The sequence below is a fragment of the Nelumbo nucifera genome, chromosome 3 (assembly GCF_055504915.1).
Source record: "Nelumbo nucifera cultivar China Antique chromosome 3, China Antique-T2T, whole genome shotgun sequence".
NCBI lineage: Eukaryota > Viridiplantae > Streptophyta > Magnoliopsida > Proteales > Nelumbonaceae > Nelumbo > Nelumbo nucifera.
Genome location: NC_142651.1, coordinates 92,676,216 through 92,820,394, shown reverse-complemented (window position 1 = coordinate 92,820,394; position 144,179 = coordinate 92,676,216). Strand labels below are relative to the sequence as shown.

Here is a 144,179-nt window from a genome sequence, read left to right as displayed (position 1 = left end):
CACCATGTAGGGATACAAATAAATCATATTAGATTCAAATCATGGTATATCCAAATCCGATATGATAGAAAATCCATATGATCCAAATTGAAATTCAAAATTATATTGTTGGACTCTCTGGCCCCTTTGTCAAAGTCAATTCAGATCATTTGCTATCATAGGGCCAGGGTGCAAATGGACCAGATCATGAGTGCCTTGTTCTACGAGGTCTTGCGCTCATATAAACTCTCCAACTTCAACCAAAGCTTGTAAGCATCAACTTCTTTTGCTATGTGATAAAAAATTCTCTGGTCAACCCATTACTTGATTTGTCTAACAATGACTAATCATTGTAGTACAAAATGTCTTCCATCCTTGTCTTTCAGACTGTGTACGTAATTCAAAACAATCAACTTGAACATGGTGCACAAGATTTCTTCCATCTCACTCAGGTCAAGAATGAAGTCACAAGACAAAACCAACCTTGCTCTAATACCAATTTGTTAGGATTATAGGTGACCCTAAGATTATACAAACCCAAACATATGAATAACACAAAGTAGAAAAACAGAACAGATAAGAAAACAGGAAGAAAAAGAATGAACATAGAGAATTTTTAACGTGGAAAACCCTTTTACAAATGTAAAGGAATCTCTCAACAATGGGATTAAAACTTCTTTGGTTTCAGCCAGAGGCTAAACACACCATGAAGATTAACTCTCCTTCTCTTTGTACAAGAGGATATCTTTGTCTTACGTGGCAACACATGACTATCTTTTCTTCGTATTGATTTGATCAATTGATTATATATGAAATATTAAAATTAAATTAAAAGTACAATAGAATTTGAAAAATAATAATGAAAGTAAAGAATTATGGGATTGGAATAAGATAAACAAATTTCAAATCAAATTGAAAATTAAATTTTATAATAATGTTAACAATATTGTACAATTATTGAATATTGAAAAAAATGGCTTCAACATTTTCTTCAGGTTTCACCTCCAACTCCATCTCCTTGATTTGCATTATCTAGTGGATCATCAATTTATGTGTCATGTCCTCTTCGACCTTGTAATTTGTTCTCTACATCTATCCAATCCTTCAAGAATGTGCACATTTCCAGGCTTTGATCATTTATACTACTTTTCTTGTTGTTCAATACCCTGGTACCTATACTAAAACATGAAGTTGCGGACACTAGAAGGCTAGTAAATGATGTGCCATGTTGGCAAGAACAAGATAATTTTTCTCATGTTCTTTTCACTAGGCTAAATTAACAAAATTTTCAAATTATTCACTTGTTGAAAAATCTACAAGATTAGATCGTAAATAAAAATGAAGTTCAGTAAAAGAACTTGATGAAGAGGCAACTAATTGTTGCCTGCTTCTATTTATTATTCACCAAATCTTATCTATTACACTACCACAACCACTCTCAAATGGTGTGCCCATATAAGTTCTTTTATTTTCTAATATTTTTATTCATATAAGTAAAACATTTCAAATAATAAATTATTATTTTCATCTTTTTTTGTACCAATATCACTTTGTATATTAACATGATAAGGTTCAAGTAAACCATTTACACCAATTTCTTTAATCCTAAGATCTAATATTGTAGCTAAGCAATCTAAAGGTGGAGTATTTTCTTAACATTTTTTAAATTTAATTTTTATTACATCAATAATATTTTTAAATCCTAAATCATTTCTATATTTTACAAAACCTTCACTAATTATAAACAATTAATTAAATAATATGCATGATATCAGGTAATAAACACTCAATAATAAATTAGTTGCATCATAAAAATATTGTAAAAAAAAAATCTTTTATAAAAATTGCGACTTCCTAATCATCATTAGTTATAAAATCGTGAGGCATTTTATCATTATTATAATGATTTGTAAGAATTTCCCTATATGAAACGAAACTATCTAACATAGAATAGGTGGAATTCCACCTATGTTGAACATCTAATATAAATTTTTTTTATATTTTTCCCATATTGTTGGTAACATAAATATTTAAATTCTTCTTTTCTTGCCCCATAAGTTTTAATAAACATAAGACAATTTCTAATCTAATTTTAGAAATATGTGGTGAAATAATATTTAGGCCACGTTTGGTTCATAGGAATAGGGGTTTGGAATTGGAATTGGAATGGGCTATTCTGATTCCAATTCTTTGGTTGGGCGGAATTGGAATCCCATTTCCATTCCTACTAAAATGGAGTTCCCCCATTTGAGGGAATGGCCATTCCCTGCCCCTCCCTTGGGAATGAAATCTCATTCCTACTAATTCCAATTCCTATATGAACCAAACAGACTATGGGAATAGATCATTCCGATTTCAATTCCAATTTTGACTACGAACCAAACGGACCCTTAAAATTTCCTATACACATAAACTTAAAATATGACATGCACTTCTAATATGAAGTAATTTTCCATCTTGGTTTTAATTGAGAGTCTAAAATACTTATAGCATAATCATTATTACTATCCTTATCAAAACTAACAGAAAAACTTTATTTCAATACCATGCATATGTATAGTATTTAAAATACTTATACCAACTGTTGGACCAATAAAATGTCCCATAACACAAATATAACTACAAATATCAAAAAGTTAAATTCTAGAATTAAGATTTAATAGATTACAAATTAAATCTTGATTATATGAATAAAAAAAATTTAAAACATCTACTCTAATAGTATTTTTAGAAACCTTTTTAAATTGAGGATTTACATATTATTGTAAAGGTTATTCAAGCTTAGGATCCTTAGCTAAATCCTCCCTGTTCTCAAGACATAATCCACATCCATTCATCGAATGTTTTGATGACAGAAGTAACCCCATTAATAGTTTGTGTTTTTGAATGCCACCTATATCACTTCAGCAATTCAACTCAAGAGAGTCAGAGGCTCAAAGCAAAATTTTGAGCAGAACCTTCTAGAGCTAGAGCTTGCAAATGAGAGTGGAGGGAGTATCTTAGCAGCGATTCCCAAAATAAAGATTAGAGAGATGGACGCTACCTCAAATTCAAGCTCCAAGAGATAGACACAAGAATGGCAAACACCCTTGGCCGCGTCATGCTTGCAGAGGTACCGACCATTGCAATTGACCTCGTCAAAATCGAGGTCAACTCCTCTGTTTTCAACGATGAGTTCGTCGTTCACCACCTTGGCCTCATCCCCGACGGATAGTGCAAGTATTTCTCTGTCAAGTTCCACCTCAAAGTCCACTGTCACTCCGACCCTTTCGCCATCCCTGTCGATGTCGCCCAGTTAGTATGTAGAGTCCGGTGGTTACAACACTTCTGAGCAAAGGGGTATACTTATCGTGAAATTGCATTGTGGGCAAGAGCTAAGGTGAGAGTCATAGTTGGAAAGGGGATAGGAAAAGAGATTGGATCGAGAGCAGCCTAACAAGTGTTTATCACATTGATCCCAATACTCATCAAGTTGTACTGGTTGACCTTACAGAGGCATACACTGACCATGATGAGGTGATAATGAAACCAGAAGCAATGGGGGAAGCGAGGACTTTTGAGATATATGGCAAAGAAAATAGTTTCATTTTCACTATTAAATCTAATGTTTTCAAAGTGGGTCACCGGTTCTAACAGTTTAGATCGTGCCACGTCATATATATATATATATATATATATATATATATATATATATTATTAACAAATAATGTGTAAATATATTTTAGATATGTTATATATATTTTTATATTTAATTATGTTTTTTTAATTCTTTTTTATAAAAAATATTAAAAATTACAATTTAAGGCTAAAAAAGCTTTTTTTATTGAAATAGCAGAACTTACAGTGCCTTGGAATGCATAGATCTCAAAAAGTTACCCAAAATAAAAAAAAAAATCACCCCAATCAAATATCAAAGTGCAAAGTTATGGCCTTCGAAAGTTTGCATACAATGAGTGTGCAACCCAGTGACCAGGTTGAATGGGTCAGCGGACAAACCGGTCGGGTCAAACAATTCTTGGCCAAGTCAATGGTTTTTGGCCATCTGATAGGTCTTGACTGAACTAGATCCAGAATCTTGGCTGGGTAACGGTTCGAACGGTTCGACCATCTAGGTCAACTACGGGTTCAAAACATTGGTTAAATCTATTGGTGCCATTAAAGCTTTACAACCGGTGATCAATGCAATCAAAGTGATTAAACAGAAATTGAATGTAGTCAGGTTGTCCGAGGAATCTGAAGACGCTAATGATCAGTCCAGTAAATTGGGTGCACACATGCGTGGATGATTGGTTTGATCACTTAAGGCAACATTAGATATAGAAGAAAAGTTGATGCCTTTGGTGATGATTGGCACCAAAGCGTTTCACAAGTGGGCCCTGATTCACAAGTGATTTGTTTCACCTATAGGTAAAAGACAATGTCCATTTGGAACCATAACACCCATAACAGTCCTTAACAATTGAAACTTTAAAATCATAGTTTTTGCCACTTCAAACCTATTTTTCATGATCAAGTGCAAATACATACTCCGACTTATATAGATTTTGGCATCTACACATAAAAGATGGTGCCCATTCGACCACTAGAACCCCCACAACAGTCATTAATAGTCAAAACTATGAAATTACATTCTTTTACTAGCCTAACCTTGTCTACAGGTTTTAGGTGCCCAAACAAACACCGCTATCCATTAAACACATTCATTCAAAGAAGAAGGTTCCCATCTAATTGTTGAAACCCTCATAACAGTCTTTAATGGTCAAAATTGCAAAATCACAATTTTTCCCAGCCCAACCCTATTCATCAATAATGATAAACTATTTCCAAAAGACCAATGTAAGGAGAATGATAACAAAAAGAAGAAAAACAAGTTGCCTAACTGTAGTCATTCCTTCAGTAGCTAACTCATGGACTAATTTCATAGACTCAATTTGCCTTATGCAAACATCAACTGCTCTCTCCACATTTTCAAGGCATTCCAGAACATCACTATGACTATTTCCCGATGTAACCTCATCCGACCAACCTCGAGGAATCGCCCACTCAAAAAATTTGCAACAGTCAATAGAATCGCTTTCAGTCGTTGGGCTATTCAGCACCTGCTCCTACAAGTGCAACACATGTCATTAGCAATATACATGCCTTATATCAATGCTAACAAATAATATCATCCCACTAAAAATATTACCTCAGATTTTAATCGACAAATATAAAACAACTTCTGTGGGTTATTCCGAGTTGTTGAAATTCGAAGAATGCATTTTTGTTTGCAATAGAAATACTTAATATCATATTGCAAACTACTCGGAGATTGATTCCCGACACTCCATTGGCTATTCATACCTACAAATGTTCAATAACTCATGATAACGACATCCATATCTTAATCAACATTAAACACTTTATTTTCATTAGCACTGAACTAAGCAACATTCAAATATTCATTTACAAAGGTCCTTACGACAATCAATTAAGGAAAAAATGTAACAAAGTAAAGTGCCTGTGGTCGAGCAGCGTCAACAAATGCACGGGTGGCTAAACCAAAATGAACCAGAAGCACAGGGGTCATGCCGGAGACACGAGGGAACCACCTCCACAACGGTTGAATGCAAGGGCCTGAGAAACCCTCCAGCAGCCGCTAAAACCAGCTTTGAGCATCCTGTAAATGGTCAACAAAAGGTGCTTTCGACGGACAGTGAACAGTAAACTGATGCTCCAACTTCCTTCGAATGGTAAATGATGTAACCGGTTTTGGTCATGTACCAATTTTTTTTTTTTTTTTTTGCTAAGTACCTCGTCATTTGACTTGCTCCCAGGAGAGGATGGTGAAGCTCCCTGGTGGCGAACTGCTTGGGGGAGAGCTATGCCGAGATCCCTGATTGCGAACTGCCTGGGGGAGAGTTATGCCAAGCTCCCTGATGGCGAACTGCCTGGGGGAGAGCTATGCCAAGCTCCCTGATGGCGAACTGCCTGGGGGAGAGCTATGCCGAGCTCCCTGGTGGCGAACTGCTTGGGGGAGAGCTATGTCGAGCTCCCTAGTGGTGAGCTACCTTGGTGAACTCGTCATTTGACCTGCTCCTAGGTGGCCTATGACTCAGAGGGTGGTGGAGCTCCCTGGTGTAGCGCAACCCGACTGCCCTCTGCATGAGGTGATCTTCTCTCCTTTGTACGCGGCGGGAGCTGAGGGACCTGCGAGAACTCCATCTTTTCCTCCTCTTTGTAGGTGGTGGGAGCTAAGGAACCTGCGAGAATTGAATCAGAGGACCCAGGGGTATTTACCCGGCGGGGACTCTCCGATGCTTAAGTTAGCACTATGATTGTAGAGAGATTGAAGATGATATTAGAGAAATGAGAGAGGTAAAGAGCAGGGATTACCTCCATTTTTTTCCCTCTTCTTGTCTTTGGGGGTCGGAGTCCTTATATAGCAGTGTCCTGTCAAATCAGGCATAACCGCCTCTATCAAGTCAGGCATAACCGCCTCTGTCTCTCTGTCGCAGCCGTTACTACCAGAGTTGAGGTGGTGGGTGCAGGCAGCTGTTGCAAAGTATGGCTCTGCCAAGCAAGGGACAGCTCTTAGGGCTGGCAGGCACGGCGTTGCCTGGCGAGAGAGGTGGGTGCAGGTCTCCAGATCTATTAGGTATGGTTGTCAGGCAGGAGATCTTCCTACGATATGTTGAACTGCTCTTCCGTAAGCTACCCTATACCGAGCTACCCTGCAAGTGGCGAGCTGTCTGTTAGTGGCAAGCTTTGTCGAGCTGCCTATGGCGAGCTATGCTGAGCTGCCTGTTAGTGGCAAGTAGACCTGTTCATGGGCCGGGCCGGGCCGGGCTCGGGCCGGGCTCGGGCCAGGCTTTGACTCTTTATTAACAGAAAACTGTTAGGCCCGAGCCCGAGCCCAGCCCGACCAACGGGCCTATAACTTGGGCCCGAGCCCGGCCCTGATAAAAAGCCCGAAGCCCGAGCCCGGAGCCCGACCTAATAAATGAAATTCAAAATTTTCCCTATTCAAATGGATATTTTCTATTTTAATTTAGATGTTTTTTTCCCCTATTTAAATGAACAATGACCTACAAGTGAATCAATGACCTTCTCAAATCAAAAAATTTATTCAAATAGACATCACATAGGGTTTTTACTTAGGTTTAACTATAGGTCGGGCCGGGCTATTTTGGCAAAGCCAGAGCTCGGCTAGAATTTTATGCAGGTTGAGCTTTTTGGCCCGAGGTTAAGCCCGCGGGCCACCCGGCCCATGAACAGGTCTAGTGGCAAGCTACTTGTAGCAAGCTCTGCCGAGCTGCCTGTGGTGAGCTATGCCGAGCTATCTGTTAGTGGCAAGCTCTGTCGAGCTGCCTGTGGCAAGCTATGTTGAGCTATCTGTAAGTGGCAAGCTGCCTGTGGCAAGCTCTTCTGAGCTGCCCAGTTGTCAAGATGCTGCACTTGCTTGTCATGAGGTGCCAGGTGTCACAATTTCACTAGAGAGCCAAATCCGCCCTCATCATTTGCCCCCCACTCTCGAGCTGAGAGTAACTCAGTGAAGGGAGTAGATTTCTTCTTTTGGCCCGTAAGTCGACGAGCTAGTAAGTGTTGATCCAATTCCTTAGGCTTTGGGATCTGCCTGTATGTGGCGAGTTGCCTGCAAGTGGCGAACTGCATGTAAGGTGAGGAGGTCTCCGCCAGTTCAGTATTGTAGCCCTTAGGCTTTGGGGGCAACTTATAGTTCCCTTTTGCTGATTTTGCCCATGCTGAGGAAGCGACTGGGTTTTTGGCAATAATATGGCCCATAGGCTTTGGGAGTGACTCGTAGTCCACTCTTCTTGACTTTGCCCATGCCGAAGAGGCGACTGAATCTTAAGCAGTAATGTGGCTCGTAGGCTTTGGGAGCAACTCATAGTCCACTCTTCTTGACTTTGCCCGTGCCAAAGAGGCGACTAGGTCTTAAGTAGTAATGTGGCCCATAGGCTTTGTCTGTGAGGTGTCGAGCTACCTGTGAGGTGTCGGGCTGACCGGGTGCCGAGCTGACCAGGTGTCAAGCTACCTGTGAGGTGTCAGGTTGACCGGGTGCCGAGCTACCTGTGAGATGTCAGGCTGACCGGGTGCCGAGCTACCTGTGAGGTATTTGGTTGACCGGGTGCCGAACTACCTACAAGGTGCTGAGCTACCTATGATTGCGTTGCATCAGCCTCGTAATGCCGGTCACCCACTCCTGCAAGAAGCTACTAGGAGCTCGACCTTCGGGGGCAACACTACTAACTTTCGGTCACCAGCTCACACGGGAGCCTTGGAAGGCTCGACCAGCAAGGGTGCCTATGTAGTCTGTTGGCCGCCAACTCCCGCGGAAGCCACGAAGAGCTCATCTTTGTAGAGGGGACCTTGCGGAGAGGACTGATGAGGTTTTATCTGAATTGAAAGTAAAGTTGGTAGAGCTGCTTAGTCTGCTAGCTCCCTTCATAGTCTTTGAGTTCATAAAAAATGTAAAATATAAAGCGAGAGCTTCAATTTCTAAAAAGTGAGGACTTAGCTTTCTGGGAGAAGAGAACTTAGCTTTTGTAGGATGAGAACTTAGCTTTTGTAGGATGAGAACTTAGCTTTATGTAGTGTTTTCCCACAGACGGTGCCAATTAATGTAACTGGTTCCCACATACCAATTTTTTTTATTTTTTGCTAAGTACCTCGTCATTTGACCTGCTCCCAGGAGAGGATGGTGGAGCTCCCTGGTGGCGAACTGCCTGGGGGAGAGCTATGTCGAGCTCCCTGAAGGCGAACTGCCTGGGGGAGAGCTATGCCGAGCTCCCTGATGACGAACTGCCTGGGGGAGAGATATGCCGAGTTGTCTGTTAGTGGCAAGCTCTGCCGAGCTGCCTGTGGTGAGCTATGCCGAGCTGTCTGTAAGTGACAAGCTTCAGAAAACCAAAAATGGCTTTGCTTTATTAGCACTCCCAAACAGACACCTAATTAAATGCCATTTATCCAATCAAACCATGGGCCCTCATTGGACCCTTGACCCGAATGGCAATGGTGAGGAATCCAGGTGCAGACCATACTCTCCATCCTCAACTCCAATCATCATGAAGGTAATAAAAATTACGGAAAAGTACGGATAGGCTTAATGCAGATTTCTAATTTTTATTACAGAATTATAAACATTCAAAATATCAACAACCCACATTTTATGCATCATTGCTCGCTCATGAATTAACATCAATTCCGAGCTGGCACCTACCCTTGGGCTTACAAATTCTGACCCTGGGCTGAACTGTCATTCTCTCTAAAAATTAACCTGTCTCCATCCCTATTTAGGTCGAAGAAAATTGTCTTTCCTGATTCCGTACTTAATCCAATTGAAAAAGGCAGATCCTCTTATAAGGTTTGTATTGTATTGCCTTTGTTAATCAATGCAAATTTTTAAAAAATATATATATAGAGAGAGATGTTTTCAACTAAAAAAAGTCATGTCTGACTAATCAAAAGACAATTTCTTAAATGCATTCAAAAGAGACAGTTTTCTAAAGCCAAAACAGTTCTAAAAAGTTGAAATTGATACTGTCACTGACACAGTAGGTTCTTACCAAGAAAACAAGGGGAAGACTAACTAAACTTGTATTCCGGATCCAACTAATCTCCATTGCAAAAAGTCAAGAAACATTTAAATTATCAGTCCAGATCAGACACCCACCGTACAGGGGATGTGGCCATGGTTTTCAAAACCGGAAGGACTAGAAAAACTGGGAACTGTTTTTCCTCAAAACCAAAATTTTGTCAAAAAATGTTGATTTGGTCGGTAAACTGCTGACCCAGGCATTCAAACCGTTCAGTAGTTTTAACCTTTTTTTTTATTTTTTTTGTCAGAACGGATCATACATTTGGTTCAAACAGTCAGATCATTCAACCTGGGAACCAAACTCCTGACTGGTTCGTTGTCCGGTTCAATCTTAAAAACATTGATCCTACCATGAATTGATATCAAATTCATGGGCAGAATGCGATTTGGGAGGGGGGCTACTAATAAACAATTAGGGGGCTGTCATTTAGAATTCTGCATTGGATTACAGAGTACTTAACTAATGGCGGGTCCTGGTCCTAGTAACTGGGAAGGCTGGAACTTCTATTGTACGTTTATTTATCCGGTTATGCATTCAGTCAGTGTTCACGTCTTCATGTGAGCTAATGAATTAATGAATAATCTTTTGGGTAAATGACAAAGAACCCTTATACTAAGGCCCCGTTTGCTTTTCGGTAAGTTATTTACCGGGGTAAATGTAGTTATCTGGATAAGTTTTCCTGGGAAATACTTATACGGGTAAGTGCATTTACCTATAATTAAAAAGGGTATTTTTGTCTTATTCAAGTGTTGGCGACTTTCCCCCTAGGTGGGAAAGTTATTTACCCACCTAGGAGATGATACCCAGGAAAATAAACTTTCCTTGGTCCCCACATAAATCTGAAAAAAAAGAACATGAGATTTTTGGTCAATGGAAACCAAAATCCCATGGACCAACTATCCCAAATTTTCATTTGTGACAAATACCCCTGAATTTTCATTTAGCAATAAATACCTCTAACTATTAAGTCAGATGACAAAATGCATAAAATTATAAAAATATTCACCTGAACTTATTTTATTTTCTTTTTCTCGTCCATTATCTCTTAATTCCTAGTTGACCCAAAAATACCTCCATTTTCTCCAAATGAACTAATTAGAATAACAAGAATTATTTTACTGACAGAAAAATAAATTTCTTTAAATTCTTGACCGTTAATCCATTTGTGTTTTGAGGGAAGGGGTGGGGGCGTAAAATGAACACTAAAAAGATGAGAAAAGGTTGGTATGATCACGTAAAATTGTAACATTATTTTAGCACTTGTGGCACAAGAAAAATAAACGCTAAAGAAATGGGGAAAATTGGTAGGTGGAACTTCAAATGAATATCTCTCTTCATCTTAAAATACAGAAATTGTCCATTCCTTTCTCCAATAAACCAAGAAAAATCAAATGAAACCTTAAATGTCTATCCATCAAAAAAAGCCTCTACAATTTTATCCAAATGTTGAATCGAATTGAGAGGAATTCAATTTGATTTTTAAAAAACTAATTGAATCATACATTGTTTAAATAAATAAGGGTAGTTTGGAGATATAAAAAATTTAATCTGAATGAAAATTTTTTTTGAAGTTAATTGATGGAAATCCATCGAAGGGAATATTTATCATAAAAAAAAAATTAGGGGGTTTTCCTCATAAATGAAAATTCAGGAGGTAATTGTCACTGACCCTATATTATAGGGAGGTTTGGTATTTTATTCCTTTTTGTAACTGAACTTTATTCAAAAGAAAAGGGGGACAAGACTTGTATGTAACTGGCATGGGTTTGATTATGATATGAAAAAAATATGATATCTGAAAATTTTCTGATCAGTCAACTGAAATTATAAACATAATAGCCAATCAGGTGTTATATATTTATCAAAATTCATGAACGGGTTTTGATTAGTCAAAACTCTTTTCATATTATATCTTTTCCCTATTTTTTGATATTCAAATGGCTGGGGTTCGACTGGTACCAGACCACCTCCTTTCGGGTCATTGAAAACCCGAAAACACAGGAATTAGAGCCCTTTAGGGTTTGGCTTTTGGTCTGATGTTCAATTGGGTTATCAGAATATTAATTGCCTACATCTTTCTCTGCATCAATGGAGCTAATTCAAAGCAAATCATGCCATATTTGAATTTGAATTTAATTTTTTTAAATTAAAAAATAAATTTAATTTCAATTAAATAATAAAAAAATCGATTTAATTTGAATGCAACCGATTACTTGTCACATTTTTATCGACATTGAAAACCCTAGAAGCAGAAGAAGCCGATCAGGCAGACGAAGCAACCTCTCCAGAACTAATATTTTTCATGCCTAATATCCTCTAGAAATCAGACTATTGAGGAAGAAACAACCGCTCTATTGCTGTGACTTTTGACCAACTACAAATGAAATAGCCAGAAATAACTCAAGAACATAGAACAAAGAATTAAGGTGGTGTTTGGTTTTATTGCATTTTTCTTTTCAAAAAAATGGCAATGCAATAGTATGCCATTTTCTCAGAAAATAGAACTGCATGGTGTTGTTTGGTTCCATTGACGTTGTCTGAGAAAATGACACCATGTTGGAGTCACGTTAACCACCATGCCTGAAAACGTTTTGAGAATGAAAAAAAATGTGAAAATGATGTTTTCTGAGATGGGCCGATTTTTGAGAAAACAGTGAAGCACTTTTTTGTTGTTGTTGTTTTTTTTGGAGAAATGAGTTAATCAAACCGCATATGTGGACGCATTTTTGCCATTTTTGGAAATATCTGATGTGGTTGTAACACCATTTTCTCAAAAAAACAGCAATGGAACCAAACACCACCCTAAGAAGGTGTTTGTTACTATGGTGTTGTATTGTGTCATGTTTTGGGTTGATCAATATTGTGTTAGAGAGATTTTTTGCATGGTTTTTAAAAATGAACCGGTTAGGGGTCCGTTATCGGTTTGAATGGTTCGACTGTTTGACTCAAATGGCTGACCTGTTCTGACAAAAAAATTAAAAAATTGGAAAACAGTCAAAACCGTTTGAATGGTTCAACGGTTTGCTGACCAAAATCAACGGTTTTGGAGAAAAAAACGGTTTTGAGGGAAAGCGGTGATCGATTCCTGATTTTTCCGGTCCGATCCGGTTTTGAAAACCATGATTTTTTGCTCTGAGTTTTTTTAGAACATTTTGATGTCAATGCAAATTGTTATTTCTACCTACAACATCAAATTAATGTTTCCAACACATGCAAGTGACATTCATTTCATTTATATATAATGTGGTATTACATATTTTTCTTACGGAAAAGTACAGACAGGCTCATTGCAGATTTCTGAATTCTACCACAGACCTATAAACATTCAAAATGTTAAATACCTCTCACTCTATACACCAATGACCACATGTGAATTAGCATCAATTCCGAGCTGACACCTACTCTAAAATTGTACTTTGGGCCTAAGAATTATGACCCTGAGCTAACACCTATTTCTTATAAATTTGTATTGGTCAATAAACTCAACAGCAACACAAAGCCACCGTATCAAACACCCCCCAAGTCTCTACAAATCACCTTAGCCTCCCTCTTTTTATATCCCTCCACTTGTTTTTTTTATGCAACTTTATAACTCACTTGTAAGACTAGGACACTTCTAACTTGTATTCTTGTAATGGATGATTGGTAATTTAAAATATATTATATCTGTAGGAAAAATCTATGATGGATACCCACCCAATTGATTACTACTTTTAATATGCTATTGGTTATAAAATTTTTTGGTATGATGTCTTTCCAGCATCATAGTCGAACTCATATTTAGATGTTTATTGAATTGAATCAACATGCATTCAAATTTGATTCAATAAATTAGCTGGTAGGAGACAACTATTCAAATGTGACTACTAAGATAATTAGATCTTGAATACAAAATTGGATAATTGGATTCTATTTACACCCCAATTCCCACCCTCCTCAAACGATTTTTAAATTAAAAATAAAAAGTTAAATAAATGGGTATACTTAAACTCACCCAAAACCAATTCAGTTTCCTTTTTTAGGAAATGGAATGCAATCATTCACTTAATTATAAAACATGGGCATCTTTTAACACCAGCTTGTGCATGGCATGGATCTCAACTATGGAAGTTATCTTTCTTTTTGCTGCAATTGATAAAAAAAAAAGTTTAGAAAGAAAAAAAGAGAGATTTTCATATAGTTTTTCATTGATCTAGAGAAAATATATAATAGAGTTTTTATAAAAATAATATAGTACGTCTCAGAAAAGACATATCCAGGTTCCTGATAAATATATAGACCCAATTGAGGATATATATAAAGGTGTAACAGCCAATGTAGAACACCTATGGGAAAGATGTTAGATTCTATAATTATGATGGATATTTACCAAGGTTCAACACTTAGGAGGTCCCATATATAGTGTTTGTTGATGATATTGTTTAAGTAATGAAACTAATGGAAGATTAAATGCAAAATTAACTTGTGGATAGATACCTTAAAAACAAGATGTTTTAAACAAAGTAGAACTAAAACAGAACATATAATATATAAATTTACTACTAATAGAAGTACAAATTAAGGTATACTTAGGATTGGAGATCAAGAGATAACTCAATATGACCTTTTATGATATCTTATTTGAAAATTCATAATAAGGGATAGATTGAGAAGGACGTTGCTAATATAATTGAAGCAAGATGGGCAAAATGGAGGAGTGCATTTAGAGTTTTATATGACAAGTGAATACCATTTAAATTAAAAGGAAAACTTTATAAAACAATTGTAAGACGTGATGTGTTTTTTGGAGTGGAGTGTTGGGTAGTCTACAAGCAACATATCCAAAAAAATGTGTACGTTAAGATGGATGAGTGTAAAACAAAATAGAATAGAATAAGATATAAAATCACTTTTAGGAATGTAAGAGTAACATAATAGATGATAAAATCTTTTCTATATATAAAAATGGGAATGCAATATGAAACTATTTTGGACTAAAATTACCCTTTACTTATTTGTTTGAGAAAGGGTATAAAAATCATTTTATTATAGCTTTAGTGCCGGCCTTTATGACTACTAAAATGCTCATAATTGTGTATTTAGTCCATCTCCAATGGTAAGGGTTGAAAATGTAACTTAAATTATTACTTCCCACCTCATTTAATCCCCTCTCATTAAATCTTATACTTAAATTATTAACTCCCATTTTCTCTTATTAAATCCTATATCTAAGTTATTTTTTACTAATTAGATATATGTCAATATTTTTAACAATATAAACCCATATATTTTTAAAACTAACTCAAAAACAAAATCATTCTTTGTCCAAACAGAGGCTAAGAAATTCAATCATCCCAATCAAATTGATCAACCTATGAAGTCATATTTAGGTAATAAAATTTTTAAAATGGAATGGATATAGAAAATTACAAAAATGTAAAAAAAATAGACACATTTATGATATTTTTATTAATTAAATTAAAACAATAGGTGTAATAAATAATAATTATTTTTATTTATAATGAAAATGAAATACATAATTTAGAATTGACCAAAAATAAAATTATTTTATTGTTTGGCAAAAGGGTTCGACTATGATATGGAAAATATATGATATCGGAAAAACAATTGACCAATAATTTGGAATCATAAACATGGTAGCGAATCATGTGTTATTTATCAAAATTCATGGGTGGGTTTTGATTCGTCAAAACTCTTTTCATATCATATCTTTCCCGCATCATAGATTTTTCCTTGGCAAAAATCAATAGTTCAACTTTTGGGTCAAATGTGTTAATATTTAATGTCATAAAATAAATAATAAAAATTCATAAAATAAAAAATAAAAAATAAAAGAATACATACATTTTGCAAAGAAAAACATTCAAGAACATGTATAACATCATATAATTATCATATTAAACAAAAAGTAAGTGTGACATCAAAATTATTTCTACACACAAAAACACAAAAAGAAAATATAAGAAAAATTGAACACATCTATAATTTTATATTTACACTACTATTAAAAATATGAATAAGATTGTGAAATTTTATTTTGATTAAAATACTCATTTTTGGATTTAGTCCTTATTTAATTGTGACATTTAAATTGTAAATTAAACTATTACTGTTCACATCATTCCCCTCTATTTAAATCTTACATTTCTTTATAAATGAACAAAAAAAGATACACTAAAAAGATAAAACATTACAAAAAGAAGAATCTAGAGAAGCATGTAGGCCTATCAAAGATACTTGAAACTTTACAATTTGATCCAATTACCACATATTTGGATGAAGTGCTTATGTAATTAGATTTTGATTTTGCAATTTGCAACCAATTAATAATAATAAACAAAATAAAAATATATATTTATAAAAATTTGTGAATACATTATTACTATCATTATCATCATCATCTAGAATTGCCATGTACAAAGCATGTGCACGCTTACTAGTGAGAGAAAAAGGAAGACCATCGACAACACTTATACAAAGAAATGATTTATTGCAAGTTAGAGGGTATAAGAAATGATTAAGTGGCCATAATTAAACAATGGATACGACATTTAAACCTAATGGAATGACCAAACTTGATTCTAGCTAACCAGCTTGACCACTTGGAATAAGGTTAGGATGATGACGATGATGAAAACTGTAACCCAATTTCATATTCCATGTGTCAATAAACTAGTAAATGCCTAGAATGTGAAGAGACGTCTAGGCACCACCGAAAATGATGAACTGAGTTATTGGCTTGGGATTATTCCTGAATTCATAGCCTAATCTCCATGGAATTAAAAGGCTAAAGCATAGTTGAGGTGTAATGGCCAAAAGTGTGAGGCATAAGCCTCAAGGCATTGCAAAGCATAAGCCTCAAAGCTTAAGAAAAAAATTAATTAAAGTTTATAAATTGATAAAAATAACATATAATATACCAAGAGAAATTAAGAGTTTGATTTGTCCTATTTATTTTTCATTTTTATTATTTTTATTTGACCCATAATTATTGAAGTGCTTCTTCTATATATTGACATAGGCAATCCATTCTAACATATGCCTATGCTAATCACATAAGCAAATCCATTCCACTTCAATAATGTGGTTAGCTTCATTTTGGCAAAGGCTTAATCCTTAAGGCAAAACCTATGGGCCTTGCCTTAATATGTACTCCTCACACCTTAAGGCTTAAATCTTTTAAAATAATGCATGGAATCAATCATAAAGAAGGCCACGTCACTCATGTTTAATAGAATCTTAATTAAAAGGTGTTTGGCTCCATTGTGTTACACAGGCAATCCATTTTATAAGTAAACAAAATTGCTTGTAATTAAAACATTTTTTATTGCTTCTTTAGGAAATGCATTTGGCATCGATGCTAACCACATACGCAAAAAAGAGCGTTCTACATGGAAATGCACATCTTAAAGAAGCATTTCATTGAGACCTTTATTACTTGAGCTTGGCTCGATTCGAGACAATTATAAATAAATTAGTATTATAAATACTATAAATAATATATATATATATATATATATTTTTTGAAAATCAATTATAAATTTATTTATTTATATTCTAAATAAGTTAATGCCAAAATATTAATGTTTATTTATATTATGAATACAAATATATTAAAAAGTAGCATTTTATTATGAGCTCGCTAGACACTTGAGGCAGGTATTATGAAGTTCAAATTCGACCTAACCAATGTCAGCTCTTTTAATGAAATAAAAAATAACAAAGTATACTTTTACAAAGATAAAACTTTACAAGACAAATGATCACCCCATTTGATTTATTTTTTCATTCTTTTCATTTATGGGGATAAAAACTTGAAGAAAATGAGGTGAAAATGAAAAACAAGCAATCTATTTTTCATTTATGGTGATACAAACTTACATGCACATCTACATTTTAGAGGTGGACCTTGGTGGAAGTGAAGAGGGTAGAAAGGGATTAGGGCATTTTTCTCGATTCGAGTGGGGTACCGAAGACCTTTTATGTAAAGCAAACCACTGGATCAAGCTTAATTTGATATGCCAAGGTGCCAACTCGAATGCCAAGTAGACCCATGTCATATTGGATTAGAGGGTGTTTGGTTTTGTGAGCGTTTTCTTGAAAAAACACTACCACATCAGCACCACTTAGGCATTGACATTTATTGAACATGAAACAATTGTTTGATTTCAATGTTTATCAAATAAGTGTACGAAAAAAAAAAAAAAATGTTTAGATTTATGTGCATGAATCATTTGGGAAACTTCAAATTCTGGTTTCTCTCAACAACCCCACGTTTATTGAAATGCATTTCTTACTTGGAGCTGATGTGGCATCTTACATGGAAGGTCTAAGAAATGATCCAGTGCATTGCAGATCTATCTTGCCCATGTTCGATATTTATCATTCTATCATTGTTAGGATACCGATTATGAGCCACTGGATGTGATTTGCACGTAGAATTGACCGTTGGATCTCAATATCAGTCATTAAATACATGTATGAGTACTCTAGGCCATTAGAAAAGAATGATAATGTTCCAACAAAGCTAAACAGTGTCACATTGGATCAATTAGGGTATTGCTTGAAACGCCCCAACCAAACAGCAAAATGAAAAAAACGTTTCTTGTAAGTTGAGGTGGCATATGGTTTTATGGAGTGCTACTTGAAACACCCAACCATGCAAACAACGAAAACAAGAAATGTTTAAAGTGATGTTTTCAATAGAAGTGTTTGTATGAGAAACACCTATCTATAAAAAGGCATAGGGGGATGATTCGACCATGTATGGGGAATATCTTCGTATTTGTATTTTTTATTCATGGAGAGATATTCCTAATGCACGATTGTAAATGGTTGTACGGACGATGTGAGCATGGTCTTGTGAGGACTGAATCCAAATTCCATTTGGGGAATCCTGAGGTAGAATTGGTTCCCAATTGTTTATCACATAACTAGCTTTCCAAGCGGGTGTTTGGCACTGATGCATTTCACAAGCGTTTCGTTTTACAAGTGGGCCTTGATTCACAAGTGTTTCATCTTAGAAGAGTAATCAGATTTTTCAAATTCCAATGTGCTAGGGCTGTTCACGGGTCGGGTTGGATCGGTTTATTGGCATTTTTCCAACCGACTCGACCTGGTCGGTTTACCTAGAAATGAAACCGAAACCAACCCAATACTAAGTAAAACCGACCTAGTCGGTTTGAGTCGGTTTGGGTCAGTTTTGTGAATGATTCTCTCGGTGTGAACGGTAAAGGATTCAAGTCTAACAAAGCAAAGGCTGGATGCCTGAAAATTAAAAATGATTTGATGGATTAAAACTAATATTTTATATATCAGAAAATTAAAAGTGTTGCACCAAGTTTCACAGTACCAGTACCAGCAACAGTTCCCCTCCTTACACCAGACCTCGCAGCAACTCCCGCCTCGGCACCCAGCCGCAAAGCAAACCAAGCCTTCCCCCCGGAGTGAACGTCCTCGCCAAGAAGAGATCTCCCGAGTCCAAAATCCCTCCAAGAGCCAAACCTCTTCCCATGGTTGGGGGCCACCCAGCCGGTCAAGCCCGCAGGCCCCCAGCACTCTCAATTCGGGCTACCACTCGCAGAAAACCAATTCGGGGCCCTAGTCGTCGACCACGGGCAAGGTCTCTCAATCCAAAGCTACCACTAGCAGTCCAAGCCCATCAAGCTCGGCGATACTGAAGCAAGCAGCACCAACGCTGAGCCAACACGGCAACAACGGAGGCGCAGATGAGCTCGCCGGACCGCTACGTGCGACCTGCCTGATCTCAAAGGTAAGGAGGAGGTAAGCTCAAGTGAAGCAAAAAATACCCTCCTTTCTGTTCTGTCCCCCCTGTCTCCCAAACTCCTTTCTGTTCCGATGCCCAAGGACTTCAAGCTCCCCCCTCTCGACAAGTATGATGGGTCGTTCGACCCAAATGATCACGTTGACGCCTTTCAGTCCCAGATGCACCTGGCGAGAGCCAGTGAATCCTGCATGTGTGTGGCCTTCTCCACTACCTTCAAAGGGGTGACCCGCATGTGGTACCGAAACCTTGCTCCCGGGTTGATAAGGAGCTGGGCGCAATTCGCACAAGCTTTTACCTCCCACTTCGTCACCAGCAAGCGGTGCCCGCGAACTGAGGAGAGCCTCCTCGGTATAATCCAGAAGGAAGGAGAGTCCATCCGGGGCTATATCAAGTGGTTTAACAATGCATGTATGCAAATACCGTGCCTAGACCCCGCGGTGCGACTCGCGGCAGCCAAGAGAGGCGTGACACACAAAGAGTTCAAGTGGCACATGGCTGTCAACCAGCCCGCAACCATAGCCGAGTTCCTTAAGCTTGTAGACAGGTTTATAGCAATAGAGGAAGAGATCAACCAGAAGGGCGAAAGTGCGCCCGATAAGAGGAAGAGGGAAGGCGAATCCTCAAGCCAGGGAGACAGCCGGAAGAGGAAGGACCTAGCCCGGGGAACAAGACCAGGCCAGCCGTTCCAAGCTCCTGCGGCACAACCGTTCCGAGCTCCCGCGGCAGACCGGACAAACTATACACCATTGAATGCAAAGCGGGCCGAAATCCTGATGGCAATCAAGGACGCCCCGTATGTAAAGTGGTCGCCCCGTCTGAGAGGGAACCCCAGTGAAAGAAATAAGAACTTATATTGTACTCTTCATAAAGATCACAGTCATAGTACCAAAAATTGTAAAAATCTCCACAACGAGATAGAGGAGCTCATCCGTCGTGGATATCTGAGAAATTTTGTACATAATAATAATAATAATAAGGCAAGTCGGTAGGGGGAGCAGGCTAAGGATGCTCCCAAATCCAGCAGCAGACCAGCAAAGCAGGCACAAAGGCAGCCCCCGGAGAAGAGACCGGCCCGAGGGACTATCCACGTGATAGTTGGAGGGTCAATCGTTGCGGGCTGCACCTCGGCTGCGGCCCAGACATTAGCTCACGAAGCCGCCAGAGAAGAATGGAACCTGCCGAAGTGGCCAAGGATAGAAGACCCAATCCTCTTCACAGAAGACGATGCGCACGGGGTCCACTACCCCCACGACGATGGACTCATAAAGAAGGTGAAGATCAACGATTTTGAAATCAGGCATGTCCTGGTTGACTCTGGCAGCTCGGCGGACATCCTCTTCAAGGCCGTGTTCGACAAGCTCCAGCTGCGAGAGGCCGACCTGAATCCCGCAAACACCCCCCTGCTGGGTTCCAGTGAAGAAGAAGTCAGACCCCTGTAAAGGATAACTTTACCTGTGGAGGTCGGCACATGGCCCAACATAGTGAGGCTCAACCATGAGTTCTTGGTAGTCGCAACTCTCTCCCCCTACAGTGTCATAATAGGTCGACCAATCACCCACACCCTGCGAGCGGTGGTCTCTACTTACTATCTGGCGATGAAGTTCCATATAGACTTCGGAGTGGGGGTAGCGCGAGGTGACCAGCTTGAGTCTTGCAAGTGCTATGTCACAGCCCTCAAAGAGAAAACCAAGGTGGCCAACGACCTCAAACTAGAGAGGCCCACGGAACAAGGTGAGGAATGAGCTACATCCACGGATGAAATGGTTGTCGTCCCGACTTCAGCAGAGGACCCAACTCAGACACTTCAGATCGGTGCCTCAGTCTGGGAACCCCTGTGATCCCAACTAGTAAGTTTCCTACTTCAGAACTTAGATGTTTTCGCATGGTCCGCGGCAGAAATGCCCGACATTGACCCTAGCATCATAACTCACAGACTTAATACTGACCCTGTAGTTAGGCCCGTTAGATAGAAGAAACACAACTTAGCCTCTGAGCGTTGGAAGGCGGACGACGAAGACGTCGGGAAGCTCCTTGCAACCAATTTCATAAGAGAAGTCCATTAACCGAGCTGGGTAGCCAACCCCATTTTGGTAAAAAAGGTTAATGGTAAATGGTGCATGTGCGTCGACTATATTGACCTGAACCAAGCTTGCCTGAAGAACTGCTTCCCACTCCCCAGGATCGACTGACTAGTGGATGCGACCTCAAGGCATGAGTTGCTGAGTTTCCTAAACGCCTACTCAGGCTACAACCAGATCAGGATGGACCCAACAAACGAAGAAAAGACCACCTTCATAACCGAGGTCGGCCTATACTGCTACAAGGTCATGCCCTTTGGGCTAAAGAATGCCGGCGCAACCTTTCAAAGACTTGTAAATAAATTGTTTAAGCCGTTGATCGGCCGAAAAATAGAGTGTTATGTAGATGACATGGTCGTCAAGACCCAATTTCCACATGATTTAATACAATACTTGCATTCAGTTTTTGAAATCCTGCGTAGATTTAACATGAAATTGAACCCAAATAAGTGTGTTTTCGGTGTCACCTCGGATAAATTCCTGGGATACATCGTTAACCGGCGCGACATCGAGGCTAACCTGGACAAAATAAAGGCCATCTTAGATATGAGGCCACCCCGAATGATGAAAGAGGTTCAGAGGCTTAACGGCCGAATAGCTGCTCTGAGCTGCTTCATGTCCAAATCGGCAGACCCTGCCCTTCTTTAAAGCAATTAAGAGCAAGGGTTTTGAATGGACCGAACAGTGCCAGCTCGTGTTCGATGAGCTCAAGAGGTACCTCGCTAGCATACCAGTCTTGACCCGGCCCGAAGAGGGTAATGTTTTAGAACTGGGTAGACCCTACCCTTCTTTAAAGCAATTAAGAGCAAGGGTTTTGAATGGACCGAACAGTGCCAGCTCGCGTTCAACGAGCTCAAGAGGTACCTCGCTAGCATACCAGTCTTGACCCGGCCCGAAGAGGGTGATGTTTTAGAACTGTACCTCTCGGTGAGCGACGAGGTGGTCAGCTCAGTACTAATAAAAGAGGTAGACCGGGTCCAACGACCTATCTACTATGTTAGTAAAGTGTTGTAGAGAGCAGAGACAAGATATACAAAGATAGAAAAACTAGCCTACGCGTTGGTTATCACGGCCCGGAAGCTTCGTCCGTACTTCCAAGCTCACACCGTCGTCGTCCTCAGCAATAAACCTCTGAGGCAAGTCCTACTCAAGCTCGAGGTCTCTGGTCGACTGACGAAGTGGGCCGTTGAGCTCAACGAGTACGACCTCCAATATAAGCCCCGAACTGCTATTAAGGCCCAAGCCTTGGTGGATTTCATGGCAGAGTGCACATTCAGCTCTGAAGTCCCCAAGCCGGTTGAGCACGAGACCCCCAATTCGGGCGAGCCCGGAGCTCCCAGGCCAATCGAGTCCAAGCACCGTGAGGTAGCAGCTAGTGCGGCATCTCTCCTAGTTAGGCCAAGCGCGAACTGGGATGAGGAGCCCTGGATCTTTCACGTGGACGGCTCCTCGAACCAACAAGGCAGCAGAGCCGGGATAGTTCTGCACGGTCCAAGTGGCATGAAATTGGAGTATGCACTGCGCTTTTAGTTCGTCGCGTCCAACAATGAAGTGGAATACGAAGCGTTGATAAACAGGCTAGCCCTGACCAAAGAAGTGAAAGCCAAACATATCATCATCTGCAGTGACTCCCAGCTCGAGGTCAACCAAGTTACAGGTGAATACAAAGCTCGCGAACCGACCATGATTGCCTACTTAGCCAAAGTAAGAAAGGCCCTGCTCAACTTCCAGTTACACTTCATCAGACAAATCCCGAGGTCAGAGAACGCTGAGGCCGATGCCCTATCCTGGTTGGCCAGCACCAGTGATAACACCATGAGGACCATGTATATAGAGGACCTACCTCGGCCTAGCATTCTCAGGGGAGATGAGGAGGTCGCACCTGTTGTTCGAGCAGAGCCAAGCTGGATTGACCCGCTTGTGAGCTTCCTGCTACATGGAACCCTCCCTGCGGATCGCAATGCGGCCAGAAGGGTAGAGCGGCAGGTGGCCAAATACGTCATGATAGACGAACGGTTGTACCAAAGATCCTACACACTCCCCTACCTGCACTGCTTGCGACCCTCCGAAACTGAACTCGTACTCCGCGACACTCATGAGGGCCTATGTGGCGGACACGTGGGAGGCAGAGCCCTCGCCCAGAAAGCACTACGACAGGGATACTACTGGCCAACAATGAAAGCAGACATTGTTGAACTCATCAAAAAGTGTGACAAATGCCAGAAGCATGCCAACATCCACCATCAGCCCGCTGTCGACCTCAAGTATCTCACCAGCCCATGGCCTTTCACACAATAGGGGATCAACATACTTGACAGTTTCCACCGGTGATAGGCCAGAGGAAGTTCCTGGTGGTAGCAGTAGACTACTTTACCAAGTGGGTAGAAGCTGAACCTCTCGTAACGATCACAGCTCGAAACGTCCAGAACTTCTTTTGGAAGAACATAGTGTGCCGCTTCGGGTTACCTCGGGTATTAATTTTCGACAATGGCAAGTAGTTTGAGGACATTAAATTCCAGAACTGGTGTCAAGACATGGGAATCCGACAAAACTTCACTTCAGTCGCACACCCTCAAGCAAACGGTCAGGCAGAGGTCACAAATAAAGCTATCCTCTGCGGATTAAAGGCACGCCTAAACCGAGCTAAAGGACTATGGGCAGATGAGTTGTCCAGCGTTCTATGGGCTTACCGAACCACAAAGAAGACCGCCACAAGCAAAACCCCCTTCAACCTTACATATGGCACCGAAGTAGTCATCCCAGCTGAAATTGAAGTCCCTTCACTGCGGCTGGAAGCGTATGATGATAAGACGAACGAGGACGAGCTACGCACCAACCTTGACCTACTTGATGAGGTAAGGGACCTCACATACATAAGGACCGTGGCCTACTAGCAGAAGGTAGCTCGGTACTATAACGCCAGAGTCAAGAAGCGGAACCTCCGCGTTGGTGACCTGGTACTCCGTAAAGTTATGGTACCTGAGCCCGGTGTTGGCAAGCTCGAGCCGAACTAGGAAGGACTTTACCGAGTCAAGTGAGTGCTCGGGGAAGGAACGTACGAGCTCAAGACCCTAGAAGGGAGACAAGTACCTCGGGCGTGGAATATTGTCAACCTAAGACAATATTACCCGTAAATCGCCGAACTGAGTAGACCATGAGTCGCTCCTAGAGCCTAAGGGCAAATTCGCCGAGCTAGCAATGACCTCGGCAACACGGGACCCAGTCACCCCCTCGGCAGGGGCAGACTATTAGGGGAGTGGACCACGAGTCGCTCCCTTTAGCCTAAGGGCTAAAACCCCGAGCTAACTAAAGACCTCGGCGCTATGCATGACTTGACCGTCTCGCCAGCATAAGCTTAGTGTGCCAAGGACAAGGGCATATCGGGTATGAACTCTCTGACGCTCAGCCCACCTCGGTATACGCTGCTAGAGGTAAATGCCAACCTAAGTAGCCAAGCAGATAGGTCAGTTACGCGCCTTACTGTGTCCACCTCGGTGTACGTCACAAAATATTGGAGTCACCCCTACTAAGTATAGGGAAACAGTTCGAGGTGACAGTAGTAGAGGAACGCCCACCTCGATAACTAAACCCGCTAGCTCGATAACTTGAATAAGACACAGTTCGGCAGAAGAGAATTACACAAGTACGTCGCAAAATATTGGAGTCACCCATACTAAGTATAGGGAAACAGTTCGAGGTGACAGCAGTAGAGGAACGCCCACCTCGAGAACTAAACCCGCTAGCTCGATAATGACACAGTTCGGCAGAAGAGAATTACACAAACACTTAGAAAAATATGCACTTTCATTACGTAATATGGTCTTTCATTACAAAAACCTCAGTACAAAGGATCAAGAAAAAGAGAAAATAAGACTAAGCTCGCAGGCCCAGAGTACAAGGAGCACACAACTACTTTGAAGGCTTGTCGACTTCACTCGGAGCCTCTTCGGGGGTATCAGCCAGGTCGGTAGCACCAGCCTCCTCATCGCCGCCCTCCTCTTCGGAGTCTGGGTCATCCATGGCCTGGCGGGCCATGTCGTCTGTGATCCTCCAGGTGGTGATGGCACTTGTGTCGAGGTCGGGGTATGTATGCCTTATCAACCATTTGCTGAGCTTAAACCCCCTACAGTAGACCTGCAACATCACGTCATCAAACCTAGATGATTTGACGTATTCAATGATGGCCTGGACCTTCGTCTCCTCGAGAGCTTGATCGAAGATCTCGGTCTTCTCCTAAATGTCAGCTTTGAGGTACTCCACCTCATGCTCCAAGGCCCCCTTGGCTTCCTTCAGGTTCCGCACCTCGAGCTGCGAAGCCTCCTGACCCGCCTTGAGGCTCTCCACCTCGAGCTTTAAGGCCTCCTGGCCTGCTCTAAGCCCGTTCACTTCAGCCTTCAGCCTGTCCCTCTCGCAGGCTAGCTCCTCCTTCTCTGACAACAAAAATTCAAGGAAACTCTTTTGAGTTGCAGCGTCACCTTCCAACTGATGAATCTTACACCGAGCTGCCCTCAGATCAGTATGGGTTGCGCGAGATGACTCCTCGGCTGCCAAAGCCCGCTTTAGATATCTACCAGACTGAAGGGTCAACGAGTGCACGACGGTGTTCACCTAGCAAAAGGAGGTTGATCAGTACCAAAGAGAAAAGAATGAAAGAATGGGAAAATGATGATTCTTAGAGTGTGAACTCACCACCATAACGTGGGTTGCAGCGTGAGCCCCGAGCTGACCAGGGGTGAGATCGGCCCAATCTATAACCACTGCGGGGTAGACAGCCTCTTTACTTTTTTGGAGGCTACACTAGGGGATCAGGATGCTCTCCTCCTCCTCCTGGCTCCCCGAGCTGGACACCGCCGTCTCAGCAGCATGATCAGCCGATTCTTCAGAAGCCTTAGCAATAGCTTCGGCGGGATTAGGAACTTCGGCAGCAGCCCCAGTTGGCTCAGCGACCGGATCTGCCGCCACCTCAGGCTCCTGAGATGGTAAGTCCTCCAAATCTATCACTAGAGGGGCATTAGGGAGCTCGGGATCCGAGATAGGGGCTTGTGGGAGCTTGGGCCCCGAAGAAGGAACCTATGGGAGGTTGGGCTCAGAGGTGGGGGTACTTGGGGGCTCTATGCGCGCCTTCTTGGCGGTTCGCTTCTTCCTCTTCTTCATCTGGCGAAGGAGCGTCTGACCGGTAATCCTCTCTTCCTCCATGGGACCTGCAATAGAGCTCTGCGTCAGTAAGCTTGAAAACACTTAGCTGATTAAGCGAGACGCTAAGGTAAAATAGACCTACTCGGGCTCAAACCGGCCTGAATGAGCTTCCCTTCGGAAATGTAATCTTTGTGATCAAACCCGACCTGAGCCCATGAGTGGAGTGCTTCCATCGTCTTCTCGTCGAGAGTAATGCCGGGGTCTTGAGTAGCCACCCTCCAACTAGTAAGGAAGGGCCACCCCATGCTGCTCCAGACTACAAAGTAGTCCCGCTTCCAGGCCGAGACCTTGCTTGGGAATTTATGTAACAATTTGAAGCCCGAGCAAGGGGACAGATAGTAGGTCCGCCTGTGCTCAGGGAGAACGCCCGAGGCGCTCTTCTTTATTGACAAAATAGAGCAAAGGATGTCTATATCTAAGGGAAGGTTGTATTCGAAACAAAGGGAGATAGTCCCAACCATATTTCAAATAGAGTTTGGGTGGAGCTAGTCTAGTGTGACATTAAAGCGTCTCAACACCTCGGGGATAAGGGGGTGAAGAGGGAGGCGAAGTCCACCAACGAGTTGCTCCCTAAAGATCACGATCTCATCTGGACCGTGATCCCAAGGGAAGTTTCCCGTAGGAAGACTGTATGAGTATTCCTGATGTAGGTTGAAGTGCTGGATGAGGTGCTGAAGTCTCTCCAGCGTCATAGTGGACGACCTGAACTGATCTGGCACCCGACCTCGGTGGGAGGTGGACGCCAGCCTACCCAAGGTCATCCGTGCCTCGTGGGATGGCTAGGCAACAGCGGGGTCACCCTGACCCGAGGTACCCACCTCGGGCTCGTCTAAGAGACTATCCCCGCTAGACATTGAAAGAAACAAACTGAAAAGGGAGAAAGGGAAGCTCAGGGACTCACCAAGGAAAAACGCAACCAAACTAGGACTGGACGAGCTAGAAGACCCAAGCTGAAGACTCCAGACGCGAGCTCAAGCTAGATGAAGGATACTTAGTGGCGAAAGAAAATGAACAGGGTCCCCCACTATTTATAGACACTAGGCCCAGGCACCAACGGTCAAGATCGAAGCGATCTGACGGTTCTCAAGAAAACCGGCTATGAGGCTCTCGAGGTGAAATCAGTTTAGCGCATTTTTTGGCATCCGCGAAATCCAGATCGCGTGACGTCCGCACGTGAGCTGTACACAACTCGAGTTTTTCCTCCGAGTGAGCTGAGCGCCAGGCCCGTCTGGCCAACGGGTTGCCCGACAAGGTGGCATGAGTGTCGAGCCAAATCCACCCGGCGCACCGTGAACTCCCCGCGCTGGGTCAGCATTCCCAGCACAAGGAGTGGGGGGCAATTGATGGAGGGTGATTTGGCCCGACCTCGTAGCACAGGAACACGTGTGCGTGACCTGGCAACACAACCGTGACTTGACGAGAGGGACCCACCGAGTCCAACTTAGCCGCTCGGCGAGTTAGGGAACTCACCGGGGACTAGCGCCCGACCAACCTTGACTCCCACCAAGTGTGGGACATCCTGAGCTCCTCCTAGGGCCCGAATTCCTCTCAGGGCCTGAGCTCCTCCTAGGACCCAAGCTCTCCCCAATGAGCTCTAAGCCTCTCCCAAGGAAGGGAGCACCCCGATCCGACTTGGGTGTCCCGAAGTAGGGACACCACGGGCCGATGCCATTGGCTCCTCTATTGAGGATGCACCTCAGGTAGAAAGTAGCTCAGCCATCACCAGTTCCTCGGCATCAGGAAGCTCGGCAGCATGCAGCTCGGCTAAAGATAGCCCGAAGGTCCAGAAAATATCCCTCTGACAGCATCTGCTGAACCTAGAGGCGGTGTCGTACCTGCCACCTCTGAAATATGTCTCATACCCGACAGGTACATGTCCTGCAGGGATGGCCCGTGCTTGCCACCTCAGCCCTAGAAATGGCAGTTGTCAAAGGAGGACAGTGACAGTTACACCCGATCCGGTAGTGGCGGTTGCGCCTGATTTGGTAGAGACCCGTTATAAAAAGACCATAGCCCCCAAGGAGCCAGGGTAATCTCTAACTCTGCGCTTTCTATACTCTTAGCTTCTTTCATACTCTCCATTTCTTACAGAACTCTAACTTAAGCATGGGAGTGTTCCCGCCGGGCGAAATCCCCGGTGAATTCTTCATCTCATCCTTCTTCTCAGGTACCCTTCACCGCTAGTTTTGAGCCAAGTTTCGGCCAGCTATGAGTGCCCAGATTGTGCAGCATCAGTTCGCGTTTGAGAGAGAGAGAGAGAGAGAGAGAGAACTCACCGCCGCTGCCGGTGCCCATATTCACCGCCTCGTCGGTGTCTGATATTTAAAGAGAAGTGAAAGAGGAATGAGAGAGAGAGAGAGAGAGAAGGAGAGGACTCACCGCCGGAGTTGTTGCGTTGGTGAATGTTCGCCGCCTCGCCGGTTGTGTGGCTGCCTGAGAGTGTGAGGACTGAGACTGAGGAGGATGTGAAGAGAAGAGAGGTTCGGCTAAGGGGAAAGAGGTGAAAGAGGTGAAAGAGAAGAGAGGTTCGGCTTAGGGTTTTTTAAGTTTAGTCTATACGTCGGGTTGGGCCGGGCTATTTTGGCAAATCTCAAGCCCAGCTCGAATTTATTGCGGGTCAGGCTTTTTGGCCCGAGGTTAAGCCCATCCGGGGGCCAGGCCAGCCCGTCGGGCCACCCGGCCCATGAACAGGTCTAGGGACGGCTAGTTTAAGCTTTTTGGGTTTTTTTATAGAAATAACCCCCAACAACTATAAATAGCTATATAGGGGTATTTATGTATTTTGCTTTCGGGGGAGAAAGAATGACACAAATGCCCCCAATAGCTATATAACATTTAGTTTGGGGGCATTTTGGGTAAAGTGATAAATAACTTTACAATGACTAAAATACCCCTTCCAACTAAAAAATTGTTAGTTTTTAAGGTATTTTGGGTAATTGAATTATTTTCAATTCATATAAATAGCCCTATCCTCCACCATTCTCATCACACCAATTCAACAATTCTCTTAATCTCTTCTCTAGTTCTCATACTCTCTCAAGTCGCAATCTCTTAATCTCTTATACATTCTCTGATTCTCCAATTCTCAACTTTATTAAAGTTTCAACAAGAAGAAGGCTTACTCAACAATTCATGTATCTCAACTCTCAAGTTAGCAATTTGGGAGGCTTGGACTTTTGGAGTTGAAAGCCTTCAGCCGTTGAAATCAAGTTGGGATTCTGATTTGGCAATTTGGGTAAGTGCAATTAAATTAATTTTTAGTTTTTAGAACTTAAAAAATGGTTGGCTCCTCCCAAAACCAATTCCCCAACATGTTCAATGTGAACGATATTTAGTCGCAACATGGTAGTATTAACATCGATATGGATGCTATTGATATTGATGGAACTTCCACCCTTAGTACTGATACTAGGGGAAAGAAAAAGAAGACCACTAAGTTGATTAGCCTGGTTTAGAAAATATTTAAAATAAAGGAGGTTCAGGGGAAGTGAAAAATAGTTGTTTGCAAAAATATAGGAAATACTTTAGTTATTGTAGCAAGGGTGGTACAGGTCATTTGGGGAGACATTTGCTCACCCAAGAAGAAGAAGAAGAAGAAGAAGGGAGAAAAACATTACAAACACAAAATTGGGCAAGGGATTTTGGTACTTTTAAATATTTTCAAGAAAAAAATGAGGCAAAAATTAGCAAAATACATTGTACATACTGAACAACCATTTTTGTTAGTTGAAAGTACTAAACTTGAAAAATGGTTATGTAATTATGTAAATCCACAATTTAAAAAAGTTTTTAGGAATACTATTAAATCAGATGCTTTAAAAAATTTTTATTCATATAAACAAAATTTAATTTATATGTTATTAAATCTTAATTCTAAAGTTGCAAGTACTTTTAGTATTTGGACTTCTAAATTTAGCATAAGTTATATTTGTGTTACTAGTAATTTTATTGATGAAAATTGACTTTTAAATAAAAGAATTTTAAGTTTTACTAGGCTTGAATGGCCACATAGTGGCCCAGCTATTGCTGCAAGTATTTTAAATACTTTGCATGCTTATGGAATTAAGAATAAATTATTTTCTATTAGTTTTGATAACGATAGTAATAATGATTCAGCAATAAATATTTTAAAATCGCAATTTAAAGTTGTATTTAAATGGTAAATTATTTCATATCAGATGTACATGCATGTCACATCTTAAATTTATGTATTCAAGATGCTTTAAATATTATTTCTACTCACATTTCTAGAATTAGAAATTGTATTATTATATTAAAAGTAATGAAGCAAGCAAACAAGAATTTAAATATTTATGTCAAAATTAAGGTTTAAAATATAAACATTTTATATTATATGTTAAACATAAATTGAATTCTACTTACGTTATGTTAGAAAGTTGTATTTCTCATAAACAAATTCTTAGTGATTTTTTATAATGCAAAATTGCCTATTGATATTATATTTGAGGAGGACCAGGAAATGGAAATTTGTGTAGATTTTTTAAAACATTTTTATGGTGCAAATAATGAATTATCGGTTATTTATTGTCCAACTAGTTGTAATTTAGTTTATCAACTAATGATGATTAGTGATTGTGTTGCAAAATATAAAAAGGATCCACAATTTAAAAGTATTGTTGGAATAATGAAAAATAAATTTAAAAAATATTGGGAGAACATTTCTCCTCTTTATTGTTTAGTTACAATATTAGATCCTAGGATTAAGAAAGATGGTTTAGATATTTTATATGAAACATATTGTGAAAATATGAATATTGAAATTGAAAATAAAAAAGAAAAAATTAATAGTTTATCATTTAAGATGTATAGTTTATATGAATCTTAAGTAACATGGAATAATAAAAATTCTACAACTTGTACAACTGCTTCTTTCACTTCTGAACTTGAGTCAAGTAGTGAAAAAGAAAAACTTTTTTATTTAATAAGAGGTATATATCCATTGCCTCGACAATAAGTTCATTTATTGAACTTAATTTTTATTTACAAGCAAATTTTTCTGCTTTAGGTGATTCTTCCTTCACCTCGAAGGGAATAAATAATTTTGATATTTTAGCCTAGTGGAGTGAACATGCAAAAAATTATCCAGTTCTTACCGCCATGTCACGTGATCTATTAACCCCTTCAATGTCTATCGTTGCATTAGAGTCTTATTATAGTGCAAGTACTAGGGTGTTGGACGACAAGAGAAACTGTATGAATGATGAAAGTTTAGAGATGTGCATTTGTTTTAAAGATTAGTTGGATGCTAAAGATAAATTATAAGATAAAGGAGGGCATGACATTACACCTTATGTTTCACCTGAAGCAGATGATCAAAGTCAAGAACAATAGGAGAAAATGATGAAGTTAATATTTTTGTATACTCAATAGTTATATACCATTTTTTCAAATTATGGTAAATTTTGTTTTAATTTTATTTAATTTATTTGATATTTTTTAATAATGTAATTTTATTTTCAATTTATAACTATATTGTATTTTTTTATATTTTATTATTTTATTCTATTTTCCAATTGTCATATTTCATTCATCCAACCATTATATGTTTTGTATCATTCAAATTTAAATGAAATAAAGTTCTTGTTTTTCTTCCAATTTGTTATTCACTTTGAGTCTTTGTCTTTTTGACTTCTTATTTGGTTAAGTATTTCTTTCATTTCTTTGTTAAATTTCTTATTTTTCAAATAATTCCCAAAGAAAAGTTAAATAATTTAATTTTACTTAACAAAGAAATAAAAATATAAAAATATAAAAAAAACAGAAAAATATAGTTTGACAACCCATGCCCAAGGCTTGGCCAAGCCCGACACAGCCTACAACCTGTCTAGCCCATGCCTCTGACATGACATGGGCCCCACGGGCTTGAGCCATGGACCGTATCGGGCCGACCCCCCAAATTATCCCTGAGAGGACAATAAGGCCCAGATCGGCCAACAGTCCGCACGGCATGGCCCCACTCTGCGTGGGCCGCAGGCGGGCCGGCCCGTTTTACAGGGTGGGAAGTGAATCAGATGCGTGGGTGGGGCGCCGATCTGATCTCTCAGAAATCAGCGTGCATTCATTTTTGTCTTATCAGTTGTCATCGTCAGTATCATTACCTTAGTGGGTAAAGAAAAAGGAAGGAGATCACATTGTGGATGGTTGGTGAATGACCCGCTATCCGCTGTACAAAAATCTCAAGTCTTCTCCAGTTCTCTCCCGGATTTCCTCTTTCTGCTTTCTCTTCGACTAACTAGCTACATTCACTCAGGAAGATCGTCCCTAGCTCGTCTGGTTTTTTGGCAAGTCCGTGGGAGAAGATTTAAAAATATGATGACATAACCATGGCAAGTTCATCCATGATATGGGTAACGGGGTTCAGTCTCTTCTTATTATCATCGTTCAGATTCGGAGTTGCTCAGCCCACCCTCGTCTCTGATGAAGGTAAGACCACACTTCCCCGCACCGTGTGGTTGATTCATAGAGAGAGATGTTCTTTGCCTCGGTGCTTTTATTCTGATTTTCAGTTTTACGATAATCTTCGAAGTTATATATATTGTGTGACAGTGGAGGCTTTGAGGGAAATAGCGAAGAGATTGGGGAAGAGGGACTGGAATTTCAGCGTGGATCCGTGTAGCGGCCAGTCGGGATGGACGACGCCCGGGGCGACGTATCGACGGCTGAACATCGTCGGCTGCGATTGTTCCTTGGTCAACAACAGTGCTTGCCACGTCACTAGAATGTACGTCTCTTTCTTTCTTTGTTCGATTTTACCGTTTTTACGGCATTCTCTTGTCTGCTACCAGTCAACTTTTCACCATGGTAACGACAGTTTCAGAAATTGACAAAGTTCGGCTGTTTAACCGATAATAACGCCCCACGTCAGCTAGCTATCAAGTGTACGTAGATAAAGGCTTCAGCTAATTCGAATTTTTCGGTGGGCTGTTGAATAAATGATAACGCCCCCATTCCACCGGTTGAATGGTTGTAGGCCCCATTTATTTTGACTGGTTTGGTGGACGTTATTATTGGATTCACAGCTGCTGAAATAGCTATGTCTCGTATTCATATGCTCGTTGCGAGTATTTGAAAGACAGCCTAAAGTGCTTTTTTTCATGGAAAATTCTCCGATTAATACCCTTTACTTGGGCTAGTAACATTTTGGTCTCTAAATTTTAAAATGCGATCATTTAGTATCCAAATTTTGAAAGTGTGACAATCCGGTACTTGTGGTTAATTTATTGTTAATTGGCCGTTGAGTGGCATTTAAAAAAGATATAAATAATTTTCTGAGTGTCATCTAATTTTTTTATCAATCATCTAAATATTGACAAAAAAATTAAGGGTCCCTAAATCCTTACCTCTTCTATTTAAAAAAGTTAGGGTCATTCATTCAAATGTAACCCCAATCTTCTTGAATTGAAGAGGCAAAAATTTGGGACTAAATTTTTTGTCAATGTCTAGATGGTTGATAAACAAAATAAAATTACACTTGAAGGCTATCTATGTCTTTTCTAAATGCCACTTAACGGCTAATTAAAGGTAGGTACTAAATTATCACATTTCGAAAATTCGGATACTGAATTATCGCATTTTAAAATTTAGAGACCAAAATGACACTAGGCCCAAAATACATGATACTAATTGGGAATTTTCCCTTTTTTTCATTTTCTAAGAAGATGTCGTATAAAATATGCATTCATGGGTGTTAGACAGCGTGATTTTGCCATGTTTTATGACGTTCTGAAACGCCTTTGTTTGGAGGTGTGGCTCGTTCTAGTACAGCTACACCAGTATCCCATGATGTAAAACGTGTCACACCCCTCCCCTATGTTATTTTTTGACTCCTACTTTTCACCCATATTATTTGTTCTACATTTTATTAACCTTTGTTTGTAAACATTTGTTATTTGATTTATTTTTTATTAAATGTACTAAAATTATAATTTATATATTAATAATTAATTATTATTTTATATATTAGATTTATTAAAATTATTTTTATTATATTTAATACTTTTAATAATTATTTTTATTACATTTACTTATATTATTTTATATTATATTTAATTATTTTATCAAGTGTTTTTAATCCATCGTTGACCTAACTAGTTCAACTATTTGAATCGTCACCTAATCATGATTCTAGGTCCGGTTCTATTAAAACCAATAAAAATTATTCAATTCAGTTGTCAGACCATTGACCCATCCAACCTGGTGACCATGTCACAAATTGCACAATAATGTGTATGCAAACTTCTAGAGGCTATAACTTTGTGTTTTGATTTTTGATTGGAGTGATTTTTTTCTTTTTGATTTTGGGTAACTTTTGAACATCTATTTCCATAAAAAAAACTATTTTTTGGCCTCGAATTACAATTTTTAATATTTTTATAAATAAAAATTTTAAAATTAAATTAAAAATATAAATTAAATATAAAATAATACATATATTACATATAGAATATGATTATATATTGTTTATATTGATAAAATATATATATATATATATATACATATATATATATATATATATGTATGTATGTATGTATCTGTGTGTGTGTGATTATATATATTTATATACAGAATGATAATGTGACATGATCTGACCCATTCAACCCAAATGGTCAAATCGGTGGTAATCGATGACTAGGAGGTAAAAAGAGTTCATACTCCAAGTTGGTTTTAAAACATTGATTTTATGGTACATTATTTGTATAAATTAATTTTAAAATTTCTTTTGATTAATTGTAAAATGTAACCCATATAACAAACATGTTGAAAAAATATATTTATGCATTATAAATAATATTAGTACCAATGTATGTTATATATGTGTCACACATTAACATATTCTACTAACATCATAAATTTATAATGCACACCATGTCACTTTGTTTAATGCAAATTTCTTAAAGTACACCTATGGTTTAGGAAATTAATTAATTATACCCTTACTATTTGAGTACCCTTAAGTTTTCTAACAATTGTCTAAAACCTTTCTTACCGTTAACTTTCCATCACACTCGGTTCACATCTGAAATCACATGATTGATATACTTTTTAAAATTCCTAAAATATAAGGGTGTCAACGGTGCTCAAAAATCCGATTTCGAAATCGAGATTCAATATAATCGAATCGAATTTAGATAATTCAAATATCTAATCGGTCGAATTCGGATATGACCTGATTCGATTCGATAAATATCCGAATTCGACCGATTGTTTAATTCCTATATATAATATATAAAATTTTAAATATTTTATATAATTTATATATAATAATGAAATTATATAAATAATTTATATATTTATATAAATAAAATATCTATTAATTACCTAAAATGACTAATTAGTCAAATTCAAATCAAATCAAATATTCAAATATTTAATCAAATTTAAATTCGAATATTAATATTCGAGAATTCGGATATCAAATTTTTTTAATCAAATTCAATATCCTATTCCAATTCGATTCGTTTACACCCCTATAAAATACCTTTCAACACCATACGAAGCCGCTTCACCTTCTCCTCCTGTCAAACTAAAATGTTCTGTTTCCCAATCAATTCTTCTCTCCGCTACCTTCACCCTCACAGTGTTTCATTGTCCTTTGCACAGTTCTATATTCCCTCAAATAAAATGTAAAAGGATAAATTCGACATTTCAGTTTTCTCATTAATACTTAACCACGGTATCAATTGTAAAAAAAAAACTTGGGTTACAAACAAGTTAATTTCCTAAACCATAAAGGTAATTTGAACAAATTTGCCTTTTTAAAGAAGCTGCCATGATGCCTTCGCAGAATGGTAGCCCCTGTTATTCATTTTTAACACGTTTCACATTGTCGTTAGAGAACAGAAGTTCAATAACATTTTCAAATTCTAGTGTTGATGCTTCAATTTCAGAAACAAGAAAATTAAAAGCATTAGAGCCAACGGTTTGCTTGCCTTTGCCTTATAGAACATAGATGGCAAACTAGTATGGGAGCCATTAGTTTTAATTCTTCAAACAGGGGATAACTGCATAGATTGGCTTTAATTGGGTTTCTTTGTTTTCAGATTTTTTGAGTAAATGCGCAGTTTCTTATGTCTAAACCTCCTTTGATTCGAATTGCAGACTCCTCAAGTCTCAGGGTCTACAAGGAGTGCTCCCGCCGGAGTTGTTTAAGCTTCCGTACCTGAAAGAAATGTAAGAATTTCTCATGTTCCCCACTCTTCATTTAAGCCTTTCTCCACCTTGAACCCTTTAGTTTTCAATTTCAGTATTAACTAACTTAACTGCAAACTCATCTCTGTCTCTCTTTTGCAGTGATCTCACCTTGAACTACCTTAGTGGTGCCATTCCCCCAGTATGGGGTTCTATGCGGTTGGAGATCATGTAAGTATTCCATTCGCTTATTATCACACTGATGGTGTACTACAGCGACCACCATTTTTCCTTTGTCTAAAATTAATCAAATGGTGTGTCACTGGACTTACTGCAGCTCGATTTATGGGAACCGTGTATCGGGATCAATCCCAAAAGAATTAGGGAGTATGACCACTCTCAGAGAACTGTAAGCTTTGATTTTTCCTTCTGTGCTTCAATCTGTTGAGTTATTCAAGTTAATTTATATAATGTAGTTTGAATTTTCAGGGTCCTGGAGGCCAATCACATGTCTGGAGTTCTTTCTCCAGAGCTTGGGAATCTAATCAACTTAGAGAGACTGTATGGCCTTTCCGTCAGTATAAATTCTTTATGTATCTTAGATTTAATAGGGTTTTCTGCAATTTCTATATCTTTAAAGGATTTTATTATATAAAAGGGTCATCTCTCTTCTCTATCTCGTTCCAGCGTGATTTCCTCGAACAATTTCACGGGGCAGTTGCCGGAAAGACTCTCTGCACTGACCAATTTGAAGGACTTGTGGGTTTTTATAAAATTTTGATAATTTTCGTTTTTCATGTCTAAATTTCTTTTCTTTTTTCCTTCTCAATAACTCTCGTCTGTTTTACGATTTGACACTGTAGTCGGGTAAATGATAACAAATTCAGTGAGAAGATCCCTGGTATTATAGGGAACTGGACAAAACTTACCAGATTGTAAGTGTTTCTGGTTTCAAAATCTGATTACCCTTTAGAAATTTACAATTCAAAGAAGGTTCTTTCGTTCTCATTTGCGCAACTTAAATTTGCTTAACAACAGAGAAATACAAGCAAGCGGTTTTGAAGGGCCCATTCCTTCAGAGATTTCTCTTTTAGAGAACTTAACTAATTTGTGAGTGTAAAGCTTCTATGGACCATGTTCTTTTAGAATGTTTGCAGTAAGTCATACTTTCTCTCTTAATCTTTAGTTGACCAACTTCTGGTAGTCACTCTGAGTGAAATCTTCATAAGCAGGAGGATCAGTGACATAAATGGACCTGAAGCATCTTTTCCTCTATTAAGTAAGATGAAAAGCTTGAAGACATTGTGAGTTGAGTTATTATACATTTCTTAGAATCTGTGGAAGTAAGACTATCTGTAATATTTCGTTGTTTAAATTGATATTTGTTTGATTTCTTACCATAGGATATTAAGGAGTTGCAATCTTACTGGAGAGTTACCTCCATATATTGGGGAAATGACAGACCTATTTACATTGTATGTCTCTCTCTCTCTCTCTCTCTCTCCCTCCCTCCCTCTCTTGCTATACATATGTAATGCACATATTTGTTTGTATATGTTGCATTTGCATACATTTGTAGGTTGCTGTCAGAAGAGAAAGAAGGTAAAACAGAAGAGAAAAAGGTGAAAATTGAAGCAATCATATGGACTGGTGGTTCCCACCTGAGATTATATATCAGGGAGTCAGTAAAAATTGCGGAAAAGACAAGTATACCCCTAGGTACATATCAAAACTAAGAAAACAAATAAATGTGCTCCTAACAACACTCCTCCTCAAGTTGGGTTGTATATATCTATCATACCCAACTTGTTAGTTGTTACAAATATCAGTATGTTGAATGCGAGTTACACCCTTAAATGAGAATATTGCCCAATTGCTCATTAGAGCTTACATAAGGAATGCAAATTTCACCAAATTTCACCCCCTCTAGATTCTCAAGAATAAAATTTTTATCCACTTCAATGTGTTTGGTTCTTTCGTGCATTACTGGATTGTGAGCAATGATGATTGCAGCCTTATTATCACAATAGTGACGTTAGTTTTAGAATGTCAAACCCTAACTCAAATATAATGTTTTTGAGCAACAAGATCTTTGCAACTCCATGTTCCATGGCTCTATACTTGGCTTCTGCACTAGACCTTTTCCACAACACTTTGTTTCTTGCACTTCTAGGTTACTAAGTTACCTCCAACAAATGTACACTAAGTTGAGATTATATACTAGGTTACTAAGTTGCTTTTTCAGGTTACTAAGTTATCACCTAGTTTGCATCTTTATATGCTTATACCTTAAAGTTCCCATCATTAGAAAAGAGAATACCCTTCCCAAAATGTTTCTTCAGACATCTAAGAACTCGCTTTACTACTGCAAGATGAATGACCCTAGGGGAATGCATATAGTGACTAAGTACTCCAACTACATAGGCAATATCATGATGAGTCATAGAAAGGTATGAGAGTTTACCAATAAGTCTATGAAACTATCGAACATTAAGAATTGACTCACAATCATCTTCACCAAGATTGTGGTTGTTATCAATGGGAATATCAATTGGTTTAACTCCTAGTTTTTTTGTGTCCTTCAAGAGATCTAGGATATATAATGATGAATATGCTGTTCCACTTTTCTTTTGACAAATGGTAAGTTTTGATTGATGAAAATCAAATGGATAGAAAAGTTTGTTTGCATCAAGCTTATTTCTTATTCTAGTTTCTCTGTTTTTTCTACAGAGACCTCAGTTTTAACAAGCTAACAGGACAAGTTAATAGCAGCTTTAACAGTTTTTCAGAAGTGGATTACGTGTATGTGATCTAATTTTATAGCTATATCTTGTTTTATAAGAACTTCATAAGAGGGTTAGTGCTTAGTTACAATCACTGGTGTGGATTCTGATTAGGTTTCTAACTGCAAACTTACTGGGTGGTCCTGTGCCTAAACAGATGCTGGATAATGGAAGATACATGTAAGTTAATTTTCTCAAGTACTTGGTAATTTTAATGTTGTCTATGGGTGACTAACATCTTTGGTTTTACCAAATAATTTTATTTATCATCATAACTTGCTATTGTCATTTTCATTTCTATTATTATTGCCACTGTTAATTTTATGTGATGGTTGCTCTAATTTCTTTTCTATGCAGTGATCTCTCCTACAACAAGAACTTCACAATAGATGGCTCAGATGCACCGGATTGTCAAGAAAGGAGCATGTAAGAAAATTTTGTAATGTTGCTTCCTTATGACTCTTAATCCATATTTTCTATATACTAAAACAAGGTGTCCGTGCTGCCAGCTTTCCCTATTTATCTTTATCTTTTTGAATTTTTGCAAATTTTCATTCATATTTTTTTGAATTATATCTCTCAATGTTTTTAGAAGTTCTATTTACTTTAACGTCTCCCCTTATCCTACAATCTCTATTCTACCAGCTTTCCCTATTTATCTTTTTTTTTTTTTAAATTTTTGCAAATTTTCCTTCATATTTTTAATTTTTTTGAATTATATTTCTCCACATTTTTAGAAGTTCTATCTACTTCCACGTCTTCCCTTATCCTACAATCTTTCACACTCCCTAATAAATAGGCCTATTCTTGATAATTTTCCTACAATTTTCACATTACCAATACAAAATATGGGTCCCACATATTAACCGATGATTAGAAGTCAGAACCCATGTAGTATACAGGTTCCATACATCTAGAACAATTTTTTGCATGACCGTATAGTGGTTCCTGTTGGAAGGGTTAGGATCCATCATATGGATGGCCAAACCTTGCTAAATGGATGGGCGAAATTAAAAAAATTTCCTAATCCTTCTGGGAATTGAATTCCCTATGTTTTGGAAAACTACATTTTTCCGGATCGGTCTTGCACTAAACCGGACCAAATTTGAAACCAAACAAAGAGGGAGATTTATACCTGATACGGATATCACAAATGCAGATTCCAAGGTGGAAGTTCACACCTAAATTAGTCCTAAAATCATCCTCCATTGAAGATGGTGCAGTGTATTGGTGAAGCTGATTCAACAATACAGTTTTTAACAAAACTACAACCCAATTGCTTGGATCGAATTGGGGAAGGTGAGCCTGAAATTCTTTTGAATTTTTCTTGCAAAAATCAGAAGAAAGCTAATTTCTACCAGTCCTTGAAAGCCTAGGTCGTGATAAGGTTTCTTGGAAGACAAAAGAGAAGAAAAGAGAACAAGAGAGAGTGGTATTCTAGTCTAGTTCGCTCTCTTCTTCTTTTATCTTCTTATGGAGCACTCTCCTAATCAAATTAGGAGATTATCCAAATCTAATTTGGATCTAGTCTCTATTAAGAGATAAGCCTTATCCTCTTAAGAGGATGGGTGCTCTATACCCATTTCCAAACCCAGATTTGACCTAGAGCAAGTTGTCATGTGACAACTTACTTAATCTTATTAATTATGGGCCTTAAGTCCATTTCCTTCAAAGGCTCATGACCCAAGATGTTGCATGGCCAACTTAGGCTTGATTTATATGGCATGGGACCCCACAATGACCTCACATAAGTCCACATGGGTTCAGCCCAACCTCTATGAAAAGGCTTAGCCGAATTTACTACTAAAAGCAATGAACCCCTGAGCACATCACTATGGGCTCAATATGGGCCCAACATTTACACCTAAATGATCATTGAATTCAGACATCCTATGAAGACCCAAGGATAATGGACTTAAGTAAGATAACACCCATCAAGTAATCAGCCCTGTAATGTTCTCTTACACTTAACCTCTCAGCTCATAATGATCAAACACTGCCCGACAGGGAAGGACTTTTCCCCTAGCTGCAAGATGTAGTGTCACACTCTCTACTCGGATAGATCCTGGGAATTAAAACCTTTTGCAAACATTTTTCATGAAACATAATATATCTATTTATATATATATATATATATCAAATATATTTTGCAAAACCAAATCCCAAACATAGTTGAAATCCACTACCGACAGTTTAGGTTTTCATCAAAAAGAGTGTAAGCCCTATCATTCACTTTGTCCGACAAAGGGGCCGATCGTATCACTATGATCACCCACTCAGATGAATTCTCAGATTGCCCCAACATACTCAGGTTTTGACCCTTGATGGATCTCACTGATTGGCATTTCAAAGACAGCCCAATCCAACACTAGTGTAGTACCATAATCAAGACTAGGGGTTATGTGTAACTTTCCAGTTTTGCCCATCAATTTCCAAGGTCTAAGACATAATTGGAAAATGGTCCGGGTTTAGTGTTTCATCCAAATACACACTACATGTGCTTCGGGTCTAACCCTAGCAGCTAAGACAAGCTGCCCCAACTTCTTTGGTAGCACATCAGTGCCAGCCTTGGCAGGATGATCTCCCCAAGTCTATCCAATGGTTGAGAACATTCTAAACTAACACAAGTCTCATAAGTGTCCAGTTTAAGGGGTAATTACACAAAAACATACTAATATCAACACGAAACAATAATGTACTTTTATTCATTTACAATAAATGTATCTGTACGTCAATCTGATTGAAGTTAAGGGCATACACCATCTAAAAGTTCCATACGTTAATCAATGACCAATATTGTACACAGGTGCCATTTCTATTATGGTTAATTACTTAAATATACTCTATGGTTTCTCTAAACTACTTAGATATGCCTTGTGGTTTTGAAAACTACTTAAATATACCTTCTCACCTTCTTAAGTAGTCCGTAGCCCCACTTGACACACATAAGCCCTTTTTAATGAAACATTTACAGCTGTTCATATGTTATTTTTATAATTCTGGTTTTGCCTCTTCCGTCCTCCTCTTCTTTCTTTCTCCCCTTCTTCTTTGGTCCTTGAACCATTGAAACCACCTCTGTTTCACTTGTCACCACTGATTCCCCCTGTCATCAACACTAGCTGCCTTCTTTTTCCACATTTCAATCTATTAGTCACATGCCATAGCAGAGGCTTGAACCAGTTGCAACACTGCCACCACCAAACCAGGCCTCCATTATCGTGAAGATCCATTTCCTTCTCTCACCAATCAATCAGTCAGCCTCCACTGTCCGCTCTCCACTCATTTTTCTCCATTAGGCCCTCAACAAGGTCAAGATCCTGCGGAAGGTCAACCATCGTAGCCTTTTCAACTCCTGTGTTGAGCTAAGACAACCCCTTATGGTCTACAAATACATCCCCAACATGATCTTCTATGAGCACCTACATGGTTTCCATCCTGTTGGCTGTCAATAGTAGAGGTGGTTCTGTGTGAGAATGCTCTAATCTAGAAGGTTTGTTTGTCCACAAGCCTCTGCTACACCTACATAAACAATATTGCAGAGGTGGCACTGTGTGAGAATTCTCTAGTTTGCTTGGTGGGTCCACCAACTCTTATATGATTAGGGTTCAGGGTGGAGCTAGTGGAGCCTTTTGAATGAATTTAGAAGACAAAAAAAAGTAGAGAAGGAGAAGTGAGGAAGAAAAAGAGGGGATTGGTGGTGCTCTGTTTGGTGGTTGAGAAGAGCTCAATTTCTGCTGTGTTTGTCAGCTGCAGTGGAGAAGGAGAAAGAGAGTGGAAGAGGGGAAGGGATGAAGGAGAAGTAAAGGAAAGAAAGAGACAGTTAGGAGGAGGAAGAAGGACAGAGAGTTTGGATGGAGACAATGAACAGAGAATTCTCAAATTAAACCTTATTTGTGTTCTACCATTCTCACCAACACCAACGTTGCAGCGGTGATTGGACTTTGAATGCACAGACAACTATTGCAGTTTGTTTTGGTTCAATATGTCATGTAGGGCGTTTGTCTTTTAATTATAATTACATCAATATTGATATATAATGCTTGACATAGTATATTTTAAGTAGTTTTGGAAGCCATAGGGTATATATAAGTAGTATAGTGAAAGTACATAGTATATTTAAGTAATCAACCCTATGTATTAATTAACTAAATTAATAGCCCCATTAATAACTTGATTAATTAATTAGATTAACTTTAATTAATAATCCAATCAACTTTATTAAATTTAAAAATTAATTTTTATTAAGTTAAATTTTATTTTATTTTTTGAGAAGAAGATAACTTATATTAAAAGGGGGGGGGGAGGGATGTACAAACAGGCCAAAAGCACAAAAGAAAAGCCTGTATCAGATTAAAGATGGAAAAGAGTTAACACTATACAGTATTTGCAACCAGTTTCTCTGTAGCTTCCCTCTGCTCACCCAAAAAGCTGGTGGACCAGCATCCAAGAGAAAATTTTTGAAAAGATCTTCTCACGAACACTATCCATGGAGGAGAAACTATCTTCAAATATTCTTTTGGACCTTTGTTCCCAGATTCCCCACATCACTGCATGAATTATTGCTTTCCAAAAGAGCTTTCCTCTTTTCCCCATCTTTGGATTGGTCCACTGGGTAACAAAATCAGTGACTGAGTTTGAGTTTGGAGGAGTCCAGTTGTAGTTACCATCTAAGAGTGCATCCAGAAAAAATTGCCAGAGGCTTCTGACAAAGCTGCAGTTGATTAATAAGTGGCCAATTGACTCTCCATTCTCAAAGCACATGAAGCAAACATGGGGGGAAATATATCTTCTTCCTAAGTATTTCTTTTGTAGTCTGTCACAGGTGTTCAACTTGCCACAGGCTGTCTCCCAAACAAACAAGGAAATTTTGGGGGGAACAAAGGAGAGCCAAATCCTTTTGTCTGGGAAGGTAGGGGGGAAGGGTTCTCTATTAGCTTTTGAAAGTAGGAGTTGGTGGTGAACTAGCCTGAGGGAGTAAGTGACCAAATTAACTTATCTTGAGATTAGGGGGTGAGGAAGACTTCTAAGATCAAGGAGAGGAGTTGGGAAATATCTGAGATTTCTAATTCTCTTAAGTCTCTACGTAAGTTAAAATTATAAGAAACCTGGTTGTTTGCCAAGAGGATGGTTGAAGAGACTAGAGCATTTTATCTCTTACTATGGAAAACAGGGAAGGGAAGGAAACTGATAGGGGATTGTTTCCCCACCAGAGGTCAGTCCAAAATTTTATTTTATTCCCATTACCCAATCTGTATCTAATGAACGTGACAAAAGTATTTTGGGTAATAAGAATACCTTTCCAAGTATTTTGGGTATTAAGTTAAATTTCATTTTGACACAATAATAATTAATGCAAAGTTATCTAACAATAACTTATAAAAATAAAATCATTTATTATATTAATAATTATTAAATATTAATAAAAATGAAATCCATTTAATTTTCATTTAAAATAATATAAAATATTTACCAATTAATAAAATCTTTTTAATTTTGAAATTAATTTTTAAAATCCATTTAAGATAATATTATTAACTTAAAAAAATCCAACTAAATATAAGACAAATTTATCTAATAATATGTGACCCAAACTTGTTAGTTTTGAATTACTAATAGGGTGGTTAGCTGGTGCGCACCAGTAGTAGGTCATGTTAAACTTAACTTTGATGGATGCAGCCTTGGTAATCCAGGAGCTTCAGGTATTGGAGTAATCTGGGGTCATATTGGAGTGATGGTTCTTAGTTTCTCTGGTCCTATTGGTTTTGGTAATTCCTTAAGAGATGAGTTGAAAGCTTTAATCCAAGGGCTTGAATTGATGTGCTTGAAAAAAATGAGAAATATTGAAGTAGAGGGTGACTGTCAAACCATTATTTTGTGGATGAGAAGACGAGACAGAATACCTTGGAAGTTCAGGCTGTTGGTGACACAGGCACATTCCTTGGCCGCCTCTTTGAACACCTCATTCAGTTGGGTGCCCAGATGTGCTAATGGTCTAGTGAACTTTCTAGCTAGGTTGGGGGTGTTCAAAAGCCAGTTGGAATGGGGTTGCATAGGGCAGGGGTGTACTTTGTTGTGGAGAGTATTGATGTATTCTAATATTATAGCCCCTGCTGTATTGTATTTTCTATTACTTTATTTTTTCTCTATCAACCCTATTAGGGCTTTCTTGTAATCCTTTTGTCCCATAAGGGATTTTTTTGTAAATTCTTTAAGCTCATATGGGTTTACTTGTAAATATTCATAATATAACAAAGGCTCTTTGGTGGTGGGGGTCGAATTCATTCTTTGACGCCCTTGAAACCTGGTGTTAGACTCTCTACTGTTCATCTTATTGACATGGTATCAGAGCAGGTTCTTTGTATCAGCTATCAGCATCTGATTTCTACTCAAGAGTGAAGGTTATTCTTGAGTTCCCACATATGGTTTGAAGTTTCTATGGATTGTTTTGATCAGTCATTATTATACTCTGTTTTGTTTTGGACTTATGCACTAACAACTTTAGGGTTTTCTTTGGTTCTCTTGTTTGAAGTATCAAACCTACATAAAGCTTTGGATTTGGTGTCGCCCAGAGGAGCTGTACTAATATCTCCTTGCCTGGTCTGGTTCAAATTAGTTTGGAAAGGATTTTGAGTTCTTCTTCTGGTATTTCTCTTGGAAATGGACGCCTACCATGTAGGGTTTTCTTCGATTTCTCTTGATTGGCTGCTTGGTTCATCTTGAAACTCTAGAGTTGGTGTTGCCTGGCCTACTTTAGATACTATTTGGTTTGGTTGAAGATTTCAATCTGTTTTAGTAGGGTTTTGATCCCTTCTTTGAATCGGTAGGATTGCAATCTCTCTTTCTTGGACTGTTAACTTTGAATACTTTGCTAGTTGGACTTGTTTCCTAGGAAATCCTTCTTCTTTCGTTGTGGGACTCTTCTTTTTAGTGTACCGGAAGACTTCAGATACCTTTTGCTTGAATATCAGTCATTATTTGTCCAATTGTGGGCTTGACTTCAATATTGGCATAGTTTTTATCTGTGAACTGTTTAATGAAATGGCTGAAAAAGTAGATGTCATTTTGACGAAGTTTAATGGAACTAATTATAGCATGTGGAAGTTCTATTTTGAGTTTTTTGGTTGAGGGAAAAGGTTTAGAGGGTTATTTGAATGGTAAGTCACTAAACTAGAAAAAACTGATGTGAAAGCATTTTAGCAATGGAAACGTGACAGTGGAAAGCTGGTTTCTTGGATTCTAAGTTCTATAGAGACCCATATTGTTATTCCTACGAGAAGAATGAGGATTGTGTATGATATGTATGTGTATTTGGAGAAGGCTTACTATCAATCAAACATGTCAAGGCAATATCAAAAATGTCAAATTGAATATGAGATTTTTGCTTATTGCCAAGGGGATAGAAAAATACAAGAGTACTATTTTGGATTTCAGGACTTACGGGCTGAATATGAGTTAGTCCATATTGACCCCTCAGATTCTATTGAATGTGTGAAATACCTTTAAAAACACTTTGAGAAGCAAAGGTAAATCAGTTTCTGATGAGACTTAGACCTAAGTATGAAATAATCAGGTCTAATATCTTGAGCAGAGGGACTCTTCAACCTAGACTTAGTGATTGGTGAATTCCTTAGGGAGGAGACTAGACTCTTGATTGTTGCGGGAATTGATGGAAAACGAGCTGATATTGGGGCTGATACTACTTTCATTGCCCATGGAAATAAGAAACCAACCAATAAGGATGCCTCCAAGGTTCAATGCTATGAGTGTAAAGGGTTCTGCCATATTGCTTCACATTGTAAAAAGAAAAACGTGTGCATTTATTGTAAGCAACATGGTCATATTATTCCAGAATGTCCTATTCAACCAGCTAGGTGTTCAGAAAAAGGACCAACATTGTGCTTACCAAGCAACTGAGAGCTAGACTTCTGATATCGTCCCTATAAAGTTTGATTCATTTGCTAAAGGTGAATCATCTGCTTCTATGGATAAAGGGGAAATTCGACAATTGGTATCTTTTGCTATGTCTTCTGATTTCTTTGCTATTGGCTTATTTGGCGAGTTTTTTGGTTATTATCCTTCCTCATTTCCTATTTGGATTATTGATTCTAGAGCTACTAATCATATGACCAGAGCCTGCCTGAACCCTCAAACAACAATATTGAAACCCATCACAAACATATTGTTACTGCCAATGGTGAAAAATTGGGCATCATTGGTAGTAATGATTTGTCCCTTAGTCTTTCTCCCTCTTCTTGCCTCTCCCTTACTAAGACCTTCCTTGTCCCAAATCTCACCGCAAACCTTATTTCAATTGGACAATTTGTTGATGAAGGTCATATTCTTACTTTTTCTTTTAATGGTTGCTTGATTCAAGACTGGTGCACTAGGAAGGTGAAAGGGAAGGGGCGTAGGCTAGGTTGACTATTTGCATTGGAGTTCAAGAAGCCTCTCACAGCCAAGTCATTTGCTTATTTCAACTCCTCATCTAATTCCTTTTATGGTCAAAGAAACAATGTCTCGGATTTATGGCCTAAGCGTTTGGGTCATCCACATTTTGAAAACTTAAAGTTTTTGTTTGACTTTGGTTTTATAAGAAACTAAATTCCTTCTTTGCAAACATTTGATTCTTCATGTGTTTCTTGTTGTTTGAGTAAGAGCCATACTTTGCCTTTTTCTCATTAAGTCTAAGCATGCTACTTCTCCATTTGAAATTATACATACTGATGTTTGGACCTCTTCTATTACTTCTCAGTTGGGATACAAGTATTTTTTATTATTTATTGATGATTGTATTAGGTACACTTGGATTTATTTTCTTAGGCACAAATTTGGAGTTTTCCCAACATTTTGGTTATTTTGCGCCATGGTAGGAGTTCTGTTTTAATCTTATGTATGTATCGTTTGCTCAGATTTAGGGGGGGAGTACACTAATGGAGACTTCCTATCTTATTTGAAGACTTATGAGATACAAGTTCAATAAAGTTGTCTAGATACTCCTCTTGGCAATAAATCCGATTGAAATATGAGGAAGTAGAGAAGAGAAGGGAAGAAGAGAGAAAAGAAGAAGAAAGAAAGGAAGAAGAAAAGGTTTGGAGCAATGGAACAGTGCTGGCGGTGCCAACTTCTATTATATTATATAGGGCGGCAAAAATAAGAAGGGAAAAGACTCTTGTGCCCTTACTGTAAGTGAAGTACAATAACAAAAAATAAATAAAAGGCTTTAATTAGCCAAACAGACCCTAGCACAAATAATTAAATTATTTCAACACTCTCCCTCAAGTTGGACATAGATGTCAATCATGCCTAACTTGTCACACAAATCATTGTGTCGTACATGATGAAGACCTTTGGTGAAGATATCTACAAGTTGTTCCTCTGAGCTGACATATGGAGTACACACTTCTCCATTTACAAGTTTCTCTCTAATAAAATGCTTGTCCACTTCAATGTGTTTCGTCCTATCATGGTGGACTGGATTAGCTACAATGTTGATAGAAACCTTATTGTCGCAATAGAGTGACATAGGGTTGCTAACTCTAAAACCCAATTCTCCTAACAGATTTCTTATCCACATGATTTTAGCAACTCCATGAGACATAGCTCTGTATTCTGCTTCAGCACTAGACCTAGCCACCACACTTTGCTTCTTACTTCTCCATGTGACTTGGTTTCCTCCTACAAAAGCACAATATCCATTGGTTGACTTTCGGTCATCAACTGCCCCTGCCCAATCAGTATCAATATATACCTCCACTTTTAAATGTCCATGTTTCTGGAACAACAAACCAGCTCCAAGAAACTTCTTGAGGTATTTGAGGATCCTCTCTGCAGCTTCATGGTGAGTTGTCTTAGGATTGTGCATGAACTGACTAAGGACACCCACTGCATAAGCAATATCAGGCCTGGTCATAAACAAATACAAGAGTCTCCCTACAAGTCTTTGAAACTTCTTCACATCTTTCAAGAACTCTCCCTGACTGTCTCCTAGATGATGGTTAGGTTCAATTGGTGAGTCAATTGGTTTTACCCTCAACTTGCCTGTATCTTCTAGTAGATCTAGTACATATTTCCGTTGGGAAATAAAGATGCCCTTGTGAGAGCGGGCAACTTCAATTCCAAGGAAATAACATAAGGGGCCTAGATCTTTCACCTCAAATTGAGTGGCTAAGAATTTTTTTAGTCTCCGTATTTTAGCCTCCCAATCTCCTGTGATCACTATGTCATCCACATACACAATTAGAGCTGCAATTTTTCTCTCACATTTTTTCATAAATAAAGTGCGATCTGACTGGCATTGTTTGAACCCCATCTATTGAACTGCTAAGTGGAACTTACTAAACCAAGCCCGAGGTGATTGTTTCAACCCAAATAAAGATTTTTTTAGCCTGCACACTTTTTGTTCACTGCCTTTGGCACAAAAACCTGGAGGTTGGGTTATGTACACTTCCTCTTCCAACTCACCATTCAAGAAAGCATTTTTGATGTCCAATTGGTGAAGTTCCCAGTCAAGATTTGCTGCCAATGAAAGAAGAATCCTAATAGAGTTCATCTTGGCTATTGGAGCAAAAGTCTCTGTATAGTCCACTCCATATACCTGTGTAAAACCTCTTGCTACCAGTCTAGCCTTGTACCTTTCAATAGTTCCATCAGCCTTGTGTTTCACTGTGAACACCCACTTACAACCCACTGGTTCCTTTCCTTCAGGAAGATCCACCAACTCCCAAGTGCCATTTTTGTGTAATGCATCAATTTCTTCCTACATTGCATCTGTCCATTCAAGTTTGGATAAAGCTTCTGCCACATTCTTAGGAATAGGGACACTGTCCACAGAGGAGAGGAATGCACAGAATGAACGTGAAACGCGATCATAGGATGCAAAATTAGAGATAGGATGATTAGTGGTATAAGATCTAACACCCTTTCTCTTAGCAATAGGAACATCAAGATCATTAATGATAGGGGAATCAACGTTGAGAGGAGCAGGCATATCAATAGAAGCAAGTGTACCTGGCTGATGGGAAGGATCAACCTTCGGTGAAGCCGATGATGTTGGTTGCATAGTGTTCGGTTCCACGGATCTTGAACTCTGCTGGCTTTTGTGGCGGCAAAGAAAGACACGGAATGGAGGAGGGTCAGGTAGAGGAGGTAGTTGAGTCTGAGCCTGTTTCTCCTCAACCCTACTCTCCCCTTGAGGAGAAACCAAGAAGAAAGGTTGATTCTCAAAGGACACATCTATTGAGACATAGTACTTACGAGAGACGGGATCATAGCAACGGTACCCCTTTTAAGATAGAGGGTAACCAAGGAAGACACAAGGAATAGCATGAGGATCAAGTTTACTCTGAGTAGGTGACAAGTTATGAACAAAGCAACGACACCCAAAAACACGCATTGGAATGGGGAACAACAGAGTTGTAGGAAACAAAAGCTGATGTGGGGCCTTATACTCTAGTAACCGAGAGGGCATACGGTTGATGATGTACGTAGCACACAGAATAGCATCCATCCAAAAGCGCTTCGGAACATTCATATGGATTAACAAGCCATGAGCTACTTTAAGAAGATGACGGTTTTTTCTTTCAGCAACACCGTTTGTTGAGGTGTCCTAGCACAAGAGCTTCGTTGAAGTGATCCACTCGAAGCAAAGAATTCTGTGAGATCACTATGGAAGTATTCCTTTGCATTGTCCGACTGGAAAATATGGATTTCAGTTTGGAACTGAGTGAACACCATGCGTTGAAAGTCTTTCACAATTTTAGGCACTTCCTCTCTAGATCTCATAGGGTAAACCCAGGTGTATCTAGAGTAATCATCGTTCAAGGTAATGAAGTACTTATATCCAGCCTCAGTAGGTAGAGTAACAGGGCCCCAAACATCAGAATAAACAATATGAAACGGAAATTCAGATCTTTTATTTCTCAAAGGAAAAAAGCTTCTACAATGTTTATTCAATTGACTTGTCTGACACTATAACTGACTCACTGACAAAGACTCAAACAACTTTGGAAACATAACTTTTAACGACTCAAAAGAAAGATGACCAAGACGACTATGCCATAAATAAGCTTAACTCTCACTGGACGAACTTAAAGACTCTTTAGCCACAAGACCAGCTTTATTCTCCAACACGTAGAGACCATTCACCATGCTTTCTCTACCAATCGTCTTCCCCGAGGCCAAATCCTAAAACACACATGAAGACGGATAGAAAGTAACTGAACAATTCAAGGAGTGAGTAATACTACTAATGGAAAGCAGATTTTTAGGTAATTTAGGAACATGTAGTACGCTAGAAAGGGTAAGGCTGAGTGGGAGAGATATGGTTATTTGGCCGGCTATGGTGGAGAAAGAGCCATTAGCTAGTCTCACCTTATCTCTCCCAGAGAGAAGATTGTATGCCTGAAATAAATTTGACTTACCGGCCATGTGGTTTGAGGCTCCGGAGTCAATTACCCAAGGGTAATCAGAGGTACGAGATGACACATGGAAGGCAGTGGCAGTGTTACCTGAAGCAGATGCAAAAGAGGTAGAAGGACTAGGACCAGTATCCATCTGGCGAAGAGTCCTACCATATAACTCCAAATGGTCACGAAAAGAGTTGATGATCTCTTCCTTAGGATCAGAACTGGGATGCCTTTCTTGAGTTACCATGGGACCAGTCTCTTGAGATGCCATATTAGCTGACTTATACCTTTTCTGATTCTACTGACTTGGTTTCTTGCCCTGATCAGTTGTTGACTTCTTACCCAAATCCTGTGACCATTTAGGTTTTCCATGGAGATCCCAGCAAGTATCTTTGGTGTCTTGCCTTCTGGCAGTGAGTGCACCAAAGCTTACTCTTATCATCTGTTCTCTTCTGAGAGTCACCCTTCTTAGAATCACCTCCAACATTAGTATCTGAACTTTCCCGGACTGCTAGAGCAACTGGCTCCCCCTCTGTAGAATTCATCACGTTTCTTCTACTTTCTTCTGACTGAACCAAGGCATAAACCTCCTGAACTGATGGCAAGTCTTTACTTCCCAAGATCTGCACCCTGATGGACTCATATGAAGGATTCAGCCCCAAGAGGAAGGCAAGTACCCATTGTTGAGATACAAGTGATTTGTATGCCTTTGCATCCTCATCACACTTCCAGTTAACATTCTGATAGTAATCAAGTTCTTCCCATATCGATGTCAGATCCAAATAGTACCCCGAGAGACTCCTTTCTCCCTGCTTACAAGTGGACGATTCAGCTTGCAGTTGGTATATCTTGGCGTAGTGTCTTTGCTCTGAATAGGTGGACTTTGCTTGTTCCCATATTTCACAAGCAGTTTCAACCCACATAAAAGTTTTTCTCACCTATGGCAGCATGGAAACCAGGAGCCAAGACATCACCATACTATTTTCTTGGTTCCATCTATCATATTCAGCACTTCTGCTCTTCGGTTACTTCACTTTCCCATTGATGTATCCTATTTTTCCCCTAGAAGTGATGTAGAGTTTTATTCCCCTAGAACATTGAAGGTAATTCAGACCATCAAAGGGAATAACAGCCATGGGGAAATTCATATCCACTCCCCCACTTACCCCATTTTGATTTCCAAAAATCCCTGAAGTAGCAGAATTCTCAGAAAACATGGTCAAGACAGATTTTTTTTATCAAAAAACTTCAACTTAGGATCCCTCCTTATATCAGAACAAAAAACTCCACACACAACAAGTGATTAGTCCACCCACACTGCAGTTTTTAGACTTAATCTGAGCACAAGACCAGCACCAATTTCTAGAAAAAACAAGATGACAGATCTGATTTTCAGACCTGTATGGAGTAGCAGTCCCAGCCTACTAGTTTTCTCAGCAGGTCTACAAGCAATAATCACAAGGAGAGATCCTTACACACAAGGCATCAAGCCAACAAGTAGAGAAAGTAGGTCATACGTGACCTACAAAGCCTTTCACAGGTACAGGATCACATGATCCAAAACAAACAGAGGAAAAACCTCACAAGGGTGTGCCAACATTCAGTGGTTCAGGTCCATTCGTTTTCCTCTTGGTACATGACCAAGGGAAGAGAAGAAATGAAAAGAAAAAAAATGGGGCGGTACTAGTTGCAGGTTTGATTCGAACAACCCAGATGTACTCCTCTGTTCCGCCCAGATTCAGCAACTTGGAGAATACACTTGATCACCCAGATTCTATGGCCACGCTCTGATACCATCTTGACAGTAAATTTGATTGAAGGTTACAACAAAGAGAAGAGAAGAGAAGAGAAGAGGAGAGAAGAGAAGAAGGAAGAAGTGTTGAGGCAATGGAACAGTGCTAGTGGCACCAGCTTCATTATAATATATAGGGCGAAAAAATAAGAAGGGAAATGACCCTTGTGCCCCTACTAAGTGATAGCACAATAATAGATTAAAATAAAAAATGCTTTAATCAGCCAAACAGACCCTAACAAACATAAAATCAATTATTTTAATACTTTCAACAGTATGCATATGATCTTATTAAGTTGGATGGTCTTACTGATGACAAGCAAGTTGCTACTCCCTTGGAATTGAATGTCAAGTATCCAAAATAGAGGGTCCATTACTTCCTGATGCTACACTCTATCGACAATTTATGGGTTCTCTCATTTGTTTTACTATCCTATTCAGTTGCGGGCCTATGCTGATGCTGATTAGGCAAGTTGTCCCGATACCAAACACTCTACTATAGGGTGGTGCGTCTTCATGGGTGATTCCCTTATTTCTTATAAATGCAAGAAAAAACAAACAGTCTCCAAGTCTTCTATAGAAGTAGAGTATAGAGCTATGTCATCTATCTGTAGTGAGATTGTTTGGTTGCAATCCCTCTTTGATGATCTTGGTGTTCATCTTTGTACTTTGATTTCTCTTTATGTTGACAACACCAATGCTATCAAGATTGCCTCGAATCCCATTTTTCATGAGAGGATTAAACATATTAAGGTGGATTGTTAGTTTATCTGAGACATGTTTCTTGATGGAGAGTGTGGAGAGTATTGATAAATTCTAATATTATAGCCCTTGTTGTATTGCATCTTTTATTACTTTGTTTTTTTTTTCTATCAACCCTATAAGGGCTTTCTTGTAATCCTTTTGGTCCATAAGGGCTTTCTTGTAAATGTATTAATGCTACTTTTACTCTAATGTTATTTCACTTAACAAAACCTGTGCATTGCAAATAAAATTTAAATCAATTTAAAATATAAATTTAATAAAAATTTATACAAATTATCCTTTTTTTTTGGTATTACATAGTACACAATATAGCGGAACTTGGGGTGGGAACAGAGCAAGGTGCATGCAAGGTCCACCAACTTAACCATAGAAAGGCTGTGTTTTATGGGCTTGATCCTATACCGCCATTTTTTGAGGGATGTTGAGTGACTAACTTAACCATTGGGTCATTGGATAATACAATTTATCAAAAAATACATAACCCAAAATAATTCTTAGGGTAGGTTGAGTTCATCTTAGCCCAATCCACAATGTCGTAAGACTCCTTATGCCTTGCTTTCTCTTAACAAAGCCCATTGCACCGCACGGGTCCTTGACTAGTATTCATCATCATCATCATCCATGTCTTATCCCAACTATATGGGGTTGGCTACATGAATCCTGTTTTGCCACTCTGTTCTATTTAAAGTCATATCCGTTGTTAAATTATAATCTAGAAAACTTTATGATAAGCTAGTAATTTTCTGATTGTATTCATGTTTATGGTGATGTCTTCTCACCTGAAAGAATGTACTCAATTTTCTTTTAATGAAATTTCATTTTATCACAAAAAAATCCATTGTTAAATTATTAGTGCTTAGATCATTTCTTACTACTTCTATCCATGTCCTTTTTGGTCTACTCCAAGCTCTTCTAGCACCTTCAATGTGTAACATATCACTTCTTCTAACTAGCACAGTTGGTGGTCTTCTATGCACATGCCCAAACCATCTTAGTCTACTCTCTCTCATTTTATCACTTATTGGAGCTACTCCTAGTTTCCTATGGATAAATTCATTCCTAATCCTATCCTTTCTAGTTTTTCCACTCATCCATCTTAGCATTCGCATTTCTGCTGCATTCATTTTCTGGATATGTTGTTTGGGTCCTCAACTAATATTGTGATAAAATATTTCCATAGTTAAGACTTTGTCTCTATTTTTCTCAATAATAAAAAAGACATCCATTAACAAAAAAGGATTTTACAGAAAAACTTAAGATATTGATGCAGGGGTAGAAACATGGAAATAATTTTTGGGGAAAAAACCAATATTCCAATTCCTATACCAATTTCAGAATTTTTGGGTTATAGAATATTGGTATTGTTTCATTTTTTTTTTTATTTTCTAGTTGTTGGTGCCTTAAGAACATGGTTTTGTTTTTTTAGATTTTTATTTCAAAATTACTATTTTTGGTAACTCTCAGATTTACTATTTATAGTAATTCTCATAATTACTATTTTTAGTAATTTCTGGTGTCTTTAAATTTAGTTAGTCTTAGTAGGACTAAAGTGTTACTAGATTTGTTTAGGAGTTGCAGTACTTGTTTAAGTGTCCTAACTAGTTACTTGTGGATTTGTCTTATTTTTTATAGCAATTAGGAGTTGTTTAGGATCAGTTTCTGAGTCCAAATTGAAGTCTGTAAGGGAACATCCGAGTTAATAGTTGAGTCTATAAATAGAGGCATTGTAATGGGAGTTGAGAAGGGTGATTTGATGAAAGAAAGTTTGGTTTAGTTAACTCTGGTTGCTGCCAGAAAATTTTCTCTTTTTCTCCCCTCTCTCATATCTGTTTCCTTTATAAGTGACCTGTCAAATTTCTGTTTACCCTAGCAGCAAGTATTCTACTTGCTTTTCTATTCATATTCTTCACCTCTAAACACCCACAGCATTCATTTAACCCCACAAAGCCCACCACCAGATCCTAAGTTAGTAGGGCCCTACCCATCCTACATCAGATATTTCATCAAAGAAAGAAGAAATAAAACTAAGAAGTACATCAGCATTGATCATCATGTATAAGGTTTGAAGTTGACAAAATATCATCTCCAAAAGGCAAATCATCCAAAACTTTGAATTCAAGATGTGTAATCAACCGCTCCATTATTATTAAATAAATATTGATTTCTTCTATTGTTTAGATACTTTGTTAAAAATCCTTATGTTTCACTTTATATTATGTCCTGCAGAAACTTATTCAGGAGCTCTACGTTTAGAAACAGCTCGTAAGTTCTTTCTTTAGAATTGCATTTTAAGTTTTGATTTAGATCAGAAAACAATGAAAAATGTGTTTGCTATTTTATTAGTTTGTTTGTTACATGTCAAATCATCATCTGACTATGTTTCTGTTGAAACTTACTTGATCTTGGTGTGGTATTGGACCTAGAAATGGAGCACAGCCATGCTTGCAAAGTTCTCAGTGTCGAGAGAAAAGTATGTTCTTTTGAAAATAAAAAAGTATATGTTGCTTTTTATGTTCTTTTTTTTTTTGCTTCAGATATTTGTTCTTGATGTTAACATTCTACTTTATGTTTCCAATAAATTATCTATTTTTGAGAATGCATTTCAAGCAAATGATTTTTAAGAATCAAACTTCAAACCATGCAAATGATTTTTAAGAATGAAACTTCAAACCATTTCAAGCCCCATGCAAATGATTTTTACGAATCAAACTTCAAACCATTTTAAAGATCCATTATCCATTTCAAGCAAAATAAAAATGAACATTTTCAAGTGAATGCATTAATAAGGTTACAACATGGAGATTTCAGCATTAAGGAGAAAGCAAAGAAAAAGAAAGAAGAAGAGAACTGGCCCAGTGTTTAGTTTTATTAATACTAGTCTAAGAGCAAGTGTTATGCACGTGTGCAAGTAAAGGGTAAAGATATAAGTTATCATTGTATAATTAAATTTAACTTTTATGACCTACATGGAACCCAAGGCAAGTATCAGAAGAAAAATAGCTTTTTGAAAAGAAAGGACTGTTTAAAAAGTTGCAGAAATCAGATTTCAAGAAGAGAGAAGAAGAAGAAGGTGGTGGCAACTAGGGTTCAGAGAGAGATTTTCGAACATAAGCTCCTATCTTACTCCCTTAATTCTATTTCATTAAGTTAAACTTTAGTAATTTATAGAGAGGCCCCTAGTTGGGCAGAAAATTAAAAAACATAACATAAGAAAGAATAAAGCCCAGATTAAGGCCCATTACAGCAAAGAACGTAAAAGATAAAAAAAAGATAAACAGCCTATGGTCCATTCGGCCCATCTTCTCTATACTCCCCCTCAAGTTGAGCATAGATGTCAATCATGCCAAGCTTGCCAGTATCATGCTGAAGTTTAGCCTTGGTAATGCCCTTGGTGAAGAAATCAGCTAACTGTCCTTCAGAAGTGATGAAAGGTAGACACCTCTCCAGAAGCTACTCTTTATCGAATGAAGTGTTTGTCAACTTCAATATGTTTAGTTCTGTCATGTTGTACTGGATTGTGAGTAATGTTGATGGCAGCCTGATTATCATAGTATAACATCATTGGCTTATCATGCTCAATAACCAGTTCCTCCATCAAGGATCTAAGCCACAGTAGTTCAGAAACTTCATGAGTCATGACTCTGTATTCAGCTTTGGTTGAAGATCGGGCAATAACTAATTGTTTCTTGCTCTCCAAGAGACAATATTACCTGCCACCAAGCTACAGTACCTAGAGGTAGATCTTCTGTCATCAATGTTTCTGGCTCAATCAGCATCTGTGTAAGCTTCAAGTTTCATATGGCCATGCTTAGCAAATAGAATTCCCTTTCTAGGGGAACCCTTCAAATAACACAAAATCCTCTCTACTGCTGCCATGTGAGTATCCCTAGGAGCATGCATGACTAATGCAACTAACAGCATATGCAATGTCTGGCTGAGTAATGCATAGATAGAGAAGTTTTCCAAGTAGTCTCTGGAAGACTCCCTTATCTTTCAACAATATTCCATCTGAAGTAGAGAGTTTATGACTCATATCAATAGGAGTAGCAACTGGTCTAGCACCCATCTTCCCTGTTTCAGAGAGCAAATCAAGTACATACTTTCTCTGAGAGATAAGGATCCCATCATTAGATCTAGCAACTTCTTTGCCAAGAAAGTATCTCAATTCCCCTAGATCTTTGATCTCAAACTTTGTATGAAGGAAAGATTTGAGATCATTAATCCCTAATACATAATTACCAGTCACATCAATATCATCAACATACACAATCGGGTAAACGGCCAAGGATCCTCTCCTCTTCACAAAGAGGGTATGATCAGACTGTGTCCGTACATAGCCGAAGCTAACAAGGGCAGCCCTAAACCTTTCAAACCATGCTCTAGGGGACTGTTTAAGTCCATAAAGAGATTTCTTTAGCCTGCAGACCTTCCCTTTCATATATGTTTCATACATCATTGGAGGAAGAGACATATAGACCTCCTCATGTAACTCTCCATTCAGAAATGCATTCTTTACATTCAGCTAATAAAGTGGCCAGTCTGAGTGTGCAGCCAGAGATAGCAGAACTCTCACAGAAGTCATCTTGGCAATAGGAGCAAAGGTCTCCAAATAATCAATCCCATATGTTTGTGTATAACCTTTAGCAACCAGCCTAGCCTTGTACCTTTCAATGGTGCCATCAGCATGATATTTAATAGTAAAAACCCACTTACAGCCTACTGGATCCTTCTCTTTAGGCAAATCAACCACTTCCTAAGTGTCATTCTTGTGCAGGGCATCAATTTTTGTTCTCATAGTATCCCTCCATTTTGGAATAGTAAGAGCTTATGACACAGACCTGGGAATTGGGTTAGAAGCAACAGAAGAAAGGTAGGCAAAATATGAAGGAGAGAGCAAACTATAAGAAAGGTGTTTAGAAATGCAATGTGCAATACACTTCCTTTTTCCTTTCCTAATAGCAATAGGGATATCAAAGTCTGGGAAGGATGACTCCAAAGGGGCTGTATCAATACCTGTTGTCTCTTTTGTGACTGGAAGTGTAGGAGGCTCATGTGTAGGGGAAACAATCTGCTTATTTCTGGTTCTCTGCCATTGATACAACCTGGGATTAAAAAGAGGACGAGGAGGTAAAGGAGGAGGGATAGGAACACTGGAATGAGAATGAAATGACTGATCCTCCCTTGACTCATTTGAAGGAGGAGGAGTCTCAACAGAAGACTTAACTGAGACAGGAAGGGGAAGAGCAAACAACTGTGGCAAATTATCCCCCTTTGGATAATGCCTCTCCTGAGAAGAATCATAAAAGGAAAAGAGCTCATCAAAGGTGAAATCCATTGAGACATACCGAGTGCCAGTCTTTGGATCAAAACAGTAGTAACCCTTTTGTGTATAACCAAGGAAGATACACTTGTGGGCTTTTGGTTCAAATTTATGTCTTTGGACACTTAGGATATGTATATAACAAGTGCAGCCAAAGACATGAAGAGGAATAGGAAAAAGATCCTTGCTCAGATGAAGAAGACTGAAGAGAGGCTTAAACCCCAAAACCCTAGATGGCATACGGTTGATTAGGTAGGTTGCAGTGAGAACAACATCACCCCAAAATTTTGTAGGGACATATGAGGCAAATAGAATACTTCTTGCAACTTCAACAATATGCCTATTTTTTCTTTTAGTAACTCCATTTTGTTCTGGGGTCCTAACATAGGAGTTTTGGTGAATACCCCCAAATCAGTGAGATAGCAGGTCAGGCTTTTCTCAAAATATTTTTTTGCATTGTTGGATCTGAAAATTTTAATTCTGGTATCAAATTGGGTTAGGACAAATTCATGGAATTGCCTCACAAGTTTGGGAACTTCATCATGGGACTTCATCAAAAATATCCAAGTGAACCGAGAAAGGTCATCAATGAACAAGATAAAATATTTGTAGCCACCCATAGAAGGTAAGTGGTAAGGCCCCCACACATTAGAGTGCACAATATGAAAAGGAGATATTTTATTGCTCAAAGGATAACTGTTTCTACAATGTTTTGATAATTCGCACGACTCACAAAGGAATAAATGACTTAGTGCAGAAAAAGAAAGATGACCCAAACGAAAATGACATAACATGGCTCGACTGATGGACTCTGTAGGTGTAGACCCCAAAGCAGCTTTTCCAGGTTATTCATGGCTCTGTCCAAGAGTGTCCAACAGATATATTCCATTCGCCTTATGGCCACTCTTAATTACTTTCTGAGACTCCAGATCCTGAAAAACACAGTATGAAGGAAAGAAGGTTACACAACAGTTCAATGACTTAGTTAGGCTACTTATAGATAACAAATTTGTATTTAGCTTGGGTACATGAAGAGCAGAAGGAAGTACCAAGGAATCTGTAGCCTTGATGGTTCCCTTGCCGGAGATAGGGGCAAGAGAGCCATCAGCTAGGGTGATTTTGTCACGGCCAAGAAGTAAATCATAAGAAACAAACAAAGTGGAAAGGCTGGTCATATGATCAGAAGCACCAAAATCAATAATCCAAGGGATCCTACGATTACCTGAAATAGTTGCATGATTGGCAGAAACCCGTATACCTAAATGAGCAAATGCAAAAGAGGTTGAATTTTTTGGAGGGTTGGAAGAAGAGGCCACACCCTCTAGGTGATTGATCATCCTCCCAAACTTCTCATATTCTGCCTTCATAGCTGCTAACTGTTCACTAGTAGTCATCTCTTCAGTTTGGTATCTATCATTATCTAGACCAGTAGCAATATTGGCACTCCCTGCCTTCATGTTATCAGACTTCTTTTGAAATCGAAGGGAGTTGCAGGGACTCCAAGTAGCTTACGGAAGAAAGAAATTATTTGTGAGTACTGTAACTCCCTTGGGTTTCACTCCCATATTAGCAAAGTGATCATTTAGACCAGCCCCTTGGACCTGGACAAGTCTCCTGCTTTCTTCACTACTTACTAGGCATAGGCTTGAGACAGTGAAACACTATCCTTCGATAAAATATTTTGCTTTGTGATGTCATACTCTGGATTCAGTCCTGTCAAAAACTCAAACACCCTGTTTCTCTCAACAAGTTTCCTATAGGTCTCAGCATCATTAGTGGTGTCCTAGGCTGCAGCTTCTATCAAATCAATTTCTTGCCATAAAGACTTCAGAATTGAGAAATACACAGCTAATGGTTTCTCCCCCTGTCTCAAATTCTTCACATCACTTCTCAGCTTGTAAACCCTGTCCACATTTAATTTCTGGGAATAGGTTTCAGCAACACTATCCCAAATTTCCTTTGCTGAATTCATTCACAAATAGTGCTGACCAATCTGCGGTTGCATTGAGTTCACAAGCCATCCAATAATAGTATAATTTTCTTGCATCCATTTTTCATATGATGGATCATCTTCCGAAGGAGCCTTCTTGCTCCCGGAGATAAAACCCCATTAGCCTCTACTACAGATATGAATTTTTATTGATTGTGACCAAGCTAGATAATTAGTTCCATCCAGCTTGACTGTGGTCACAGCCAGTAGAGAGTTTGTAGAGGCTCCCAGAACCTGTCCAAATTCAGCAACATGCTTGTTTTCAACTTCTGAAGGGTTCATCTTCTTAAATACTTCGAAAATAACTTCTAACAACTTCAAAAAACAACAAATGAAGACAGAACAAAAACTATGTTGTGAGCCAACTTCTATGCAGTTGTACCAGCTACCTGCATCACACTCGGAAGCCAGGAGAAACAGAGAAACCTCAACCGCTCCTTGTAGACTTCACAGAACACCAATCCACTTGATTCAATTTTCAAGATGAAGGATGAGAAGACCTTCAGTCACTGAGCGCCCAGGTCAAACTCCCTTATGGGGCCTGCAATCAAATTTCTCCGGAAAATTAGGGTTCTGGACGACACACTTGAATCTATTAGGAGGATGACAAAACCAGTCCCCTTCTCTCCAGAAACCACTAACAATTGGCCTGAAATAGGTTTTTTTAACTATTCATACGATTCAGTTCTCCATACACACTGTGTATGGGAAAAAAGGGGTGAAAAGAGGGAAAGTGGGGGTTCATTTCCGGGAGTAAGAAGGCTCCCCCAGAAGATGATCCATCCTATGAGAAGTGGATGCAAGAAAATTACACTGTCATTGGGTGGCTTGTGAACTGAATGCAGCCACAAATTAGTCAACACTACCTATGGATGAATTCAGCAAAAGAAATTTGGGACAGTGTTGCAGAAACCTATTCCCAAAAACTCAATGTGGCTCGGGCATATAAATTGAGAAGTGATGTAAAGAATTTAAGGCAAGGAGAGAAACCTCTTGCTGTATATTTCTCAATCCTGAAGTCCCTATGGCAAGAGATTGACCTAATAGAAGCTGTAACTTGGGACACCACCAATGATGCAGAGACCTACAGAAAATTGGTTGAAAGGAACAGGGTTTTTGAGTTCTTAACTGGATTAAACCCAGAATATGATCTCACAAAACAAAATATTCTTTCCAAGGAGTGTGTCTCTTTGTCACAAGCTTATGCATTGGTGAGTAGTGAAGAGAGCAGAAGGGCTGTCCATGTTCAAGGGGCTGATATTAATGATCACTTTGCCAATATGGGGATTAAACCCAAAGGGAATGCTGGAACTTCTAGTGGCACAGGAAAGAAAGAAGTTAAATGTGAGTACTGCAGAAGCCAGAGCACACCAAAGACAAGTGTTGGAAGTTACATCCTAATCTTGTTCCCATTCGGTTTTAGAAAAAATGATAGTAAAAGATCAGGAAGTGCAAATGTAGCTGCCGGGCCAGATAGTGAAGAGATGTCTGCTTCTGCACAGTTGGCAGCCATGAGAGCAGAATATGAAAAGTTTGGGAAGATGATCAGTCAGCTGAGTGATGTGACCTCTCCTTCCAACCCTTCAGGAAATTCTACTGCTTCAGCCTTTGCTCATTCAGGTATAAGGGCTTCTGCCAATCATGCTACCTCTTCAGGTAATCTCAAGATCCCTTGGATTATTGACTCAGGTGCTTCTGACCATATGACCAATCTGTCTACCTTGTTTGTTTCATATGACTTACTTCCTGGACGTGATAAAATCACTTTAGCTGATGGTTCACTTGCCCCAATCTCTGGTAAGGGAACCATCAAGGCTACGGATTCCTTGTACCTACCTTCTGCCCTTCATGTACCTAAACTAAATACAAATCTGTTGTTTAACCAAGTCACTAAACTATTGTGTAACCTTTTTTCCTTCCTATAGTGTTTTTTAGGATCTGGAGTCTCAGAAGGTGATTGGGAGTGGCCATGAGGCAAACGGAATATACCTGCTTGATACTTCGGGACAATGCACCGATCATCTTGGGAATGTTGCTCTTGGATCTGTCTCTTCAGAGGCTGTTAGTCGGATTATGTTGTGTCATTGTCGTTTTGGTCATTTGTCTTTTTCTGCCTTGAGTCATCTATTCCCTGAACTGTTTAAGGGAATTAGTCTGTCCAGTCTTCATTGTGAGTCTTGTGAATTGTCAAAGCATTGTAGAAGCAATTATCCTTTGAGCAATAAAAGATCTTCTGTTCCTTTTAATATTGTGCATTCTGATGTGTGGGGACCTTACCACTTACCCTCCATGGGTGGCTACAAATATTTTATCCTGTTTATTGATGACTTTTCACGGTTCACTTGGATCTTCCTGATGAAATCCCGTGATGAAGTTCCAAGACTTGTAAAACAATTCCATGAATTTGTTCTAACCCAATTTGATACCAGGATTAAAATCTTCAGATCGGACAATGCAAAAGAATACTTTGAGAAACACCTATCCTGCTATCTTTCTGACATGGAGGTTATTCATCAAAGCTCATGTGCTAGGATCCCAGAACAGAATGAGGTTGCTGAGAGGAAAAACAGGCATATTGTTGAAGTTGCAAGAAGTATCTTATTTGCCTCACATGTTCCTACCAGGTTTTGGGGTGATGCTGTACTTACTGCTACCTACCTTATAAACCGCATGCCATCCAGGGTTTTGGGGTTTAAGTCTCCCTTCACTCTTCTTCATCCGGACAAGGACCTTTTTCTTGTTCCTATTCGTGTCTTTGGCTGCACCTGTTATGTACATGTTCCAAGTGTCCAAAGGCATAAATTTGAACCCAAAGCTCAAAAGTGTATCTTCCTTGGTTATTCCCCCACACAGAAGGGTTATTGTTGTTTTGATCCAAAGTCTAGCAACCGGTATGTCTCAATGGATGTCACCTTTGATGAGTTTTCCCCCTTTTATGGTTCCTCTCCAAAAGGACATTGTCCACATAGGGAGGATTTGACACAGGTGTTTGCTCTTCCTCTTCCTGTCCCTGTTGAGTCCCTTGATGTGTCTGCCTCTCCTTCAAATGAATCAAGGGTGGATCAGTCGTTCCATTCTCCTTGTCCCAGTACTCTACCTCCTCGTCCTATCCTTAATCCCAAGGTGTATCAAAGGCAAAGATCCAGAAATGTGCAGGTTGTTTCTCCTACAACACATGGGCCTCATACACTTCCAGTCACAGAAGAGACAACAGGTACTGGTTCAGCACCTTTGGATTCATCATTCCCCGACCTTGATATTCCCATTGCTGTTAGAAAAGGAAAACGGAAGTGCACTGCACACTGCATTTCCAAGCACCTTTCTTACAGTTTGCTTTCACCTTCATACTTTGCCTATCTCTCTTCTGTTGCTTCTCATCCTATTCCTAGGTCTGTGTCAGAAGCTCTTGAGATTCCAGAATGGAGGGATGCTATGAGATCTGAAATCGATGCCCTACACAAGAATGACACATGGGAAGTGGTGGATTTGCCTAAAGGGAAGGATCCTGTTGGTTGCAAGTGGGTCTTTACTATCAAATACAGAGCTGATGGCACCATTGAAAGGTACAAGGCCAGGCTGGTTGCAAAAGGCTATACACAAACATATGGGATTGATTATTTAGAGACTTTTGCACCTGTTGCCAAGATGACATCTGTGAGGGTTCTTCTATCTTTAGCTGCTCACTTTGACTGGCCCCTTTATCAATTGGATGTGAAGAATGCATTTCTGAATGGTGAATTACATGAGGAGGTTTACATGTCTCTTCCTCCAGGGATGTATGGAACTGATATGAAAGGGAAGGTATGCAGGCTGAAGAAATCTCTTTATGGACTAAAACAGTCCCCTAGAGCATGGTTTGAGAACAACACTTGTTAACTTTGGTTATGTGCAGACACAATCCGATCATACTCTTTTTGTGAAGAGGAGTAGACCTCTGGCAGTATACCTCATTGTGTATGTAGATGATATTGTAGTGACTGGTAATGATGCTTCAGGAATTCATGATCTAAAATCTTTTCTCCATACAGAGTTTGAGATTAAAGATTTGGGGGAATTAAGATACTTTCTTGGCATAGAAGTTGCTCGATCCAAGGATGGGATTCTTATCTCCCAAAGGAAGTATGCTCTTGACTTGCTCTCTGAAACTGGAAAGATGGGTGCTAGACCAATTGCTACTCCTATTGATATGAGTCATAAACTCTTAGCCTTAGAAGGGACATTGTTAGAAGACAAAGGAATCTTTCAGATTTCTTGGGAAACTTTTGTACCTATGCATGACTCGGCCAGATATTGCATATGCAGTTAGTTGCATTAGCCAATTCATGCATGTTCCCTGAGACACTCATATGGCAGCTGCAGAGAGAATCCTATGTTATTTGAAGGGCTCCCCAGGAAAGGGTATTCTGTTTGCCAAGCATGGTCATATGAAACTTGAAGCCTACACCGATGCTAACTGGGCCGGGAACATTGATGACAGAAGATCTACCTTTGGGTATTGCAGCTTGGTAGTTGGTAATGTTGTTTCTTGGAGAAGCAAGAAACAATCGGTTGTTGCTCGGTCTTTTGCTGAAGCAGAATACAGGGCCATGGCACATGGGGTTTCTGAATTATTATGGCTAAAATCTTTGATGGAAGAACTTGGAGTTGAATATCAAAAGCCAATGATGTTGTACTGTGATAATCAGGCTGCCGTCAACATTGCTCACAACCCAGTGCAACATGATAGAACCAAGCATATTGAAGTTGATCGACACTTCATTAGGGAAAGGGTCTTTTCGGGTGAAGTGTGTCTTCCTTTCATCACATCTGAAGGACAGTTGGCAGATTTTCTCACCAATGGCATTCCCAAGGCAAAACTTCAGCATGATACCAGCAAGCTTGGCATGATTGACATCTATGCTCAGCTTGAGGGGGAGTGTAGAGAAGATGGGCCAAATGGCCCATAGGTTGTTTATTCTTCTTGTTATTTATGTTTTTTTTTTCTGTAATGGGCCTTATTTTGGGCCCATCCTATCAATATTAAGTTCTTTGTAAATTCTTGCCCAACTAAGGGCCTCCTTGTAATTATTCAAATATATCTAATAAAACAGTGTTAGGGGGCTGAGAGAGTGTGAGTTCGAAATCCTCTTCTCAGACCCTCATTGCAGAACCCTCAACTCTCTTCTCTTCAGTTTTCTTCAGATGGTATCATCCATAAACTTTGAACGATATTGTCCCCAAAGATGTAGAGGATTCCATCTCTTGAAGAACTGATTTTATTCATAAAACTTCACAAACTCTATGTGAAACCATTGTATACATCAATCCTAAACTTTGTATTATTTGTGCATCTCCAGCCAAAGTTAGAGTTTTTTTCTGGTGGTTTTTCATCAAAAGATCAGTACCTGTGAGGTTTTGCAGAAAAGAAGTCCAAATTGGTGTCTTTCACCTCATGCTTGTTTCTTTTGTTGGTCAAGTAGTAAAACTACTCTACACTTGCTAATCTCCTGCCACTTTGCTTATGGCATATGGGAACATTTTTTTTAACCTTTTCTTATGGCATATGGGAACATTTTTTTTAATCTTTTTGGATGCAGGTGGCCTGCTCCAACAGATTTGAAATGCCTTTTAGGTGTTAATTTCTTTTCCCTTGCACTAGAGCTGCCATTCTTTGGGTGATTTGGGAAGAAAGGAATGCCATAATTTTTGAGGATTGAAGCCATACTACTGAAGTAATGATTGAAAAATGTAGCAGTTAAGGTTGCTTCTTGGGTCAAAACTACAAATACCTTTACCCATTACATGGTGGATGACATAATTAGAGACTGAAAGCAGATTGCTAACTCATCTATACCAAGGTTTCTAGTAGCTTATGTTTGGACCCCTCCACCACCAAATGCTATTAAATTGAATTTTGATGGGTGCAACTTAGGTAATCCTCACTTGGCAGGGATAGGGGTGCTTTTCAGAAATGAGGAAGGAACAATCTTGTCAATACTTTCAGGTCCCATAGGGCATGCTAACTCTGTCAGGCAGAACCGATGGCACTGTTCCAAGGGCTGAAAATTGGGCAGACTTTAAATTACAACAATTTATTGGTTGAAAGTGACTTGAGTATGATAATCAGGTGCATGAAGAATAAAAGAGCTGGTCCTTGGTGCTACAGGCACACTATAAGAGCAGTAAACAGAATAGCATGAGAGTTGAGAGCCACATTTAATTGCATTAGCAGAAAAGAAAATGGACTGGTAGCAGGAGCAACTTTTCTGGGCTGCTACAAGTGGGGGGGGGGGCTGGATAATGATGTACACAGAATGAGAATGTTGTTAGAGCCTAACAGTTGAGAAACTAGGTAATTGCTACTAGACAGGGAGATAAATCTGTTGCTATTTATTTTTCAGCCCTCAAAACCTTATGGCAGGAGATAGATCATTTGGAGACTGTGTTTTGGGAAAGTGGCAAGGATGCAACAACTAATCAGAAGCCGGTAGAGAAGAATAGGTTTTTTGAGTTTCTAGCTGGACTTAACCCTAAGTATGACATTGCACGACAGCATATTCTTTCTAGAGATAGTGTAACTCTCTCTCAAGCATATGCTTTGTGTCAAGGAGAGGAGAGTAAGAGGAATGTGATGATGAGGAACCTAGACCTTGAGCAGTCAGCTATGGTTAGCATAGTGAAACCTAAGCAGAGTAGAGACAAGGGTGGAAATGAACTTAGGAAGGAAGATAAGAAGGATTTAATCTGTGACTACTGTAAGAAGCGTAAACATACCAAAGATACCTGCTGGAAGCTTTACCCTCACCTTGTGCTGAGCCATCTCAAAAAAAAGAAGGGAAATGTGAATATGGTAGTGATTGGTAACTTATTAGGACCACTTACTACCGCTTCCCTAGAGTCTGTTGCAGTAGCTGCAATGAGGGCCGAATTGGAGAGATATGGGTAGTTACTAAATCAAAGAGATACAGTCAGCCCTAACCCATTATCAAGTGGACAACAAGGTACAGGTGGATCAAGAGGTAGCCATTCTACTTCTTTTGTACATACAGGTAGTTCACATGCCACTACAAACTATGTTTCCACTACAGGTAAGGAGGGACCCCCTAGGATTATAGATTCAAGAGCCTCAAAGCATATGACCAACATTTCCATCATTTTCTCCTCATACCACCTTTGCTTTGGCAGAGATAAAGTTTCCACAGCTGATGGATCACATGTTCCCATTGCTGGGAAAGGGTCTGTTAAGATAATCGATACCATTTCCCTACCCTTTGTCCTCCATGTTCCTAGACCGAGTACTAACCTTTTATCCATTAGTAGTTTGACAAAGAATTTGAATTGTTCAGTGATTTTCTCTCCTGGTCATTGTGTTTTGCAAGATCTAGAATCAAAGAGGACGATTGGGAGTGGTCGTAAGGTAAATGGAATCTACCTTCTTGATGCGATTCCTAGTCACCAGAGTTATCATGTCAGCAGGGGTATTGAGTCAGAGTCAGTGGGTCAGATTATTCTTTGGCATAATCGGTTAGGGCATTTGTCTTTTGCTTCTTTGCGTTTCTTGTTTCCAAAGTTGTTTGAGTCTATTAGTTTATCTAGTTTAGAGTGTGAAGGTTGTCAACTTGGAAATCATTATAGACATTCCTTTAAAGCTAATAATAAAAGATGTTCTTCTGCTTTTGATATTGTTCATATTGATGTGTGGGGGCCATATCACATTCCCTCTATGGGTGGCTATCAGTATTTCCTTCTATTGGTGGATGATTATTCTCAATATTCATGGCTATATTTGATGAGATCCCATGATGAGGTGCCATCTTTGGTTTGATAGTTTCATTAGATGGTGCTAACGTAGTTTGGGGTACAAGTGAAAGTGTTTAGATTAGACAATGCCAAGGAATATTTTGAAAAAAACCTAGCATCATACCTACCAAAGCATGGAGTAATCCATCAAAGCAGCTGTTCGTACTCCAGAGGAAAATGGTGTAACAGAAAGGAAGAACAGACACATTGTGGAAGTTGCAAGAAGCATGATGATGACCTCTACTATTCCAGTTTGTTTTTAAGGTGATGCAGTTCTTACAGCGGTTTTCTTGATTAATCGGGTGCCTTCTCGTATTCTTGGATATAACACCTCGTTCAACCTTCTTTTTCTTGAGGGGGAGATGTTCCATATTCCTCTAAGGGTGTTTGGTTGTGTATGCTTTGTCCATGTTCTTGGTCCTCACTGTTCAAAACTAGACCCTAAGGCAAAGAAGTGTCTTTCTTGGGTATGCAAGAAACCAGAAGGGGTATTAATTGTCAACTAGTATTGTAAATCTAGGGTTTGTATGAGAAAGGAAGAAAGAAAGAGAGAAAGGAGAAGAAGAGTGTCTTTCTTGGGTATGCAAGAAACCAGAAGGGGTATTAATTGTCAACTAGTATTGTAAATCTAGGGTTTGTATGAGAAAGGAAGAAAGAAAGAGAGAAAGGAGAAGAAGAGAGGAATGTGTCGGATGGTGTGTTCTTGTTACTGTTCATACCCTCAAAAATCATTTTATATTTTGAAATAAGAAATTACAAAGAGGTCCCTACTTGGGCACCCAAATACAAAAAGAGTATAAGGAGAAGAGGTAAAGACTAAAAACACCCTTGCCTAAACTTTCTCAACACTCCCCCTCAAGTTGAGCATATATGTCAATCATGCCCAGCTTGGCAAGGTTCTTAGAAAACTTTGGATGGTGCCGATCTTACAAAAGGAAGGCAAATCTCTCCACTAGCAATTTTTTCTCTAATAAAGTGTCTGTCCACCTCAATATGCTTTGTACGATCATGTTGAACAGGATTGTGGGTAGTGTTTATGGCTGCTTGATTGTCACAATATGGTCTCATTGAGATATTTGCTTGGATGCCCATCTCAGCCAATAAGGTCTTCAGCCAGAGTAGTTCAGACACTCCATGAGCCATTGCCCTGTATTCTGCCTCAACACTAGAACGAGCAACCACAGATTGTTTCTTACTTCTCCATGAAACTACATTGCTTTCGACTAATGTACAATAATCAGATGTTGATCTTCTATCATCAATGGACCCTGCCCAATCTGCATCTGTGTAAGCCTTAATCTTTAGATGGTTGTGGTTGGAATACAACATCCCTTTACTAAGGCATCCTTTCAAATAGGCTAAAATTCTATTAACTGCCTACATATGAGAGGTCCTAGGTTCATGCATATATTGGCTAACCATTCCAACAGCCTAGGATGTGTCAGGTTTAGTCAAATAGAGATATAGAAGGCGGCCCACCAATCTCTGATATACCCCTCTGTCTTGAAGAACTTCTTCAGTAGCACTCAACTTGTGGTTGGGATCAATTAGAGTTTCTACAGGTTTACACCCTAATTTCCCAACTTCATGAAGGAAGTCGAATACATATTTCCTTTGTGACAGAAAAATTTCCTAGTTAGATCTTGCAACTTCAATTCCAAGAAAGTATCAGAGATCACCAAGGTCTTTAATCTCAAATTCGGAAGCAAGGAAGGACTTTAACTAGGAGATACTTGTGATATCGTCACCTATCACAACAATGTCATCAACATATACTATCAACATTGTTACTCTTCCATCAATTCTTCTAATGAATAAAGTGTGGTCTGCCTGAGATTGAGAAAACCCAATTTTTAAGATGGAATTTCTGAACTTGTCAAACAAAGCTCTAGGAGATTGCTCGAGCCCATACAAGGACTTTTTTAAGTGACAAACTTTTCCTTCACTGTTAGGAAAGCTCACCCCAGGTGGTAAGTCCATATACACTTCCTCTTGTAACTCCCCATTGAGGAAGGCATTCTTCACGTCCATTTGATATAAAGACCAAGAGTAATGGGCAGCAAGAGAAATGACCACATGAATAGAGTTCATTTTAGCAATTGGAGCAAAGGTTTCCAGATAATCAATGCCATAAGTTTGTGTGTATCCTTTGGCTACAAGTCGAGCTTTGTACCTCTCAATTGAGCCATCTACCTTGTGCTTAACAGTGTAAACCCACTTACACCCAACAGGAGTCTTATCCTTAGGACAAGGAATAACCTCCCAAGTCTGGTTCTTTATCAGGGCCTCCGTCTCTTGGTTCATAGCTTCCATTGAGGGGATTGCATTGCCTCTGTAGCATTGCGAGGGATGGAAACAAAAGAGATGGTAGAAATATAGGCACAATAGGAAGGTGAGAGAGCATCATAAGACACATAGTAATAGGATACTTGTTGCATGCCCTCTTCCCTTTTCGAATGGCAATAGGAAGATCAAGGTCAGGATCAGTAATAGAATTATCAGGAGGTTCAAGATTACCTGAGTCTGGGAGATTAGATTGTGATGGGCATTCTACTTGAGGAGCCACCCTCTTATTGCACCTGATGAAAAATTGCTGCCAGGACCGAGGCTGATACACAAGAGGAGGAGGAGGAGAAGGAATACCATCATTACAGGGAAGAAAGGGAGGAGAAGGAGGAACAAAAGAGACAGGGACAGGAAGGCAAAAGGGATTCCGATCTTCACTTGCATTCTCCCACTAAAGAGAAGGATGGGATGACTGGAAAAAGGAGGAGGACTCCAAAAAGGTAACATCCTTAGAGACGTATCTCTTGCCAGAGAGAGCATCAAAGCATCTATAGCCTTTCTGGACAGGAGAGTAACCAAGGAAGACACATTTAACTGACTTAGGATCAAACTTACGCTGGGAAGGATTCATATCATGAACAAAACAAACATAACCAAAGATTTTAAGGGGGAGATTGAAAAGAGGTTCATCAAGAAAGAGAAACTAATGAGGAGATTGAAGATTAAGGGTCCTTGAAGGAAGTCTGTTGATGAGATACACAGATGTCTCAATAGCATCACCCCAGAAATGGGTGGGAACATGAGTCTGAAACAGTAAACCTCAAGCAACTTCAACCACATGCCTATTCTTCCTGTTAAAGTGAGCTGAATAGGGGTAGTTTAGTCATCTCATGTTTGTTAAGTACCTTGCTTATGTGGCAGTTTTATTAGAGATACTCTGCCCACACTTAAGTAAGGGCAGTTTAGTCTTTGTAAAGGTTATTAGAACCTAATAAACATTAGGGGGTCAAATGAACAGTGTACGAATCAGTTTTGACTAAACCCTCCTATTCTCTCTTTCTCTTTTCTTCTTCTTCATCTTCTTCTTCCTTCTCTCCTGGTTCGGGTTACTGTAGCTGCATTCGAAACATGGTATTAGAGCGAGGTTCCTGACCTGCTTCAGTTTGTAAAGCATCTCAGCTGTGTTCGTGACACCTTCTTCGCTTCTGGTTAGTTAATGGAGAGAACTGGTTCGCCCTAGGTCTGAGACATCACAACTCGTTTCTCTCTGCTGCGCACAGTCTTCTTCATCAAGGAAAGTGATTTCTGCAGTGAATGGTTGGTTGATACTCTCAAAGGAAGGTTGGTTATCTAGTCTTTTTGTGTTGCTGGTATTTCTGGGTAGAAACCCTCCAAGAATCAGTTAGTATTGATTAGAACCTAGAGAACTAGGTTCATTGTTGCCCTAGAACGGGCTGTGTACAGTAGCCGAATGGTGTAGGGGCTGCTGTAAGTGGTTGAGTGGGTTAGGGCTGCTACAAGTGGCCGAGTGGTGTAAGGTGTAATGCAGTGACCTAGCCGAGTTCTTTGTGGTTGTGTAATGCCCTCTTGAATGTATTAAACAAGTCTGAACTGGGTGTAGCAGATTTGACTGTATTATGGAGCTTGTGGTGCACAACTTCTATTGAGTGGTTGTAAGAGGGCCTACATGTGATTAGTGAGTGCTAAATTGATGCGTATGTGGTTCGTGGGTTTGTGAAGACAGCAGAAGTGTGAATAAGAACAAGGCGTGGGCTCTCACTATTGTGTTTAGGGGCTGCAATAGGTGCTGAAATATCAAACTGTGAATAACATTAGTCAGCTTGTAGCTGAGAAGTCAAGTTAGAGGCAACTGTGAAAGAGTACAATGGCAGCAATAGGAGATGGGTACAATGATCAGAAACCTAGTGTGGTGGTTTCCCTCGACTACCTAGGGGTACAGATGGCCTCAATTAAACTGAATGGGGAAAACTACGTTCCATGGGCTAAATCTATGGAAGTTTTTCTCAAGGCAAAGAGGAAAGTGAAGCATGTAAAAGATGAGAAGCCACCGGCTGACTCTCCAGGGTTTGATGATTGGGAACAAGAAGATGCTCAAATCATGACTTGGCTGTGGAATAGTATGGAGCCCAAAATTAGTGCCAACTTCATGTTCCTTGATACGATTAAGGATATATGGGAGCATGCTAAGAAGCTATACTGGACAAGATAACACAACAAGAGTATATCAGCTTTATCAGGAGTACTTTGATTTACAACAAGGAACCAAAACACTAGAAGAGTACTATGCTTACATGAAGAATATAAGGAATGAACTCAATGTCTATCATCCCCTCACTCCAGATATTAAAGTTCAGCAACAGCAAAGGGAACAACTAGATGTTACAAGATTTTTAGTGGGGTTGAAGTCGGAGTATGAACCAGTTAGAGCCCAAATATTAGGGGGCTCTTCTCTTCCTACACTTGAGGAAGTATTCTCAAGGCTTCGTAGAATTTCTTTGGGACAGACAGAGAACTCCACACAGTTTGATAGATCAGCACTTGTGACAGCCAGAGGAGGTGAACATAGTACAAGAGGGGGAGGTCATGCTCCCCGAGGAGGCCGTGGCAGTTCCATGATTGGTCGAGGTGGTCGTGACTCAGGGGGAGGCCGTGGCAGTGGGAAGAATAACTCTACAAGGAAGTGTACTCATTGTGGTAGGGAAGGACACAGTGAATTTCTGTTATGACCTACATGGCCCTCCCTCTAAATGGGCTAATCATGTTGTAGGTGAGGTTGATATCAGTGACAGTAAACAGGCAGACCGAACTCCTCCCACATCTTCATCTACTTCTAGGAGGGAGATGGTGAGTGTACTGCGTGATGAGTATGAACGGTTCTTTCAAACTACTTTACAGCATATCACTGTCACATTTGCCCAATCAGGTATTGCTTGCATGTCATCTAAAACCCCTCCCTGGATTATTGACTCTGGAGCCTCAGATCATATGACCGGGATTCCAGGTGTGTTCTCTTCTCTTTCTGAAACCTCCACATCAAAAACTGTTACACTTGCCAATGGGTCCTCATCTCCCATCTGTGGTGTTGGTAATGTTGACATGGCTTCTATGCCCTTATCATCTGTTTTATATGTACCTAAGTTTCCATTCAATCTTATGTCTGCTAGTAAAATAACCAAAGCTCTTAACTGTTCTGTTACCTTCTTTCCTTCCACTTGTGTTTTTCAGGATCTCAAGACGGGGAAGAAGATTGGTGGGGGGCATGAAGCTGGTGGATTGTATTATCTTGACGGTGGTGGATCTTCAATTGCTCTTCAGACTTCACTTACTCCTCTACAATGGCATTGCCGACTGGGACATCCATCTCTCAAGGCTCTCAAGATTTTGGTCCCGTCATTGAGTCATTTGTCTGTTTTGCAATGTGAGTCATGTCAGTTTGGGAAACATCGTCGTGTGTCCTTCAGTCCAAGAGTTGAGAGTCGTATGTTGAGTCCTTTTTCTTTGGTTCATTCAGATGTTTGGAGTCCAATCAAAATAGAGTCTTATAATGGGTACAAGTATTTTGTCTCCTTTATTGATGATTGTTCAAGAATGACATGGATTTACTTAATGAAAGAAAGAAGTGAATTGTTTTCCATTTTTCAAAAATTCCATGCTGAAATACGCACACAATTTGGTGTTCCAATCAAAATTCTCCATTCAGATAATGGTCGTGAATACTTTCTTACTTCATTTCAACAGTATTTAGAACAGCATGGCATTATTCATCAGATCTCATGTGCATTCACCCCTCAACAAAATGGGGTAGCTGAACAGAAGAACCGTCAGCTTCTTGAAACTGCTCGGTCTATTCTTCATCACATGAATGTTCCTAAACGGTTTTGGAGTGATGCTGTACTCAGTGCATGTTTTCTCATTAATCGGATGCCCTCTTTCATCCTTCATGGTCGGTTCCCCTTCTCTATCTTGTTTCCCACTTTATCTCCATTCCCATTAACTCCTCGTGTCTTTGGTTGTGTGTGCTTTGTCCACAATCTGAGTCCTGGAATAGACAAGCTAGATGCACGCTCAATTAAATGTGTCTTCCTTGGCTACTCACGGACTCAAAAAGGGTACAAGTGTTATAATCCCATTACCCGGAAGTGCTATGTCTGCCCTGATGTCACATTTTTTGAGTCTGTCCCCTTCTTCTCAAGTCTTGAAGCACCTTCGTCTCCACCCGTACTTCCTCTTCCTCTTCCTGTTAGTGATCCAGTTCCAGATGTTGTTGTTGAAGTGGACTCATCACCTCATCCAGTGTAGATCACCACCAAACGACCACCAATCCGGCAAGTGTATACACGTCGAACGACACCAGCCCCTCCTTCAGCTTCTACCTCATCTGCGGATCCTCTCATGGCTCCTATTGTTGAACCTTCAGACCTTGACCTACCCATTGCCTTACGGAAAGGTAAACGCAGTTCTACCCTCCATCCCATTTCCAATTTTGTTTCATTATCTCGTCTTTCTACCTCACATCGCCAATTTGTTTCACTTTTGTCCTCTATTTCCATACCTAACAATGTTCAAGAAGCTCTTAGTTTACCTGGGTGGCGGCGGGAAATGGAGGAGGAACTTTCTGCTCTTCAACATACTCAAACGTGGGAACTTACTACTCTCCCACCTGGTAAGCATGTTGTGGGCTGTAAATGGGTGTATACTGTGAAATACTTGCCAGATGGTAGTGTGGAGCGTCTGAAGGCCAGACTTGTTGCTAAAGGTTACTCACAGTTGTATGGAGTGGACTACATGGAGACATTCTCTCCGGTGGCTAAGATTGGTTCTGTTCGTGTACTAATTTCCCTGGCAATTATGTATGATTGGCCTCTGTTTCAGCTTGATATAAAGAATGCCTTCCTCCATGGTGATCTTGTGGAGGAGGTATATATGGAGCAACCACCTGGGTTTGTTGCTCAGGGGGAGGATGGTAAGGTATGCAGATTGAAGAAGGCAATTTATGGGTTGAAACAATCGCCGCGTGCCTGGTTCGGGAAGTTCAGTGAAGTGGTGAAGAGTTTTGGAATGAAGCAATGCCAGGTTGATCACTCAGTATTTAGCTATGACTCAGAAGCTGGGAAGATCCTATTAGTGGTCTATGTGGATGATATTGTCATTACTGGCAGTGATAAATTGGGGATTGGCAAACTAAAGGTATTTCTGCAAAATCATTTCCAAACAAAAGATCTTGGAACATTAAAGTATTTATTGGGAATAGAAGTTGCCAGGTCAAAACAAGGTGTAAATCTGTGTCAAAGAAAATATGTTCTTGATCTATTGGAAGAAACAGGACTGTTAGGTGCAAAACCGGCTGAGACCCCTATGGAACCAAATGTTAAGTTGAGCAGTGATATAGGAGAAGTATTTGAAGATCCTTGAAGGTATAGACGACTAGTGGGGAAGCTGAACTATCTGACTAACATGAGACCTGACATATCCTTTGCAGTCAGTGTGGTGAGCCAATTCATGCAGAACCCTCGTATACCTCACTGGGATGCAGTTCTTAGAATTGTAAGGTATCTGAAAAGAGCTCCAGGCCGTGGACTATTGTATAAACCAGGAGGAAAGCTTGAAGTAGTGGGGTATATAGATGCAGACTGGGCAGGATCAGTGAATGATAGAAGATCTACTACAGGCTATTGCACATTCCTTGTCGGAAATCTTGTGACGTGGAAGAGTAAAAAGCAGACAGTTGTGGCCAGAAGTAGTGCTGACGCTGAGTATAGGGCCATGGCACATACTACCTGTGAGTTAGTGTGGCTGAGGAATCTTCTACAAGAAATTTGGTTTCACATGGATAAACCTATGAGACTGTATTGTGACAACCAAGCTGCTCTCCATATCTCATCCAATCCTGTATTTCATGAGAGAACAAAGCACATAGAGGTTGATTGCCACTTTGTGAGGGAGAAGGTCCTTGTTGGAGAGATAAACACAACATGTGGGCTCGAATGATCAATGGGCAGATTTGTTTACAAAAGCTCTAAGCTCAGGGAAAGTGAACTATCTATGTAACAAGCTGGGATTATATGACATATGTAGGTGTTCAAGACTGCTATCAGTCTTGATCACTTAGAAACTTCAGGTTTGATGAGAAGAGAAAGTGAAGAAAAAGTAGAAGAAAGAGTGATGAGAGAGCAATAGAACACAAGTTTTGAGAAGAGGAACAAAATCTCAATATTCTGCAGCTGCCACTTTCATTTAATATTTATATGTTATGCTAGTTACATGAAAGGACATATCTACCCTTGGTGTTTACATCATAACTGCTAACACATAAAATAAATAAAAATAAATAACAACAGAATAACAAATAACAGAATAACAAATTGACCACAGCTGTGACTACATACACTCTACCTTACGGACAGAGGGACCACAGCTGTGGGGCCCACATCACTGTTCTCTACACTCCCCCTCAAGTTGGGAGTATATGTTCATCATTTCCAACTTGGATAGATCTGCTTCTAGATTCTTTCTTGATACGACTTTAGTGAGGATGTTTGCTAGTTGCATACTGGATGTGATGTACGGGAGGCATACTTCTTGAGATGAGACCCTCTCTCGTACAAAGTGACGGTCGACTTCAATGTGTTTGGTTCTGTCATGCTGTATTGGATTATGTGCTATATTAATGGCGGCTTGATTATCACAATACAACATTAGGGGCTTCTCATACTCAATACCCAACTCCTCAAGTAGAGATCTTAGCCATAGGATTTCAGCCACTCCGTTGGCCATGGACCTGTATTCTGCTTCAACACTTGACCGGGAGACAACACTTTGTTTCTTACTTCTCCAGGAGACAAGGTTTCCTCCCACAAGGGCACAATATGCTGAGGTAGACCTTCTGTCATCAACACTCCCAGCCCAATCAGCATCCTTATAGACCTCCACCTTCATGTGATTGTTGTTCTTGAATAGTATACCCCTACCTGGGCATCTCTTCAAGTAGGCTAAGATTCTTTCTGCCGCAAGAAGATGTGTGGCTCTAGGAGAATGCATGTACTGGCTGACAACACTTACAGCATAAGTAATATCTGGCCGGGTGAGGCAGAGATATAGGAGCTTTCCTACCAACTGTTGGAACATAACTTTGTCTTCAAGAAGCTCCCCACTCTCGGCACTAATCCTGTGGTTCTGTTCAATTGGTGTATCTGCAGGCTTGACACCTAACTTTCCAGTTTCTACCAACAGGTCTAGGACATATTTTCTTTGAGAAATAAAGATCCCCTAATTGGATCTAGCAACCTCAATACCCAAAAAATACCGGAGTGCACCAAGGTCCTTCACCTCAAATTCTTGATGAAGAAGCTGTTTAAGAGACTCAATCTCATGCCTATCATTTCCTGTGACCACAATATCATCAACATATACTGCCAGTAGTGTCAAGGAGGACTCCACCCTCTTGATAAATAGGGTATGATTTGACTGGGCCTGTACATAACCAAACTTCACAAGAGCTAGTCTGAATCTATCGAACCAAGCCCTAGGTGACTGTTTCAAACCATACAAAGCCTTGTTGAGCCGACAGACCTTCTTACCTATTTTTGCATCATAGAATCCAGGAGGCAAATGCATGTAAACTTCTTCCTGCAGATCTCCATTCAGAAAGGCATTTTTCACGTCCATTTGGTATAAGGGCCAAGTATGACTTGCTGCAAGAGACAATAGGACTCGAATAGTGGTCATCTTGGCTACCGGTGCAGGTCTCCAAGTAATCTATGCCATAAGTCTGTGTAAATCCTCTTGCAACTTACCGAGCTTTATACCTCTCAATAGATCCATCTGCATTATGCTTCACCGTAATGACCCATCTGCATCCAACTGGTTTCTTTCCTTTGGGCAGATCAACTACCTCCCAGGTGTTGTTTTTCAACAGGGCATCCATCTCAACTTGCATTGCATCCTTCCATTCCGGGACTGATAGGGCTTCTTGCACTGTTCTTGGAATAAGGACATTGGAAATGGAGCTAAGGTAGGACCTGTAGGTAGGAGATAGGCGATCGATCATAGGATAAAAAATGGGAATATACAGTGGGCTGTAGATGTGGTACAGTGTCGTTTCCCTTTACGGACTACAATTGGAAGATCAAGATCATCTGTAGGAGGTGAAATGGCAACGATAGGGGAAGTTTCTGTGGGCCCTGGGACTGTAGTACCTGGACCTGGAGCCGCAGATGAGATTGGAGTTGGCCTGGACTGTTGATGATCAGGATCAACCTGCCTGCACCGCCTGTGATAGACCCTCAACTCCTGATCCCTCTGACCACCCTCACCATTGCAACTCTCCCTCAACTCTTGATCCCTCTGATTACCCTCACCATTGCAGCTCTCATCACCCAATGGAATAGGTAAAGGAACTGCCCCACTCTCACTGCTCTCCCCCTGAAGACAAGGACTCAAACCCTGAACTGCCCCTCTCACTGTTCTCCCCCTGAAGACAAGGACTCAAACCCCTCTCACTGCTCTCCCCCTGAGGTAAAACCCGAGGATAATAGGGTGTCCCCTCAAAGAAAGTGACATCCATGGAGACAAACCTCCTCCCTAAGACAGGATCATAGCAGCAATAACCCTTTTGAGTTTGTGCATAACCAAGGAAGATGCATTTGGAGGCTTTGGGTTCGAACTTGGAGTGATGGGGTCCGAGAAGCTGAACAAAGCAAGTACAACCGAATGTCTTAAGGGGAATAGAAAACAAGTCCTCACGTGGGTGTAGGAGGGAAAAAGGAGATCGCATATCAAGGACCCTGGAAGGAACCCGGTTAATAAAGTAGACTGCCGTGAGGATAGCATCACCCCAGAAGCGAATAGGAACATTGGAAGTAAACATGAGACTTCTAGCCACTTCCAAAATGTGCCTATTCTTCCTTTCGGCAACTCCATTCTACTGAGGTGTATGAGGGCAAGAGCTCTGGTGGATAACCCCATGATGAAGAAGATAAGATGTCAATGATTTAGCAAAGTATTCCTTTGCGTTATCAGATCTGAGAACTTTGATCTTGGCATCAAACTGGGTTAGGATCATTTGGTGAAAATTTTGGGTTAGAGAAGGTACCTCATCTTGTGAACGCATGAGATAAACCCAAGAGAACCGGGTATGGTCATCAACAAATAACAAGAAATATCTGTACCCATCCATGGAAGGGATATGATAAGGCCCCCAAACGTCAGTATGCACAATATCAAAAGAATTATCACTCCTTTTATTACTCAATAAATAAGGCTTTCTACAATGCTTAGCAAACTCACAACTTTCACACTGTAACTGAGACAATTCAATAGACTCAAATAAAGTAGGAAACAGACTCTGTAAGGACCGAAAAGACAAATGACCTAATCGGTTATGCCAAAGCATAACTGGACTCACACTCTGAGAAACAAAAGACATCTTCTCAACTGACTCTCCTTGACGGAACCGCTCCACGAGCAGATAGATCCCATTCATCTCATGGCCAGTCCCAATCACCTTCTTCGTCTCCAAGTCCTGAAAAACACATTGGTCAGGGAAGAAGGTTACTGAACAGTTCATATGCTTGGTAATACTAATGACTGAAAGAAGGTTAGTATCAAGCTTAGGAACATGCAAAACAGATGACAGGGAGATAGTATCTGATAGCTTGATGTCACCCTTCTTAGAAATAGGAACCAGGGAGCCATCAGCAATAGATACCTTATCCCTACCAGAAGACAGATGGTAAGTATTAAACAATGAAGGCAAGCTAGTCATGTGATCAGATGCACCTGAGTCGATTACCCAACAAGGTTCAGTAGTACTTGGAGCTGAGGCATGATAGGCTGAAGCTCGAGTACCTGAATGTGCGAAGGCAGATGTAGCAGGGACTGAAGGAGACTCCGATGGCTGAGCTGAATTTCCAACTTCCTTTTCTAGCTGTATTAGGGCAGCCCGGATTGCAGCTAAGGTCTCTAAAGATGTTCCTTTTGTGCCAAATGAAGATGCTGAATCAGTGTTCACGGCTACATGAGCAGTGCCCTTCTTGTTTCTCAACTTCGTAGGAACCAAGTGAGGATGCTGTTTCCAACATGTCTCCTTTGTATGTTTGGGCTTCTTACAATGTTCACATACCACATCCTTCTTGTCTTCCTTCCTCCTATCCTTCCCTGAATCACCCCCTGATTTGGGTGTGACTACTACAAAGGCTGGTGTGGGGGGCTGAGGATGCATCATAACCTTCCTTCTGGTCTCTTCGCTGTGTACAAATGAGTATGCCTGAGAGAGAGTCACACTGTCTCTAGTCAAAATCTGTTGCCGGACAATATCATACTCTGAATTTAGGCCTGCCAGAAACTCAAATACCCGGTTTGTCTCAACCTGCTTTCTATATATCTATGCATCTCTGGGACTCTCCCACTCAAGAGTCTCTAAGTGATCAATCTCACGCCACAGGGACTGCAAGGTAGAGAAATATACTGACACCGGTCTCTCTCCTTGTTTCAGATTTTTCACTTCACATTTCAATTCATATGCTCTGGCAACATTAAGGGGTTGGGAATAAGTTTCTTTCATAACATCCCATATCTCCTTAGCTGTCTTTGCCCACAAATAATTCTGGCTAATATGAGGCTGCATAGAATTACACAGCCATGTCATAACCAAGTAGTTTTCTTGAATCCACTTGGTATATGTCGGGTCTCCCTTGGGAGGTTCTTTCATATCTCCCAAGAGGTACCCTAATTTACCTCTTCCACCAATAGCCATCATGGTTGATTGGGCCCATTCCAAATAGTTTGATCCATCAAACTTTACGGTCGTAATCTGACCACCCATCTCAGAAACACTACCATAACTGATGTTCCCAAGGCTGCCTTCTGCCTGATTTTTAAACTCCATTTCTGTCAAGTCTCAAAAACAGCACTTGAACTACCAACCACAATCAAAAACAGTAAGGGCCTGATCTGTATTCATAGTGTATGTGCACTAAACTAGGATAATTCTGATCTGAAACCAACTAGCCAACACAGCAGTAGCTGTCCGTAGAGCTCTAACCCCTTAGAATTCTGAAAACAGCTTAAAAAAATCTGATATGCTTGGGAAAGTTAAGGTTTTAATCAGTCCTTAAAGTGAACAATTCAGATGCACAATCCAAAACAGTACTGTATAGATAGGCTTGCAGTAATGTTAATAAGAAACCCCAGAATCTGATCAAACCTACCAATAAACTTACGGGCAGTTCTAGGTAGATCACAAGGTTCAGTCACACACTAGGGCTTGCCGCAAGATCACTTGCAAACTTAGAGTAGAGAGAAACACAGTTGAGACAGTTCGGCCTAGGGTTTGTTGTAAAACCCTAGTGAATCGAAGAGAGAAAACCCTAGAATGGTTCGGCCTTCCCCTCCAGATGTGTCCAATCTATCTTCTTTGATAGAACTTCTCTTAGAAAGTAAACAACTTACAAGGAAAAATTGTTCGCTGCCTTCTAGGGTTACCCGAACCCTAGTCTTCTCTGATCCTCCCTGACTACCAACACTCTGCAACCCTAGCAAGACTCCAATAGCTGCTAGCACTTCTGGCGATCTCCAAGAATCAGTCTGCGAACTTCTCCTTTTCAGCTTCTAGTCCTAGGAGATTCTCATGTGGTCGGCTAGTATTAGGCTCACATGAGAAACCCTAACTTGGCTCTGATACCATGTAGGTGTTCAAGACTACTATCAGTCTTGATCACTTAGAAACTTCAGGTTCGATGAGAAGAGAAAGTGAAGAAGAAGTAGAAGAAAGAGTGATGAGAGAGCAGTAGAACACAAGTTTTGAGAAGAGGAACAAAATCTCAATATTCTGCAGCCGCCACTTTCATTTAATATTTATATGTTATGCTAGTTACATGAAAGGACATATCTGCCCTTGGTGTTTACATCATAACTGCTAACACATAAAATAAATAAAAATGAATAACAACAGAATAACAAATTGACCACAGCTGTGACTACATACACTCTACCCTACGGACAGAGGGACCACAACTGTGGGGCCCACATCACTGTTCTCTACAACATATATTCTCCAGCTTTAGGGGGAGTGTTAAAGTGAGCCGAATAGGGGTAGTTTAGTCATCTCATGTTTGTTAAGTACCTTGCTTATGTGGCAGTTTTATTAGAGATACTCTGCCCACACTTAAGCAAGGGCAGATTGGTCTTTGTAAAGGTTATTAGAACCTAATAAACATTAGGGGGTTGAATGAACAGTGTACGAATCAGTTTTGACTAAACCCTCCTGTTCTCTCTTTCTCTTTCTCTTTTCTTCTTCTTCATCTTCTTCTTCCTTCTCTCCTGGTTCGGGTTATTGTAGCTGCATTCGAAACACTTCCTTTCAGCTACCCCATTTTGTTGTGGAGTATGACTACATGAACTCTGGTGAATAGAGCCCCGATCTTCAAGAAGTCTATGCAAATGATGTTCAAAGTATTCCTTGGCATTGTCAGATCTAATTATCTTAACTCTTTTCTCAAACTGTGTTTCTACCATATTCATGAAGTTTTGAACCACCATAGGAACTTCATCTCGACTTTTCATCAAGTAGAGCCATGTATACCGACTGTAGTCATCAATGAAGAGGATGAAGTATTTATACCCACTCATGCAAGGGATAGTTATGGGCCCCAAACATCAGTATGAATCAAATGAAAAGCAACATTACTTCTTTTACTACTTGCAAAATATGTGGTTCTACACTGTTTTGATAGATGACAAACTTCACATTCAAAGTTCAACTTTGACACTGAGTCAAATAAGTTTGGAAACAAAAGTTTTACAGAATTGAAAGACATACGACTCCGTCAACTTCATGCCCACTTCCAATCATCTTTCTCGTGCTCAGGTCCTGAAAAATACAATGGGTAGGAAAAAAGGTCATTGAGCAATTATGGGATTTTGTAAGAGAACTAACAGACTACAAACTTTTATGTAATCGGGGCACATGAAGAACCGATTCAAGAGAAAGATTATGAGTAAGTTTGACTTCACCTTGACCCAAAATAGGGGTTTCAGATCCATCAACAACATTAATTTTGCCCTTCCTTGGGGTTAACTTATATGAGGTAAAATGTGAAGGCATACCAGTCATATGGGCACTGGCCCCAGAGTCTACAATCCAAAGACTAAAAGATGTGGAACAAGCAAGTGCAGTACCTGTCTTGGCATATGAACTAGATGGATTACTAAGTCCAGAACCAGATGAGGAGGATGTACCACCCTTTTCCAGCTGCAGCAGTAAATTCCTGAGTTTGTCCATTACATCAGAGGAGTCATGAACATTAGAAGGTTGAACATCATTACCAACTATAGCCAAGTGAGTATTTCCCTTCCTCCCAGTTTTGTACTTTTCTGGTTTTAAGTGAGGATTGAGCTTCCAACACTTTTCCTTAGTATGTCTTGGCTTCTTGCAATAATCACAAACCACATCCTCAGCCTTCTCAATAACATGGTGCTTACTAGTATTTTGCTTGGATGGAGATGACATAAAGGAAAAGTGATCAATCATAGGAGGTTGCATCATGGCTGTCCTTCTACTCTCTTCCCCTTGTACAAGGGAGTATGCGAAAGCAAGAGTGACAATGCCGGCACTAAGAATATGTTGCCTAGTAAAATCAAACTCTGGATTCAAGCCAGCCAAGAAATCAAAGACTCTATTCTCCTCTATATACTTTCGATATTGCTCACCATCTTCAGGGTCCTTCCATACAAGAGTCTTCAAGTGATCCATTTCTTCCCAGATAGACTGTAGAGAAGAGAAATACATAGCCACAGATCTCTCCCCCTGACACATATTGCAAGCTTCCCTCCGAAGTTGGTATACTCTAGTAGTATTGTTAACTTGGGAATAAGTGGCAACAACTCTATCCCAAATATCTTTGGCCATTGGAAGAAACATGTAGTTTCGGGCAATATGAGGTTGCATTGAGCAAATCAACCATGACATTACAAGGGAGTTATCCTGTTCCCACTTTGCATATTTTGGATCTTTCAGATTTGGCTTCACCTCCTTTCCTGTGATGAATCCCAATTTACCTCTCCCATTGATGGTAACTTTAGTAGATTGGGACCACTCTAAAAAGTTAGTTCCATCAAGTTTAATGGTGGTTATCATACCACTGGAAATGTCTGCACTTCCTAGGAACACACTGGAAACCATCTGTACATCCTTAGATGATTCCATAATCTATCAAAACACTTTCGCGCCAGCCAAAAGGGGCCCCAAATACTTAACCACAGCTAAGGACCCAAGAAACTAGGCCACCACACGGTTAAGAAGCAAAAAAGGGCCAAAAAACTAAGTTGGCACCAAAATAGAGGGAGAAGAAAATCTCCCAAAAATTGTCTAGGGCTTAGAAAAATACAGGACCACTTCCCGTTACTCCCAAGGTAAAAAACGACCTGAATGGTCTAGGTTTTGCAACAAAAAAAACTGATTAAACAAAGTGTATAAGGCTCGACATCAGATCCGGATTTTTTGCGATTTTCTGCTTGAAAAATCTATTAAAAATCATAGAAACTTCAAACGAAGACAAGAGCCATACCGAAAATCTTCTAAAATCAGGGCGAATCAAACCATATATGATTCATGTATTGCTGCCGACACCTGTACGGACTTCTGACGTCATCCGGTGGCAGTCTGACGTCTGCAATTCATCTCGTGCAAGAGAGTTAGCAAGAAAGGTATTCCCAAGTGCCTTAACCTTCCTCTAGTACCATGTTGTCAACTAGTATTGTAAATCTAGGGTTTGTATGAGAAAGGAAGAAAGAAAGAGAGAAAGGAGAAGAAGAGAGGAATGTGTCGAATGATGTGTTCTTGTTACTGTTCACACCCTCAAAAAGCATTTTATATTTTGAAACAAGAAATTACAAAGAGGTCCCTACTTGGGCACCCAAATACAAAGAGTATAAAAAGAAGAGGTAAAGACTAAAAACACCCTTGCCTAAACTTTCTCAACAGTATTGTTGTTATGACCCAGTCTCTGGTAGTCGGTATGTTACTATGGATGTCACCTTTTTTGAGTCCACACCTTTCTTCTTGGGGGGTTCTTCTCAGGGGGAGTGCGTTGGGGAAGGAAGTGAGCAGTCTATACCACTTTTGGTTCTAGCCCCTTTGTCCACTCCAGTGTTCAACCCACCTGTTTCACCCACTTTACCACCTCCTTTGCGTCCTGTTCCTCAGTGTTTTACATGACAGTGTTTACGACTGCACAGGGAGGTTGATTCCACAGCAGAAGAACCCACATCACTTCCTATTGACTCCTCAGAGACTCCAGGTTCAACTGACATTGATCCACGTTTGATTGGGGGGGAGTGTTGAGTTATTGGGCCGGCTTTATTTATTTTTATTTACATAATTTAGTTAGGAAGTTGTTGGGCCTTAGGCCCATTAGTTTATGTTAAGTTAAGTGGGCTTTTAGCTTCTTACAAGTAGCTGACCTACTAAGGGCATACTTGTACACCTTTTTTTATGAGTATATAATTAAAAAGAAAGGGGCAGCCAGATCTGATTTTTCTTGGCTTCCTCTCATTCTCTTCTATTTCTTCTTTTCTTTTCTAGCAAAAACTTTTCCCTTCTTCTTTCTTCTTTTTCACAGAGTTTATATCAAAACAGCTATCAAAACTTTTCTACTAAGAAGAAGATGGAGAAGAAGAGAAAGGAGAAGAGAGTTCGATGATCTTCTCTCCTGTCTCACTAATCTTTTATTTAATCTAACTTAACTGAGATTAATTACATCTCCGCCCTTAAGTGGGCGGTCAGCTCATCAATCACTTAAAAGAAACAAAACAGAAGCTAATAGGCCCGTAATGAAAAGGCCCATTAACAAATAAAACATAAAGAAGACATTATTAAATAACTAACAAGTACCGGGCCCTATTCGGCCCAGTTTCTCTACAATCTTGCTGACTGCTTCTTCTACTTGGTGTTTCTCCTCTCTCTTTCCCTCTCTCTCTCTCTCTCTCACTCTCTCTCTCTCTCTCTCTCTCTCTAGTCGTAATGGCAATTGTCCTAAACCATTACAAGTTAAAGAGATGCTTTTCCACATTAATGGTTGAGATGCAAGAGAAGCATCTAAACTTTCTTCACTTTTTCACCTTTTATCCCTGTTCTGTAGTTTGTTCTTACAGATAAAAATAGAACTCAAACTCTGGGAAGCCTAATACAAAGGAAATACTGATTTAAGATATCTACTTTTGGTTTATAAACATCTGATGGAATTGTTGGCCCCTGACCACTACAACATCAAATTATCTCAAAACTTTTATATTCCCCATGTTATTCAGTTGTCACTATTGGGATTTTTATGCATGTGTTTCTTATATTCCCCATGTTATTCAGTTGTCACTTTTGGAAGCCTAGGTAACTATACCTACTAATTCTCTTCATCTTCAAGACTTCAATACAATTTTCATGTAATCAATCAAAAATAGGAATGTATGTATGTATATATGTATTCTGAGTTCAACGGCTGGAAATTTACAATGCAAGAAAGGGGGAAGTAAGAAGCCAACACTCTTTTTCTTGAAAGACTTTCTTGAATGCACATCCATAGTTGGATGAAAAAGAAAATGTGGAAGGTTGTCACTATTATTTTGGACAAGCTATTGCCTAAACATACGAGAAATCTTCTGTAATATGGTTTTACTTAACCATCAGCTTTTAATTGGATTATACTAGACAATTTTGACTATGCTATCTTTCCTTGGTTCTGTCCAGTTAGTTCTAATCTATTTCTCCTTGGTGCTAGAATTATATGAGCTCCATATAAATTGTGGTGGAAAAGAGAGAGAATTTAATGGCAGCAAATATGAAGCTGATGAAGATGTTGGTGGACCTGCAAAATACTTTGCTGTTAACAATTGGGCATTTAGCAGCACTGGTAGCTTCACAGACAATAAAAATCCTAAAGATAACTTTATAGTGACCAATGCCTCTGAACTCTTATTGAATGATGCTTTATTATACACAACAGCACGCATTTCTCCCATCTCTCTCACTTATATAGTATACTGTCTTCTGACTGGGAGTTACACTGTGAGCCTTCATTTTGCGGAGATCATGTTTACAAGTGACAGAAACCATACTGGCTTTGCAAGGCGTGTATTTGATGTTTATATTCAGGTGCTCAAGCATGTCATATAGTTATAAACTTTCAAAAGTCTATAGAAGTCAGGTTTAACTAAGATGAAGCATAATGCAGGAAGAATTAGTGCTGAAAGATTTCAATATAGTAGACGAAGCAGGTGGAGCTTGGAAGGCAGTTGTGAAAAAATTTCCCTTGGTAGATGTAAGAAGTCACATGTTAGAAATCCGCTTCTATTGGGCTGGGAAAGGGACAACAAGAATACCTTCTCCAGGAACCTATGGTCCTCTCATATCTGCCATCTCTGTGGTACCTAGTAAGTTTGCTTTGAAAAGCTTCCTATTGTTATGTTTTGAATTTTCTGGTCTTGTTTCTAATACGAGTCTCTCAAGTTAAATATAGTGATTTTATGTTACTATCTGCATTATTTGATTTAAATTGGATCACTCCAACTTTCATGCTTGTTTTCCCTAGTTTAAACTCGATATTAAAAGGTAGGGGCCATTGCTTGATGTAATAGTAAAATCTTGGGCTGATAAGCGTAAGAATGTGGGCTCAAGTCTGAGAGAGGCCACTTTATGCAAAAAAAGAGCCAAAAGTTGGGTCTATATCCAGTCCACTCCTCCCAAGACCCCAGATAGCTTGAATCAACGTTGGGTAATGGTGTTTTAGTCAATATAAAAAAGTCATGAAAAATGGCATTCAAATACAGGAGTTCTGATATTCTTCTGTTCAATAAATGTGGAAAAGAATTTGAAAAAATCCAATAAACATGGGCCTTTCAAGAGGATTGACTTGTTAGAGAATATGGATCTGATATTGATCGTCTTTTTGGATGTTTCCTATCATTTGTATTTCTATTTTCTTTCTTTCTTTCTTTCAGTTTAATGGAATACTTTCTTTTCGGAATTGGTTTTTCAGTATGCTGTTGCACCAATTATTATGTATATATTCTTTGAACAATCATCTAATATTTGATTAGCATGATGATATTGTTTGCTTGTACAGATTTCCATCCTCCTCTAGAAGGTGAAAAGAAGATATCTACAGGTACTGTGGCTGGAATTGTGGTTTCCATAGCAGGGCTTATCTTCTTTGTTCTGGGTTTCCTTTGGTGGAGAGGCTATCTGGGTCACAAAAACACAATGGATCAAGGTGGGAGCAACTGGCAATATCTTACCAGTTTTGTTCTGTTTTTTAATATAGTTAGGAGGGTGGAGATGATGGTAAGAGGATTGGGGGGGGGGCAGCAACGAAAACTCATATGCTTCACTGGTATCATCAGAAATGAGTGAGAATTTACCATATAAGAAATTACTCTTCTACAGAGAGTTACCAATTTGTCCTTGGTGTTTTCTTGAAAGTTTTTCTATCTATTTCATATACTTCTTCATACTTTTCTTGAAATTCTATGCATTTGGTTTTTCCTTTGAAGATTATGTTTTAGATTTCATGCTATTCCATCAAAAGACGAAGGAATACCTACATGCATTTCTTATTTTTGGATATTCTGTTTCTTTTTATCTTTTGATTTTTTATTCAGACATGATTTCACAATCTCATGATTTGGACTTTTCTGGTTTACATGCAACATACTAGGCAGAAATCAATTTTTAGCTTATTAAGAGACATATAACATCCATTTTTAGCTCCTTGGACAGATCTGACTGGTCTAGACCTACATACTAGTTCCTTTACCTTGACACAAATTAAGGTTGCCACAAACAATTTTGATGCTGCAAACAAGATAGGAGAAGGTGGCTTTGGACCTGTTTATAAGGTATTCTAAAAAGAAAAATTTAGAATAACCTAATTCTCTGTCATCAAATGTATTCATTTCTTTCATTTGAATTTTGCATACAATAAACCCAACCTTCCTGCAAGTGTAGGGTCTTCTATCTGATGGCACCATGATAGCAGTAAAGCAGCTTTCTTCAAAATCAAAACAAGGAACTCGTGAATTTGTGAATGAGATTGGCATTATTTCTGCTCTCCAACACCCTCACCTTGTAAACCTTTATGGATGCTGTGTGGAAGGAAATCAATTATTGCTAGTATACGAGTACATGGAAAATAACAGTCTTGCCCGCGCTTTATTTGGTAACTTGAGTGCCATTTTCTTAAATTGCATGTTTACTTTTGTATTGGAATTGGTAGATTCTGTTTCTAGAAGATTACTTTTCTAATTTGTTTTGATCTGATGATATGAAGGGCCAGAAGAATGCCAATTAAAATTGGATTGGAGAACACGGCACAAAATATGTGTTGGAATAGCTAAAGGTTTAGCTTATCTCCATGAAGAATCAAGGTTGAAGATTGTTCATAGGGACATCAAAGCTACTAATGTACTGCTTGGTAAAGATCTTCATCCTAAAATATCTGACTTTGGCTTGGCTAAGCTTGATCCAGAAGAGAAGACTCACTTAAGCACTCGAGTAGCTGGAACCTAGTGAGTTACTATACTCCACATTCTGCATTAAATGTCATAATTTATTCATAATTTATTGTTTAACATACTTCTTTGTATTCTTAGTGAATAGGGAAAATATTATATTAATTCTGTGAACTTAACGATTTTTTTTCATTGGAAGAGATTCGCCAATTTTTCTGAATTATATTTGATCTTTTGAGAACTATACCCATAGCAAGAGGGTGGGCCTTGGCGCAACACTTGGGCTGCTCCATTGCGGCCTGGGTGACTAGGGTTCAAATCTTGGAAACAACCTCTCTGTATGTGCAGGGGCAAGGCTACATACATCTGTCTCTCCCCAGACCCCACATTGGCTGGAGCCTCCGTGCACTGGGCTGCCCTTTTTTAGAACAATACCGATAGAAATCTTTACTGGTTTAAGTTGCATGGAAATTTATTATGCAGAAAATTGAAGTAGACTTTTATGAGAACTATTCTCTGGTAGAAGGCACATTATTGAATCTTTTTTGTGTATGGGTATGATCTTAGTAGGGCATATATAATATATGTTAATCTCATAAAAATAAAACTAGACTTTTATGAGAACCATTCTTGGTAGAAGCTACTGTAGAGAGACTGGGCTGAATGGGCCCTAATATTTGTTTTATGTTTAAGTAGTGTTCTATCTGTTTTATGAGTTAATGGGCCTGTTAATCTCTTTTTAATTTCTTTTAAGTTCTTGCTCTTCTGGCCGCCCACTTAAAGGGCAGACTTGCAATTAGCATAATTTATTAAGATTAATAAAAGATTAGTGAAGGGAGAGAGAAACCCATCGAACTCTCTTCTCTTTTCTCTTCTTCTTTTCCATCTTATTCTATTCTGCTGTAACCTTCTTTTTTCTCTCACTTTTCTTATTTTTTTATCAGTTTTATATCAGATTTGAAGGACAGATTCACATCTCGGTATCAAAGTAGTTCTTCCTCTTTTCTTGTTCTCCTTTTTTCCCATACACCCTTCAATTAGAAGAGTGTATGGAGAGATAAGCTGCTGATCAATCAGAGGACTATTTGCCTAGTTGGTAGAGGATTTGGAGAGTTAAAATCTGGCCTAAAATTGCTAGGAATTGGAGTTGTAATTCTTCTGCCCAAAACCCTAGCTGACTAGAGAGATTTCAAGTTATAGGTTAAGGAGAAGAGTTGGGTGTAGCGCTCAGGGCTTGGGAGGTGTAGTTTGATCCCCAGAAGTGTGTGGTTGAGATTTGAAGAGGGTTGGGAAGCTTTGGTAGGAGCGGCTATTTCTTCTCTCTTCCTCCCCGACAGCCGGTTGTTGTGAAACCTTAGTTTTTGAACCTCTAGGAACTGTACTGACCTCAACTAGGTCTATAAAGACAAAAAAGTAGGTTTTTGATTTTCATTTGATCAATGGAGCAATCTAGAAGTGAATGAAGCAGATGCCGGTATCCGGGGTTGGTTCGGTAGATTCCTTTTTGACTGGTGTAACTACAATTAAACTAGATGGAACCAATTATCTAGCCTAGGCACAGTCCATACGGATTTATGTTTGCAGTAGAGGTAAACTAGGGTATCTCACAGGTAGTAAGGTGAAACCTGCAGAGATAGACCCTGCATATGAGAAATGGATGCAGGAGAACTACATAGTGATTAGGTGGTTGGTCAACTCTATGCAGCCCCATATAAGTCAGCATTACCTCTGGATGATGTCAACCAAGGAGATTTGGGATAGTATCACAGAAACATATTCACAGAAGTTAAATGTTGCAAGAGCCTATAAGCTGAAGAGTGATGTGAACAATCTGAGACAGGGGGAGAAGAGTGTAGCAGTTTATTACTCCATGTTGAAGTCACTATGGTAGGAAATTGATGTTATGGAGACAGTTGTATGAGATAGTAGTAAAGATGTAGAGACATTTAGAAAACTGGTGGAACGAAATAGGGTGTTTGAGTTTCTCACAAGACTCAACCCTGAGTTCGATATTACTAGGCAGAACATCCTGGCCAAAGATGAGGTCACTCTTGCCCAAGCATATGCTATGGTAAGTAGTGAAGGGAGTAGGCAGCAAGTACAGTTACAAGGACCACCTACAGAACACTTTGCACATGTTGGAATAAAGCCGAAGGGGCCGATTCAAAAGAAGGAAGTAATATGTGAATACTGCAAGAAGTCGAAGCATACTAAGGACACTTGTTGGAAACTTCATCTAGATCATCTCTTGAACAAGTTTCGAAACAACAACAATCATGGTTCAAAGTATCGATACGCCCTTGTGTATCGGCAGGGGCGTATCGGTATTAAAAACTCACCGCTCAATGCTTTTTTTTAGTTTTTCTTTTCAAAACTTGATTTCTGGAGATGATTTTTAAGTGTTTTTTATTGAAATAAATGGGGGTCCCGAAACACCTATAGGTAGGTGTATCAAGACCAAAAGATACAATACGATACACTCGATATGGGGCGTATCATATCGATACTTTGAACCTTGACAACAATAACAACAACTTTAGGAAGAATGGTCTAACTAGGAATGCTAATGTTGCCACTGTGCTTGAGGGTGGAAACAAGGAAAGTGAAGAAAGACCAGCTGGCAGCAGTAAGGGCAGAGTTTGAAAAGTATAGGAGGTTACTTAATCACTTGAGACCACTGTTTCAGAATCCAACCCTTAAGGCAACACGTCATCATCTGCATTTGCTCACTTAGGTACTCGTGCTTCTGCAAATCATGCTACGATTTTAGGTAATCATAAAATCCCTTGGATTATTGACTCTAGTGCATCAGGCCATATGACCAGTTTATTTAACCTCTTTTGTACATATCATCTCCTCTCTGGTAGAGAGAAGATATCCCTTGCTGATGGGTCTCTTGCTCCCATATCTGGCAAAGGAGATATCAAAGCCTCTAGCACACTTATTTTATCCTCTGTTCTTCATGTCCCCAAGCTTAATACCAACCTTTTATCTGTTAGTAGCTTAACTAAATCTATGAATTGTTGCATAACCTTTTTTCCTATCCATTGTGTTTTTCAAGACCTAAAATCCCAGAGGATGATTGGGAGTGGCCATGAGGTGAATGGAATATACTTGATAGGAGTCTTGGACCACCTAATGGAGTTTCTTTGAAGTCTGTTTTGCCAGATTCTATTGATAGAGTCATGTTATGAGCCATAGATGAGGTACAATGATGTTTCCCTTTATGGATTGCAATGGGAAGATCAAGGTCATCAAATGGAGGTGAAGGCTCAACAATGGAAGGTATCTCATCTGTAATGGAAGATGGAGGAATTGTGGTACCTGGATCTGGATTTGCATAAGGAACTGGAGCTGGCCTAGACTGCTGATGACTGAAATCAACCTACCTCCACTGTCTGTGATAAATTCTCAAATCCCGACACCTCTGACAACTTTCCTCACTACACTTTCCTTAAGTGATTGGGACAAGTAATGGAATTTCTAATGAATTAACCCCCACCTCACTACTCTCCCCCTGAGAAGAAACCCTAGGATAATAACATACATCCTCAAAGAAAGTGACATCCATAGAGACAAACCTCCTTCCAGAAGTAGGTTTATAGCAACAATATCCCTTTTGAGTTTGTGCATAACCAAAGAAAATGCATTTTTGAGGCTCTAGGATCAACTTTGGAACGATGAGGTCCAAGGGTCTGAACAAAGCAAGTACATCCAATGGTCTTGAGGGGAATAGTGAACAACTCTTTATCAGGATATAAGAGGGTGAATGGAACTTTCATGTCTAGAACCCGTGAAGGAACTTGGTTGATGAGATATACAGCTGTATCAATGGCATCTCCCCAGAATCTTATAGGCACATTGGAGTTAAACATAGTGCTTCTAACCACCTCCAATATATGTCTATTCTTCCTCTTAGCAACCCCATTTTGCTGAGGTGTATGATGACAGATACTCTGATCGATAATCACATGGTCAAGGAAATATGAGCTAAGGGTTTGGCAAAATACTCTTTCGCATTATTGGATCTGAAAATTTTGATTTTGACCCCAAACTGGGTTAAAATCATCTGATGAAAGATCTGGTTAAAGTAGGAACCTCATCTCGAGAATGCACAAGGTAAACCCATGAAAAGCGAGTACAGTCATCAACAAACAACAAAAAATATCTGTACCCCCCCATAGCAGTGATATGATTAGGTTTCCAAACATCAGTATGCACAATTTCAAAAGGAATACTACTTCTTTTATTACTCAAGGAATAGGTTGTTCTACAGTGCTTTGCAATCTCACAACTTTCACATTTCAAATTGGACATTTGAACTGACTCAAACAAACTAGGAAATAAACTTTTCAAATACCTAAAAGATAAATGACCTAACCAGTTATGCCAAAGCATAACCTAACCAATAGACTGAGAAACAAAAGATCTCCCAACTTCACTCTCTTCCCCATGTGAGTTCCCTTCAAGCAGGTAGATTCTATTTGTTTCACGGCCAATCCCAATCACCTTCCTTGTCTCCAAATCCTGAAAAACACATCGATCAGAAAGAAATGTCACTAAACAATTTTGGGTTTTAGTGACAATATTAACAGAAAGCAAATTAGTACTAAGTTTAGGAACATGCAAAACTGAAGACAAAGAAATGGCATTAGACAATTTGATGTCTCCCTTGCCAGAAATGGGAACAAGAGAGCCATTAGCAATAGACACTTTGTCTCTACTAGAAGATAAGTGATAGGTAGTAAACAATGTAGGCAAGCTAGTCATGTGATCAGATGCACCTGAGTCTATTACCCAACAAGGTTCAGTGTTACCTAGGCCTGAGGCATGATAAGTTGAGTCTCGTGTACCTGAATGAGCAAAAACTGAAGTGGGAGTAATAGAAGTTGTGACTGATGGCTGAGACAATGGTGTTGAATTGCCAACTTCACTCTCCAACTAAGTCAGAGCAGCCCGGACAGCAACTAAGGTGTCTAGGGATGTAGCTCTTGTGTTTGATGAGGATGCTCCATCAGTAGTAGCAGTTACATTAGAATTTCCCCTTTTGTTTCTGAGCTTTGCTGGAACTAGATGAGGATGTAACTTCCAACAGGTGCCTTTAGTATGCTTTGGTTTCTTGCAATATTCACATACTAGCTCCCTCTTATCTTCCTTCTTCATATCCCTCTCCTTATCACCCCCAAACTTTGGTTTGACTGCTGCCAAGGCTGATTCAAAAGGTTGATGTTGCAATATAACTTTTCTCCTACTTTCTCCACTGTGCACTAAGGAGTAGGCTTGTGATAAGGTCACACTTTTTCTCGTGAGAAGTTGTCTCACAATATCATATTCAGAATTCAGACCAGCCAGGAATTCAAACACCCTATTAGTTTCAACTTGCTTTCTATAAATTTGTGCATCCTTTTGACTTTCCCACTCAATTGTCTCTAGGTGGTCAATTTCATGCCACAGGGATTTCAAGGTTGAGAAGTAAACTGAGACTGGTTTCTCTCCTTGCTTAAGGTTGTTCACTTCACATTTCAGCTCATAAGTCCTAGCATAAAAGGTTGGGAATAGGTTTTTTTTCATGTCCCAAATTTCCTTAGTTGTTTTTGCCCACAAATAATTTTTGTTGATGTGAGGCTGCATGGAGTTGCACAACCATGTCATAACCAAATAGTTCTCCTGAACCCATTTGGCATAGGTCATGTCCTCCTTAGTTGGTTCCTTCACATCCCCCAACAAATAGTTCAGTTTTCCTCTACCCCCAAGGGCCATCATGGCTGATCGGGCCCATTCCAAGTAATTTGATCCGCCAAACTTGACAGTTGTAATCTGAAATGTGTTCTCAGACATGTTATCAGAACCACCAGCCCCCAAAACACCTTCCCCTTGATTCTTAAACTCCATTCTTGTCAAGTTATTGGTCAAATAACACTCTTTTTAGCACTGAGATAAGTGAAACCGCATCCAGAATTTGTTAACAGCCAACCTAGGAGGGCGAATTAGGTTCGGCAACTACCCAGAAATATTAGAACAGCTCTGCTAGATTTCCAGAAAACTAAATCACTTAGTCTGGAATGGTGAAACAGGTCCAACTACTGCCCCAGAATTAACAAATCTTGAGTTTTAGGGTTTTCTCTTGATCTACAATTAGTCCTGGGATTAAAACCCTAAAACCAAGGAGAAAAGAGAAGATTTCCCAGCCGCACACATCTCAGAATAATAAAAAAAGGCTTCTTTTCAGATCGATCTCAAAAAAATAAACTTCAGAAAAAAGTCTGGCTGCCACCTTCAAACTGATGTCTGAACCCTAATCTTGAGGATTCTACCCTTCTAATTCTTCCTGATCACTGGATCTCTCCAAGGCTCTACAGTCCCTTGAGTAGCAGCCGCACACTGCCAGCAACCTCCAAGGATCAGCCGATGATCTTCTTTCTGCTGGAACTTCCAACCCTAGGAAGTTCTCATGTAGTCGGCCTGATTAGACTAACATGAGAAGCCCTAGGTTGGCTCTAATACCAAGTTGTAAAGTAGGACTGCAGTCAGTTAGAGAATAAGAAGAGAGAAGAAAAGAAGAAGACGAAGAGAAGTCAACAGAATTGTGGGTTATGTCTATGATTGTCGCCCCACAGCAATTTATATTAACAATTAAGAATAGGGGAAAAGCCTGAATTACCCCTACTGTTTACATAAACAATGAAAAGAGAATAACTACCAATAACTACCAACTGAAAAATAATTACTGACTAAAACTAAACATAAATAAACGAACATAAACAAGGTGGGGACCACATTAATGTTCTTTACATACACCACTGAATCTTTTGTGTGGGTATGATCTTAGTGGGGGATATATAATGTATGTTAATCTTGAATTTCAGTGGATATATGGCACCAGAGTATGCAATGAGGGGTCGTTTGACAGATAAAGCAGATGTTTATAGTTTTGGAGTTGTTGCCTTGGAAATTGTCAGTGGGAGAAGCAACACTAGTTTTTTGGGAAAGGAAGAATGCGATTATCTTCTTGATTGGGTAACTTGTACTTTAACTTTTTTTTCTATTGTTTAGTGTAAGCAGATTTCTACGAATTAATGCCTATTCATCTTTTTCCATTTTAGGCCCTCATTCTAAAAGAGAAAGGAAATTTGATGCATCTAGTAGATCCAAGGTTGGGACCTGAATTCAACAAAGATGAGGTTATAACAGTGATTAATGTGGCTTTTCTATGCACCAATGCATCTGCATCAGTTAGGCCTACCATGTCTACTGTGGTGAGAATGCTTGAAGGCCAAACCACTGTTCAAGAATTTGTTTTAGATACAAGTATGTCCAGTCATGATTCGAGTGTTGGGACTGTGATGGATCATTATCAACAGAATGAAAATAGCAACAGTGAGAGTGATATGCATAGCCACTTGATAGGTGAGCCACAGACTAGTAAGTCTTCCACATCGCCCTATCATCTCTTCCCAGTCAGACTGGGATGTGAATATCTGAATGAAAGAGTGCAGTAGTTTATGACTTCTGGATTGTTCTTCTTTGTACATTGTATGTATATGTTTTGCATTTGTATTCACGATCTTCATTTTTCCCTACAAAGATCAGACACTTGGGGTTCTGTGAAAGATGAGTATACAGAAGTTCTGGGAAGCTTTTATGAAAATCTCCTTAGTGTGAGTTATAGAAAATTTAAACAAACTTATGATCGAAAAATAAATTATGGGATTATCGTAAGTTTGAATATTTTCATCGTCTTGTGAACTACTTGAATAATATTTTCCATACTGAGAGCAGCACCAGTGACCAGGTTCAACATAGTTTCAAAACATGGGCGATTTTGGAAAGCAAATTTATATGGTAATTTAATGCTCAACATCACATTTCATGAATGGCTTTCATCTTTCATCTCATTAGCAATTTATGAGTGACTCCCTCAATTCATTAGTCTTTGTGGGAGGATAGGGCATGACTATGAATGTTGTAAAATAAGGTTGGATATTCTTGACAGGATGGAACAATGCAAAACGGAAGTGACGAGGAAGAAATTTAAGAGCCTTCGGAAAACCATTCACAAGAATTGAAATATAAACCTCTAGTTTTGAACCCACAAGAGATTGACAATGAGAGCACAAAAGGTATGCAAGAGATTGAGAGACTTAGAGAGCAATTAAACAGTAATTCTGATAAATTACCTATTAGGCCTCATTTGCTTTCCGGGAAGTTATTTATATACTCGGGTAAGTGTATTTACCCATGTTTTTTTTTTTATTTTCCAGGTAAATTAGTTAATGACTGTTTTAGTCATAAAAATCCATTATTAAAAGGGGCAGAAAAGTTATTTACACACCTGGGAGATAGGTATCACATATCTCCATATGTTGTATCTATTTATTCATGGGGAGAATCTCAATACAAAGCTGAAAAAGGCTGTGAGAATGGTAAAGAGCAATTTTGTGAGCACCAAATCTGATTTTTCTTCTCAGAATCCAAAGAACCAATGAACCCTTCCTTAAGGATAACTTTAACGTCCCATCCTTTTTGGAAGGTGGAGTCAGATTTATTTATTTATTTATTTATTTTTGGTAAAGACGAAGATCATTCAAATAAAACAGAAGCATAAGGAAGTAGTTTTGGACAAAAATCTTGGTGTGGGAATAATTATTCAAAAAGATCGTCCCTCCAAGGATTTGGATCCAAGCCACTCTAATTTGGAAGGTGTAACTAGTGCCTTGCCACATTCAATTTCTTCAAAATCCAGTGTGGGCCTAAAAAAAATGGGCACGTGAATCCTTCGAGAGAATACAAAGTTTGAATACACAGGAGAATCCATTGAATTTGGATGGGCTGCTTAGGCCCACAAAAATCATGAAAACACTGGCAAGGCAAAGCCCAACAAAATTTACCTCTCTTCTCAATCCATGAGCTTCTTGGTCTAGAAATGTCAAGGGGAGGGAGCCCCCCTATAGTTCGACCTCTTCAAAGGCTCCTAAACAAGTACAAGCTCGTTTTCTTTATTTCTAAAACAAAAGTAAAAAAATTAAATTTAAGAAAACTCTTCAGTTTTGTAAAGACTATATCATTTACACATTGTTGAAGCCATCAGTTTAGTTGGGGGTCTGTGGTTAAACTGGTATAAAAATCTTCATGTGGATGTTTTAGATTCCAATATTAATTTCATTGTTACTAGAATTTATGATTGACCAAAGTTTTGTATTTGATATTTCTTATGTTACTAGCAAGTGTGCATGTGCTTTGTACGTGGCAATTAATTCTAGATGATGATAATGATAATAATAATGTGTCAAAAATTTCTGTAAGCTTTATGCATTTTTTATATTTTGTTTTTAATTATTAATCGAAAGCAGATTGCCAAATCCAAATTTGATTACATAAACACCTCATCCAAATATATGATAATCGGATTGAGTTGTGAAGTTTCAAGTATCATTGAAACTTTTGTAATGTTTTATTTTTTTGGTGTATCTTTTCTTATTCATTTATCAAAAAAATGCAACATTTAAATAGAGAGAATTGAATGAGGTGAAAAGTAGTAGTTTAATTTACAATTTAAACCTCACAACTAAATAGGGACTAAATTCAAAGTGAATATTTTAGTCAAATGAAAGTTCTACTATATTTCATATTTTTATTAGTAGTGTAAATATAGAATTATAGATATGTTCACTATATATATATAATTTTGATATGCCACACTTAATTTTTGCTTAATATGATAAATATATGACATTATACATGTGCTTGAATTTTATTTATTTATTTATTACATTTAAGGTTAATACATTTGACCCAAAAGTTAAACTATTGATCTTTGTGAAATAGTAAAATAATTTCATTTTTTGTTAGTTTTAAATTATGTATATCATTTTTATCATGAATAAAAATAATTCTTATTTATTAAACTTATTTTTTAACTTAATTAATAAAAATATCATAAAGGCTTCGGTTATCCATCTACCAATCATTGCTAGCGACCATGCTCCATTGATGACTTTAACTACAGTTTCATTTCAATAGAAGGTACTTTCTATAAAACTTTCTATGCACAGTTTGCGGCGATTCAAATTTCTTACCGTATTCAAATTTCTATAAAACTACACGCTCAGTTCAGTTTGGTCAAATTTCTTACCTTACTCAAACTTTGGACGCTAAGTTGACGCGTATTCAAACATTGGGGTCTGATATTAACACCGCAGATTCTGAGTTGGAGTTGAAAACTAGATAAGAATAAGGGCCTGTTTGGTTTACAGTTAGAATTGGAATCGGAATGGTCTATTTCTATAGTTTGTTTGGATCAGACAGGAACGGTAACGAAAATTGGAATCGGCATGAATGGAATTTCATTTCCAAGGGAGGGGCAGGGAATGACTATTCCCTCAAATGGGGGAATGACTATTCCCTCAAATGGGGGAATGTCATTCCAGTAAGAATGGGAATAGAATTCCATTCTACTCAACCAAACAATTGGAATCGGAATAGCCCATTTCTGATTCATAGAGATGGCAATTTCACCTGTCCCTATGGGGCCCCACCCCGATTGGGGTGGGTTTTTTTACCACTGATCGGGGTAATATATATTACATAATATATATGTATATATATATTAGTATTATATATTATATTACATAATATATAATATAAATTAATTCTAGGTAGATTTCAAAAAAAATAAAAAATTAAATTAATAACTATACAAGTAAGAATGGACGGGGTGGGGCGGGGCAAAGTCGGAGATCTCAATCCCCTACAGCAATGGGATGGGGTTAGGATTTTTAGCCCTGATGGAGTTTGACGTGGGTATGAGGTGGAGAATTTGAATTTGGGGTTGGATACGGGACAGGCAAAACCTGGCCCCACCCACCCCATCCTGTCCCCATTCCTACTGATTCCGATTCCAGATCCCTATTCCTGCAAACCAACCGGGGCCTAAGTTCGGCTTGATTATGAAGAGTGTTATTGGAAACAACAAGCTAAAGTAAAATGGCATATTGAAGGTGACCGGTGCATAAAGGACTTCAACACAAATGGTCCCCTTCACAATAGGTCATACTTTCTGCTCTATATAGTTACTTGTAGTCTTTGTTTACTTCTTCTCTCCCAGACCTCCTTAGGCTCAGTTTGGAAAGAGTACAAATGCAAAATAATACAAAATATAAGGTTTTACACTCTATATACTTGCATTTGTAATCCTTTCAAACTCGGCCTTAGTGACTTCCCCGGTTTGCCTGCCATTGTTCAACATGCTTCTAATAATTTGCCATGTCAAATACTAAAAAGTCAAGAAATTAAAAAATAGCTTTTAGCATTGGTTCGTCGAAAGCATTCAGGCCTCGATGGATTGCATACTTTCTTCAGGCCAGTTGGTCTACTATTGGTAATGAATTAATTGAATGCATCCAGGGCTGCTTTAGGGATCCTAAAAGAATTAGAGAGATCAACCAAACTACTATTCGTCCAATTCTCAAACTGCAACAGGTTGAAGAAGCAAAGGACTTCCGTCCTATTGGTTTGAGTAATGTTTTGTACAAGGTTATAGTCAAAATCACTACTTAATTCTAGGCTCAAGCACTTACTCCATGACATTATATCACCCTACCAGTCAACTTTCACTCCTTGCAAGCAAATTTCAGATAATACAATCATTTATCATGAGATTATTCACACGTTGAAAAGGTAGATGTGCAAGATTAGCTACTTCATGCTTAAGTGTGACCTTAGGTAAATCTTATTACAGGATGGAGTGGTTCTTCATGATGAGTGTCCTTCGAAGCCTCGGCTTTGTGATACGGGGCGTTACCGACTTACCGCCTCACAATAGCCACTCCAGCCACTCCGAATATTCCTCTCCAACCACCTGATCCTCCGTACAGGTTGTTAATATTGTGCTGAGTGTCACATCATTAATGTAATAGTCTCCGACCGCCCATGATTATAAATGATTGAATAATGGAAGCGGATGATTGAACTTGCCTTATCATTAGTATTCTCTTGGGTCTCGCTTTTGGTCATCTCCTTCGAGCGGTGATTCTCACCATAGCTCGGGAAAACTCGAAGCTCTCTCCTCGGCAATGGGAAGAGGTTCTTAACATTGTGGTATCAGAGCAAGCGAATCCCTGGGCAGCTCAGATACTGGCAATGGAGGGTCGCATAGGAAGCTTGGAAAAATCCCGTGAAGAAATGAATATGAAGTTCGCTGAAATGCTGGAGCGTCTAAACTACATCGCTTCTCGAATGGACCAACAGAAGGAGTCCCAGAACCGGTCATCCGCTGGTGGTGGCTTCGGGAAGGGGACGGAGAGCTCGGGGGCAAAAGGAAGCGGCTTCATCTCCCCGCAGAAGTTATGGAAGGTGGAACTGCCGAAGTTCGGAGGCACCGGGCTGGATGGGTGGCTTCTCCTCATCCAATAGTACTTCTGCCTACAAGAGGTACCTGAGGAAAGCTGGGTTGCAGTGACGAGCCTTGGGTTTGAAGGATGAACAGTGGAGTGGTATAGTTGGTACAAGGATCATCAAGCTGAGCCCACTTGGCATCAATTTATAGCTGCCTTGGATGCTCGATTCAACGGGCCCTTGGGAAGCAACCATGTGGGGCGGTTGGCGAAACTCTCTCAAATCTCTACCGTCCATGAGTATATGGAGGAGTTCCAGTCGAGTGAAAGGGCTGAACGAAGAATCTCTAGTCGGGTGTTTCATTGCGGGTCTTAAAACAGAGGTACAAGCAGGGGTGGAAAAGTTCAAACCAGTGACTTTAGCTAGAGCCTTCCGCCTGGTGTTGTTGGAGGAAGAAGAGTGGGCAGCTCGAAGATGAACCGTTAGACCGGAGCACTTGCGACCACGTCCTGCAATGGCAAGCGACCCTCAAGCGAGCAGGTTGTCTCCAAGGAGGTTTCCAGAAATTCGTCGTCTCACACCAATGGAAATGAAAGAGAGGCGGGAGAAAGGATTATGCTATAACTACGAGGAACGCTATCTCCCTGGCCACTAGTGCAAGGTACAGAAGTTGTTGTGGATCAACTGGGAAGCGGAGGAGGAGGAAGGTGATGACCCTGGTCTGACCCTAGAGGAAGAAGAACTAGAGCCTACACCAACCATCTCCGGGGCTGAAACCCCACAGACTATGCGTTTAAATGGGATGGTAGGGGCACCTCCGGTGACCATTCTCGTGGACTCAGGATCTTCACACAACTTCATGGACCCAAGGGTGGTGATGAAGGAGAGGGTGGTGCTGACTTCCGACGCCAGGTTCCGAGTGACGGTAGCAAACGGGGATCAGGTATCCGGACAGAGCCACTGCGATGGAGTTTGCATCCGGACACAAGGGGCCAAGATCACTACAGATTTCTTCTTGTTATCATTGCCTGGATTGGATGCCGTTCTCGGAGTCCAATGGCTTCAAACCTTAGGCCCAGTCACATGGTACTTCAACAGCCTCTCCCTAGAATACCAAGACTAAGCCGGCATTCACCTTCTGCATGGCCACCGACCCCCTAAGCTGAGAGCAGTAGTTGGGGATCGAATGGAGAGACAGGTACGCAATTCTGGGAGTTGTTTCCTATTACAGATATTAGACAACCACAGCATGACGGAGCCCACCATTGATCCCGGGGTCCAATCGGTACTAAAAGAATTCGAGGAGGTCTTTGAAGAGCTAGTGGGTCTACCTCCTCCACGGGCCTTGGACCATGCCATTCCGCTACATCAGAGGGTGGCACCAGTGTGTGTGTGTCCTTATCGGTATCCCCATTATCACAAAGGGGAGATAGAGAAACTGGTCTAGGAGATGCTCAACCATGGGATCATCCGGCCCAGTGCAAGCCCGTTCTCCTCACCGATTCTACTAGTGAAGAAGAAAGATGGAGGCTGGAGATTCTACATAGACTACAGGCAGCAGAATGCAATAACAGTGAAGGACAAATCCAATGCCTAACATCGACAAACTTTTGGACGAGCTGCACGGATCCCAGATTTTCTCCAAATTGGACCTTTGAGCCGGTTACCATCAGATCCAAGTACAAGCCTCAGATGTTCCTAGGACAACATTTTGAACACATGATGGTCATTATGAATTTTTGGTGATGCTCTTTGGGTTGTCCAATGCATTGGCCACCTTCCAAGCACTCATGCACGAGGTCTTTCGGGGGTTTCTGAGGAAATTCGTCCTGGTTTTCCTAGATGACATCTTGGTCTACAGCTGATCAACAGAAGAACATATCAAGCATCTCATGTTCTGTCAACCCTCAAGGCCCACAAATTGCACGCCAAGAGAAACAAGTGTTGCTTCGGGGTGGACAGGGTAAGCTACCTCGGACATGTGATTTCAGCCAGTGGGGTGGAAGTGGATCCCAGTAAAATCGACTGTATGGTGAAATGGCCTAGGCCCAACTCCCCTACAAAACTCAGAGGATTCCTGGGACTTACAGGGTACTACCGGAAGTTCGTCTAGGATTATGGAAAACTGGCTCGACCATTGATCGGACTGCTCAAGAAGGGTGCTTGAGGCTGGAACCCGGAAGCCGAGGACGCTTTCCAAAGGTTGAAAGAGGCCTTGACATCCACTTCGGTACTGGCGTTACCAGATTTCAATTCTCCCTTCGAGCTGGAGTGTGATGCATCAGGTGCTGGCATTGGCGCCATTCTATCACAACAAGGGAGACCGATAGCCTTCTTTAGCTAGGCACTAAACCCTGCCAATGCAGCCAGATCTACATACGACAAGGAATTCTTAGCAGTTGTAACAGCTATCCAACTATGGCAACAGTATCTCCTAGGGCAGCAATTTGTAGTTAAGAGCGACCATTAGAACTTGGGATACCTGCTCAAGTAGAGGATCACCACTCCTTACCAGCAATGACTTCTCAGCAAGATCATGGGGTATGACTTCACATTGCAATATAAGAAGGGTCGGGAGAATGCCGCAACAGATGCACTATCCCGCTACATTGAAGGGAAGGTCCAGGCCATCTCGAGCCCGTCGCCGCAGTGGGTGGAAGAGCTACGCCAGGAATAGGAGTGGGACGAATTGGTGGAAGGGCTGATAGAGAAGATTAAACAGGGACAGGCCCCCAGCACAAAGTACATTTGGAAGAACGGACTAGTATGGCAAAGGGGACATGTGGTTCTTGGGCCGACCTTTGCCTACCGTCGAAAGCTGTTTACCGAAGCTCACTCCAGTCCCTTGGGAGGGCATGCTGGTTACCACAAGACAATGCAACAACTGGGAAGGATCTGCTTCTAGAAAGGGTACTGAAGGCAGGTGCGTTAGTGGATCCGCGAGTGTGACACTTGCTAGCGGAACAAGAATGAAAACATTCCCAGTCCAGGACTACTGCAGCCCCTACCAATACCGGTGTACGTTTGGAGAGACCTATCAATGGATTTCATTGACGGACTGCGGCCTTCTAATAAGAAGTCAACTATCATGGTGGTGGTCAACCAATTGACCAAGTATAGCCATTTTGTGGCCCTATCACACCCCTACACGGCTTAGGTGGTCCCTCATGCGTTCATGGAGCACATCTTCAAGCTTCATGGGATGCCCAACAGTATCATGAGTGATCGGGATCCAGACGGGTAAATTGAGGTGGTAAACTGGACCTTGGAGGCATATCTATGCTGCTTCACTGGACAGAGCCTGCAAACTTGGACCAAATGGCTAGCCTTGGCAAAGTGGTGGTATAACACCTCTTACCACTCTACCATCTGCACCACCCCATTTCAGGCAGTCTACGGATGCCCTCCTCCCAACCTCCTCACCTACATTCCCGGTACCACCAAGGTTCAAGCAGTAGAAGAAGAGTTGAAGGATCGGGAGACGACGCTGATGAAGTTAAAAGAAAACTTAGCTCAGGAACAGGAAAGGATGAAGAAGCAGGCAAATCGATGGAGGACCGAGCGAGAGTTCAAAGTAGGAGATGAAGTCTTCTTGAGGCTACATCCGTCTCAACAGGCTTCTGTCGTTGCCCGCCACTCGCAAAAGCTATCAGCCAAATATTACAGTCCTTACACCATCACTGAACATATTGGGCCGGTAGCCTATAGGCTCACCCTTCCAACAGAAAGTCGGATACACCCGGTGGTTCATGTGTCATGGCTGAAATGCTCGGTTGGGGACCCAACTCGTATTCGACCTGAACTACCACCACTTACCCCTGGAGGAGACCTTCTTCCTTACCCGAAGGCAGTGCTCGATAGGCGTATGATAAAACAGGGGAACCGGGCAGTCACTGAAGTCCTCGTATAGTGGGAAGGGATAAGCCCAGCCGATGCCACGTGGGAAATTCTCAGCCAGATGCTACGTCGCTACCCAACAACATGTCTCGAGGACAAGGCATTTCCTGAGGAGGAGGGGATGATACAGGGCATTACCGCCTCACCGTAGCCATGTCAGCCACTCCGAATATTCCGCTCCAACCACCTGATCCTCCGTACAAGTTGTTAGTATTGCGCTGAGTGTCTCATCATTAATGTAACAGTCTCCAACCACCCATAATTATAAATGATTGAATAATGGAAGTGGATGATTGAACTTGCCTTATCATTAGTGTTCTCTTGGGTCTCGCTTCTGGCCATCCCCTTCAAGCGGTGATTCTCACCATAGCTCGGGGAAACTTGAGTCTCTCTCCCTGGCAATGGGAAGAGGTTCTTAACACTTTGTAGAACACATTTGTAATTTGATCTATCATTGCATCTCTACCATTAGTTTGGCAGTTTTGGTTAATGGGTAGTTGGATGATTGTTTTTCTCCTAGGGGGTTGAGGCAGATATACCCTCTCTCACCCTTATTTATTTTGGGTATGGAAGTTCTCTCACAGTTGTTGGAGTAGATGTTAGACTCTTGAGAACTTCATGGAATTCGGTTTGGTGGAGCAGTCTTTGGCTAAATCATCTCTTATTTGTAGATGACCTTCTTATTTTTGGCAAGTGCACCCTAAGAAAAGTGGAGGGTGGTAAAGACATCCTAAACCAATTTGGTCCATAAATCATCAATTTTATTTATCTCTAATACTCAGGGCATATTCGTTTGTCCTGATGTCTGACATTTGAAAGAGCAACAATTATATAAAGAGGTATATTGGTATTGGTGAACTTTTCTTTCATCTAAACTCTGAATGCCTAGAATGTTGTTTTGAATTTTGAATTTTGAATTCTAAATTCTAAAAATTGTCAAATGTCCATGATAGAGGGTGATTTGGCCCGACCTCATAGCACGAGTACACGTGGACATGACCTTGCTCAAGCAGTGACTCAGCGTGACAGTGCAACAGACGCCGCCGCAACTCAGTGGGATGGACTACTCGCCAGGAACCGCCTGGCCTGCACCTCCTCCCCGGGGCTAAGGCACCTCGGGCTGCCTCCATGCTCGGGGTCCCCTGACCTTTCCTAGTGCCCGAGCTCCTCCGAATGGACCTCGGGCCACTCTCAGACAGGAACACACCGATCCATTTCTAAATACCCTGAGGTGAAAACACTTCGGGCCAGACAGCTCGGCATAGCTGGCCACAGGCAGCTCGCCGCTTACAGGATAGCTCGGCGCAAGGTAACTCACAAAGGGGTAGTTCGGCATATTGCAGGGAGATCTCCTGCCCGACCACCGTACCCGACAAATCTGGGATAGCCACCATGTTCCTTGTTAGAGAGCGTCGTGCCTGCCACCTTTAGAGGGAGTCTTACACATGACAAGCACGAACCCTGCAATGACGACCCCGCGCGTGCCACCTCAGCTCTGCCTGTAATGGTTGTGGCAAGCTGACAGTGGCGGTTGTCCCTGCCCTGTCAGAGGCCAGTGGGCCTGATGCAACGGAACTCTATTATAAGGAGTCTATTCTCAGAAAACAGGGTATCTTCTTGATCACTTGCGCTATCTCACTCTTAGCTTCTATCCTCTCCTTGCTTCTTACACAAGAATACTAACTTAATCGTCGGAGCGTTCCCGCCGGGCAAACCCCCCAAGAATTCTTCTTCTTCCTCATCTCAGGTATCTTTCGGGAGCCACGTGAGTGCTAGCTAGGAGTGACCAGATCGTGCACCATCATTTGGCATCATCTGTGGGAAACGCTTCTAAAAGCCTTCCTCTAAACCGTTGCGGTTTTTTCTTCTCTAAAGACTCAGCACTTATGGCTTCCTCAAGCAATATCAGACGCAACATGGAGATGGATAATGCTAGGGAACAACCCCTGGTTCCCATGGTCCGCATTGGGCAATTCACCATTCCTCTCTTGGTGGACAGGGTTCCCAGCCTGAACGTGCCACGAGCAACGATGCCTGTGGGTGTTCCCATTCCTTCCTCTATTGAAACGACTTTTGCTGAACCGACTGTCGTCCCCCTGGCGACCAGTCAGAACCAACTTGACGATCTGATACAGTGCATGCGAACCATGCAAGCACAGGTGCAGCAGCTCCAGCAACACCAACTTTACCAGCAGCAAGTGTTGCACCACGTCTCCCAGTTCCACTACCAGCAGCAGTTCCCCCAGCTGCCCCAATCTCAGCTTCAGCAGCTGCAGCTCCCTCCTCAGCACCCGGCCTCACAGCGAGCTAGGTCTCGCCGCAAGGATGAACATCCTTCTTGCCAAGGAGAAGCCTCCCAAAACCCTCCTAAGAGCCATGCCTCCTCCCGCGGCAGACAAGAAAGACCGGCCACCCCGGTCTCACCGCGGGCAGTCAGGTCGGGAGGACCCCAGCTTGCCAGGTCTGCAACGCCCCAGCAGTCGTAGTTTGAAGCCCCGCTTCTGGAAAACCGGTTTGAGGCCTTGGCTACGGACTCTAAGTAGAACCCCTCTATCCGCAGCCATCACCAGCAACCCGAGCCGCTTCCCGCGCAAACGATCCCCGACAGAACGGAGGCAAACAGCACCAACGCGGAACCGGCAAAGAGATAGAGACACCACCGCCGAGCTCGTCGAACTACCTCCTGCAGCCTACCCGAGCTCAAAGTCAGGGAAGAGGTAAACTCGGGTGAACTTAAAGTTCCCCTCTTTTCTGTTCCCTCCCCCCTATCTCCCGAGCTCCTGGCTGTTCCGATGCCTAAAGACTTCAAACTCCCCCCTCTCGACAAGTATGACGGGTCAATCGACCCAAATGATCATGTGGATGCCTTCCAATCACACACGGCGCCAAATGATGGTGCGCGATCCGGTCACTCCTAACAGGCACTCGCGTGGCTCCCGAAAGGTACTTGAGATGAGGAAGAAGAAGAATTCTCGGGGGGTTTGCCCGACGGGAATGCTCCGACGATTAAGTTAGTATTCTTGTGTAAGAAGCAAGGAGAGGATAGAGGTTAAGAGTGAAATAGCGCAAGTGATCAAGAAGATACCTTGTTTTCTAAGAATAGGCTCCTTATAACAGAGTTCCGTTGCATCAGGCCCACTGGCCTCTGACAGGCCAGGTACAACCGCCACTGTCAGCTTGCCACAGCCGTTACAGGTAGGGCTGAGGTGGCACGTGCGGGGTCATCATTGCAGGGTTCGTGCCTGTCAGGTGTAAGACTCCTTCTAAAGGTGGCAGGCACGACGCTCTCTAACAAGGGACATGGCGGCTGTCCCAGATTTGTCGGGTATGATGGTCGGGCAGGAGATCTTCCTGTGATATGCCGAACTACCCCTTCGCGAGTTACCTTGCGTCGAGCTATCCTGTAAGCGGCGAGCTACCTGTGGCCAGCTATGCCGAGCTGTCTGGCCCGAAGTGTTTTTACCTCGGTGTATTTAGAGATGGATCAGTGTGTTCCTGTCTAGGAGTGGCACAAGGTCCATTGGGAGGAGCTCGGGCACTAGGAAGGTCAGGGGACCCCAAGCTCAGAGGCAGCCCGAGGCGCCTTAGCCCCGGGGAGGAGGTGCAGGCCAGGCGGTTCCTGACGAGTAGTCCATCCCGCTGAGTTGCCGGGATGAACTCGGTGGGACCTTCCCTCTGAGTTGTGGCGGCATCTGTTGCGCTGTCACGCTAAGTCACTGCTTGAGCAAGGTCACGCCCACGTGTACCCGTGCTATGAGGTCGGGCCAAATCACCCTCTATCAATCCACTTTAACCCCATATATGACAATTTTTGTTTGTCTATGTAATTCATTAAAAAATAATATTAAAAATTGTTGTCATGATTAATAATTAATTAATAACAATTAATAATTATTAATTAATTATAATAATTATTATTGAATAATTAATAATATTTATTAATTCATAATTCATAATTATTAATAATTAATACTAATTAACATAATACTTAATAATTAATTAACATCTAATAATTCATAATTAATTAAAATTTAATTTGTAACTAATACTAATTATAATAATTCATAAATTAATTAATAATTATTATTTTTAATCAATAATTATATATTTTTGTATTAATTAATAATTATTGTTAATTAATAACTAATAATTAACTATAATTATTATTAATTTATTATTAAATTTTTGTAATTCAATAAAGAAATAATTTTAAAAATTGTTATAATGATTAATAATTAAATAATATGTAATAATAATGATTATAAAAATAAGTATTAATTAATAATTTAACTCTTAATTGTAATAATTATAATTAATAATTAATAATAATTATTATTGCATATGAGGCCCTTGAGTTATAAGGAAGGAGAAGTGTTTTATGTTTTGGAAGTATCATTGAAAAACAAAAAAATTATGATTCATCCTTAAGAGATAAGAGATAAGAGGAAGTGAATGGCCATTTTCCTCTTAAAGTTGTAAGATTCCTCTTAATAGGTAAGAGTTAGAGAAAACGAACAGGCCCTCACAAAAGGATGAGGTTGAGAATTGCCTCTTCCCTTGTATCAAAATTATGAGGGCTATTTATTCATACTTGGGTGGACCTATATTTGTATACCAATCTAAGAGGGGAGGGTCGGAATTTCCTCATTGAGAATATAAAAAATAAGCTTCAAACCTGGAAAACTTGTGCCAAGTAGAACAATGCTTATCAAGGTTGTGTTTGGAGCCGATGCTATTTCCTGAGAGGTGTTTTTTGAGAAAATGTGTTGCATTGGCATGTTATTTTCTAAAAAAAAACATTTTTTCTATTTGGTATTGATGAGGGGTAATTTGGTCCTCCAATGATATGACAACACATGGCATTGTAGAACAGCAGAATGACACCTTGGCACCACATAAGCAGAACCCAAAAGCACTTCGAACACTTCACAATTGCATAAGCGACCTCGGCACCACCTCGGTAGGCTAAATTGCGAACAGCTAGGCAAGACCTCAGGTCGGTGTAAGAGGCAACATACTTCCACCGATTTGACATGTTTCCAGTTAGCGACCTGCCTGACATGTTGAACGACCTTTCCCTTAAGAAGGCTATTGCCTCAGAATTCCCCGAGATCACGACGCCACATAGGAAGAACTGGTTATCACCTTGCTTGCTTTGGGTGGGATTGGATAGACATTAACTGCTTACATGGAGTCCACTTCCAAGTGTGAAACCACCTCTAAACTAGACAGACCGGAGATCTTGGACACGTTTTGTGAGGCTCACGACAACTTGCCTATATAAGGGCCTCACCTCCAACCTCATAAGGTGTGCATGATTTAGCATTCAAGCTCTTTGTCTCTTGCTTTCTAGTTCTCAAAAAACTCCAATTCTTTTACTTAAGCATCGGAGTGCCCACGCCGGGTAAAGTAGTCTGGGTACTGGGTACTCTGATCCTCTTTCTTTCTTTATAGCTCGACCAAGCGACCTACATAGTTCGGCGTCTGAGCTGTCCGGAGCTTCCAAATCATGCACCATCAGGTACCATTGCTGTTGGTGCCACATGGATATTTTCCAATGCCATGTTAGCGTACTGTTTTGCTCAAACTACACCTTTCTCGATTTCTAAGGCATGATCTGAGAAAATATTTCTCCTTTGAAAAAAATTCATAATGAAACATCAAGCATTGTCTGAAAAACAGATTTTAGACATGGTGCTAATGTGGCATATTTTTCAAAGAAGCAACATCGTTCTAAAGCACCTACTAAATCAATCCTGAAATCCATTCCCATGTATCACATGCAAATCCAAATCCCTAAGGTGGTTGCATCTGAAATAATCTCTCTCAAGAGACTTTTGGTGCAATGGTACAATGGATTCAAAAAATGCTTATCTGAAGCATGGAACTCAGTTTTGCACCCAAAGAAGATTGATGGGTTGGGCCTTGTTGATGTTGAATGGAGAAACAAGTTTCTGCGAAGAAGAAAACTCCCTTTAAGTTAGGCTGTTAAAATCTAAATACCTCACTAATCATTCATTTGGAGTGTTATCAACCCTAAGGAAACACATTCCGAACCTAGGCGGGCTTACTTGACTCGAGAGATTTTGAGAAAGGGGTGTAAATGGATCGTTGGGGATATATGGTTAGATTATATAAATGTCTTATAAGATCTGTGGCTACCCACTGAAGTGCTTTTGTAATTCTGTTTGATAATACCTCTTCTAATTCAACTAGAACCTGGTAGGTTGCAACCTTCATCAACCTTTCTGATATGAGCTGATGGAGAGATCTTCTTAGACAGGTGTTCTGTGTTCACATCTACCACGGCTGATTCCATATTATTACAAGTTTGGCTTCCCCTACCATCATCTATTATGTTAGACTAGTTTGGGCCCCAAATCCATATGGTTGTTTCTCCACTACTTCTTGTTTGAAGTTATTTTTTATAATGGTCTCTGGATTCCTCTACTGGACATACCATTGGGGTGATCTTACCTAGAAAAATCGATCTGTGGAAGTATATAGAGAAGGATCTCACATTTATTTAGTAAAAGAGTTAAAATATATCCTAATTTTAGTGTACCATGGGTTATTAAAAATGACTTAAATATACCTTTTTTACCCTTATCTTATACTGTTTGAATGAAAAGATAATGTACCCTTCATTGACAAGTGAAGTAGGATAGTCTTCTACCTTGAGACACCACCTTCACCAGAATCAAACTCCATTGCCTTGTAGACATAAAAGGTGCCTACCTTCTTTGACATCAGGGTTCCGATGGCTACTGATTCTTGCAAATTTGAGGAATCTAACAATGAAACGATGAGAAGGGGAAGTCTTGATCGGTGGGAAGTAGCATGGTTTTTAAAACCGATTTGGAGATTGAACCGGTCAGGGGTCCGGTTACCGGGTCGAACAGTCCGATCGTTCGAACTGAATACTCGGCTCGTTCTAATAAAAAATTAAAAAATTAAAAAAATAAAAAAAGGTCAAAACTGTTGGAACGGTTTAAACAGTTAATCGCCTGATTCAGCGGTTCACTGACCAAAATCAATGATTTTATGGGAAAATTCAATTTTTGGAAAAAACGAAACTGACCACCTGACCGATTCCCGGTTTTTCTGGTCTGATCATCCGGTCCGACCCGATTTTGAAAACCATGGGAAGTATTCATTTTAGGAACTTCCTCTGTTGGCCCCTATTTCTTTGAGTGTTTAGGGTTTCAACTATCATCTGTTATCGTTATTGTTAAAGGGGATATATCTGGCAGGAAAGGATATACAGTTATAGCAATTTGAGGGATGGGTCTTCGTCGCTTGGGATGGAGTCGATTGAAGGTTTGAAGAAATAGTTGGGCTTCTTCAATTTACGATTTCAAATTCATTGTAATCGGTGTGCTGAATATTTGTTGTGAGTTTTGTGACACCTAAGAAATTTAAGGAAGGTGGTTCAGACATTTCCTCTAATGGGTCAGACCAGATCTGCTCCTCACACAGGGCGCTTCACTCGTGCCTCACACCCACATCGTGCCATGCAGCAGGGTGAATGTGCATGTGAGGCGCCCCCGTGTGAGGAGCAGATCCCGTTCCCTAATGGGTGGGTGTCATCCGTTTCTTTAAACCCAGAATTTGATTTGCACGAGTTAACTGGGCAAAGAAGGTCAAAATAGGACTTTAAAAAATTTAGAGGGTTCAAGTGATGTTATATGTTAACGGCTTAATTTTTATGTTTTATAATGGTGAATATCTTTTAAGTCCATTAGAATTAAGTCAATTTATAAAATTTCAAGGTATATTTTCACCACGATATGCTTACTAATTGTAGGTAGGGATCTCCTAAATTATGTTCATTCCAGATGAACGGTGATTGTGGTCCAATATAATTCAGAACGTAACCACAACTATACATAGGAAAACAATTATGAGGATTCAAAACTAATATTTTCATTTTGAAAAGGAGGTGGTAGGGTTATGGAGCATAACCACCACAAATCTTTGGAGGATTTATGACTGATTGTTTTTTTTTTTTTTTTAAATCACCCATAGGCGTCATATTTCATTCAATCAAGAAATTGATATAAAAGATGCCAAAAATGCCAGTAAGAAAAACCCAGAAACAATTTCTCAAAAAAAACAAAATAAGAACTGGATGAAGAAGAACATAAAGAATTTCTGCAGTCAAATAACAGTGAATAAACATCACCAACAAAAGTAGAAAGTAGAAAAGCATATCTCCAATCCACAATGCGAGCAAATCTGCAAGTAGAATTCCAAACGGCTGCCATTGACGGAAATACAACGAACAGATCTCACCATCATTTGCTGGAAAACCATGAACAGAATAAAACCTTAAGAAAACTCAAGAGGAAACCTTTCTCAAAACAGAGGGAGGGCGAGAGGAAAACAGAAAAAACCCAAGAAGGAGAAGAGCCCAGATGGGCGGCTCCCTTAAGCCCGAAGGAAGCCGCCCTCAAATTCCTTTGAGAGCACCCTAGGGTTTAGTTATTTATGACGGATAGACCTTTATGGACTATGATACACAACTAATATTTATCAAATTTCAAATGCTTGGTTGAGGTGTTTTAGCTTAACCTTGACTTGGACTCTCTAATAGTCTCATCTTTGAAATAACTTCAATATTACCAAAATAATCCTAACATATTAATAGTAGAAAATAGATTAACGGATCTATATAATTATGGGAATGTATTATAGCTTTGAAATAGCGAGACCAATTTTAATTGTTTATAATCAATAATAAGATTGTTCCTGTCTTCAATTTTAATTCATTCATTTATTCCTTGTTTCTTTCCCTTTTTTTTGGGATTTTGTTTCTACTTGGAGGTTATACCCTTTTAATTTTTTGTTTCCACTCGATCAGAATCTGTTTTTTCAGCTTTAATTAGAAGGTGATTTCATGAACGGAGAATAGCTGATGAGGTACTGCTTTAGCATATAAACGGTAGTGATCAATGGTAAAAGATCATTTAATCCTGGATTACCCACTGGATTCTTACTCAAAAGTTTTTAGGGTAGATTAATCAAATCAAAATACGTTAAGAAGATCTTGTTTCATGGACAACCCTGTCTTTATTGAATATCACTATAGCTTTAAACTGCATTTAATTTGCTGCTTTTTATAATAGGCTCTCTTTTCTTGGGGGTTCTTTGTGTAATAAATTGATAAACTTCTAGAAAGGGGTCAATGTGACAATATGTAATGGACAGTTATCCATTCTTATAGTCCTTTTTAATGATATTCAACACCATTAAATATCTTCCGATGTTAGATAATATTTGCCTCTTAAGGTGTAGATGGTAGGGGTTTACGGGTTGGTTCAGTTTTGGTCAGTTTATAAATGGTTAAATCAATTTAGCCAAAAATAATAGAAAATTGATCAATTCAGATTGAATTGAGTCAGATTGATCATCAATTTCATCGGTTTGATAATAGATGGAATGAATTGCTTTCGCTCTCTTTTTGGTTTCATCTTTATTTCTAGATGGATTTAGTTGTTCTTTGAATTTGCATCAATTGACATGAAAATACCATTTACAAATTATGGTTTTGGATGGAGTTGTTGAATTCATAAATGTATAATTTTATCCCCTTTTTAATAGAATGATTGTCTCTTTAGGAGAAATCCAAAATTCCTTTGAGAGCGCCCTAGGGTTTCGTTATTTCGCTAAATCCCAACACAATCTGATGCATAGGAGAAATGCTACCTTTCACTATTGAGTGCTTAGTATTAGAACAATGCTTAGGTTGTATTTGATACCATTGCCGTTTCTGTCGTAAACATTTTGCCATAATTGATACAAATTGGTGAAAAATATATTGTTAAAATCAGATGTGACCAACCAGTGTATCAGTTGGTAAGACTTCTGGCTAGTTGTAGCGTGTAGCCCCACAAAATAAAGTAACGTCACATGCGAGAGTCACTCCCATGTAGGCATGGACTTGATGCAATAACATTTTGCAAGTAAAAACTCCGCACACACTCTAAAAGTAAAAGTAGGGGTATCGTCTCACATTGGGAATTTATCTCTATGAATTTAAGCATTCTCACCGAGTAACAGTAGATGGATTGTGCGATTTAAAAGGTTAGTTTTTAACTTTTTATCTTCACAAAAGTGGGGGCCAGTTTTTCCAAACATACGATTGATTCGTTTAACCACCAACTTAGATTGTGGGTAACCAAAAAGATACCAATCTGACCATGGAAAATCGCCGTCTCATGTGAGAGGTTCCTCATTGAATCAGAATCCTCCAATTTGAACAGAGTAAAACATATAGCACCTACACCGTCCAGTAGACTCGGTTGGATTGGTTCGTTCAAATCTGAAATCTCTGAGCTGCCCTGCCGTCACCATTCATGCTTTTGGGCATTTAATAGGAGAAATATAAGTCTTTACCAAAAAAAATTAAGACAGAAAGAGAGAGAGAGAGAAATTCAAGTCCACATTTAGACATAAATACCGGAATTAAAGGGGCCCAAATCCAAACAGTAACTCCTCTCACTCTCTCTCCTTGGTCCTTACTCATCGCTCTATAAACCATCCTTTTAATCTTCTTCCTTTCCGAACATTAGCCCACTCTCCATCTGTTTTCTTCTCCATTGGGGGGATTGCAAACGGAGCGAGAGATGGATCTCCGGTCTCATCACTCCGCTGCCATTGCTGCTGCAACGCTGCTGTTGATTTGTCTTCTCCACCCCGCAAAGGGCAATGTTGGGCGGCTGGGCCGCAGCGTCGGTCATGGCTGCAATTACTTCGAAGGCAGTTGGGTGTTCGACGACTCTTACCCTATGTACAACTCATCACACTGCCCCTTCATCGAGCACGAGTTCACCTGCCTCAAGAACGGCCGTCCCGATCATCTGTACCTCAATTACAGATGGAAGCCCACTGCTTGCGACTTGCCCAGGTATCATTCTTTTCTTTTCTTTCCTTTCCTTCTCTCTTCCTTTCTTCTCTCGTCTTTACGCCCCACCGCTGCCCTACACAGTACATACAGTTACAGAATCTGCCTTTCCTTTTCTTGGCCACCGACTCCATCTCCGTAGGACACCATTTGTCCCAACATGTAGGGTAGTAGCTAGGGTACCCCTTTTCTTGGTGGGTTCCCTATCTACTGGCCCAGAAAAGATTCCGATCCAATGGCTTTCATGTAGTGATGATCCCAAAGGAAGGGTCCTTTCCCTTTTCAATGTCGTGTGCAAATGCATGTGAACCATGACATAGATTCCCTGTCATCATGTGGCAAGGAATCTATGTCACAAATCACATACATTCACGTTCGCCACTTGGCATTTTTTTATTGGTAAACCGAATCATCATTTCGGTCCAACCAGCCTCTGACTGGTCCAAAATTAAGAACCGTTCATTTGGAATCCTCCACATTCCAGATTGAGATTGGTCGATCACTGACCAGTGGATTGAGTGATAATATTACTTCGCCTTTTTTCAGTGCAGGCTGTACTTACTAAATGAAAAAACTGTTTAATACTTTAATGTTGTATTTGATGGTGAAGGTTCAACGGTGAGGATTTCTTAATGAGATTTAAAGGAAAAAGCATAATGTTCGTAGGGGACTCGCTCAGCCGGAACCAGTGGGAGTCACTGACGTGCTTGCTTCATACTGCTGTCCCACATGCCAACTACACCCTGCAGAGACAAGACTCCCTCTCTAACTTCACATTGCCGGTGAGTTTGGTCAACGATTCAATCAATTTCTGTCGGACAGATTGGCACGGGCCCACTTCCCATCCCTCAATTCCCCATCCAGCCAATGGACCCAAACAGTGGGTTGTCAATTTGGTTCATGAATTTGGATTAGATGTGTATATGTAATGTAAATATATAGAAATGATAGTCTTCCATTGATTTCCCTTGATAGGTCCATGATTTGGGAGACCGGCGAATCAACCCCCACTGTAGAACATTGTGGGGGCTGATTTGAACTCATGATTTGGAATCATGGAAATGCTAGGAAAAGCCTAAAGCTTTTTAGGGGCACTAACAAATGGAAACATAGACCAGTGTGTATTAACAAGACAGCCCTTTATATTGGTAGAGAGGACCTTTCATTAAAATTACGTAAGCTCCTCTTTTAAGGGATATGAATCATATAGCACTATATAAGACTGTTTGATGAAGGAAGGAAGAATATAATGATAATTGGATCCCAATCTCAGACCCATTTGAACTCTACCCAGAGAGTCTGTGAATAGTATTAGTAGGGTGCAAGTCGAGCAGGGTTAGGTCGGGTTGATCAACCCTAATCCAATCCGAACTGTTCAACAACCCCCAACCATAACCCTAATGGGTTGGATTCTGGCCCAATTCCTCTATTTTTTTTTTTTTTTTTGTTTTGTCAAATATTCCTATTTCCTGTGTTACTTCAATTTTAGGATTATTATGTGTAAAACAATATAGTTAGCATGTTTCAGAAAAATGACTTTTTTTAGAAAAATTAAAGTAAAAAAATACATAAATATATACATATTTGAATGCATAATTCTATATATAATTTTTACATGCATACATATATATACACACAATACTTCAATACAAAAAGAACATATTTATATAGATATAACAAAACATGTATTTATACATAAAAATATGAAATTAAATTGGGTTGACCAATAAATACCTCAACCCTAACCTAACCTAACCCGAAGTTAATCAGGTTCATACTTTTCAACCCTAACCCAAACTTTAACCCAATACATACCAACTTCGCTTTTTTGGGTTGGATTTGGGCTAAACCGGCCCAAGTTGCAGCCCTAATGAATAATAAGCTACACTTTAATTAGCACTGTTTGCTAAGAAATTAAACAACTTGATAGAAGTTTGGCAGGATTATGGAGTTTCAGTGCTGCTACTTCGTAATGTGTTTCTGGTAGACGTTGTAAGCGAAAAGATTGGTCGAGTTCTGAAGCTGGATTCCATCGAAGGAGGCGAGGCATGGCTAGGCATCGATATGTTGGTCTTCAACACATGGCATTGGTGGAATCGCAGAGGCAGCACCCAACCGTGAGAACTACGTACTCCTGGAAACCCCATTCACATATTCCCTTCAGATAGCATTCAACCATTCATTCATGACTCAGTTGGTGTGGTTTAATTTTCAGATGGGACTTCATTCAAGTGGGGAACAGGATTTACCGAGACATAGATCGTTTGCTTGCTTTCGAGAAAGCACTTATTACCTGGGCTGGATGGGTAGACGACAACGTTGATCCCACAAAGTCTCTAGTCTTCTTTCAGGGGATTTCTCCATCACATTACAAGTAAGGCTCTAGACACACTGAGCTGAGTAGCTAATAGCTAACTAATCGATAAATTAATTTTCATGTTTTCTAAATATACATATTGATGACTGAATTATCAGCGGTTCTGGGTGGAACGAGCCGAGTGTGAAGAGCTGCCATGGACAGACGCAACCTGTGAACGGGTCTACGTACCCAGGAGGTTCACCTCCGGCCTTGGACGTGCTGAAGAGTGTGTTGAGGAAGATGGTGAAGCCTGTGTACCTGCTTGACGTGACGGGTCTTTCGCTTCTGAGGAAGGACGGCCATCCGTCTATTTATGGGTTTTCTGGGCGAGAGGGAATGGACTGCAGCCACTGGTGTCTGGCCGGCGTTCCAGATACTTGGAACCAACTCCTCTATAATGCTCTTATACGTTGAAGAGATCATATGATATGAATTATTATTGTATTGATTAATTTTATATCAATAATAGAAATGGCAATAAGCTGAAGAAGCACCTTCCTTAGTGTTGATTGAAGCACATGAATTTCTCATTAGAAAGAGGAAATGTTAATGGCTAAGTGCAGCCTAAACACAGTAAGATGTCTTACTGATCTTCCTTTGGCAGGCCTGAGGGTTCTTCTCTTCTTGCAAAGAGAGGGATGGCAATTGGTAGATCAGCTCCTAATTAAGTGTCCTCTATGCTTTATCCACTCAAGTATGGGTCCTTAGCCCCTCACTGGACCCTTGTTCCTTGTCTACACTCAATTGAGAAAGGTGAATCTGTCCCTTACTATGGACCAAAACAGGGCCCACCTGCTAGGGAAAGGTGTCTCCCATGTAGTTTGGTGTTGAAAATATAGAAATGATTTAATGAATCAATCCATCTTACACATAAGATCCCAACCCTTATCTAAGCATGTTACATTCCTGGTACTACGTAATAGAAATTCATCTTCTTTAAGAGGGATGAAAGACCTCCAAGAGATTTCTCTCATGATGATAAAAAAATAATTTCATAATAATCTGATTAAGGGAAGAGTTACAACTTAAAATAGTCTACTGAACAACAATTGACTCTTAAAGATTTGGCCCCACCATGACCTATTATCAAATAACTGTTCAACTTAAAAGTTTAAGCTCTTAGATGAGGTCCTTGAATGGGGTTTTAGTCTTTAATATGCCCTTTCACACAAAAGCCTACTGGTCTAGTGTTTAATCTATATCACTCTATTATAATTAATTAAAGGGTTATTTGCTAAAATGCCCCTATTATTTCATGAATTTATTAAAACCTATCTTATAGTTTGTATTTTACTAAAACATCCCCTATACTTTGTAATTGATTTACTTAATCGACATTCTATTAGATGAAAGTGGAAAATGACAGTTTTAACTCTAATACCCATTCAAATAAATTTAATCAAAAGAAACTAAGAACAAAAATATCATTTTTGCCCCTAGTAAAACACAAACAACCACTATATTTCTTTATTTGGTCAATTTTCTTTTCTATACAAAAAAAGTGTTAAGGGTACTTTTGGAATAAAAAAATCATGTTTTCATACCCTTGAACATTTTCCACTCAGTTTAGGGGTACTTTTGGAAAAAACAACCATGGGTCCATGCCCCTGAACATTTTCCACTTAGTTTAGGTGATTGTGTTACTATTTTCAGATGGCAAAACAAATAATTCTTAATGAAAGGTCAATTAAGTTAATAGGTTGCAAACTAAAATGGAAGGATGTTTTAGTAAAATACAAACTATAGGGTAGGTTTAAGTAAATATGTGCAATTATAGGGGGTATTCTAGTAAATGACCCTTAATTAAATTTCAGATATAGGTGGGCCTATGCTTGTCTATGCATCAAGCCCAAATAGAATTTTACACTAACTAACTGCTTAAACTTTTAAGTTAGAACGATTCTTTGAGGCCCACGTATGACAATATCCAAACTCACTACACCCACTCCCTACTAAAAGTAATTACCCAACACAGACCCGTATTACAATGGATCAGGTAACCCCACTACCTACAACTTTCTTCTATCATGACTTTCATTACAATTACAACTTCTCAACTACCAAGACTATAGGCCCACTAATTAATGACTCAGCCATTAGACATGTAATAAATCATGGGCCATGACAGCCTTCATCGTGGAGGCAATTGGGCCCAAAAAAATTAAGACCTTCCAGGAGATGATGGAGACCATTACACCCAAGAAAAATGGAGAGGAAAAACGATTATGGGCATTGGTCAAATGAGAACCATTCATTTCGATAGAATTTTTTCTTGATGGAGAAAGAAATCATTCATTCGAATGGATAAGAGTATTATCCTATATATCAATGGATAGCTAGATTTATTATGTATGGTTTTAAATTGGGAGTATTAAATAGGCTAAGTTCGTTCTTATCATTTAAAAATTATTTTTCGGATAAACAATGAAGGGTTGCCAAGGTTGGAGATATGACACTGAATTGAATGAAATGATAGACAAAATTCATATAACCGACCCCATATAGTTGGACAAGGCTTAGATTATGATGACGATGGTTCTGCGTCAAGAACCAGATTCATTCTAGAACGGATTAATTAGCTGAATTTGATAGCCGTCTGTGGTATCAAGCATTTTGCCTCATGCTTAACCTATTTTACTACTGCACGTCACATCTGCACCCCACAGAAGGTGCCCCACATACACATCTCTGGGAGATGTTCTTAATACACGGTTGTGATATGCTGTGGGGCACAGATGTGAATTCATCCATGTTTTTGTTAATTCCTAATTAATGTCAAGGATTAAGCACTTCGTACTCATTTGGGAGGGCTTTCATGCAACGGCTTTTGGAAAGCCAATGTGACCCCCTTACAAAAGCCTAGAAGCTATATTTGCTGAAAAAACTGGTTTTAAATACTTTATAATGTACATTAATTATGAATGTTAAAAAAAAATGGGCGATAAGTTTGGTATTCACAGCTTTTAATCTCAAAAGATGATGTACAATAAGAAGAGACAACATATTTGGCTTAACTTCCTTCTCTACACCAGTGAGAGGTGTAAATCAGGCCATGTTGGGCCGGAATGGCATGGGCAGCCCGCAGGCAGAGCCGGGCCATGCTTCCCTCCCCTAGGGTACTTGAGGGGGTTGGCCCGGCACGGCCCACGGCTCGAGCCCGTGCAGGCCAATGCCAGGTCGTATCATGCTACAGGCCTGGGCCGGGTGTGTTGTGGCCCGTGTCGTGGGCCTGGCCTGTGTCAGATTGAGCCTTGGGCCTAGACCAAACCAGGCCAAACTACTTCACTTTCCTTAACTCCTTTGAGCTTTGGGAACAAATTGGAAAAATAAAAAATCTAACAAAGAAATGAAAAAAATACTTAAATACTTAATAAAATATAAAATGGACAACAAATTAGAAAAAAAATAGGAATTTTATTTCTTGAATTTGAACAACACAATTTTCAATGGATGAATGAAATATAGAGAATGGAATATAATATAAAAAAAATATAATGCAATTATAAATTGAAAATAAAAACTACATTATTGAAAAAAATACAACTAATATAAATAAAATTGAAAAAAAATTACAATAATTTTAAAAATTAAAAAAATTACAATAATTGAAATATTAAGTATACAAAAAAATAAAAAATATTGACTTTATCATTTTTCTTTAAGTTCCACCTCTACGTGCATCTTCATCTCCTTGATTTTCATCCTCTACTTCAAGTGAAACATCAGGTGTAATGTCATGCCCTCCTTTGTTTTGTAATTTATCCTTAGCATCCAACCAATCTTTAAGGTAAATTCACATCTTCAGAGTTCAGACTTTCATCATTCATGTAGGTTCTTGTTGTCCAACACCCTAGTATGTGCACTAAAACAAGACTTCGATGAATTGTAGACACCGGAGGGGTTAGTAGATCATGTGTGATGGCGGCAAGGATTGGATATTTTTTTTTTTCATACCTTCTCCATCAGGCAAAAATATCAAAACTATCTCATTCCTTCGAATTGCAAGAATCAACTAAAGTAAAAAAACTTGTTTGTAATAAAAGTTAAGTTCACTAAATAAACTTGTTAATGAAGTGGTAGTAGATTTATGCCTCTTATTTATTAGAGACCAAATTTTGTCTTTGCCACTACTAGAATTATCTATTTCAAAAGTGGAACTTGCAACTGTACAAGATTTCCTATGCCCTACCACTTAAGATTCATATAAACTATACATTTCAAATAATAAACCATTAATTTCTTATTTTTTATTTCCAATTTTAATATTCATATTTTCACAATATGATTCAAGTAAAACTTCTAAACCATCTTTCCTAATCCTAAGATCTAATATTGTATCTAAGCAATAAAGGGGAGAAATTTTCCCCCAATATATTTTTTTTAAATTTATTTTCCATTATTTCAATAATACTTTGAAATTGTGGATTTTTCCTATATTTTGCAAAATATTCACTAATCATAAATAATTGATTAACTAAAAGTCAACTAGTTGAATAATAAACACCCAAAACTTCATTAGTTGCATCATAAAAAATTATAAAAAATCTTTTATACAAATTGTCATTTCCCAGTCTTCCTCAAATATCATATCGTGTGGCATTTTTGCATTATAAAAATAAGTAAGAATTGTTTATAAGCAATACAACTTTCTAACATAGAATAGGTAGAATTCCATCTATGTTGAACATCTAATACAAAATGTTTATATTTTAAACCATAATTTTGACATAAATATTTAAATTCTTGTTTTCTTTTCTATAATTTTTAATATATATTATACAATTTCTAATTTTAAAAATATGGTGAGAAATAATATTTAAAGCATCTTGAATACATAAATTTAAGATATAACATGCACATCTAATATACAATAATTTACCATCTAAATATGGTTTTAATTGAGATTTTAAAATATTTATTGTTGAATCATCATTACTAGCATTATCAAAACTAATAGAAAAAAGTTTATTTTCAATTCCATAAATATGTAAAGTATTTAAAATACCTGTAGAAATAATTGGGCCAATATGTGGCCATTCAAGCCTAGTCAAACTTAAAATTCTTTTATGTAAAACCAGTTTTCATCAATAAAATTACCAGTAACACAAATATAACTTATATTAAATATAGATGTTCAAATATCAGAAGTAATTGCAATTTTAGAACTAAGATTTGATAATATAGAAATTAAATTTTGTTTATACGAATAAAAAAAATTTAAAGCATCTGTTCTAATAGTATTTCTAGAAACTTTTTTAAATTGTAGATTTACAGATCTATGTAAAAATTTTTCAAGTTTCGTATCTTTAGCTAATAAAAATGGATGTTCATCATGCACAATATATTTTGTTAACTCTTGTCTCATTTTTTTTTGGGAATATTTAAAAGTACCAAAAATCTCACTTCCTATATGTGCTTGTGATGTTTCTTTCCCTTCTTCTTTCATCATATAGCGTTTCAACTTTCAAATGCCTACACAAGTGGTTAGTACCACCACTACTACTGTAGCAAAGTCACTCCTACATTTTTTATAAATGGCTCTGTTTACCTTCCCCTCAACTTCCTCTATTTTAAATATTGTCCAAACCGGGCTAATTAACCTAGTGTTCTCCTTTTTCTTTCCCATACCTCTAGTAGTGGTACTAGGTGTGGAAACGTCAGCAATATCAACAACATCCTTATCGGCGCTAACACTATCATATTGCAACTGAACATCAACATTGTCAACATTGACCACGTTTGGGAATTGGTGTCAAGAGCTAGAGGAAGAACCGAGCATTTTTTTATTATAAAAAAATAAAAATTAATTTAATTGCACTTACCCAGATTGTTGGTTCGGAATCTCAATTTGATTTCAACGGTTGAAGCCTCCAAGTCTCCCAAATTGCTAAATTGAGATACCCGAGCAAGCCTTCTTCTTGTTGAAACTTGAATCAAGTTGAGAATTGGAGAGTAGAGAGAGTATGACAGTATATGTGAGACAATGAGAGTATGATGTATGAGAGATTGAGATTTGAGAGAATATAACAGAGTATGAGAATTGGTGTGATGAGAATGGTGGAGGATAAGGATATTTATAGGAATTGAAAATAATTTAATTCCCCAAAATACCCTAAAAACTAGTCAATATTTAGTTGTTGGGAGGGATATTTTGGTCATTATAAAGTTATTTATCACTTTACCTAAATACCCCCCTAAACTAGTTGTTATTTAGTTGTTGGGGGACATTATTGTCATTTTATTTCTTCCCAAAGCCAAAATACATAAATGGGGGGTATTTCTGCAAAAAAAAAAACCCAAAAAGTTGAAATTACCCATTGAGGGGGGGGGGTCTCCAATGGCTAGTTCTTCGGGCAAACCAGTAGGCCAGGCCAGCTCAAAATCGTGTCGGGCCGTGCCATTCGGCATGACCCGATTTACACCTCTACACCACCATATCACTCAAAGGGTGATACTCAAAGGTTACTACCCTTGGTTCATTATTTCTTTCTTCTTATTTGTTTGAAGTGTAACTCCATTTGCATGCACTGATACAATGTGCAAATAAATTGAATCCAAAATTCGGTTATAGGTTTTACTTTGCTTTATTTATTTATGGTGCAGATGAAATAAAATACATCCTGAAGCAAAATAAAATAAAACCCAAAGCAAAAATGAACCAAAATTTACAATTTTTTTTCATTTGCAGTCCTATACATTTGTACTAATGCAAATAAAATTGCACCACAAGCAATGCCAGTTCAAATTTGATATCAATTTTGTACCCAGTTTAGATTTGCATGTGTTTTCTTGAAATTAAAGTTTACACCCTTTGTTTTCCGTAATACTTGCTCTTTCTGTCTCATCTGCACTCATATATGGTTCCAATTTTGCATCTCAAGACTCAGTTCAAAATTTGCATCACTTTTGTGTTTATTTAAAATTTTCATCATTCATGAAATGAGTGGAATTGAACTCAACAAAACAAAGTAAAACTTGAACGAAAAGTGAAGCAGAATTTACACTGATTCAAAATGACTGGAAACAAATGTAGCCTTAAATTTCTTTCTCCCACAGAAAACAAGTTTATCAGCTCAACTTTGTTGCTTATTTAATCCTCTATGATTGGAATTGAACTCAACAAAACAAAGTAAAACTTGAACGAAAAGTGAAGCAGAATTTACACTGATTCAAAATGATTGGAAACAAATGTAGCCTTAAATTTCCTTCTCCCAAAGAAAACTAGTTTATCAGCTGACTTTGTTGCTTATTTAATCCAATGTGAGATGGAAATAAAAGAATGGAGAAAAATAGACTTTGAAGGATGACCAAAAGAAAAATTATATTCCATAAATGATGTGGTTCAAACTTATCTCAATTTGAACAAATGTTGATTTCTCTCACCGCTAGGGTGAGTGTCTTTCTCTCCTTCTATGATGAGTTTCTGACCTGTACTACCTATTTTACAATCTTTGTAAAATGGAAGAGGAAGCAGATCTCAGTAAAACAGATGAAGAGCTTATCAAATACTTTAAGGAGCTACTTAATCCAAATGTCCAAGAAGTTTAAGCGAGGAAAGAAGACATCTCGAAGGAACTCGACTTGAACAGATGTCTGGTGGTTTGAGTTCTAACAAACAAAACTACGCGACTTCCTGGTCTACGTGAATGCCTTGTGCAGATTTGGAATTTAAAAGACCCAAATGCAGTGGTCAAGTTCTGCATGGATTCATTTCTGGTCAAGTTCCCCTCTAGAGTTGACAAAGATGCGGTTGTGGAGAAAGGTCCCTGCACTTACAATGATGATTTTTTTAATCGTGGAATGTTGCATCCCAAATAAAGCTCCATATACATACAAGTTAGACGACAGGATTGAAGTTTGGGTACATCTGTATAGCCTTCCGGTGGAATACCTTACGACAGAAGTTATGTCATTTGGTAAGGAAATTGGTAGACCCTACAAACCAAAGAAAGGGGAGAACAAAAAATGGAGCGAAATCGTAAGGATAAAAATATCCATGAATGTTTATAGCCCTCTAGTGCCGGTGGTACCTTATAGGTTGCTGAATGATGAACGGATTATGGTGACAGTGCAGTATGAGAGAATGTCCAGGTTCTGTTTTTTGTGTGGACGTTTGGGACATACTATGGAGATATGCAGCTTCAAATTAAGCAAGAATTACAAACCGAATTGAAACATGCTGGTGTGAGGAGACCAAAAAGAAGCCAAGTTTCAATGATAGCATTCAATCCATTCCACTAAGGAAATCAGAGCAAAAGAAAAAAGTGGTGGTGCATCAAAAACACCTGAAGAAGCTGGAACAGAGGTGAACTCTTCGACTCCTCGTTAGGATTAGGAGTCCGTTCAGTATTATCTTATTTGTATATGTATCTTCTTAGGAGTTCTAGTTGCCATAAGCTTAGGAGGTTCGGTGGTTGTATTCATGTGTATATATATACTTAAATTCTCAATGAATAAAGACAAAACAAAAAAATAAACCAGAAAAGCTCTGGCTTTACATGGTATCAGAGCCACGAAACGGAAGCGAGAGGTCTGTGTTCCAAGACCTCTGGAGATCAGTGGTGGCAGCGACGTTATTCGGTGCCGGAAAAGGACAAACTTTGCACTCCAGATTCCGTTCGACACTCCGTCTTCCGCAGAGTTTGACCTTCGCCTTCGTCCTGCCAAGGCTGCAACCGGCGGGTCTGTTCTGAGTTCTGGTTCTCGCAGATTAGACAAGAACTCTGCAGAGTTCTTCGGTCTTCCTCTTCTACAGAAGTTCCGTTCGGCTGAAACTGTTAATCGTCTTCTATTTTTGGGCAACCAGCGGAAGCGGCGGTTTCTCCCCTTTAGCGAACACTGAGAGGCGGGAATCATTCCAGCGGCGGCGATCTATTAACAGCGGTCGAAAATGGGAGCTCTCGTAGAAGAACCTAGAACATTAAGAGCTCCAAAAACATCTACGGAAAACCCAAGGAACACACAACAACCCAAACCCATACCTAAACATATTTGGCACATCAATTCCTCTAGTTTCCGTCAGAAGACCCATCACCCCTCGAGTAGCGAGATCCACGATCTCCGTACCCGCGATCACGACCACCTAAACTGCGGTTGTAACCACCACCATCATGTCGAAATCGCAGCAGGAGGATTCAACTCCCTTTTGTCTTTTTGGGATTTGGATTTCTGTCAAGACTTGTGAAGTACGACATCAGCCCACCGAGACTCCAACGGCTAGAACCAGCCCAGCTCGAGCAACAGCTGAGAACACCTGTCAGATTTGTTATAATAGCTCATGTGTGATGAGGCAGGGCTGTCCTCGAAGTAGTTCCTGAGGTGGGCTTTCAGACACAGTAGTCGGTATGGCTGAAAACAGAGAGAAAGGAGCAGGGGTAGGAGGAAAAGGTCGTGGCATCCAAGTCAAGGTCCATACAGCCAAAGCCTTTGCGCAAGGCAATGCTTCTCAAGGAAAATCAATTGATGAAGCCAAGACTAGGTTAAATGGACTGAGTAGTGAACAGTGAAACATGTTACTCAACCTTTTGAACACACAGAAAGAGGGGAGTCAACGACTAAGTGGTAAGCAAAAATTTTCAGAATGGATAATAGACACAGGGGCCTCTCGTCATATGACAGGAAGCCTCGAGTCGATGAGAGACATAAAGAATGTCATTCTATGCTCTGTCGGGCTACCAGACCAGAAAGCGACAATAGTAGAGAAAGAAGGCACAGTTGCACTGGACGATCATCTGAAACTGACTAGTGTTTTATATGTGCCTAGTTTGAATTGCAATTTATTTTCCGTATTGCAATTGATTGAAGAATTGAACTGTATTGTCCAGTTCACTAATAAATTCTGTGTGATACAGGACCGCACTACGAGGATGCTGATTGGAGCGGGTGAGCAGCGAGAGGGACTCTATTATTTCCGGAGCATTGCATCAACAAGAGCAATGAAGACTACAGAGAGCAGGATGTGTGATATTTGGCATCAAAGGTTAGGCATCATTCTTATAGAATTGTTAAGTTGCTGCCTTTTATTAGTACTAAGAATAATAATGATGACAGTATTAAGGGTTGTAATGCATGCTTCTGAGCTAAACAATGTCAAGAAGAGCTTGTTTCTAGTAATAATAAAGCATTCGACATTTTTTAGTTAATTCATTGTGATTTGTGGGGTCCTTATAGAACTGCAGCTTCTTGTGGTGCTCATTATTTCTTGACCATAGTAGATGATTTTTCTAGAGGCGTTTAGATTTATCTTCCGGTTGATAAGATGGAAGTGGGACGAGTTCTTCGAATTTTTTTTGCTATGGTTCAAAGGCAATTTAACAAACCTGTAAAGGTGATCCATACTGATAATGGGACTGAGTTTGTATTCTTGGCTAGTTATTTTCCTGAAAGTGGTATTATTCATTAAACCACTTGTGTCGGGACCTCTCAACAAAACGGGAGGGTTGAAAGCAAGCACTGCCACATACTCAATGTTGCCCGAGTTTTGCGCTTTCAAGCCAGCTTGCCTATTGATTTTTGGGGGGAATGTGTCCTGACCGCATGTTATTTGATCAATCGGACACCGTCCATTCTGTTGAAGGGAAAGACTCCCTATGAAATGTTATTTGGGCGATCTCCTTCTTATGATAATGTGCGAGTTTTTGGTTGCTTAGCATATGCGCACAGTCATGGACATAGAGGGGATAAATTTGTCAGTTGAAGCAGACGGTGTGTTTTTGTTGGGTATCCTTTTGGAAAGAAAGGATGAAGCTTGTATGATTTAGATTCCGGCATGTTCTTTGCATCAAGAGATGTTACTTTTTTAGAGCATGAGTTCCCGTATGCACACAAGGAAGATGCACAGCCGAACAAAGCACAAGGCCAATTTAATTGTGGAATAGGTGGGACAGATAAGGTGTTAGTACCATCCACTTATTTACCTGGACTAGCGAATGGAAAGATGGAGGCTAACCAGCGAGGTGAACTCGTTGAAGAAGGAGTCCGTGTAGAAGAAGGAACCCGCGTAGACCCGAATGCAAATGCTAGTGGACCCATGCATTCTTGTGACACCACCACAGAAAATGCAAGCGAAGACGATCCTGATGTCAGGGGGTGGCGATGTTGAGCAACAGCAGCACTCTGAATTTCATTTGGGGCATGGGCATCGACAGAAATAACAGTCCACAAGGTTGAGAGATTATGTGCTTCACACCACACAGCACTTGAGTCCCTCTCAGTGTCCCTTTGCAAGCTCACTTGGCCAATCACATTCTGCAGGTAGCCCTTATCCCATAGATAACTATGTGAACTGTAACAATTTTTCTTGTCGACATCGTGCTTTTTGGCAGCTATTACTGCAGGAGTTGAACCTACTTCTTTAGCTGAGGCTGTAAAGGATGAAAAATGGAGGGATGCAATGCAAAAAGAAATACAGGCACTTGAAAATAATCAGACATGGACTGTGGAGTCTTTGCCATTCGGAAAACGAGCCATACAATGCAAATGGGTGTATCGAATCAAGTATAACGCTGATGGGATAGTGGAAAGATACAAAGCCCGTCTCGTGATTTTTGGGAATAAGCAAGTTGAGGGAATTGATTATAATGAAACTTTTGCCCCATTTGCAAAAATGGTTACTGTCCGTACTTTTCTTGCAGTCGCAGCAGCTAGAAATTGGGAGCTTCATCAAATGGACGTACATAACGCATTCTTGCATGGTGACCTTCATGAGAAAGTCTACATGCGAATGTCTCCTGGTTTTAGTTGGATAAACCAGTTATGGTGTGTCGGTTGCGAAAATCTCTGTATGGCTTGAAACAAGCACCGAGATGTTGATTTGCTAAATTAACCGCAGCCTTGAAGACATATGGGTTTCAGAAATCATGTCCAGATTACTCCCTCTTCACCTTTTGTCGAGACAAGGTGCATGTGCTTGTTCTCGTGTATGTGGACGACATTATCGTGTTAGGTAATGATCGTATGGCAATTCAAGTCTTCAAGAAATATTTGAGTGACTGCTTCCATATGAAAGATTTGGGACCATTGAAATATTTTTTGGGCATTGAAGTTGCCCGAAACTCAACAGAAAGCTTTCTGTCTTAATGTAAGTATGCTTTGGACTTTATCTCTGAAGTTGGATTACTTGGTGCAAAACCTGCTCCTTTTCCTTTGGAGAAGAATCACAATCTCGCATTGACAGATAGGCCTCTCTTATCTGATCCTGAGCGATACAGGCGCTTGGTGGACAAGCTTATTTATCTCTCAGCAACTCGTCCAGAGTTGTCTTATTGTGTGCATGTTCTATCCCAATTTATGCAGCAACCGCAAGAAAGACATTGGGAAGCTGCATTGCGAGTGGTGCGCTACTTGAAAGGAAATCCTGGTCAAGGAATTCTCTTGCGTTCAGATTGTGACTTACAGTTATATGCATGGTGCGATTCAGATTGGGCGAGCTGTCCTTTGTCCCGACGTTCTCTGTCTGGATGGTTTTTCTGCTTGGGAAATCGCCTATTTCTTGGAAAACTAAGAAGCAACACACTGTGGCTCGTTCTTTTGCGGAAGCAGAGTATCGTTCTATGGCCACGGTCACGTGTGAATTAAAATGGCTGAAGGGATTGTTATTGGCTCTTGGAGTTACGCATTCAAACCCAATGCGATTATATTGTGATAGTCAAGCAGCCTTGCATATTGTAGCAAACCCAATGTTTCATGAGCATACGAAACATATTGAAGTTGATTGCCATTTTGTACGTAATGAGATTCAAAATGGTTGCATTCGTCCTGCTTATGTCTCAACTATCGTTCAACTGGCTGACATTTTTACAAAGGCACTGGGTCGCAGAGAATTTGAGTACTTTCTCCGCAAATTGGGCATTCACAATCTGCATGCTCCAAATTGAGGGGGGTGTTAGGATTAGGAGTCCGTTCAGTATTATCTTATTTGTATATATCTTCTTATCCTTTCCTTATCATGAATAATTCAGATAGAATAGGAAAGATATGTTTGAGTCCCTGTAAACTTAGGAGTCATAATTGCCAAGTTTCGGTGGTTGTATTCATGTGTATATATATACTTAAATTCTCAATGAATAAAGACAGAAAAATAAACCAGAAAAGCTATCGTTTTACACTCCTACTTTTTACTCAAAGAGAGAAGGCAAAAAGGAAGTGGATTACCCATGATACTATGGGCCCACGTGGAGAAAGCCTAACAGGGGAACATGGGAGTTATAAAGAAAAAAGCAAGGTACAAGTTCGGGTCTTCCTTCTCAAATCCAACACATTTGACAATCAACTCAGGGACTAAGGTGGCGAGCCCAAATGTGCCACCACAGGAGCCATGATTGCTTTAGCTTGGAATTGCCGGGGAGGGGGGAGCAGATCGACAATTCGACATTTACATAACCTCCTCAGAACGGTAAAACCCAATGTTTCCCTCTCTCTCCTTACCTCTTTAATCTCTGTATTGATGTTCTTTGTAGAATGCTTTTGAGACAGTTGGAGATGGGGGAATTAAAAGGACTCAAATTTGGAAGAGGTTATTGCAAAGTTCACCATCTTCTCTTTGCCGATGACATGCTAATCTTCGAACAAAGCACTCCCCAAGAAATCAACCGTATTAAAGAGACAATTGATCTCTACGACTTCTCAGGACAGAGAGCTAACTTTGAAAAATCCTCTATCTACTTCAGAAAAAATTCCCATAGACGGCATAGAATTTTACTAGCAAGAATGCTTGGAGTGCAGCTTATGAAGTCAAATGACAAGTATTTGGGAGGCACTCTTTTGCTAAACGCCAAAAGAATAGAGACGTGGAGATTTATAACGGAAAGACGTAAATTATGAGCCCGTGTATTATCCGAATAATATTTAACTTGATAACAAGTCTTTCTGGGCAATCAATAAATTAACATAATCAATCCTCTACCATATGGTCTTCTATTCTTGAGTGTAGAGTCTGTAGACACCATTTAAGTAGAGGTTGTAAAGTTCTGATTGGGGGGACCTTTGGAGTGTTTGTGTCTTTGAGGATCCCTGGCTTGACATGCCCATTACCTTTTTCTCCACAAGCTGATTCATCCGTGTAGGTCTATAGAGTGGCAGAGCTCATCGACTCAATCACTGGACAATGGTGTACTCCCAAGATTCAAGCCTTATTTAATGACAGTATACAGAGGCTATCCTTGGTACTTCTCTCACCCTGAGACCCACTCATGTAGAAGATATAGATGGGTATGGACATATACCCCTAAAGGTCACCTCACAAGTGCCTCAGCATATCGTTATCTGTGTGAGGGTGAAACTAGCTCCTCGTACAGCAGTTAGGCCTTCCTCGATGCTTCCTGGAAAGAGTTGTGGAGCATCAGTGATTTACCACCAAAGATTCTCACATTTCTTTGGAGATGCTTCAATCACTGTTTATCAACCAGTGCTAACATGGCAAGGCATAATCCCAAAATCGATGGTACATGTATCTTGTGTGGTAATGAGCTGAAAACAGTAGATCATCATCGCTTTGTTTTCTGTCCAGCTACGAGGCCGGTGTGGTTTGGCTCGATGGTGGCTACTAAGATTGATCCAGTGCAAGTTTGGAATCTGGAAGAGTGGCTTTCTCTGTGGTGGAAAATTAATGAGAAATCCATGTTTAAATTATGTGCCATCATCATGTGGCATGCTTGGAAGGCCAGATGCAAGAGTCTAATGAGTGGAGAGGCCGTCTTCCCTTAAAACGTCACCTATAGAGCTTCTGCCCAGTTTGCCGAACTGTACAAACACGAGGAGTTGAACACAGCAATGACGTCCAACCCATCTCCAAATCTTCCTCCTAGATCATGGTTCCCTCCACCGACTACTTACATTAAACCGAATTTCGATGGGGCTTCTAGTGGTTTGCAATCAGGTATTGGTATAGTATTTTCACAACCACAAAGGGGACTTTTGTTTGGGTCAGGCTATTAATGTTCTTTGTAACCACCCGGAAGTGCTCGAAGCTATGGCAGTTAGGGAGGGTCTGAGGCTGGCAATCGAAGAAGGAATCAAATCAATTTGGCTAGAGGGAGATGCACAACAGATTATTAATTTCCTGTTGGACCAATCATTAGAGGTTCCTTGGCCGCTACATCATGTTTAGGCTGATTGCAGGAACCTGTTGCATGACTTTGATCATTACCGCATCTCCTTCATTCATCCTATGGGTAATACTATGGCTCATTGTTTGGTGAAACATCCCTATTCTATTTCAACACCAAATGCGTAGTCTGTTTCCCCTTATTTCTTTTACCTGTACTGTTGAAAGATTAAATGTAGGGCTGGCAATCTTTACCCTAACCCATTTTACCCACCCACCTTGGAATCCACCTAAACCCATGCAATCTATTGGTGGGTCAAAATATGGGTCGAGTAATCCATTAGGGTCTTGAATTCACGCCTCCTACGGTGCCCATATCTTATGAACCTTCAAAACCACCATGTCACATTTCACTTCAGGATTAAAAATAAAATAAAATCGATTTTATTAAACTTTCATGTTCACATGCAATTTTATACAAAAGCACTTTCACAAAAGCAATTTTATGAAAAGGATTTACTTTTACACAAAAGTACTTTTACACAAAAGCACTTTTAAGAAAGTGCTTTTATGAAAGCACTTTTACAGAAGTACTTTTGTAGAAGTATTTTCATAAAAGTACTTTTGCGAAAGCACTTTTATAAATGTTTTGCATTATTTTGTATTTTCTGCAATTTTTTTGTTATTTTCTGTATTTTTTTATATTTTCTACCTTTTTTTTTTACAATTTTTTGGTAGGAAGAGTTATAACCCTTTAACAAGGATTGATAATGGATCATAGTAGGTTGGTGGGTCAATATGGGTTGGTTGGTATTCAACCCTTACCCAATCCAACCCAACCCAACCCAACCCACCCATTGCCACCCCTAATTAAATGCAATGAAATTGCCTACGGGCTTATAAAAAAGTTATGCGGTTCATTGGTTTGTTGTTTCTCATGACTCACCACTAGAAACAAAAGGCTTTTTTTTCCTCTTATTATTAACCAAATCAAATGAAAGCCCAACTCATGCAACTTGCCTAGGTAATGAGGGTTGGTAATTTCTGGCCCAAGCCCACCCACCTGTATCCGAATTGTCACAACCAACCACACATAAGCCAGAGTAGGTGCGCGGGTGACCCAAGCCCTTGACTTACCCAAGAACATAATTTTTTTAATTGTAGGTATAATCACTTTTTAATGGTGGATGCCCATTCAACATTCAAAAGTTTTCACAAAAACAGGGAGGTGTGGCCTTGTCATCCACAACAAGGCTTGGAGTGCTTGTTTTTAAGTGCTTATTCAATTAAGCATTTATTTTGGGCCAAGATTACACTAATAAGAACTTATTTGTGTTTGGAAAAAAAGTTCAAATAAGTGTTTATTCTTGAAGTTCAAATTTTGAATTTATTTTTAAGCACTTATTCAATAAGTGCTTATTTCCTTTTTGGCCTGTCTTGGCCCATCACGTTATTTTGAAAATACCTATATTACCCTTATTTGAAACAAGGCTTTTCACCAAACACTCATGAGCATTTATCCAATAAGCATTTCCAAACATGGGCTAAAAGTGATTGTACCTACGATTTAAAAGGACTAAGGGTCTTTTCCCATGGCCAATAGTTAATTAATTGTTTCCCCTCATTTGCGTGACTTAACTATAATTAAGGGTTCATTTAGTTCATAGTCAAAATTGGAATACAAAATCCTTTGGAATCAGAATCGGAGTGATCTATTCCCCTACTTGTTTGGTTTAGATAGAAATTGAAATCGACTAGAATGGAATTCTTATTCCCAAGGGAGGGGGAGGGAATGGTTATTCCCTCAAATGGGGGAGTGCCATCCCACTAGGAATGAGAATCAGATTCTGATTCTGTTCAACCAAATGGTTAGAATTCAAATGGGCATTCTGATTCTGATTTTAGAATCGTATTTCCACAAACCAAATGAACCCTAGATTTTACAAGCATTTTATTTTATTTTATTTTTTGATGGCACTAAACCAAATTCCATTCATTGAGAACCTTGGTTACAAATCAAAGCTTATAGTGGAAGCAAGGAAATTAAGAAAGCTCAATTTGGTAAGAGTGCAAATAAAAATATACTCAATGCAAACCTTGCATATGATATTTTTAAACTTTGTATTCGCACTCTTCCCAAATGAACCATAAGCTGTGTTTGGTTGCAATGCAAATAAATTTGCATTTATGCAAAACTATGACAGTGCAAATGATTTGAGTATAAACTTTGACTTATTTTTGTTTCAAATTTTAGCTTATTTTGTTTGATTGCAATGCAAATGGAGTAAATTAAGAGATAAAGTAGAATAGAGTAAAGCCTAAAATGAAATTAAATGAGAATTTACATTTTTTTTTATTTACACTTTCATTCATTTGTGCTAGTACAAATAAAATTGCACTACAACCAAACGTAGTTGTATTTCATTTTGGAAAGAGTACGAATGCAAATATGTAGAGTGTAAAGTTCTGTATTTTGTATGTATTTGCACTTACAAATTTGTATTTATACGCTTTCCAAACTGGATTGTAGGAATAGAAGAACAAACGAGAGAGAGAGAGAGAGAATGCTTGGCCAAACAATGGCCAGTTTTGTTTCTTGACGCTATGTGGAATGGTGAAATCTCAGAAGTTTTCTTCGCAAGAAGGTTTAATCCAAAAAAAATACCACGTGGAGCTTTTGAAACAGAACTGGGGACTGGACTCATGGATTAAGAGTCTGAACAATTTGGGGGTGGGCGTTTAAGGTTGTGTTTGATATAATTGCTGTTTTTTGCAAGAAACATTTGGAATTTATCGATATAAAATTTTGAGAAATTATCTTATTATATCACATATGATAATCATTTTTCTAAATAAAAAATATAGGTATTGAATTGCATGTTGGCATTTATAGTAGAAACCATGGTTTTAAAAAACAATCCAGAAATGGAATCGTTCTGGCCACCGGTTTCTGGGTTAATGGTTTGACCATCCGGTTCGAACGGATGGCCCGTAATGACAACAAAAATTAAAAAAATAAAAATAAAAAATGGTCAACACCATTGAATAGGTTGACGATTCGACCTTCTGGGTCAACAGGTCACTGATCGATTCAACAGTATTTGGCTAAGTACCAGATTTGGGGTAAAACAGAACCGATTGCCTAAACGGTTCCTGAGTCGAACAGTCCAACCGTCTGAATCAATGGCAGTTCGAAAACCATGGTAGAAATAATACATTTGATGTTTTCTAAAGAAGTGGCACTGGTACCAAATGTTATATATATATAGTCATAAAATTTATATTGACTAACATAAAATGTTATAACTGAAAGTGGCAATAGTATCAAATACAATCTAAATGAAGCCATTTGGTGGTGAAAATTTTCAAAACATTTGAATTTTGAGCCAGATTACTTGGCAATTTCATTATTATTTCGATATTTATAATTTTAATTTATATTGTAAACAAGTTTCTCATGAAATAAATCTTCTCAATTTTTTTTTATCCATGGCTTTGTTCAAATTTGACGAAATTTGACCTAAATCCATTGTTGTAAGAGGGTTCTAGCTTATCTAAAATACTAAAACTGAGTGTTTGGATCATTTGTTTTAGATGTTGTGATGTAGATTCAACGGAGAAGATTTCTTAAGCAGGTACATTTGATTAGAGCCAGCTTGGATACCACTTCAAATAGAATTATTTCATTTCAGGTTATTATGGCTTTGCAGCTCCTATCATGGCCACCAAAAATGGATTCATTTTCACGCATGAAGAGATCCACTACTATCTTCAACAAAACTCAGAAAACTTCACTGTTCAAGAAAGCCAAAAATTCTGCCAACACCTATGGATCTGTGGACACATTTTAAATGGTAAGCGGTAACATGCTCCAACAAAATGTAGAAGAAAGCCATGAAAACGGTTAAATTGACAGTACCCAAACAGGTCCTTTAAAACATTGCATATTTGCATTTGGAGTCCATATCAGCATAGTAGCGATATCACACCCATCCTCAGTATCAACACGTGGAGATTCCACTTAGGGCTGTAAATAGAACGAATCAAATCAGATAAAGGTAGATCCAAATTTGATTCGTTTATTCTTAGATCTGAATCGGATCATATCCATTGGATATATAATGGATCCAAATTGAATTCGGATTATGATAGGGTATTAATTAGTATAAATAAATTAGATTAAAAATATTGAAAATATGATATATATTATTAATAAAATGAATTAAAACTAACTTTAATATTATATTTTATGAATAAAATGAATTGAAAATTACTTATATGAAATTTGAACATATGAGAATTTATTGAGAAATACAACATTTAGGCCAATTTTACTGATCGGATATGATATAAATTTTAAGTATATAAGAATACATAATATTTAAATCTAATTGGATAGGAGTGGATCTATATTCAATGATTCAATCCAAGTATAAACGGATCGGATCAACCTTAATAGGGTCGAATTCAAAGTCAAATATGGATAATGGGATACCGTTTGCAGCCCTAATTCCACTAGCACTACCATTGTCTTGTCCTCTAATGACAGAACCTACTACGCTGGAAAGTGTCCAAGTGGGCCAGCCTGCCCATTGGACAATGGACAAGGTTGGACCAACGGTCGATTACCGTGCTAGACCATTTTTGTCCTGCCCATTCGATCCCTTTCCTTGCAAAAAGAAAGAAAAAGCTGAGAAAGTTATCATAAGTTAAATATGATAATCTTCACTATTTCTATCATTTAATTAAGAGTAAATTTTTTAAACTATTCCTAAGATTTAGGAAATTAACTAACTATTCGTTAAATCATAACAGAAAAAATAAAATATCAAAATTGTCTTTCATTGTTTCTCAAATTTTCAAAATAAAACTCAGACTACTGAAAATTTTTCACCCCACCGCCGTTGCCATCTTTATTCTTTACACGGCATGATCCCAATGATCGGATCTGATACCCAAAAAAGTTTATTAATTTCTTGACGTTGAAAAACCCCAGACCAGTTTATAGAGCAGCAGAGCGACAGAAACAATGAGAGACGAAGACTTGGTTTCAGAATCCGGCAAGCAAGGCGATGAAGTTGCAGTAGCTAATGGCGAAAGTGGCTAAAAGTGAAAAACTTTGAGCGGTGGCGGAGGTGGTGAAGGCGACTACTAGTTTGCTGAGATCGATTTGGCGGGAAATTTCGGATGTTGTACTGGCCGGATTGGCAAGAGAGGTGACGACCTAGAGAGAGAAGAAAGAAGTAGAGAATTGGGATTGACTTAACGAGGAGAGGATGAAGCGACATCGCCCCTGGAGAGACCGATTGTAGATTGTAGGGAGGTGGGGATAAGGTTTCAACGTGGCGGATGAATTGGGAGTAAGAGATACAACGACCGGTAGAGGCATCGATGAGGACGGTTGTGTTGTCCAGGGATGAGCTGGTGCAGAGAAGAGAGGAAATTTCAAATCCGAAGCTGCAAGGCAACAACCTCTCAGCCGTCTCTCTACGAGGCAACGATCTCTCCAACTGTGTGAGGCAAGTAGGCAACAGTCATTGCTATCCCAGGATTTGAGCTGTTCAGTTATAAGATTTGGGAACAAAAGCAATTGAAAACAAGGAGTTATATTTTAACAACTGCATGCGGTCTTCGAGGATGCCATTTCCAATTAGGAGTGACTGTGTATGGTTTAATTGACTTTTAATAATTGCCTTATAATCGCCTTCAAATTTCAAAGCAGATGTTTTCATACTCCATTACCAGACCGATCAGAATTCCTTCTTCATTGCTATAGTGCCTCGACATCGATAAGAATGCTGAGGGGGGAAGACATTGACCTGCTTCGCAGGTGGGCTAGCTTTTTTTCCTGGTTCCTTAACGATAGGGGTAGACCTAATCAATTATTAGAAACAGTAGGAGCTTATATATATATATACACACCAATGATCCTTCACTTTTATTTTTTTCCAAACAAAACAAACATAAAGGCCCTATTTGTCTTCCGATAAGTTATTTAATTGGGTAAAGGTATTTCTTTGGGTAAGTGTTATTAGATAATGTATGCCCTTTGATCCAATTAGATTGATGTATACAAACATTTATGAATAATATAAATACATTATTGTTTCATGATCATAATTGGTATGTTTTTGTGAATTACTCCTTAAACTGGACACTTATTAAAATCGTGTTAGTTTAGAATGTTCTTAGCCATTTGATAGATTTAGAGAGTTTATCCTGAGAAAGCTATCATTAGTGCACTACCGAATGATGGAGCAGTTTGTCTCATCTACTAGTATTAAACTCCAAGCACAATCACTAGGAATTTGGAAGAAGCACTGGATCAAAAAAAAAATAATAATAATAAATAGTTATGCCCTGTACCTTGGAGATAGATGGGTAAAACTAAAAAATTGAACTTAACTTCAAACTTGATTATGATATTGCATTAATTTTTGGACTAAACTGTCTTTGATATGCCAAGTAGCGAAATCAATCAAGGGTCAAATATCTGAGCATGTTGGGGCAATTTAGGAAATTAATTGAGTGGAGGATCATGGTGATATTATCGGTCCCTTTGTTAGACAAAGTGAATATTAAGGTTTACACTCTCTTTGATGGAAACCTAAACTAATGGTAGTGGATTTCAAATGTATTTAAAATCTGATTTGCAAAATGTATTTATATGTTATATTACTATTTTATGAAAAAAGGTTTGTAAAAGGTTTTAATCTGGGATGCATTCGAGTAGAGAATGTGACACTACATTTTGCGATCAAGGGAGATGTCATTCCCTATGAACAATGTTTTGATGATTATGGGCCGAGAGGTTAAGTGTAAGAGACCATACGGGATTAATTATCTGATAGGCTTCATCTTACATAAATTCATAATTCTTAGGTCTTCTTCATAGGGTGGCTGAATCCAAGGATCTTTTACATGTAAATGTTAGGCCCAACTAAGCCCAAGTTGATTGTGTTAGAGGTTCACTGCCCTTGAGTAGTGAATTCGGCCTAGTTTCTTCCAAAGGTTAAGGGTGAGCAATCGATTTATTCGATTAAAAACTAAATCAGATAAACTGAATTTTTTAAAATTGAAATTTGAAATTTAAAACCAAACCAAAACCGAAATAATGAAAAAATGAAATAACTGAAATTGAAATTTTTAGTTTAGTTTTCGATTAAAACCAAATTTATTTAGTATATTAATGTACATTAATATTTTATTATATAAATTGTAAAATATATATAACATTATATGTTCTAATATATAATATAATATATTATAGATATTCTATATGATATTTAACATATTTATTAGTATATAATTAATATATATAAATATATGTATATATTATAAACCAAAACTGAAACTGAAATTTTATAAAACTAAATTAACCAAACCGAATTAATTGAAAACCAAAAAAACCAAAATTGAAATTTTTGGTTCGGTTTTCGGTTTTAACCGAATAATGCTCACTCCTACCAGAGGTGGGGCCGAGCCTTTATGGATTTGTGAGATCTTTGTGGGTCCTATGCCATACTACGTTCAAGGGCCATGCAACACATAGGAAAGTGAGCCATTAAAGAAAATGGGCCTAAGGCCCATTACTAATATGATTAGTTAATTTGTCATTGAGATGGGACAAAATTGGGTTATGGGTATGGGTATGGAGCACCCATTCTTTTAATAAGGTAGAGTTTATCCATAAGGGTAAACACTAATCCAAATCTCATTTGAATTCAACTCCTAATAGGACTAAGAGAATGATCTATATAAGGGAAGAGAGGGATGGGCAAACCGTTTGATCCTAAGCTTTCTCTAGCTCTTTCTCTCGCCTCCCTTGTTCCCATAAAATCCTAGTTCGTTTTTCCTCTTCTTAACTGTGTTTTTGGAAAAAAGCATTAGTCCTAAAAAAGCTCACACTGTTGCATCAATCCCAAGAAGATTGGAGGTTTAAAGTGTAGAATATGCATTATTGAATCGACTTCACTTCATTGTTGCGCAATCTTCAGTGGGAGACTAGTTTGAGTCTGACATTGGGTGTGAAATACTACTTTGGAAATTATATTTGTTGACCCTATATCAGGTATAATCAAACTTAAATTTGAGTTTCAAATCTGTTCTGTTTCAACGCAAGATTGAGCACAAAATTTCAGATTTCAATATCACCAGAAAATCGGTTCCTTGGTTGGGTTAGAAAAATTTTAAGAATTCAGTCAACAACTAAGTCT

General features: G+C 39.4%; 2 protein-coding genes and 1 pseudogene across 15 annotated transcripts; all 3 read left to right on the top strand.

Annotated features, from left to right (window-relative positions):
- The first annotated feature begins 2,958 nt into the window (after nucleotides 1–2,958).
- Nucleotides 2,959–4,265, top strand: LOC148801728 (DNA-directed RNA polymerases II, IV and V subunit 3 pseudogene; annotated as a pseudogene).
- Nucleotides 4,266–32,760: 28,495 nt separating this feature from the next.
- Nucleotides 32,761–99,073, top strand: LOC104609015 (putative leucine-rich repeat receptor-like serine/threonine-protein kinase At3g14840). Of its 14 annotated transcripts, none has more exons than XM_088900573.1 (25): nucleotides 32,762–33,083; nucleotides 33,207–33,381; nucleotides 36,759–36,830; nucleotides 36,951–37,019; nucleotides 37,126–37,197; nucleotides 37,278–37,349; nucleotides 37,476–37,547; nucleotides 37,652–37,723; nucleotides 37,827–37,898; nucleotides 38,021–38,092; nucleotides 38,192–38,263; nucleotides 39,519–39,590; nucleotides 39,686–39,751; nucleotides 39,929–39,997; nucleotides 56,759–56,794; nucleotides 56,956–57,002; nucleotides 88,698–88,829; nucleotides 88,923–89,071; nucleotides 89,151–89,349; nucleotides 90,042–90,188; nucleotides 90,695–90,813; nucleotides 90,923–91,133; nucleotides 91,245–91,482; nucleotides 98,292–98,442; nucleotides 98,529–99,073. In XM_088900573.1, exons 1-25 carry the CDS (start codon nucleotides 32,984–32,986, stop codon nucleotides 98,922–98,924), a joined length of 2,952 nt encoding a protein of 983 aa, XP_088756699.1. In that variant the 5' UTR covers nucleotides 32,762–32,983; the 3' UTR covers nucleotides 98,925–99,073. The 14 variants fall into 14 exon arrangements, with proteins under 14 accessions (XP_088756701.1, XP_088756700.1, XP_088756697.1 ...); XM_088900572.1 differs by having other exon boundaries at nucleotides 90,683–90,813; XM_088900575.1 differs by having other exon boundaries at nucleotides 32,761–33,083; nucleotides 88,698–89,071; nucleotides 90,042–90,083.
- Nucleotides 99,074–117,871: 18,798 nt separating this feature from the next.
- Nucleotides 117,872–121,427, top strand: LOC104609014 (protein trichome birefringence-like 41). The gene is made up of 5 exons (XM_010275182.2): nucleotides 117,872–118,564; nucleotides 119,172–119,343; nucleotides 120,503–120,678; nucleotides 120,777–120,935; nucleotides 121,037–121,427. Exons 1-5 carry the CDS (start codon nucleotides 118,284–118,286, stop codon nucleotides 121,332–121,334), a joined length of 1,086 nt encoding a protein of 361 aa, XP_010273484.1. The 5' UTR covers nucleotides 117,872–118,283; the 3' UTR covers nucleotides 121,335–121,427.
- The last annotated feature ends 22,752 nt before the right edge of the window (nucleotides 121,428–144,179 follow it).

What these genes read in the sequence shown, in the direction of transcription:
- LOC104609015 (XM_088900570.1), top strand. Translation starts at nt 32,984, where the DNA reads ATGGCAAGTTCATCCATGATATGGGTAACGGGGTTCAGTCTCTTCTTA. An exon ending in TCTATGCGGTTGGAGATCAT is followed by an intron (nt 37,020 to 37,125) that starts GTAAGTATTCCA and finishes GACTTACTGCAG; the next exon opens with CTCGATTTATGGGAACCGTG. An exon ending in TATTTGATGTTTATATTCAG is followed by an intron (nt 89,072 to 89,150) that starts GTGCTCAAGCAT and finishes AGCATAATGCAG; the next exon opens with GAAGAATTAGTGCTGAAAGA.
- LOC104609014 (XM_010275182.2), top strand. Translation starts at nt 118,284, where the DNA reads ATGGATCTCCGGTCTCATCACTCCGCTGCCATTGCTGCTGCAACGCTG. An exon ending in TCTCTAACTTCACATTGCCG is followed by an intron (nt 119,344 to 120,502) that starts GTGAGTTTGGTC and finishes GAAGTTTGGCAG; the next exon opens with GATTATGGAGTTTCAGTGCT. An exon ending in CGCAGAGGCAGCACCCAACC is followed by an intron (nt 120,679 to 120,776) that starts GTGAGAACTACG and finishes TTTAATTTTCAG; the next exon opens with ATGGGACTTCATTCAAGTGG.